General features: G+C 44.6%; 2 protein-coding genes and 1 pseudogene across 5 annotated transcripts; 2 read left to right on the top strand and 1 right to left on the bottom strand.

Moving 5' to 3' along the window:
• The first annotated feature begins 21,955 nt into the window (after positions 1-21,955).
• Positions 21,956-37,899, top strand: ctxn1 (cortexin 1). 2 transcript variants are annotated; one of them, XM_086283161.1, is made up of 3 exons: positions 21,956-22,234; positions 31,078-31,178; positions 34,445-37,899. In XM_086283161.1, the coding sequence occupies exon 3, from the start codon at positions 35,463-35,465 to the stop codon at positions 35,841-35,843; it is 381 nt and encodes a 126-aa protein (XP_086139287.1). In that variant the 5' UTR covers positions 21,956-22,234; positions 31,078-31,178; positions 34,445-35,462; the 3' UTR covers positions 35,844-37,899. The 2 variants fall into 2 exon arrangements, with proteins under 2 accessions (XP_086139287.1, XP_086139286.1); XM_086283160.1 differs by lacking the exon at positions 31,078-31,178.
• A 759-nt stretch (positions 37,900-38,658) lies between these two features.
• fbn3 (fibrillin 3) lies at positions 38,659-104,284 on the bottom strand. 3 transcript variants are annotated; one of them, XM_086282389.1, is made up of 65 exons: positions 104,148-104,284; positions 100,597-100,912; positions 93,513-93,595; positions 93,286-93,381; positions 85,473-85,568; positions 85,015-85,110; positions 76,787-76,984; positions 73,755-73,880; positions 69,564-69,689; positions 66,550-66,702; positions 64,927-65,145; positions 64,682-64,825; positions 64,387-64,506; positions 64,160-64,285; positions 63,959-64,081; positions 61,382-61,657; positions 61,215-61,268; positions 61,009-61,134; positions 60,487-60,612; positions 60,270-60,389; positions 58,907-59,044; positions 58,729-58,779; positions 58,498-58,623; positions 58,188-58,415; positions 57,988-58,113; positions 57,765-57,893; positions 57,544-57,669; positions 57,302-57,427; positions 56,523-56,645; positions 56,321-56,446; positions 55,942-56,067; positions 55,564-55,686; positions 54,690-54,812; positions 54,483-54,608; positions 54,280-54,402; positions 54,067-54,189; positions 53,758-53,919; positions 53,604-53,672; positions 53,396-53,521; positions 51,686-51,811; positions 51,439-51,588; positions 51,286-51,357; positions 51,070-51,195; positions 50,600-50,725; positions 49,955-50,080; positions 49,507-49,623; positions 48,999-49,127; positions 48,007-48,126; positions 47,791-47,913; positions 47,545-47,697; positions 47,389-47,454; positions 47,174-47,299; positions 46,891-47,010; positions 46,679-46,801; positions 46,358-46,489; positions 46,147-46,272; positions 45,857-46,063; positions 45,527-45,652; positions 45,331-45,453; positions 44,851-44,967; positions 44,614-44,742; positions 44,369-44,488; positions 41,726-41,957; positions 41,467-41,620; positions 38,659-41,376 (listed from the first exon to the last, which is right to left on the bottom strand). In XM_086282389.1, exons 2-65 carry the CDS (start codon positions 100,773-100,775, stop codon positions 40,999-41,001), a joined length of 8,634 nt encoding a protein of 2,877 aa, XP_086138515.1. In that variant the 5' UTR covers positions 100,776-100,912; positions 104,148-104,284; the 3' UTR covers positions 38,659-40,998. The 3 variants fall into 3 exon arrangements, with proteins under 3 accessions (XP_086138515.1, XP_086138516.1, XP_086138518.1); XM_086282390.1 differs by lacking the exon at positions 104,148-104,284 and adding an exon at positions 101,538-101,643; XM_086282392.1 differs by lacking the exon at positions 104,148-104,284 and adding an exon at positions 101,481-101,624.
• Positions 104,285-106,364: 2,080 nt separating this feature from the next.
• On the top strand, positions 106,365-117,364 carry LOC147300831 (uncharacterized; annotated as a pseudogene).
• The last annotated feature ends 21,527 nt before the right edge of the window (positions 117,365-138,891 follow it).

Here is a 138,891-nt window from a genome sequence, read left to right on the forward strand (position 1 = left end):
GATGGAGGCCAGGTTAGATTAACTTTTCCACACTGGTACCGTGTCTTATCAGTCATGGAGCCCAGCGGCTGCTGAAACGAATGTCAGTGCGTAAGGGAAATTACAGACTACTTATCATTAAATGCGACCTCTGTGGATGTCCTCAGAGAGATCAAAGGTCAATCCAGGACACACCCTAATCCACAGTGTGTAGGGAATAATAGGCGAACCCATTAGAAACCCATGAACTAGTTTATATGATTCATCTCACAGGCTGGACGCCAAATTTTGGGGGTTTCTGGTGTAGAGCGCTGCAACAAATTTAAAAAGTTCACATTATTCTGTATGCTGCTAAATGTGTCTGATTCATAGCAATCTAATACAAACTGGCTGCACGTGTACACCAGACTGCCTTCAGGATGAAAAGCTTTTCTTTTACCCATAAAATCTGTTTGTTTTTCTAAAAATGAAATCGTTTTTCTCTTCTTACCTTCTGCTTCTCGGTGTGAGCATGCACGAGTGTCTGTGTACTACGCTTGACTTGCTGTTCTCTCTCCATCAGCATGACAGGTAGATGAGGCTGTGAATAGCGTTCCATCCCCTCATCAATAGTTACCAAGGTCAGGGTCGGAGAGACGCAAAAGGTTATTTATTACTGGAGGCAGAAAGACAGGAAGTGCTGAAAGCTGAGCGCACTCAAGAAGAAAACGGAGGAACATCAGAGATCAAATAGTGCAAACTGACCCAAGGACGAAAAGTCACCTGTGCATCGCACGGCGTAGTGATACGCAGTGATGCACGCTCAGGACTTCTTTCAGTATTTCACCAGCTGCTGCGAAATGTAGGACACAGAGTGGGTTGTTCTTCCAAGCAATGCCACACAAGTCATTTACAGAGAGGTCACATATTTGAATGTCCCCTTTACACAAATTATCAACAGTCATTAAGGATTAGTGATGTCAGCTTACGTGAGGATTTAGGAATCGGATGACCTGCGATACGGCGAGGTTTCACACGGCTAATTAGTCCAAGTCTGTTCTTTTTCACGTGGCCTTCTCTACAGAAATGAACTTTAATCAATCAGCTCATTGATTAAAGAGTCATAATTATGGTCTGAGACCTGCCAGTATAAATCATAATAACAGTGTACCATCATTTGTATGTCCCCCAGTTTGCAATCTGTCCTCGCGGCCTCAGTGTCAGGCTGACATATTTAATCCACCGCACTGTTCTCATGAGACTCCTCCACAGGCTAATCGTGCTTCAAAGAATAATTGGAGTCATTTAAAAGTGATGCGTGAATGGTGTTTGATAATATGATTTCATCGTCCCCTCAGTCTTCTGTTTCCCAGTGATCCCACACCCCCCACTGTGACTGTGGCAAGAAAGCTGTGGTTTCTGATCTCATGCAAACATAAAGAGCATGACTTTGTCCCCGTGTTATATCCCTGCTGGGTTTCCAAACAAACGCAATGTCATGTGGAAAATAAAATGTACAGCACTGTGCATAAGTCTTGAGCCAGCCCTTTTAAAATATTTTGCTGGGAAAATGTGAAATAGGTGCAGCGATTTATTGAAACACGGAAAAACTGAATGAGTTTGGACAATTCTTTTTTTTTTTTTTTGATCAAGGTCTTTTTATTGAACAAAGAATTGCTTCCAACAACAATTATGGCAAAATTAACAAACAGTTGTGCCCCCACCCCCCCAGAACAGTGTAACTAAAACCCAGCCAGAGAGGAAAGGAGAGACAAAATAACATAAAATAAAATAAAGTTACAGATACAAAGTAAATAATAAAATAAATGAACAACAGCAAGAGAAAAAAAAAACCCACTCACACGCACATTAAGCAATAGTATCCGGACTTAATCTTTCAAAGTAAGTAAGAAAAGGTTGCCATGTGTCATAGAACCGCCGAACCGAACCTTTTACAGTGTAGCGGATCTTTTCCAGCTGAGTATAGTACATGACATCCTTAACCCATTGCCCATATACAGGTGGAAGTGGCTCTTTCCATTTCAATAATATCATTCTACGGGCCAAAAGAGTGCAGAAGGCCAGAAGATCAGAGTGTGATTTGGAAAGACTGGCATCACAAGGCGTCACTCCAAAAATAGCTATAAACGGGCAGGGTGCAATTGGAACACCAAATATGTTGGATATGGTTTCAAATATGCTTTTCCAAAAGCTACCCAGTTTTGGACACGCCCAGAACATGTGAAATAGGGAAGCAGGCTCTCGTTTGCACCGGTCACATGTGGGGTCAAACCCATCCTTGATTTTGCTCAGTCTAGTTTTAGACCAATGGAGACGGTGAACAACTTTGAACTGAATCACCACATGTTTAAGGCAAATAGATGATGAAGAAATGCTATTGATTATCTTGTGCCAAGTCTCATCTGTAATCTGTTGGCCAAGATCACTTCCCCATCGTTCCCTAAGTGATTGCAATGTGGACAGCCTAAAATTACTCAACAGCTCATAAACATCACTTATAACCCGCTTAGCATTTGGCTTAAAATCAAAAATATCATCCAAAAGGGATGGTGGTGGACAGGACGGAAAGCAGTCAGTATTAGAAGCAACAAAATTCCTGAGTTGTAGATACCTGAAAAAGTGTGACTGAGGGATCTTGAACTTGTTCACCAGCTGTTCAAATGAGGAAAAGATATTGTCCGTGAAAAGAGCAGCCATTGAGGTTATTCCCAGCTTTGTCCATATGTTAAATGCCTCGTCCGTCAAGGATGGGGAGAACATGCAATGTCTATGCGGTGGTGCATTAAGAGAGAGTTCAGTCTGTTTAAAGTGCCGTCTGAGCTGATACCATAACTTCAGTGAGTGGACAACAAGAGGATTCGTGGTGAAGCTGGAGATCGGTCTCGCCAGAGGTAATCTGGCACACAGCAAAGACACCAGGGAGGATTGACTCACCGACAGCCGCTCCAGTGTTACCCATGATGATGATAAATTATCATGGTCTTTCATCCAGTACAATAATGCTCTTATATTAGCTGCCCAGTAATAAAACAGAAAATTTGGGAGTGCCAAGCCTCCTGCGCTCCGCGGTCTTTGTAATACACTCTGTTTCAGCCTAGGTGGTTTTTTGTTCCAAATGAAGGAGGAGATTTGACTATTTAGATTATTAAAAAAAGACTTGGTTAAAAAAATTGGAAGACACTGAAAAAGATATAGAAATTTAGGGAATATAGTCATCTTAATGATATTTAATCTACCACCCAGCGAAAGAGGCAAGGACTCCCACTTTCCAAAATCCTCCTTTAGTTTAGACAATAAAGGAAGATAATTAGTTTTATACAAGTCTCTATGATTCTGCGTAATCCAAATGCCCAAGTATTTGAACTTGTTATAGCTGAGCTTGAAAGGTGCTAAAATAGACGAAAGTTCCCCGGTTATTGTACCTAAAGGCATTGCCTCACTTTTCCCGAAATTCACCTTATATCCGGAAATTGTCCCGAATTCCTTAAGTACATCTAAAAGTTTAGGGAGGCTATTTGAAGGGTTGGAAATAAACAAGAGCATGTCGTCGGCATAAAGAGAGACTTTATGCTCGATATCCCCACAACGTATTCCCTCAACCTCAACACAGTGTCTTAGAGCAATAGCTAGCGGTTCAATTGCGATGGCAAAAAGGAGAGGTGACAAAGGGCACCCCTGTCGTGTGCCACGCTGAAGCTGAAAAAAGGGGGACAGACTTTTGTTGGTCCGAATGGCCGCTACAGGGTCACAGTACAATACTTTTATCCAGGATACAAAATTACTCCCGAGGCCAAATTTTTCAAGCGTATGGAAAAGAAAGTCCCATCTCACCCGATCAAACGCTTTCTCAGCATCAAGTGAAATAACAGTTTCCAATACAGTACCTTTGACGTGGCTATAGATTATATTTAATAAACGTCTAATATTAAAAAACGAGTACCTGTTTTTGATAAAGCCTGTCTGATCAGGTGAGATAATGGAGGGCAGATGTTTCTCTAAACGGCGGGCCAACACTTTAGCAAGGATTTTGGTGTCGGTGTTCAGCAGAGATATTGGACGGTATGAGCCACAATCTAAATGATCCTTATCCTTTTTTAGAATTAGGGAGATGAGTTTGGACAATTCTAATAAGCTTGAAAGCCAATATTTGGTATAATCACTTTTATCCTTCAGGCAAGCTTTCTGGTCATTTCTTCAAGTGGATCAATAATTTCATAATTTGTTAATTTAATTTGCAAAAATGTAACATTTGGAATCATCACTCCGTGAGACCCGTCGTCATTGATTTTCAGTCCAGTTCTTGTGTAATTTGGCATAACTCAGCATTAAGAACGGTTCTTGACAGCCAATCGTCCACTGAGACATTTCTGATGAGGCTTCGGTGAACAGCGGCTCGATCGATTGAAGAACCAGATGCATCTTTAGGTCCTGCGTCAGGTCTTTGCTCCAGTTTCCCTGTTTCTTAATGACATGATTACTTTTCATCTGCTGTAGATGGTGTTTTTAGGTCCAGGTTTTGAGGACACACCGGCCAAACCTTTGGTTAGTTTTTGGCTCTTTGGGAAACCCAGAGATTGTATTACATGAAACTGTGTTAGATTTGACTAACGAGATCAAAGGAATCATGGCCTTTGGCAGCAGGCTGCTGGTTACAGAGAATTTAAAACTCGTTCTTCACTGAGGTGTCTGTTATGTGTAGATACGACCCCGGGTCGTCCCTTGAGTCAGTGCTTGAATGTTTCACGGGTCAGTGTTAAATGGCTTTACACTAATTAAAAAAACAAGAAGAAAACAATGTCTGAAAAAGGCCAGGAGCACAAACTGGACTCAAAGTGAGTGAAAACCTTCAGAAAGCCGGGAGAACGACAGCGCAGCGAGGTATGGGCTCACAGCAGGAAGCTCCTGGGTGTGTATGCGTGCACTCGGGTCCTCGGGCTTCCTCCCACAGTCCAAAGATATGAATGTTAGGTTAACTGCAGATTCTTGACTGATGTGAATGTGAGTGTGACTGGTTATCTGTCTCTATATTTCAGCCCTGCCACAGATGGGCAACCTGTTCACAGGTGTACCTGCCTTCCACCTTATCACAGCTGGGCTAGCCCTTTGCTTTAAGTGCTGGTGTTTACAAACTGACAATAAAGACAAGCTGAGGAGTTGCAGGTGTTTGGTACTGAGCTAATTAAAGTTTGGCCCTGTTAATGGGAAGAACATTATTATGATTTGTCCTGAAAGGAGGCGATTCACTCAGCATCACACACGTCAACATTATGGTCACGTTAAAGCAAAAGTCCGGACCAAAGACACGAGACACACGCAAAGTTAGTCATGTAATGTGGCGCAATTTAACACTGTGACCTGCTTTTGGCATCACAGAGAACAGGTATCATGCTGAGCTGCCAAATTCATATTAATCCAAATCGCTCATAAACATAACACTAAAATCTCGACTTCATAGTTGAATTCATATCTTTAACAAATAGATATTTCTTTGTCATGAGACCAGCACATCGTCTCTGAGAGTCACGATGTTAGAAAGGGAAACAGGATCTGACTGCAGAACATTTAAACCCAGGCCATTTCTATTTGTGGCATCCGTTTTTGCTCCCATCTTCTCTTCCTTGTTTTCATTCTCTAGCTTGCTCGCTTAAACATTTTCCCACTTTCCCATTCTTCCACCTCCCAAGCATAACTTTTCCTCCTCTCTGTGGATCTAACGACCCATCCATCTTTCCTTCCCAAAGGCCGATCAGGTGACTGGAGAGATGTTTACTAAGGAGCAGCTTGTGGCTCCATAAAAGGCGTGCCACAGAGTCAGCGTAGTCACGGCTGGAGTGACGGATTGTGCCAGGCCTGCCTGGCGGAATAAATAGAGGCATTAGCAGCTCTGCAGCTGGCCCAGGCCACTCCTTGGGCTTACTGGTCTATGAAATGTGCAGCATGGCAATGTCCTGGGCCTCGCCACAATGTGATGAATGGCTTATATTCCTCTGTAAAGCATATTAAAGTCAGATCACATGATGGATAGCAGAGAGAAGACAGCAGGGGAGGAAGAGATGGGGGGGGGGGATAAAATATGCAAAGAGAGGAAATTAAATCCCAGACAAAAATATCAAAACTGGTGCCCCCTTGCTCCCCAACTTCCATTTCTAGTGACTGATGAAAAGAGTGGAGGTGATTTTGAATATTTCATGAGTCCCCTTTAGGCCCTGCCATACTGTCTGGTCCGTGCATGCCCGTTAGCCTCAGCAGGAAGGTTCTTGTGCACTCGCTTTACTTCGCACAGTTCAAGTGAGCTCCCAAAGGAAGCATTTCTGCCCGTGACCCATACATCTCTGAATAATTGCCTTGTTCACAGTTTTCCCAAGGTAACCATACAATACCTGCCCACTGGCAGAATATACCTGAACCTCACATGCCACCAAAATGTTTCCGTTCTCTTCAAACTACAAGTGAAAGCAGAAAGACAGAGATCATTCTGTCAGATAGAAGAACTGTTTATCACATTATTGTTTCTTGCTTTCTTAACCTGTACCTCAGCTCACCTTCACACAGGAACTTGTGTTTATAGCTTGTACACTCTGTTTTAAATCAGTAATGCATTCTTAAAATATGTTTGCTATTTGAGAAATGGACTTTTTGAATCTTCCTTACCGTGAGATCAAAAGAGACCTTTTCTATGTGGCAGCTCGCGACCTTAGCCTAAATAAAGACTGTGCGCATGTTGCATCCATAGGATGAAATTAGCACCAGCTGTTCTTTTTTCTAACCTTGTGTAGGTTTATGAACGTGGTAAAGGGACTGATTGGAGTTTGGGTTGAATTACAGAACTTTGAAGTTATGGTTCAATTCATAATTACACAAAATACTTGTGTTTGAATCAGAAAACACACTCCAGTCTCTCATGTTCAAGTTAAATCAACCCAGCAATCCCCCCTGAAGTTGGCTGGACCAGTAAAACTCTGCTTTCTATCAGTGTAAAAGAGTTTAACTACACATTTATTTCTGTAATGTCATCGTTTATCTATCACTTATTTACTCCAGTGTAGTATGCAGAGCTGTGGGGGAGGTCTTTATTAGTAGCCAAAGCATTAAAACATGTGAAAATACAGTTAAAAGTGTCATGCCCTTTTATTTATGCCCAACTTCACATTTTTCAAAACGATCCTGTCCGTCAGACTGAAACCTTTGGCCCGGCTCGGGCCCCCGGGCTGTATGTTGGACACCCCTGTTGTAGATCTAGAGTCCACATGTAAGTATGTCTGCAACCCAGTCTCACCGCTGTTCATGATATCTCTTGTGCTCCTTGATGGTCATTCAGCATGAATTTTCAAACATTACTTTGTGAAGGCCACCTTTCACCGTCTGCTCTCATGTGTGCATTTACCTTTTTATGGCTACTTTTTAATTTTTTGACCCCATTTGACCTCATGTGAAAGATGATTGCCATGTTCAGCGTGGTTGTCAGCAAAGGCAAGAAAACAATTTATTTCAGGGAAAGTAAACTAAACGTATCTTTATGAAAGATCGTTGTGTCAAATCGTTCAGAAGTGTAGAAGCTAATCTTAGAAGTCAGACTATGTTTCAGTCATAGCGGATGGAGCCCTTCCACTTCCCACCGGTTATCCAAATCTCATCCACGAACCCCCAAAATTCTCATTCGTGGCGGCTCACGGCGTGGAGCCTCGTTGAAGGATCAAGTTGGATTAGTTACTCAGCCAATATAAGAAATAGCTGAGCCACACAGTCGATGTTTGTCAGGTTAACTGCTGATTCTACAGAGTAAATGGTTGTATGTCTCTGTGACAGGTTGACAACAACAGTATTATTATAATAACATTTCATAAATTGGTCCCATGACTGTATGCTTCAAAGTGAAGAAGAGGTAATCCGTCGACCTACACTGTGCAGCTGCACATTCAGAGCTTTGGAGCAACATTGCGATTATTTCATTTTACCTGACACAGAACAGTGTCTCTGTGGTGTTTTCAAATTTCATTGGCCTGAAACACGCTAGCTTCCTCACAATAGCCTCTGAGCTAACATGCAGTAAAGCGTATGCTAAGCTTTCAGCTGAAACTGTTCTGGATACGATTGCTTGGGTGAGACCTGCTGCTGCTTTCTGAAATGAAAGACCAGGTTTCACATTGTTCAGCTGAGCTAGCTCATTTTGATAGCTACACCGCTACAGCTGATATTGGCTAACTGCTGATAGCTAACCTATGCTAGCCTGTTAGCTGAGCTATAATTACCTTTCTTTTGAAAGACATTTATTAACAGGCGACTTCTCTCAGTCTGCTCTCTCTCTAGAATAAATGACCTGTGCTTTACAAAATACAGGGTCTGTCTGTCCAGGGTGGACCAAACCATTTGATTCATTTGTAAGGGGTGAAAGTGGCGTCACAGAAGCTCTAGTATTTGTGGCATCAAGGTTCTTTAACCCAATTGACTTATTCAATCAATTATAACAATAAACAGAATTTTTAAAAATGGAAACAAAGTGTTCATTCATACAAGAGCCCCGTCTGCCTTTGGGGCCCTAATTAGTTCTACTTTTCTCCCTATTTCAGCGGCTGTGCTTTAACGAGCTTAGGTTCAGAGGTAGTTATGGCTGACAGTGTGTAGCTGTTGGAGCGAGCTGTTTTTCTAGCATTCTTGGCATAGAAACAACTCTAAAACTGAGTTTTTATCACTTTGTTCAGTATCGGCTTACATGGGTCTGCAAAGCACTGCAGGAATAGAGCTTCTCAACAAGCAAACAGCTTTAAATGAAAAGATCATACGAAGTGTAGGAACACATACATCTGGTAAAGCATTGAACACGTGTCGCTCTGTGTGCATCTCTGTCTCTTACAAAATAACTTATGTTACTAAATACTTTTACCAACTGCTCTGGTGACCTTTAAAAATATACCTGCAGGGACATTTAAAAAGAGGCTTCAGCTGAAAAGCTGTAAGGAATATTTAAGGTTAACCAAGCATGTAACTTTCCTCTGTGGCTCCACATCTCTGAATTTTCTCATAAAACAAGTGGAGCAAACTCTCCTCCTCGAGCAGGTGCTGTGTGCCTGAAGATAAAGGCTAATTCTCCCGTGAAGTCGCTCAGGAGCACATAGAAGGTCTTTAATCCAAGTATATTTTACTGTCTTTTCTCAGGTTGTAGGCTACATCAGATCCAGCAGTTAACTACAGTTTGTTTAAAGAGGTTCATTCACATATTTAAATATGACACTTTAACGTAAAAGCATCAGAATAATGTTAAACAAATCCAGTGCTGAATTATTACGGCGTAGCGGTGACGTAGCATCCACTCGCGTGCTCCTGTCAGCTCATACAAACCCAGTGAAAGTTGGGTTTACATAACACTTTATACAGTCTACATCTTATTCACAGCGGGATATAGAAAACATCAAATGATCAAAGTGAGTAAACTGACCATTGTATAAAAACTGTGAGCTGGAAGCAAATGGCTCTAAAAATTGTGACCAATGTAAAATTATGAAGACTGTGAAAAGTGTAAGGCTCTGTCAGATATGAACATGATGCAGGAACATCGCAGCTTTTTTAAAACGGACTGAGGCAAAGTGGAAATCGGTATCCTTCAAACTAAAGACGACCTTTGGGCCTAATGTGAGCACTCAGCTCAGAAGCCTGCATCTCTGATGGGAGCGCAGCATTGCCTGTGGAACTGGTGGCTCGCACATCTGGAAACCATCAGTTTCAGGTCTGGATGCTCCTTTGCAGATGACGTCTGTTTCATAGAAGGCCTTGCATATTTCAGCAAGACAATGTTAAACCACATAGTGCATGTGCTACAACAGCATGGCCTCGCAGGAGAAGAGTCTCGGCCTGCAGTTCAGTTTAAAGAAATACGACGATAAAGACCCAGGACAGCAGCAGCTGGTCTCCACAGTTCACAGACATTTATGGGCTGTTGTTAAGAAACGCGGTGCTAAACACACAGTGCTACACACACAGTGCTACACACACAGTGCTAAACACACAGTGCTACACACACAGTGCTACACACACAGTGCTAAACATACAGTGTTACACACACAGTGCTACACACACAGTGCTAAACATACAGTGTTACACACACAGTGCTACACACACAGTGCTAAACATACAGTGTTACACACACAGTGCTACACACACAGTGCTACACACACAGTGCTAAACATACAGTGTTACACACACAGTGCTACACACACAGTGCTACACACACAGTGCTAAACATACAGTGTTACACACACAGTGCTACACACACAGTGCTAAACATACAGTGTTACACACACAGTGCTACACACACAGTGCTAAACATACAGTGTTACACACACAGTGCTACACACACAGTGCTAAACATACAGTGTTACACACACAGTGCTACACACACAGTGCTACACACACAGTGCTAAACACACAGTGCTACACACACAGTGCTAAACATACAGTGTTACACACACAGTGCTAAACACACAGTGCTACACACACAGTGCTAAACATACAGTGTTAATTGGATAATTGGAGGTGAGCTTCCCTCCCTCCAAGACATCTACAGGAAGCGGTGCCTGAGGAAAGCGGGGAGGATCATCAAGGACTCCAGTCACCCCAGCCATAAACTGTTCAGACTGCTTCCATCAGGAAGGAGGTTCTGCAGCATCCGGTCCCGTACCAGCAGACTGAGAGACAGCTTTTTCCATCAGGCCATCAGACTGCTGAACACGTCATAGACACCTCAGCTTCACTACTGGAACTTCAACATTATGCACTCCACACTGTATATAAATGCCACTTGTTTTGCACATATTCAACTCTGTATATTTTATATATTTTATTATTATTATTATTATTATTATTATTTTATTTTATTTTTTTACTATTTAATTTGTAAAAATGTGTATACACACACACACACACACACACACACACACACACACACACACACACACACACGTAGGAAAATATTTAGTATACACATCCAGAAATGCATACACTATTATATATTGTACATATATTTATTAGTTTCAGGTTGGCCATTCTTGTATTTTGCTCGTTTGTGTTGTTGTGTTTGCACATCTCTGTTGCTTGTGGGGCTCACACACAAGAATTTCACTCGCATGTGCTGTGCCAGTGTGCCTGCACATGTGATGTGACAATAAAAAGTGATTTGATTTGATTTGATTTGACAGTGTTACACACACAGTGCTACACACACAGTGCTACACACACAGTGCTAAACACACAGTGCTAAACACACAGTGCTAAACATACAGTGTTACACACACAGTGCTACACACACAGTGCTACACACACAGTGCTAAACACACAGTGCTACACACACAGTGCTAAACATACAGTGTTACACACACAGTGCTACACACACAGTGCTACACACACAGTGCTAAACACACAGTGCTAAACACACAGTGCTAAACATACAGTGTTACACACACAGTGCTACACACACAGTGCTAAACACACAGTGCTAAACACACAGTATTACACACACAGTGCTACACACACAGTGCTAAACACACAGTGCTAAACATACAGTGTTACACACACAGTGCTAAACATACAGTGTTACACACACAGTGCTACACACACAGTGCTAAACACACAGTGCTACACACACAGTGCTAAACATACAGTGCTACACACACAGTGCTAAACATACAGTGTTACACACACAGTGTTACACACACAGTGCTACACACACAGTGCTAAACATACAGTGTTACACACACAGTGCTAAACACACAGTGCTAAACATACAGTGTTACACACACAGTGCTACACACACAGTGCTACACACACAGTGCTAAACACACAGTGCTAAACACACAGTGCTAAACATACAGTGCTACACACACAGTGCTAAACATACAGTGTTACACACACAGTGTTACACACACAGTGCTACACACACAGTGCTAAACATACAGTGTTACACACACAGTGCTAAACACACAGTGCTAAACATACAGTGTTACACACACAGTGCTAAACATACAGTGTTACACACACAGTGCTACACACACAGTGCTACACACACAGTGCTAAACATACAGTGTTACACACACAGTGCTACACACACAGTGCTACACACACAGTGCTAAACATACAGTGTTACACACACAGTGCTAAACATACAGTGTTACACACACAGTGTTACACACACAGTGCTACACACACAGTGCTAAACATACAGTGTTACACACACAGTGCTACACACACAGTGTTACACACACAGTGTTACACACACAGTGCTACACACACAGTGCTAAACATACAGTGTTACACACACAGTGCTAAACATACAGTGTTACACACACAGTGCTACACACACAGTGTTACACACACAGTGTTACACACACAGTGCTACACACACAGTGCTAAACATACAGTGCTAAACACACAGTGCTAAACATACAGTGCTACACACACAGTGCTAAACATACAGTGTTACACACACAGTGCTAAACGTGGCTGTGTCACAACTTTTTTGAGATGCCATCCAATTATTTTAAAAAGTGCCTCTTTTACCTAAAGTTCCCAAAGCTTAAACATTTGATATGTTTTTGTGTTCTGTTGTGATTAAAATGTGGACCTATGAGATTTCCAGATAAATTTATTCTGCTTTTATTTCCATTCTATCCCAGCTTTTTTGTAATCATTGTAATCTGATTTCACGTGTTCAAATAATTGATAATCTATACATTTATGATCTCACCATCAGATTAAAAAGAAGAGAGATTTGACGAGGTTTCGGCTGCCGCTGCTGAAGGCGTGAGGAGGACGGGGAGGAGAGAGGAGGAGAGATAAGGAGTGCGACAGACAGATGACACAAGAGGGGTGAAGAAGAGGAGATTATTATATAGATAAGACGCAGAGCTAAGCGACTTTGTCACAGTTCACATTTGTCACAGTTCAAAGAGCAGGAGCTAAACCAAGGTTGATTGATTTTCAAACCTGGCAGAGCGACATCCGTCCTGCCTGGGATACGACTGCTTCATCAGTGTCAAAAAACATTTTCTTTTTTTACTTATGCTGCTGAAAACTGTTTCTATAACAACAGTATATGTGTACACTGCCAAAAAGCCACCCTATGCACCTCACTGAGGCAGTAACGGTTCCTCCTCTGGGCTTTTCCCTGTTTTAAGATCCTGACGACATTCCTGTAGCAGAGGTGTGTGAGATTGATGCCAGCATTCTTTCCTCTCTGGCTCTCTATAAATCACCTGAAGGTGTCACATTGAAAGAGAACTCTGTCAGGCTGTAAGGCTCTGTCAGATATGAACATGATGCAGGAACATCGCAGCTTTTTTAAAACGGACTGAGGCAAAGTGGAAATCGGTATCCTTCAAACTAAAGACGACCTTTGGGCCTAATGTGAGCACTCAGCTCAGAAGCCTGCATCTCTGATGGGAGCGCAGCATTGCCTGTGGAACTGGTGGCTCGCACATCTGGAAACCATCAGTTTCAGGTCTGGATGCTCCTTTCAGATAACGTCTGTTTCATGGAAGGCCTTGCATATTTCAGCAAGACAATGTTAAACCACATAGTGCATGTGCTACAACAGCATGGCCTCGCAGGAGAAGAGTCTCGGCCTGCAGTTCAGTTTAAAGAATCAGAATCAGAATCAGAATCAGAATGGGTTTATTGCCAGATGTTGAGGTTTACAACATTAGGAAATTGCTGCGGTGCTTCAGTGCAGACAATAAGAATTAAAGTGCTATGTAGAAAGAAAGATATGTGCATGAGATATACATGAGATATATACATGAGAATAAGAATTATGAGTGCTACGTAGAAAGATGTATACATGAGTGCAGGTGGTGATCAGTGCCAAACATGAAATGATGCAGTGACACAGCGTAGGGTCATGTGTTAGTGGCGGGGACAGTCATGTGGTTATTGTTCATGTGTCCAACAGCAGAGGGGAAGAAACTGTTCTTGTGGCGAGAGGTTCTGGTGCGAATGGACCGGAGCCTCCTGCCTGAGGGGAGCAGGTCAAACAGACTGTGTCCAGGGTGAGAAGGGTCAGCTGAGATCCGGGCTGCACGCCGCAATGTCCTGGAGGTGTACAGGTCCTGCAGAGATGGGAGTCTGCAGCCAATCACCTTCTCAGCAGAGCGCACAACACGCTGCAGTCTCTGTTTGTCCCTGATAGTGGCTCCAGCGTACCACACGGTGATGGAGGAGGTGAGGATGGACTCGATGATTGCAGTGTAGAATTGCATCATCGTCCGTGTTGGCAGGTTGAATTTCTTCAGCTGCCTCAGGAAGTACATCCTCTGCTGGGCTTTCTTGATGACGGAGGTGATGGTGGGCTCCCACTTCAGGTCCTGGGTGATGGTGGTACCCAGGAAGCGGAATGAGTCCACAGAGGTGATGGGGGTGTCAGTCAGGATGATGGGGGGGAGTGGGGCTGTGTGCTTCCTGAAGTCCACAATAATCTCCACTGTCTTCTGGGCATTCAGCACCAGGTTGTTGTGGCTGCACCAAGACACCAGACGTTCAACCTCCCTCCTGTAGGCAGACTCGTCCCCGTCAGAGATGAGCCCAATGACGGTGGTGTCATCTGCAAACTTGATTAGCTTGACAGACTGGTGGGTGGAGGTGCAGCAGTTGGTGTACAGGGAGAAGAGCAGAGGAGAAAGAACACAGCCCTGAGGGGAGCCGGTGCTGATGGTCCGGGAGTCCGAGACATTCTTCCCCAGCCTCACGTGCTGCTTCCTGTCCGTCAGGAAGTCAGTGATCCACCGGCAGATGGGATCAGGCACATTCATCTGGGAAAGCTTGCCTCGGAGATGGTCTGGAAGGATGGTGTTGAAGGCAGAGCTGAAGTCCACAAACAGGATCCTGGCGTAGGTTCCTGGGGAGTCCAGATGCTGCAGGATGAAGTGTAGGGCCATGTTGATGGCGTCGTCTACAGACCTGTTGGCTCTATATGCAAACTGCAGGGGGTCCAGGAGGGGGGCCGTGAGGGTCTTGAGATGGGAGAGAACCAGGCGCTCAAATGACTTCATGACCACAGATGTCAGAGCCACGGGTCTGTAGTCATTTAGTCCAGTGATCCTAGGTTTCTTGGGGACAGGGATTATGGTGGAGGACTTGAAGCAGGCAGGCACATGACATGCCTGCAGTGAGGAGTTGAAGATGCCAGAAAACACTGGGGCCAGCTCGTTTGCACAGTGTCTGAGGGTGGCAGGAGACACGCCGTCTGGGCCGGGAGCTTTCCGAGCATTCAGACTCCTAAACTGCTTCCTCACATCTGCTTCATGAATATAAAGAAATACGACGATAAAGACCCAGGACAGCAGCAGCTGGTCTCCACAGTTCACAGACATTTATGGGCTGTTGTTAAGAAACGCGGTGCTAAACACACAGTGCTACACACACAGTGCTACACACACAGTGCTACACACACAGTGCTAAACATACAGTGCTAAACATACAGTGCTACACACACAGTGCTAAACACACAGTGCTACACACACAGTGCTAAACACACAGTGCTACACACACAGTGCTAAACACACAGTGCTACACACACAGTGCTACACACACAGTGCTAAACATACAGTGCTAAACATACAGTGCTACACACACAGTGCTAAACACACAGTGCTAAACACACAGTGCTAAACACACAGTGCTAAACATACAGTGTTACACACACAGTGCTACACACACAGTGCTAAACACACAGTGCTACACACACAGTGCTAAACACACAGTGCTAAACACACAGTGCTACACACACAGTGCTAAACATACAGTGCTAAACACACAGTGCTAAACACACAGTGCTAAACACACAGTGCTAAACATACAGTGTTACACACACAGTGCTACACACACAGTGCTAAACGTGGCTGTGTCACAACTTTTTTGAGATGCCATCCAATTATTTTAAAAAGTGCCTCTTTTACCTAAAGTTCCCAAAGCTTAAACATTTGATATGTTTTTGTGTTCTGTTGTGATTAAAATGTGGACCTATGAGATTTCCAGATAAATTTATTCTGCTTTTATTTCCATTCTATCCCAGCTTTTTTGTAATCATTGTAATCTGATTTCACGTGTTCAAATAATTGATAATCTATACATTTATGATCTCACCATCAGATTAAAAAGAAGAGAGATTTGACGAGGTTTCGGCTGCCGCTGCTGAAGGTGTGAGGAGGACGGGGAGGAGAGAGGAGGAGAGATAAGGAGTGCGACAGACCGATGACACAAGAGGGGTGAAGAAGAGGAGATTATTAGATAGATAAGACGCAGAGCTAAGCGACTTTGTCACAGTTCACATTTGTCACAGTTCAAAGAGCAGGAGCTAAACCAAGGTTGATCGATTTTCAAACCTGGCAGAGCGACATCCGTCCTGCCTGGGATACGACTGCTTCATCAGTGTCAAAAAACATTTTCTTTTTTTACTTATGCTGCTGAAAACTGTTTCTATAACAACAGTATATGTGTACACTGCCAAAAAGCCACCCTATGCACCTCACTGAGGCAGTAACGGTTCCTCCTCTGGGCTTTTCCCTGTTTTAAGATCCTGACGACATTCCTGTAGCAGAGGTGTGTGAGATTGATGCCAGCATTCTTTCCTCTCTGGCTCTCTATAAATCACCTGAAGGTGTCACATTGAAAGAGAACTTTCTAAACGGCGCGTGGGCTTTTCTCTTCCTGTGTGAACAGCAGAGCGCCCTCCTGAGTCACTGGTGTCACGGATGAGTCACAGAGGTGGGCAGCTGAGAAGTGCTTGGAAATGTTTTTGACAAAGAGTCGCAAAAATGGACTGAACTTGATTTGTAAGTAAGTTTAAAAAAGTATGAATGGTTTGTATGACTCACAAAGAAATTTGACAATTCCTTTTCCACGAAATGAACAAAATGTATTAATAAATGATCATTAACGTCCTCGGCTATGGCATCAACTTTAAGAATGGTAATTACATGAACATTTCCCCTTTCATTAGCTAGCTGACTTCAAGTAATAGCTTTTTTTTTGCTGAGATGATGTCATTGCAGTGAGTGAAGTTGAGGTTTCTTGCAGTTGGTAGAGCTCTGCATAGAGACTGCAGCAAAAACCTGAGCACGTCTTTTAAAGGCTACAAGCTCTCTTTCTTCTGCTGAGGGAATCCTGCTCAGCACTGATCAAAACCTGATCTCTTTACTGATATCAGAGAAATTCTGCACCATCGTTAATATTTCATCTTACCTCATGGATGAGAGGAGGCTGATTCCTGGCCTTTGCTGTCTGATGGTTTGGACTCATTGGCTTTTAAGTTGAGTAGTGAAGGGTTAAGCAGGACGCATCAACTCCATGAGTCTCCACAGGAAAATAAACTAGGTGCTGACAAGATTCATGGGTGTGTGTGTGTGTGTGTGTGTGTGTGTGTGTGTGTGTGTGTGTGTGTGTGTGTGTGTGTGTGTGTGTTTGCAATATCCTTACATGGCATGTAAAAAAAATGCAAATAGCGAATTTGAAATTGATGCATTGCAGCAACATGGCTGGTTGCCTTTCTGGCAAGGCTTATCCCTCACTCGTTACTAATATATTTATTATTTGTTTCATTAATTTATAGCAATGATCAATCACTTTAAATGTGGCCAGAATGAATCCTCCGGTGATGTTAATCGTGTGGAGAGAATTTGAAACGGTGCATCATCAGTCAACTGGCTCCATCACACTATGTTATCTGAACCAAGTGTCCTCTCATTTTAATTTCATTCAGTCCCCCTCCCACCACTCCTGCTCCCCCTCTCTTGTTCTCAGAGAAGTAAAATTATGCCGTGAGTAGCGGTACAAAATGATTTTGGCAGCCTGCTCTGACAAACTCCTCCAGTCACTGTGCGCTGCTGCTGCGTGATCAGACCTTTACAGCTTTACACTTAATTTCCAGAGCTGATATCAAATGGTCATCAATCATTTAAGTCTGGCAGAAATGAATGTCCTCGGGCTCCGAATCGCATCAAGCAGTTAAAAAGTCTTTTACTGGGGACTTGCTTTCTCACTCTGCACGGGGATTGTTTACTGTTATTGAACATCCATGCATAATTAAAGCTCTTATGAATAGCTAAGGCCGTGCATTTAACCACGCAGCTCTCTCAAAATAAGCCCTTACAATGCTCTTACCGAGGTCAGGGGCTGCGCTAACGTCTCATTAAGATCCCATTTTGCCATCAAGGTAACAGGAGAGTGATGGGCTTCCTTAGGTATTGATCCAGATCTGATATGTTGGCATGAAAGCTGTATGTACTGTATGTGATGCACTGGATATTCACAGGTCTGTGGAACAGCCACGACTGACAGCAGGTGAAGAAAATAATAATAATAATAATAATGGATTGGATTTATATAGCGCTTTTCAAGGCACCCAAAGCGCTTTACAATGCCACTATTCATTCACTCTCACATTCACACACTGGTGGAGGCAGCTACAGGTGTAGCCACAGCTGCCCTGGGGCAGACTGACAGAAGCCAGGCTGCCATATCGCACCATCGGCCCCTCTGGCCAACACCAGTAGGCGGTAGGTGAAGTGTCTTGCCCAAGGACACAACGACCAGGACAGAGAGCCCGGGGATCGAACCGGCGACCTTCCGGTTACGGATACGCTTCCCAACCCCCTGAGCCACGGAAAAAAACCCAAAAACAAATTTAAAGCATTTTGTGGCTCAAAATTCAGATTATTGATTGAATCAAAAACAGAAGAAGTGAATAAAATGATACAAATAACTGTACAGTGAAGCTGCCATGTTTACATGTGAGCTGCTTCGTTATCGAGTCACAACACAGACACTGAAATCCTGGCACAGCCGTAAACACTTTGAGTAATTAAAGGAAAATAGAGAATCAAATGGACCGTGAAGTGTAGTTCAGCTGGTTGGGGATTGATGTGTGTGTGTGTGTGTGTGTGTGTACACAGTGCATGGCACTGGGACAATCCAGGGTGAAGTTGTGAGGCTGTATGATGAATGTTGCCCCCTAACCAGGACTGAAAGGGGACGATTAAACCCCGTCCACCAATCACCTCCCCTGGAGCTTGAAGGAAACCACCGGGGAAAGAGGACACACAAAGACAAACGCCTACTGTATGCACACACACATTTAAAAACTCCTGAGCCTTGTTGACTCAGAGTTGAATATTTGCACATATCAGCAAACCCAGTAAACTTGATATGATTTAGTTCAGAGTGTCTGGATTCTGTTTGAAGGTCCACACTGATGCCTAAATGTAAATCGATGCATAACCTCAGCTTTTTTCTAATATGTGTCCAGAGATGGTGAAGAAAGGGGAAAATGTGCTGATACAGAAATGTTCTTCATCCACTGAAGAGTCTTCACCGAATTTCAATTAATGTTTGTGCGTTTAGTTGAATCCCACATTCAACACCTCGTAACGCTGCTTCTAAATATCTTTTTTGGAGGAACTGGCACACGGCTGCAAATGCACCGCTGTATCTGTGATGTCATCAAGGTTCCTCTGTGGTGATCAATCAGCCAAACACACACAGTAAAGTGCACACACACACACACACACACACACACAACAGCACCCCACAGGGGAAGTGACACGGCTCTGAAGGTCAGTGGCTACAAAACAGTCTGATTCCCAGAGGTTTTTGTGACTTTCAGACAGCCTGCTCTCTCTCCCACTTTCACTTTCAAAGCAGCCGCTTTTCATGCATGTTACACTCATGAGCCCTGAGTGACACCTGTCTGCAGGGATGAGGAGAAATCTTTCACGGTTTGGGTGAAATTTCCCAAACACACACACACACGAGAACACTGTGTCATCACAGCTGCTCAGTTTGTTTGCAGCCACACGTGTCTCTACAAAGTGTGATGCAATCCTAAATATCACGTTAATTTTCATTTCTGCCAGTCGTGATCACACCTCAGTCTCCTACAGCCCAACACGTCACTGTAACCCGTCACGCTGCGTCTACAAAAAAGGCTTTTCGACTCTAAACTGATGAATATGCTGCGCATCACATGCAGCCGAACGCTCCAGCTCAACACTAACTTTCCATACAGCACAAAGCTGATAAAACCTGCGAGCTGCAGCCCAAAAAAGCAGACACGTCATCTTTTTCAGACCATTTAAGAAACAGCAACATATCCTCCAACGCAAGAAAAAGCTTTATTTGCCAAACCATAAATGCGAACAGCATCCGGGGAGTTGTAAACGGCGTCTGGTCGGTGTGTGCGGCTCCAAAGGTTAATGAGCTGTGTGCTCTGTCGGAGGAAAAGGAGACAACGATGCTCTTTACGGTACAGGAGGCGTTACTCGCCCAAGGGGCCGCCGCAACGACACCACTCAGATCTCATTATCAGGCGTATTGATTAGTCATGGCCGCCTGCCCCTCCACCCACACACACACAGACCCTAAATGACATTCACAGACAGAGAAGTAGAAATGATTGCACTTCCCTCGCACACAGAGGCACTGCAAGGGTCCCTTAAATCCTGCAAGGATATGTTTTATTTAACCGAGAGCATCAAGAATTTCCTGCTATATATATATATATATATATATATATATATATATATATATATATATATATATAACTTATATATAACTTCTTAGCCTGCAGATTTTTTTTTTTTGCATGTGTTAAAAGTGAACAAGTTTTGGGCACGAAATTTAAAAAGATAGGACAGAAACATTTATTCAGCTTCCCTGTCAGAGTCTAGTTAGGATGACACATATGGGCTCTCTAGCGCCAATCAAAGGTCCCCACTCCCACACACACATTTCAGCAAACACACCTAGGAAAATGACACACTCCACATTCATAATGTGCTCGCTCTCACCCACACAGCCACTCCACGGGGGACAAACACGCGCTCGAACATACACGGACGTTTTACAGCCCCTAATGTGAAGCTGTCATTTTGTTCCAAGAGAAAATTGCTTTAATTAAAATTAGCACAGCGGTAATAGGTGAGCTGTTGAAAGGCTTGAACACTGCTCTGTGTCAGCCCACATGTTCCCAGCATCACGGATGAACCGTGTTTCCGTAACGCGGCCTTCCTGTGTTCTGGTGGCATCTGCACAGAAATCGCTGATATTAATCAGAGGATTTTTTAAAAAGTCATTAAGCCTCAGCTTTGGTTGGTTTATCACTCCTTTACAAACTGGCACATTTTCACATTTAGCCCTTTTGTTGGTTACATGTTTGCCAAGATGCAAAGAAATAAACTCTCAGGACCAGAAAAGAAATCCATCTCTAGATGGTAAAGTAACATATGCTGCCTCTTCGCCCCAACTTCCCACCTGCCATGACCTGCTCTCCTGTGGACGTGGGCATGGTGCCTGGCATCGGCAGCTCCTGGCAGCAGGTGGCTCCCCCACCTGGAAACCTGAAACTGGAAGAGCACGAGGATCAGACTGGCTTTGGTTAGGATAAGAACCTGAGGAAGGATTAGTGTGACAGAATGAAATGAAACCATCGTGGCTCAATCGTGCTGTTAAAATGCTTCAGAAAACAAAAGTGAGGCGTGATTTGTCTTCCTGTGGGAGGAATCCCGAGTCTTTAGTGAACTGCACTGACTGTGCTGTGTGTTCATCCTCCCCGGACGCTGCCGATGACTTTAAGGTACCAGAAAGAGCCTGAATCACTTTTGTACTGGAGCATGAAATTAAAAAATAAAGGACTCATGTGGCTATAAATTGATTTTTGCTTTCGATCTCAGTCAAGTAGTTTAAACAAAGTTTGGCACTTGATAACTTCCATACTCAGCTGAGCATTTCTATTGGTCCTTTAGCGGAAGCAGCAGAGAGGTTTGTGATTTGACAGGCGCACACAAACACCGACTTATTACTGATATTTATCAGTGTCCATACAAAGAATGACCTTCACACCTGCACGTCCGCCCGCGTCGGTCTAAGCTGTGTTTGAGTGATCAGGTCTTTGCTCTCATGTTCTCCTCGTGACACATTCAAGTGTTTCTTTACGACAAAGTTGTCTCGCGTAAGAATCGTCTTTGTATTATTGTGCCGAGACCACATTTGTGATTGGCTGCTCGCCCTGCGGGAGGCCGGAGTGGGTGGGGAGCTTTGAGAGTCGCTGCCTGCCTTCAGTCGTGTCTCGGAGCAAAGCGACTCTCAGCAGCAGCAGCAGCAGCAGCAGAAGAAGGAGGAACAAGCGGAGGCGCAGGAGGAGGAGAGCCGAGCACATCCTAAAGTTTGTAGCTGCAGCTGTCTGGACGCAGCGGACGCACGTACTGCGCACCTGAATCAGGTTGGTGTCGTATGACGGGCAGAGATCTGCGGGCACGCAGCTCTGTAATGACTGAAAAACAGCAGGCAGGCAGCGATCATTTAAGTAATCACAGCTCAAGTGTTCAGCGGGGCGCCTTCGTGTGTCGTCGTGTCGCTCCAAGTTCAAAAGTCCGCAGACGATCCGTTTGCCATTTTTGGCAAAACTTTCTCTGCTTTGTCCTCCTGGAGCTCAGCCCCAGCCTGCCAAAGCACTATTAGCTGATCAGTGTTTCTGCCAGAGAGCAGCAGCAAATGCTCCTGTAGGTTTGGGAATAAATGGGGGTGAAGATCGAAGGGTCGGACGACCCACACTGAAAACACAGACGCTGCTGCATCGTTCCCATCATCGTCTGATTGTTTCATCTGTTGGAAATGTTGTAAAAATGTTTAGTTTTTGCAGTTTTAAGAAGGTAACCTTAGATCAGTAACCACGTGACCTGCTCACCTGGATATGCTTGAAAAAAAAAACATGCTATGGCCCGCTGTACCATGAAATTACTCTGACTGTCCTCTTGAAAGACAGAATTCATTCTCTGCTCATAGCCCTGTGCAGGCCACCTTCAGGAACTACGGATTGAATTATCCTGCTGAAATGGGCTGTTGTTGTTGCTGCTCTCTGAGTGCCCTGCAGGGCATCAGGTAGGACAATAGGATGGCACAGGTGCATACGTCCTACACAAATGGCAGAACTGGGGTCATTTCAACGTTGGTCAGAATAAAAATAGACGTTGGTTTCATCGTGAATTGAATTTGCTCGTATATTTGAAATCCATCTGCACACTGTGATCGGCTCTGTGCAGCTATCGTGCAGTTTGGGTTTTGGCCTGTCCTGCACCGTATCGTTAACTTATCAAAGTATAAATCTGTGTCAGCCATTGGATGCTCCACAGCCTCCTTGGCTTCTTCCATCCATATTGTCTCCTGTTACAGTGACAACTGCTGAATAATTTACCGTGCCTCGCTAACTGTAATCAGGAATCCAAGTTTGGGTATCTGATGGTGATTGCTGAGCAGAGAGGTTCGGTGCTTTGGAGACCAGTTGGAGCTTTCAGATTAAAATGTAAGTGATACCCCAAAAAGAGAGCTATTTAATTGTCTTGGCTTAAAATAGAACCAATAAAAAGACTCGCTCCAGTGTCTACACTGTGCTGGCGGCTGCATATCAGTGAGGCAAAGTACAGCTTCATCTGTCTAAAGTACAGACAGACATCGTGCTGTAATGCATAGTTACATATTTCATAAAAACGTTTTGTTTTTCTTAAATACTCCATTGGTATCTCGCTGCACTGCAGCTTTTAGACTTCTTCTGTGGTTTTGCTTGCACATTGACGAGCCAAGGCACCTTCATGCAAGGCAAACATGACAATCGAGAGCCATGGATTGCTTTCTCCTCCTGTATACAGACTAAATATGCAGGCAAACCGTAAGATTTTTACCTGGAAGAGTTGAGTTTGTACACAGCGTTCAGTTTGGATGAAGAGGAATTTACAGAAAAAGGAAGAAGTTAATGTGAAGTAATGGTCTGTGGCTACTCTCAGCTTACCAGTTCAGATAAAAACACAGCGTAGTAACGCTGAGTGCCACAGTCATCGAGTAATGACATCGAGAGATGGAAAGAAAAGAGGGAACCCAGGTGGGTTTAAGCCCGTCTTCCTCGCCTGTCAGGATCGACAGCATGGAGCACGTTATGTCTCACTGTGTCACTGTTATTAGCTTTGACATCACTTACTCTCTGTTGCTCACCAGGGTGGCTGCTTTATTACGTTGTTTGGCCCTCGTTTAAAATCGGCCGAATAAGGAGACAAAGTCGCTCGCGTGTCTTTGCTGCATCGTTTTAATTTCACTCCTGAAACGACTTCTTCGCGTGAACCTGAATCACCTGTATGTTACACTAAGCATGATTCATTTGGACTGTACATCATGTAGCACCACAGCCCAGTGAGCATAAACATCCCTTCTGCAGCAGGAAGGTAGAAATGACTTGTGTGTCAGAGGAGATGCAGCAAAGTCACTGTAGGTCTTCAACGTTAACCAGTAAGAGTGACGTGGCCGGCTTGGATTCCTCGTTGAAGATCAGCCATCAAATATTCATCAAGCCCATAACTTATCAGCCTTCTGTATCTGACTCTGGGATTTATTTGCTCTGCTTCAGCTCGAAGCACTGACAGAAACTCCCCCACACGATTCTGTTAACTCCTCTGGAAAGAGAAAGGGAGACCAGTTCACTTACTGGAGTGACTCTGCCGATGGCTCATGATGCACGCTGTGCACAGAAGCTGTCCTTTCTTCTGCCCCAGGTATTTGGGAGGCTTAAAGGCAGACCAGATTTGCTGAACATTTCACCCTGATATTCTACTCTCACGGCGTTGGGTGGGGGCCGCTAGTTTTTATTCCCTCGTTGACTGAAAAGCATTGTTTTACGTCCGGACTCTGACTTTCAGGGTCATTTCCTTTTACTGTCCGGGAGAAAGCTTTTGCCTTTTTCCTTCTTTATGCTGACTCTCAGCCCTTTTCCACCTTGGATCTGAGCAAGTGTCGTGTGGGCAGGGCATGTAAAATATATGGCCGTCACCCTGGGCCGGCTGACTGGCTGGCACAGGTTCTGTTCTGTCCCAGTGGGCTTGACAGAATGGCTGTGATGGGAGGAAAGTGCTGCCTTCTGGCTTTAAGAGTGCTGACATCTCCATACTGCTCCTCACATGCACTCGCACGCCTTCCATCTCATCTGTTTGCTTCTCTTTCACCTCCTTCAGATTTCTTACCTGCAGATGCCCCCCCCCCCCCCCCCCCCCCCCCCCGTTAGCTACACACCTCTGCTCTGTGTGAACTTACAGACTTGAGTCACAGATATTAGCGCCGCCACCTTCCTGCTTTTCTCTTTCCTCATCATTTGTCTGACCACTCCTCACTTCACCACCAGCTCTCTCTCTGAGGTCTTTCAAGGTGAGCTGCTGTATGTTCTTCGACTTATCTCTCATCCTCTTATCCGTTCTCTAAATTAATAAAAAAATGTTTCAAGAAGCCCACTCACGAGCCTTTGTCCACCCACTGCTGATCTGCTCAAACTTGTGAACTGGTCTCCTTTCATCCTCATCATTGTGTGAATGTTTCATATCTGTGATTTGTGAATTAAACATAGGATCTAGGCAGATATGATTGGGCTGACATTTATTCACACTGACTGGTGGGACGGATGGGTTCGACCTGATTAGAGCTGCGGTGGTGAACAGGAGCGTCCTGTCAGCACACCTGCATCGGTGAGGTAGACGTGTTCTCAGCAGTCTCTTTGCTTTGAGTCGACCCCCAAAGGTCTCATAAATAGGAAAAAATGACATTTATAGTTTAGAGAGTCACGACTTGGTCCAATAAAATTCACTCTGTGAGTGTGTGCATTTAATCTTTCTGGGGTTTTTAGTAATACTTTTATAGCTGCTAATATTTTCTATGACATTTATTTTACAGTAACCTTATTTAGCAGTGGAGGAGGGCAATAAAACACTGAACACACCATGCAATGCTCTTAATATCCAAACAAAGGTCTTTTATGCTCTGAAATCATGGCCAAATATTTCAACTCTGTCTGTGTAACGCTTTCTATTAGCACACAAGAACACACCGGAAAGTTGGGAATATATTTTTAAGCTAATAAATCTCATGATTTTCCTATTGTTTTATTCCTTCCCTGTAGCACTGATATTTTACATTTCTTGAGCTGCGTTTTAATATTTAAATTGAATTAACTCCAGTGAAACAGTCCATAAAATACAAGGAGAGCTGCTTATCCCCACTAATCTGGAAAGTGGTGTATATATGTCCAGCTTTCAGAAACTGTAGTTGAAAACGGTGGCATTTACTAAGTGTTCACTTTTAAGGTGTTTTCCTCATGCATTAAAGGTATTTATACATATATTGTACATAAACCATCTGTACAGTATGTCCCGTGTTACAAAATAACTTATAAGGCCTTGCACGGCCTAGAATTTCTTTATTTTGTAGTTAATCCCATATAGAGAAAAAATAAAAAACATTTACAGTGTAGCTCATTAGACTTCAGTCGCCTCCGTCACTCACTACAGACCTCTCTGCATTGAATCATATCTGTTATTAACCTCTGTCTCTCTTCCACAGCATGTCTTTATCCTGTCTTCCTTCTCTCACCCCAACCAATCACAGCAGATTGCCCCGCCCCTCCCTGAGCCTGGTTCTGCTGGAGGTTTCTTCCTGTTAAAAGGGAGTTTTTCCTTCCCACTGTCGCCAAAGTGCTTGCTCATAGGGGGTCATATGATTGTTGGGTTTTTCTCTCTATGTATTATTGTAGGGTCAACCTTACAGTATAAAGCACCTTGAGGCGACTGTTGTTGTGGCGCTGGATAAATCAAATTGAATAGACGGTCTCGGTCTTTATCGATGATTTTCCCTTCCTCACTTTTCTATGGAGCATGTTTTGTTAAACTTGTGTTTTGCCTGATGACAACAGCAACAGGCTGCAGCCCCAACATGTCCCCGAGTAGGATAAGCAGTTAAGACAATAGATGGTTGGATGGATTGTAAGTTAGCAGGAATTGGACCTTTGAGTAATAAGTGTGTGTGAAGGTGGCTGTAGGTGCTAGCTGCTGCCCACCATGACGTCAGCTAATTCACATCACTGAACTTCAGCTCTCGATTGTGTTTTTTGGCGTTTGTCTCTGTTGCAGCATTTATAATTGGATTGTATCACAAATAATACAGCTTCTTGATTAGTTAACTGTAATGGCAACCCGTCCAAGAACTCTGCCGGGTACTAACCTCTTCTATGAGCATGGTCTCCTCTAGCTCCGAAACAACATCACCTAGCATTGACCACAGTACTAAATAGAGCAGGGCGATATGACCAAAAATATTTATCACGATATATATTTGAAAATTTGCGATAACGATATAATTGACACGAGACAAAATACTTTACAACTCCTCAACTTTGATGGGTTTTTGCACTAATAATGTATTTTCACTTAAACAAGCAGCTGTTTTTTATCTGCACTAAAGTTATATAAAAATGTAACAGTGCAAACTCCTCGCTGACAGTTTAACCAAAAGGCATTTCCAGTGGAAACTGGCCGACATATCCTCAGCATAACCATGTAAAATATCCACAAAACCTAAAAAGAGCTTATACACACACAACACGGTAATATTATGTTGAAGCACAGTACGTATCACTCCGCGAGGCTCCGCCTACAATAGCCGTAATGCTCCGACAATCCATCAAGCCGTGCTTCGTAGCTTAGCAAAGTCGTACTGAAACATCTGACAGATTTTCCAGCGCCGTGCACATAAAATCGTTTCGAGGTCAGTAAACACAACCAGAGTTCATACATGAGGCACACGGGATTATAAGGGGCTCTGTCGACTTTCAGAAAAATCAAAGGATTGATTTTAAGTGCGCCGTATTTTCCAAACAACACGGTAATAACGACGGCCCGCTAGCATGCGCTACCAAAAATAGTGCTTTGTTGTGTATCTGACGGACCAAAGCTAAACCAGTTCCACACCAGTGAAGCTGCAGCATTTTTACAAACCAGTTCTGGTTCATTGGTTTCATTCAACGATCCGCTTTCGCTCTTCTCATTCTGCGTTGCCGCCATGTGCTTATGTAAACAAAGGCACTGCGCATGCGCATTTTACCCATATTCTATCGCCATATTTCATTTTCTTATGGTTGCCCAACATTACACCGGTATCACCGTGAACGGTATGATATGGCCCAGCCCCAGTACTAAATCACTGCTTTAAAACAGGAAGTAATCAGTGGTTGATGTCACAGTAACTACAGTTATGTAGAGCCCATAACATACCATTGTTACAGCTCAGAGTTGGATCTGCATTATGACCATGAAACATGTATATTGCGGGTTGTTGTGCACGATTTTGTCAATATTAATCCAAAGAAACATGTCAAAGGTGGACGGCACACGTAGACTATAATGGGCATATCAGTAAATATGCACAGTTTATGTCTGTAGAGCTTGATTTGGTATGAATGTGTATCGGTTAACGCCTCACATCTGCACGCCTTGCACAATGAATGTTTAAATGTTAAGGATCCAGGTCACAGCAGGACTTCCAGTCCCGTTCCTTCACTGAGCCACAGGATCCTTCAAAATATTCCCTGTTGACAGTCAGACGCAGCTTCAGGCTGTCAGAAAGAGTGACACGAACATCCCGGCGAGAGGACGCAGCACGCTGGACACTAAGTACACAGCAGGCCCCTCCCCCTAATGTCAGTAGACTTGATCCCACTTTTCTTTGGAGTAACACGCAGGTCAGTGTACAGCACACGAGTCTCTCGGGGATTTAAGCCTCGCTGTGCTCATGTAGAGCAGAAGGCCTGTCTTTAAAATTAAAAAACGAATCAACAGTGATGAAGAATCTTGTTTTATTTCACTGTTGATGCAGGGGTGACCTTGAGGCCTAAATATGCTGATAGAGAAACGAGACTTGTGCTCATCTGGGCTGTGATAAAATGATAGATCGCAGCTTTGAAGATGGATTTGTTCAGCTGCTGTTGAGAATCACAGAAGCCCTGTTTTTGCCCCTTTGCTCCCTCGTCTGTGCACAGCTCCATTTGTCTTTGCCTGTTTCTTCATCCCTTGTTTCTCCTGGTTCACTACATCAAAGGTTTCACGTGAACCGTCACCAAGAAAGTTTCCTGTAGAAGCGCCTGATCTCCAAACGTCTGTGTGGGAGCACATCTCTGGATGTGTTTCTGTGGACTGACGGGTCCCTCAGTATGAAGTGTGTTGCGCTCTCTGTTATTTGCATCTACCTTTTTGTTTTCAGAGGTCAGCAGTCTTGAGTGCACTGCTGTCTCATTTGCATGTCTACTCAGTAAAAGAACAGGATGCTCGCTCTCACTTTGTGTTGTTATATCTGTCCTCGCACACACATACACACCTTCTCATCCAAATGTGTCCACGGAGCCGAACGAATGGCTGTCGGAACACTGGAATATTTAATTGGCCGACTTTATCACCATTACTGTAGCCACTGACTGTCTGCCAGCCCAATTATGACGGGCTATCTGCTGGCCAAGAGTAAAAAGTGCAACGGCTGCACAGACGCTCGGTGCTGTCTCAGTTTAAATGCTAAAAATACCTGTTAGACAGTCGTGCGCGGGTCATTAAATGTTTTTATGCTTGCATATGTACACAAGACCGGAGCTGCTGTGAACTCCAGGTTCAAGCCAGACGCGTCTGAGATCGTTAAGGTGGATTTTTATTTTATTTTTATTTTTGGAAGTACGTTTGTTGTACACAATGCAAGGTGACCTGGTCCCTGTTGTCCTCATTAGCCAATTGTCAACTCCCTTAGGCGACAAATGAAGCGAGACAGTCGTGCACATATGAAAGTCCCCCAAACCAGTGTCTCATCAGTGCTACCAAAGAGCTTCAGCAGGGGCCTCCAGCTCTTTGAATATATGCGTGCATGTGTGTGCAGTTTATGGGCAGATATGTTTTTCTGATGCCCTGGAAACAGCATTACTCCTCCGATGATGTAGTGGGGATGCCCACCTGAGCTGGTGGATCTCATGCAGCTGCCCTTTGCCTTTTCTTCAGGTCCACTTTATCTTCATAAGTAGCAAATTGGAAAGGGTTAATTCAATTCCCAGCAGGCTGTGTCTGGGAACATTTACCATCTCTCGCTTTCGCTCCCTCTCCTCCCTTTCTCTTTGTTTCTAAAGTCTAATTACTTTTAGAGAGTGGCTTTACTCAGGCTATAAATAATGACAAATCAAGGCTGTCTCTGCACTGAACCTTTACAGCCTTGCACGGCTGGCTATCTGTGTACATGAAGCGGTAGGACGGTTGTGGTCTGTGCAACTTGTGTTGGCTGAAAAGACGATGCAGGGTTTGGGTGTGAAATTTGCACGAGTGGGTATCGTGGGCGGAGAGCGGCAGCCAAAAGATGATGGAGACCACAGGGCAAAGAAAATATCATTTCTAATTCATTTTTACAGAAAGGCGCCGCAGGTTTGCCTTTGCTGCCCAAAGATGGACCAAAATATAATCAGTATATGAAAAGTTATGATGAATTCTTACGTGATACTAAGCGTGTACTTGTGTTCAGCATTCAGCTGCTTCGCCGCCTTTTATAAAAATGTAACTATTTTTGTCTTTGTTTAGTATTTAGATGAATAATCTACAGTAAATGGCCTGTATTTATATAGCGCTTTACTAGTCCCTAAGGACCCAAAGCGCTTCACACATCCAGTCACACACACATTCACACACTGGTGATGGCAGCTACATTGTAGCCACAGCCACCCTGGGGCGCACTGACAGAGGCGAGGCTGCCGGACACTGGCGCCACCGGGCCCTCTGACCACCACCAGTAGGCAACGGGTGAAGTGTCTTGCCCAAGGACACAAGGACTGAGACTGTCGGAGCCGGGCTTTGAACCGGCAACCTTCTGGTGAACTGCCACCTCTTGAGCACGATCGCCCCCTGCTTTTATCTTCACCACCACATTATACAGAGAGAGCTGATGATGTGGTGGCTGGAGACACTAACACAGACCCCCATTTGTGTGGCCGCCTAATACTCCAAGTATTATACGAGTCCTAGTTTTGCTGTAAATATTTCCCCCTAGTGTCTCTGTCTGTCTGTGTCCTCATCCTACGCCTGCTGTGTACGTCTGAGTGGTGCTAAAGAGAACAAGAGTCTGCCCACTGTTGCACTGTCTGTTTTTGCTGGTGCACTCTTTGTGTGTCTGTGTGAGAGGTGTGCGTTTAACGGCTTTTTGACGAAGACTGACGAATGTCCGTTTCATTCCTCTTCATCTCAGGGGTCTCGTCACTGCCTGGAGGAAGTGTCCTGGAGGAGAGATGGAGTGGGCGAGAGCTAATGCGAGACGAGGCTGATGGACGTGTGCGCGCGTGTGTGATGGTGGGAGTGAGACTTAACGAGGAGGAAAATAAGCTGAGCAATCTCTCTGTCCTCCCTCTACCTCCCAATGACTTACACACACACACACGCACACGCACACGCGCACACACACACACACACACTCTGTGAAACCTTATCTACAGTATGTGGCCAAAAAAATCGACTTCTCTGTATCCTGTATGTTTTACACTCACGGTTCTTCAGTCCAGCTCATTGCTTGAATAAATCAATATACATTAGCCACGTATGATAAATTTCACTATTTCAAATACAATAAATTGTTTTTATTAAATTCTTTTTCACCAAGTAATTAGAGTGATTAGAATCAGATGAAGAGGTTACATTTGTAAGTTACATGCATGCACGTTGCAGGTTTAAAATAAGACTTTACATGCCTTTGATAAATAGACTTTATTAATCTTTCACTGGGTAAATTCAATAATTACAGCAGCACAAGGCCGAGGAAGAAAAAGTCCATCAGAAATTTATTAGAAACCAATAAAAATTGCAAAATTAAAATAAATAAATAAATAAAGACGGGGTACAACAAAAGTGCAAAAATGAATGAAATACAAAGGTAACTTGTACTATATACAATATGCACGATAATATTTTTATGTACCTAAACTGCAGCAGAATGATACACGTGTGTATTTGTGGTTGTATGTTGCACTTTTTCCATGCAGGAGTCCAGCTGCTGTGACGTCTTCACTTTGGTATTAAGCTTCTAGCTTTGGATGAGAGCCTGGAATGCTAAGCTATCAGCTAACGTTAGCTTGCTGGATAGCTTCAGCGCTGATACCTGCTGGTCTGTGCTAACAGACTGATAAACAGTGCTGCAGTTTAACACTGAGCACAGACCAGACTGTCAGTACAGTTTGCCATACAGGAAGTGTCAGATTATTGTGTAGAAAAATGCTCAAAGAGGTCGCAGTGAGTTATGTCCCTGCACAGTTATTATTACAGCAAACGAAAGCTACAGAGACACTAAACATATTTTGACCTCATCAGAACATGTTGGTCATGTTAGCTGGTTAAAGTCTGTCGGGGTTGACTTGCTTTCAGAGTCTCAAGTGGCCATTAGTGGAACTGCAGCAGTTTTCTGTTTGTCTACATTCTTTAGTCATTGATGTTATTAATGACATTTTAATTTTATCACTTACTAAAAATAAGAATGTAACAAGTACATTACTGGATTAGAGTTCACTTTCATTGGACGTCTGATGTTTGTCTGCTATTTTATTGCAACTTGTTACATTTACCTTTGATCTCACCCGTTTCTACAAAAGCTACAATATGCTTTACCAAGACCTCCTACCAAAAACGTGTTATTTATGTCATTAACAGGTCATGTTATTATATTTATGATGAAAATTACAGTCTCTACTAACAGCTGTCCAATTATTTCAAACAATAAATTACACTCAAAAACATGTTTAAGCCCAAAATGTTGACTTTAAGAAACTGAAAAACATTTACGTGTAAACAAAGTAAAATGGAAATTTATCCAATCCAACTAGATGTAAACTGAATGTTTATCAATCAAGCATAGTTACCTTAAAGATGAATTATTTGACTGAATCAACCTTTGATTTTCTATATTTCAGTGACCTTTTACTCAAAATGATTGCTTCATGTTTACGAGGCAAATGATCATTTTCTTTGAGAGTATTCCAGCTGGTCGTGCTGGTTGAAGTTCATCATGCTGCTGGAAATCTGCTGCTGCTGCATGTTAGATAGAAATGCTGTACGTTATAAATACATTATAGAACTACTGACCCGCGACATCAAGAGCTTTGAAATGAGTCTTTTCAGTTTAGACAGCAGTCTGTGCAACAGCCCCACCTCTGAGTGGTATCAAAATACACCAAGTATGTTAAGTGGTTTGTATAAGTGAGCCACAAATAAACTGAGAGGTTAAACATTGAGTCTGTGAACGCAGCTTTTCTCCTACGAAACGCTGAAGACGTCCAGATGAATCAACGTTCGGGGATTTCCTCGCCTGGTTGATCGAGCATGCGTCAGGATTATAAACCAGTTCCAACATTTACAAAACTGTAGCAACAGTTTCAAAGCTTCTCCCGCGTTTCAGACGTGTGACGCCGTCCGTTCACATCGTCCTCGTCTTTGAAATCGGTTTCAAGGTTTTCGCTGATCACGTCACTCAGAGGCCAAACATCTGGAGCTGCCGGCACGTGCGCAGCAGCTCTGTTTCGTACACGCATGGATGTGCACGTTAGGGTTAGCCCCGGCGCTCATGTTTTTACACTAAAAACATGAGGGCAGGTGCTGAAATAGGAACAGCCTGCTGCCGGTCTGGGGCAGCAGGCTGATGAAGCAGCAGATAGAAAACCTTTAAACTGAACCCGGGACACAGAGAGGGACGGCAAAGGCATTCTGCCATCGTCACGCAGAGGAGAGTCAGTCCAGTCTGTGCCAGCAAACCTCTCCTCTGTACTGCTGCCTGTTCGCCACAGGAACTCCTGCTCTGTTCATCCATCTTTCGCTCCTCCTACACTCCTGTTTGACTCCCTGTACATCGAGTCGCTCGCTTGTTTTTCTTCTTTAACGCAGCCATAATGTTCTGTGCAGGGCGGCTGTGAATCATGAAAATTCTTAATCCCTGCACTAATTTCCCTTAAATGACAATTTCAATTGTCCTTCTTTTTCACCCATCTCTCCCACCCACTGCTCTCTTATGACCACATGTGACCCCTCCTCTTGGTATCATGTTTATTTAAGCAAATAGCGTAGCCGCCACCCATCAGACAGGTGAGCAGGTAAAAATGCTTTCGTATCATCTTTCCTCAACTATTTGAAACCTGGTCGGCCGCAGGAGATTTTAGATTATTAATGAGGCTCCTCAGCACATTGTCTTCCCCTGAGTGAGCGAGTGAATGAAAGTCCTGGTGTAACAGTGCACCGACAAATACGGGCGAGGCAGCGTGGTATCGGTGTTTATAATCGTGCATTCATTACTGCTAATGTGGCTGTAATGGCAGCGTAATCAGAGTCCTAATTGAGAGTCATTATCGGGATGCTGGTGCTGTGTTCTCCTCACAGATGGTTTATATCACTGTCACTGCTGCTTATTAAGCACAGGGTTGTAATAATCACATTGTGGGGAAAATGACTTCATCTTCTTGTTACGCTTCACATTAAAAACGGTGCATCCTATTGGTGCAAATTTGAATGTCATGATTTTAGGCATATAGAGACGAGGGGCAATGTTCTAACCAGGTGGCTTTCTTTGGTGTTTCTTTCAGGTGTGGGAGTGGTTGCTCAGCTTAATCCGGACAATCTCACGACGCTTGGCCCGCTTCGTATCGGCCGAGGAGTGGAACGAGCCCATAAAAAGATTCTGCCAATCTGCATCTGGATGAAGACACTCTTCATCTGTGACCGACAGCCTAACGCATCAGATAAACATTTTCTACCTCTCGCTGCTTCTCTGCTTGTCAAGAAGGGCGTTTTTCTGAAGCGATCACCCCAGAAGGAGGCGCCGGAAAGGAGTGGCTTCAGCATTTGACAGCTCTGACCCACTTATCACGCTCCAGCCGGTCGAAGGGAAAACTTGGCATTTAGCAGACAGCTTCAGGAAAGGTTATGCATTGTTTTATATTCAGGGCCACTGAGCAGCTGACCTCCCAATCTGATTAGCTCCATACCAACAGCCACACATGTGCCCACACAGGCGCGCGCACACCGGGCTGCCGGCCTCTGCAGGCGCTTTAATAGTGCGCCGCTCGTGTCTGCGTTTCACTTTAGCGTCACAACACGGAGACGCGCGCTGAAACAGCTGAACCCAACTTGGTGTTAGAAGTCCATCAGTGCTCTTAACTCCCTTAGAGCACGCTGACCTTGACCGCCATCAGTGACGTTTGCGTTAGCGGGAGGCGGTGTCACGTCCTGTCTGCTCTGTGAGACGGAGTGAGAATGAGAGCTGGCGTGGCTCCGATAAATACACTAAAAACATGAGCGCCGGAGGGCAGGCGCTGAAATAGGAACGGCTGAGCGTCATTAGACTTTTTAGGCAAATGTGTTACACAAAAAATAGTCCTTATTAATTGAAAAGTGTGTGTGTTTGACACACTGTCAGAACACATGAGAGTCAAAGCTGTCTGGGTCATGTCACTTTGACTGGCCTACATTTGATCCAATAAAGTGGCGACCATGGGACTGCGCTCATCGTAGACAAACGCTCTGCGGTCCTCGCTCGGTAACTATTCTTCTAAAAATAAATAAACAGGGTCTGCAATATTAAAAACTTTCAACATTTCCTAAATGAACGCCTTCCCTTCCTTCTCCGCACCTCCACCCAACACACCAACCATCCAGTCAGTGTGTAAGCCCTGTCTTCGGGCCCCGTGGAGGATGAACGATGTGCCCACGCTTGACTACGAGTTGCTGCTGTCCCCAGCCAGCTCCTCCCTCACCGGCAATCATGGCGGCGGCAGCAGCAGCCCTCCTCTGGCCTTGGTCGGGGTGGACACGGAGCAGCGTACCGCTTTGGCCTTTGTAGGCCTCCTCATGCTCTTCTTAGTCTTCCTGCTGGTCAGATGCTTCAGGATCCTTCTGGACCCCTACAGCCGCATGCCTGCATCATCCTGGACTGACCACAAGGAGGGGCTAGAGAGGGGTCAGTTTGATTATGCACTGGTGTAGGGGGGCACGGCGCAGGGGAGCGTGCCATTGCACACAGACACTGTTTTAAAGCACGGACTGGTTTAGAGGGACATAACATTGTGACTGCACTGCTTAAGAAGGACGTCAACTATTGCAGGAAGTTTGTACTGAGTCACTGTCATTGTGTACTGGTGTAAATACGCGGCTGCAGGACCACAGGTAACCATAACGACTGTGGTTCGACATGAGGCTCGACGCACAGCTGCCTTAACCAGACCTACTGTAACAGGGGAACCATGCTACCCAGGCCACAGCATCACTTTAGGGCTAGCTGGACAGGATTTGGGAAATATTCACTCACAACTAACCTCAAAGCTAGATTTCTTTTTTTCTTTTTTTTCTAAAACCCACTCCACTTGCATAAACACTAGGGGTGCAATGATACACAAAATTCACGGTTCGGTTCGATATTTTTTCAATACAAAAAATGTTCATGCTTTTTTAATTTGTCATTTATTAAAATTATAAATATATATTTTAACTCAAAAGTACAGTTTTTAAATTTAATGTTGCTGAAACAACAAAGTAATAAAAAATAAATCTGATGGAGGAATCACTCATCTTTGGAAAAGAGAGTTTATTACAGAGAAATGGCTCTTTCAAAATAAAAGCTCTACTATAGCTTCTTCTGGGCTATATTCTCAGCAGCATATTAAACATATCAGGTCCCCATAAGGAGAATCCTGTGCTAACGGCTGTCTAAATGACTCGGGTAAAGTTTGTAGCATGCTGCTTGTTGTTTTTGTCTGCTTCCACTTGTCTTTGCACTAGGATGCTGTCGGAGTAAATGTGCAGTCATATTCGTTGTGTTCCCACTAGTGCTGTCAGCGTTAATCTGAAATGACGTTAACGCCACAACACGGCAAATCTCCGTTAACGAGCTACCGCGGATCGCCCCGTGCGTGGGGCTGGACGGCCAACATGTTAACGAGCTAACTGCGCTAACACACTAGCTCCCACCCATGTAATTGAGCATTGCATGGCACATCCAACATACTGTTTTACTTTAGTCCATGACGCGCTTACCTTCAGGGTCATACGTCACATGAAAACCAAAATAGTTCCAAAGACCAGATCTGAATGAGGGTGGGGGAGGTTCAATTTGCCATGTTGCAAGGAGAGCTTAGCTTCTGTCTTGCTAGCTTGCCCTGCGCTCAGTGGATCTGCGCTCGACAGTGCAGCCTAGGCAGAGTAGTCGAACGCAGATTCACTGAGCGCTCAACACAGACAGCATCGTCAGAAGGAAAGTTTATAAAATAAATTAAACATTTTGTATTGTTCGATACATATGAGTACCGAACCGGAAGCACTGTATCGAACGGTTCAATATCGATACGAGTATCGTTGCACCCCTAATAAACACAGCCAGAGCTTAGCTGAAGGAGTTTACATTTAAGCAGATGCCCCTTTAATGAACCGAAGCCCGTCACGAAGCGTGTGACCTTTCAGTGCTTGGCGAGGAGCACAAACACTCACCTTTATCGTGCTTATTCTGACTGCTTACACCGAACAGTTCCAGATGCTTTTAAGGCCCAAGCAGGTCGTTTGTGGCACTATAAAAATATTGTCCGTGTATATTTTGTCTGTGTCTGTAACTGAGAAGCCATACTGAAACTATATAATCCCGTATTACTGCGAGTAGAGTTTGTGTTAGCCGGTCGTGTCCTTTGCTGTAGTCAGCCTGCTGAGCGTGTTGATGAGGCAAACAGCAACCTTTAGGCGAAACAAAGCTTTATTTTTCTATTCTCGACTCGGGTTTTGGAGTCTCCTTTTTGCTATCCTTTTCTCTCTTCCTCTTACTGTGTAAACCTTTAGACTCTAGAACTTTGAGCTAGTCCTGCAGCCCAGTCTTAGGAGGAAAACACTTTGCTTTTTTGAGTTTTGTAATTCAATATTTTTCTGACTATACGCTTTGTTTTTGATACGCTGGAGTGAAACAGTGAAAAACTATGATTTTCTTCTTCAAGTACTCTTATATAACTTCCACTGATGCTGGTGTGTGTGTAGTCCATGTTGTTCATGTTTGAAATGAAATAAAAGGACTGCTAGTTAAAGTCTCCCCGTGTCACTTTTGCTGTGGGCATTTACAGACTCGGCTCCTTTTAAATCTTCTGTTTACGAGGAGCAGCCAATCAGAGGAAAGTTGTCTTAAATGAAACGAGGCCTTAAAAGGAGACGAGATAAGCAGCTGTTTCGTGCACCGAGGCCCGCTGGACCTTTTTTAAAAATGTATTATTTTGAAGTGCAGATAATAAATCTAGTGTTTTTCTTGCCCCAGCTAATGATCTCTGCATGTTCTCACTACATCATGACCCTCTTCTGTGGCCTTCCTCTTTGTCCAGTATTTGTGCTGTCCCTCTGGACATGTCCGAACCCTCTCAGCTTCTCTAACCTTGTCTCCAAACCCCACACGCTCATCTCCAGCCGGTCCACCCTGCCTCCACTCTCGCCTTCACCTCTCTCGTGCAGTGTCTGATAGCTGACCTCCAGGTATTTGAACTCCTGCTTCCATCTTCATTGTTACACACATGCTTTCATTCCTCTTCTCCCCAGAGCACACCCCCACCTCTCCAGGCTCTCCTCCGCCTGATCTCGCTACAGATCAGTCCACGGAGACTCCTCCCTGACTTCATCTGTCAGCCTGTCCGTCGCCATCATAAACACCACGGGGGTCAGAGCAGGTCACTGATGTTAGTTCAGCCACCTGTCACACCTCATGCCTCAGTTCCTCTTTTAGCACTCTATCGTATGCGTTCTGCACAAAGACGCAGTACCAAGAATACACAACTTAAAAATATAACCCACAATACTTTATTGCCATTTATGTCAGTGGACAAAGGTTTACAATATAATAGGAAGGACTCTAAGTTTTACAGACTGCCCTTTGGTGTCATAAATCTTTGGTTTTCAGAGATGATGGCACAGGAAGTCCCGCGATGGCTGCTTTATTGCGTGATCCTCATCTTGTAGATGCTGTGTGACTGGATGATTGTCATATCAGCTTTCAGTTAAACTCTGGGATCAACAGGTGTGACAAATGCTGCTTTCGTTAAGCACAGGATACCTCGACGATGATGACGATATTCAAGTCTGACGCTGAAGCTGAGATACAGTAAGCACAGGCAACACGGTGCCCTTTCAAAAACATAGTGGCAAGTTTAAAAAAACATCAAAATACAAAATGAGAATAAAGATACAAAGTATACAAAGGTTCCCAGGTTAGAACGTGGTTACGTGTTAGAAACGTCGTCTTCGATGAAATGCCTCAAGTGTTCAAAGAGAAGGGTTAGCATTTAGCACCACAGGTCCGAGCACGGTGGCATGTCGGCCTCGATCGTTGTACACACAGTGTAAGCTTCCCTACTTGTTGTGATAAAAGAGCTCCTGATCGTCTCAAAGACTGATCTGACTGCAGCAGCCTTAACGCGTCAGTCAGTGGTGACCAAGCGCATGCTCGCTTTTGGTCAATCTGAGTATTTGGTCTGGCAGCTGTGACATTTAAAAAAAAATCTACATTTCACTTAAAAATATACAATTAAATCTTCAAGAAGCAAGTTTAATAATAATAATAATATTGGTTTATCAGCACTGAGACAAAAGACGGAGACAACCGCAATAAAACCTGGTAAAAACAACAGACTGCGCTTCTTCTACAGCGTTTGGTATCATGTAGCACCTTTTTCCCCTCAGGAGGAAAAAAATCATGACAAAGGATGTATGACCTGAAGCATATTCTTGTTTTTGTGAGGTTTTGCGTTCTAATGTGCAAGCCCTTACTCTGTAAAGCACTGCTGTTAGTTACAGCTTAGCATGTCGTGTACCTTTGAGGCTGCTACTGCATTCACGTGTACGTCCCTTCAGCTGTTTTCACACATGAATTCTGGGAAGCGTCGGGAGGACGGGGTTGGTACGACGTCCCACACGGCAGGAGATGGTTCTGGCTTCTGGAGATGCTCCGTTTGCTTTGGACGGTGCCGTCTGTGTAGAGCGTGCAAGAAGGCGAGAGCGACGCCCGTTTGGTGAATTCAACAGATGCTCTCGAGTTCAAGTGAAATGGACGTCTGTGTCCTCAGGGCTGCAGTGCACGTAAATACGGCTCAGTCCTCAGACTCACGGTGAAGCCAAACAAGGCAGATAAAGTCAGCTTAATGTCATTAAATGTGTGACTGCAGTAAAGAAGCTGCAAGGCTCTGACAGCCAACACTGTAGGAAGACTGTTGGTTACATGAAGGCTCACAGGTCCTGAATCGGTGAAGTCAAAATCACTGAAAGCTTAGATCAGGTCAGATCAGGTATTTATCTTCTTTAAAGTCTCCGAGCTACTCGCTGCTGCATTCCCTGCTCACGGTGGATGCTGAGGGACATTAGCACCCTCTGTTGTTTGAAAGTCAGCATCACAGCATGGTGTTGAGAAGTACTGAGGTAACCGAACGTGACAACACACACGCGCAAACACGCAGGACCAACGTCAGGCACACGAGAGGAGAGCTTGCTGTTTTCTAAAAAGACTCGTTGGATATCAAACGGAGAGCGAACGTTGCAGTCCTTTGTGTTTCTGAACAGCACAAATACAATAAATGACTTCCTAGGATACGTGAAGGGCCCAAGATCACAGAGAAGGGAGCTTGTTCTTAGACCAGAGTGGCACGCTTATCTTCAACCTTATTTTTCTCGACGCTACTAAACACAATGACGTCTGTAGATGCTGCCTGTGATTTAAATACTCGTCTAAACGCAGTTCTCAGCACTTCACTTCTAATTAAAGCTTTGTTTGTGTCTCATCTACAAAAGTGCTTCATGGACTCGTGAGCCTCCTGCCTGCTTTTGTTTGGGTGGAGGTGGCCGTGGTCCAAGCACAAAGACACCTCTCTGCGTCTCCTCCGCTGGGTCTCCGGGTGGAGAACGAGCGCTGGGGCGGGTAGGAGTGGAGGGGAAAACAAAAGCACAAAAACACAAAACAAGAACACAGAATAAATTGAACATTAACAAGGTGGTGGTAGAGCTGACTCAGTCTTTCGTAGCCCTCGATTTCCCCGTCAGTGAGGGGGTCCTGTAGGGGACTCTGTGTAGGAGTTACTGGATAAAAGGTTAAAAGGCTTTAGAGATCAGTCCAGAGCAGGATGGCACTCTGGGCTCAGTGCAGGTGGACGTGGAGCTTGATGCGCAGGGCGTCACCTATCTCCCCTTGTAGGTAGTCAATGTCATGCTGCTTTTCTAGTTGGTGCAGTTTTCGGGGCCCAAACAGCCGAAGGCTGGCAATCTCCAGCCGGTAAGATCCAGGTGGAGGCGGCTTCTTGCCGAGTCGGAGCACGCTCTTTCCGTCGCGGCGTTCCAGCAGGTGGAAATGTTCGTCGGCGTTGCCGTGGGTTATGACGTAACGGACGTGGTGCTCCAGGGGCTGCAGGGCGGGCAGAAGCTCGAGCAGAGGCTCCTTGTTGAGCAAGGAGGCCAGAGAGATGTTAACAGGGATGGAGGCCTGCGTGTCCACACTGGCCATGCTGACTGCTGCTTCCTGCAGGGGGAGCGAGGATGCAGAGGATGGCTGTCAGTTCTCATAATCTAAGAAAGTTCAACCTGAAACCAGAAGGAGCAACAAATATACCTGACTGAGCTCATTCTCATCAGCATCGCGCTTGTGTCGGCCATTCTTTCCTCCTCCGTTGATCTTACATTCGTAGCAGGCCTCGGGAGACAGGCTGTCTTCATCCTCACCCTCGACGTACTGGCCTGGGAAGCCTGAGCCGGTTATGCAGTGACTGGGTGGAGACGAGCACATCAGCAAAGTTCAGCGTGTGCACAGAGAAAATTCGTTTCACGATCAGCATCGGGAAAAATGTTTTGGTGAAATGTGAGCCCCTCACCCCTGTCCTGCTCTGTAGAAACCTCCAGGACAGCCACACAGGTAGCCTCCATCAGTGTTGGAGCAGCCATAGATGCAGGGGTTTGTGGACGTGGTGCACTCGTTCACATCTTGGCAGCCACCGGCACCCTGATCAAAGTCAAAGCCAGAGGGACACACGCACTTGTAGCTGCCCAGCGTGTTGTAGCAGGAGGCCGAGCCGCAAACCGACGCTCCCTGACACTCGTTCTCATCTGCAGTGAAAGAAGAGAGGAAGTTCTTAACTTCTTATGCACTCGCTGACCACCTGTGTTAACCAGCTGAACTGCTAGTTAACACAGATATCACCAGCTAGTTACATGGTAGTGACCTGAAGCATTTAGGCTTGTAAACATGTAGGTAAGGGTGTATGTCTGTTGGAGGCAGCGAGGCTGGTGTTTCAGAAACTGCTGGGACTTCTAGGGTTTACAGAGAGCTGTCATGAAGACTCCAAGCAGGTCCAGTGGCCGGTAGGTGTGTATTAAAACATTTCTGTTGTTTATCAATGAATGAACAGCAGAGGATGCAGAAAACACTGAAATGTTACACTAAACTTGCACAGACGCTCTAATAGGAAAAAAGGAAATGTATTTATTTGTGGCAGCAGATGATAAAATAAATAACATTTTTATTTATCCTTTCAGGACAGAATCACAAAGTGCTGCACATAAGATTACAAGTCACAAAAAGATTTAAAAAGACAAAATAAAACCGGCAAAAAATGAACCAAAAGCAGTTTTAAAAAGGTGAGTTTTGAGTTGTTTTTTAAAAACAGCTGCTGCGTCCACAGTTAATGTTGGGGGGGAGAGTCCACAGTCTGGGGGCCACAGTGACAAAAGCTCTGTCACCCTCAGTCCTCCTCTTAGTATTTTTTATAGCAAGTAAGCCCTGATCAGATGACCTCAGGGACCTGCTGGGACATCGGGCTGTAGCAGATCAGAGATGTAGGCTGGTGCCAGTCTGTGCACAGCTCTGTAGGTCAAGACCAGGATCTTGACTCTAAATTCAACAGGAAGCCAGTGTAGCTGAGATAACAACGGTGTCACATGTGAGTACTTGCAGGATTTAGGCCTAGCTGCAGCGTTTTGCACAACCTGCAGCCGATCCAGAGAACCTTTGCTTAGACGCATAAACAGCGAGTTACAATAATCCAAGCGTGACGAAATAAATGCACGTATAGCAATCTCCAGTTCAGAGCGAGATAAAACCGGGCTTAGCTTAGCCGCATTTCTTAAATGATAAAAACAAGACCGAACCAGAGATTTCACATGCCCATCCAATGTGAGACTCGAGTCAGATTCCTGATAGAGGATTTAACACAGAGTGAGAGAGGACCGAGGGCTTTCACTATCTGCAATAGAAACCTATCAGGGGCGCATACGAGGACTTCGGTTTTCCCCTCGTTGAGTTGGAGGAAATTTGCAGCGTTTCCAACGTTTGATCAAATCTAAGCAATCATTCAGATGCTGAAGCTTAGATAAATCCTCGGGCATAAAAGAAACGTACAACTGAATGTCATCAACATAACGGTGATAAGAAATGTCCTCAAAAGAGCCCATTATATGCTGGAGGGGGAGAAGATATATTAAAAACAATAAAGGCCCCAAAACTGACCCTTGAGGGACACCATAGGTAAGGGAGGTAGAGGATGACCTAAAATCGGAGACCGCCACAGAAAAGGATCGGTGATGGAGATCAGAGAACCACTCTAATGCAGTTCCAGATACACCAACACAATATTTCAGCCTTTCAATGAGGACGTGATGGTCAGCTGTGTCGGAAGCTGATGTGAGGTCCAACATGAGTAGAACAGAGCATTTACCTGCATCATTATCCATCAAGATATCGCTTGAGACCCTAAGAAGAGCTGTCTCCGTGGAGTGAAATCGACGAAAACCGGACTGAAACTTATCGTAAATGCCATGTTTATCAGGAGCTGCCATAAGCTGCTGAGCTACAACCTTTTCTAGAAGCTTAGCGATTAACGGTAACTTAGAGATAGGTCTGTAGCTGCTCCAAACACAGGGGTCAAGCTGAGGTTGTTTTAAACGTGGGAGAATAGCAGCGCTTTTAAAGTAAACCGGAACTATACCAGACGCCAGTGAAGAGTTGATTAAAGTGAGCACACATGGGCCAATAGACTGGAAGACATTTTGAATAATGATGCAGGTACAGTGTCAGATGGCCCCGCCCCTCCCTGAGCCCGGTTCAGTCGGAGGTTTCTTCCTGTTAAAAGGGAGTTTTTCCTTCCCGCTGTCGCCAAAGTGCTGGTTCAAAGGGGGTCATGTGATTGTTGGGGTGTCTGTGTTATTGTAGGGTCGACCTTACAGTATGAAGCACCTTGAGGCGACTGTTGTGATTTGGCGCTGTATAAATAAAGCTGAATTGAATATTTTGATTATGACAACGCTTATTACAAAATAAATAAAGATACTTCAAAGCACACAGAGCTCTCAAACATCCGGATATTTCTGTATTATCTAAATCATTTTTTGCTCCAGCTTGTCTTATTATTATAAATATGAATCTATAGTTTCATTAAAAACTAAAATCACTAGCTCCTCTATCTGGTCTCTGCTTACTGCCCTGAACAAGACGCTGACAGACTCTGGGTCAGGCTACTCACCCACACACTGGTTCCACTGGTAGTGCTGGACGTAGCCCTGAGGACAGCCACAGCGGTAGCCTCCCAGCATGTTCTGGCAGCCGTGCTGACAGCGGTGGTTGCTGCTACATTCATCCACATCTGAAAAACATGAAAACTTCTCACTTAGTGACACGAATCAGTGCAAGAACAATTCTGGATCCCGCTGCAGCCTGATCATCTCGGCAGAAACACTCGTTGATCTCTGGCTGTAAAGGACACCTTACCTTCACACTCAAAGCCCGTCGTGTCCAAGGAGAACCCTTTGGAGCATTCACAGTTGAAGCTACCAGGCGTGTTGATACACGAGGCCCGGGAACCACACACGCTGCTCTGAGCGGTGCACTCGTTGTTGTCTGGAAACATTGAAAAAGTGTTTCTGCACCCGTGAAGTGTAAAAACACGCGTGTCTCATATTTAACCGGTTTCAGGTTGATCTGGTTTCCTTTTTCTTTTGCACTCACCAATGCAGGCAGTCTGGTGCTGAGAGAAGCCAGCGGGGCACTTACAGGTGAAGCCCCCAACGGTGTTAACACAGAGGAACTGGCAGTTGTGCTGCTTGGTCGCGCACTCGTCCAGATCTTCAGAGAGGAAAAAATCACAGTGGTTGGAAAAGCTTTTTCCATAGTTTAAGAATCTGTTTGTTTGAAAGCAGGAAACATTTGGAGGCCCAGTGAAACATTACAACTGTGCTAAACCAGATTAAAATGTAATCATATAATCATCTGTGTTTATTGTAAATGATGCAGTGCTGTCATTGCTCACCAGGGGGGTACAGACGCCTCAAAGCCATGAAACTAATACTTATAATATGTTTGTTACGTTGAATTCTAACCTTCGACTTTAGTTCAATAAACAGAACTTAGCGACGACAGCAGCTACAAACAGGACCAACAGAAACAGCTTGTGATTCGGACACAGCTACAGAGAGATGCAGTGGGTACCTTTGCAGGTCTTCCCATCAGGCTGCAGGCTGTATCCTCTGGGGCAGGAGCACAGGTAGCTGCCTTCTGTGTTCTTACACAGGAAGTTGCAGGGCTTCGGGGACAGGGCGCACTCGTCCATATCTGACAAAGTAAGACCACAGTGAGAACACAGACATTCTTTATCATGTTCAGGGAAAGCAGAGCGCAGACGTACCGACGCAGGAGGTTGCTGTGAAGTCGGCTTTGTATCCCACGTTGCAGTGACAGCGGAAGGATCCGATGGTGTTGATGCACTGACCGTTACGGCACAGATCCGGCATCACCTGGCACTCGTTGATGTCTGGAAGAGATGAGCGGTTACAGAAGACGGACAGCCACGCCGAGAAACACAACATCAGCCTCGTGCTCTGCTGTGTCAGCGCGCTTTGTGTCCCAACATTAATTCTTCCAGTCTTACAGGTTAGAATTGTAGATAATAATAAATAAATATTATTAAAAGCAGAAAAACAGAAGTAAAATCTTTTCTCATCACTGAGCGTCTCACCTCTGCCATCAGTGGTGTAGCCAGGACCGAGTGGGCACATCTTCTTGTACTGTATGGTGCCAGGCAGCGGGCAAAGCTCGCACTGCGACCCCCAGCCCCGACCTGCGTTGCAGCAGCACTCAGACTTGGTCACGCTGTTCCTGTTGGTTGATGACTGCTGGCACATGGTCTGCAGCACCTCTGTGAAACAGAAGCCCTTTCTGTTGTCTGCAGGGAAAGAAGCAGCACTTTAGTTACCGTTCACCCCAGCGCTGCGTGCTCAGCGGGCTCTTATGCTGCAGCGGTCTCACCGATACACTCGGTCCCAGTGGAGCTCGGCTCAAAGCCGTCGTTGCACTCGCAGCGGTAGCTTCCCACTATGTTGACACAGCGGCCGTTCTTGCAGATGCCGGGCTTGGTGCGGCACTCGTTCAGGTCTGCAGGGGTACAGAGACGAGTGAAGAGCACAATGCTGCATGTGCGAGAACTCCATCTCCCCCCGTGTTGGTCACTGTCACTCACCCATACATCCCTCTCCGTCCGGTCGGCGCTGCATGCCAGGCGGGCAGATGCACATGAAGGTGCCGATGAGGTTCTTGCAGGTCATGCCTTTGGAGTCACAGTCGTCCAGTCCCTCCGAGCACTCGTCCTGGTCTGCTCAGAGGAATGAGAGAGGGGTCATCCAAGGTTAAAGCTGAAGCACTAAAAAACCTGTTACACTGTTTAGAAAACACACGAAACACGATTGTGTTCGTCACACATGAACACGGAGACGCAGGAAGGTGAGCTGTCTGCAAAGTAAAAGCAGCACTTTTAATAAGGAATCTGCGGTGGCGGGCTCACCTCTGCACATGCGCTGGTCGTCTCGCAGCACGTAGCCAGCGGGACACATGCACTCGTAGGAGCCAAACGTGTTCACGCAGCGGAAGGCGCAGAGCAGGGGGTTCTGGGAGCACTCGTTGATGTCTGCAGTGAAGGAGAGAGTTGGTTGGAGCCGTTATTTTATTAACTGTCCTCTGATGAGTCAGTTTGACTCGTGCTGCTGAATGACTGACCTTCACAGGTCATCATGGGTCCTGGTTCAAAGCCCTCCTCGCACGAACACTCGAATCCTCCCACCACATTGGTGCAGGTTCCATTTCCACAGGGGTTTCCTATCGAGCACTCGTCGGTGTCTGCAGAGGCCAGAGAGCAGACAGATGAATTCAAACTGAGCAAAAATTGATGCTGCACCGTGGCAGGTTAAACCCCAGAATAAATCAAGGCCGGAAAACGACCCGGACACGGCGTTGATTTTGTGAATTAATGTGAAATAAATGCAAACTCTGCACGTCTCACCGATGCAGTTAACGCCAGTGTAATCCAGGTTGTATCCAAAGGGGCATTCGCAGCGGAAAGAGCCGTCTGTGTTGATGCAGATGCCGTTCTGGCAGATGCCCGGGTTATCCAGACACTCGTTCAAATCTACAGAGAAGGACAGAGCGTTAACCCATCGAAGCCTCTCGCCACTCTTCTTCAAATGAAAGCGCTTCGCTCGGTGTTGCAGCGCTCACCTTCGCGAGCGTCGCCCAGTCCAGGCAGGGCTCCGTGGCCGTAGGGACACAGAGTGTTAAAGGCAGCTGGAGACACATCATAAAAGACGGTTTTAATATTTGAAGCATGCTACTGCGTGTGTTCGAGCAGCTTAATAATGACTCTGTTGCACAAACCGTCGGTTTCTCGTGGGCACAGCTCGCAGGGCAGTCCCCAGCCCTCTCCGGGCATCTTGCTGCAACAGCACTTGGCCTTGGTGGTGTTGAAGGCTTTGGGGACCGAGCACTTGCCTGCCTCGAATTTGGTGAAACAGAAGCTCTCTCTGGTATCTGGCAAAGCAGAAATAAAGAGTCAGCTTTGTTTTCAAAGATCTCCTCCAAGTTTATCAACGTGCCTCGACTGTACTCGACAGCTTCTCTCACCGTAGCAGCGTCGTTTGTTGTCAGAGAGCACGAAGCCCGGCTGGCACGAGCACTGGAAGCTGCCCGGGGTGTTGGTGCAGGTCCCGAACTGGCAGAGGCTGAGATCCACACACTCATCGATATCTTGGAGGTGAGCATAAAAGAGCGTGTGCATGAGCAGACGGCCTGACTGTCTTTGACTCCCTGATGTTTACGCGCACTCTTTGCGTGTCTTACCTATGCACTGGTCATTTTGCACCTCGTAGCCAGGAGGACAGATGCATCTGAAGGATCCGTCCAGGTTCTGACAGGTTCCCGGAGAGCAGGTGCCAGGCAGACTCACACACTCATTGATATCTGTGAAAACCGGACACAGGTGTGTGTCAAACACGCTGCCAGGGACTTTCACCACAGCTTTTCCAAACATACAGTAGCAGTATTAGTATTTCAGATGTTATTTTACAACAATGACCAGAGTCAAAATGATTAGCCTGATGCTAACAGGCCTTTTAGCTGGATAACAGCTCACTCGTCTCCTGAGCGATCAGAGCCCGCTCTTCTTCGGAGAATCTCTCGGGCTCTTCCTCATTTGATGGTCCTCAGACGTGGACCTTGGTCTTCAGTTCATCCCACAGACTTCCAGTTACGTCACACCTTTGTTCAGACCACTCGTTATTCTTCACTTTGGTCATCTGGAAGTAGTTCTTCACCAGGATGCTTTGGACCCTCGTCTGGTTGTAAGACAAAACCTGACCACTGAGGCTTCCCTGCAGCACAGCACTCCCATCCCAACTCAAACATCGTCTCTGTGGTTGAGGAACGTTTGTCTCAACGGACCAAAGGACCTAATCTTTCCTCAGGTTGTCCTCAGCACACTTCAGCCCATCGTGTCGCTTCAGCAAAGTCGACTTTTCTTGGTGGTAGTTATTGTCTCGTAGTTGCTGTGGGGTCTTTAGACACGTCTCTCACTAGTTTCCTTTCCAGAGTCTTTAAAATCTTTTGCTTCCTTATCTTCCAGCCTCGTTCTGACTCTCTTTGGATGTCTTGACGATACTTTTCTTGACACTTGGAAACCCTGTGAGAACTTTTTAGATCCTGCTTTGTGAGCATCAACAAGTCTAAACTGATTTCTTACAGCATGATGCTTTCTCCAGTGACAGCTCGGCACTTTTGTCCTGATCGTACCTCGACCTGGTTTCCTACTCTTGAGGATTTGGCCGATGACTCACCAACACAGTTCTTCCCATCAGGCGTGTTCTCATAACCTTCGTGGCACAGACACTGGAAGGAGCCCAGTCCGTTGATGCACTGTCCATTCCTGCACACTTGGCCCTGGAGAGCGCTGCACTCGTCTATATCTGTGAGGTAAACGGTGCAAAGATTAGGATTCGTCTGAATTTCTTCCGATTTTGGAAAGAATAAACCTATTTTCTCCTCCTAACATGCAGACTCTGTGACAAAGCTGCCTTCAGGAAAAAGTTCAAAGATGTTTAATACAGTTTGACAAATTTCCCCATGAAACCAAAGAACAGTAAGAACACAGGGCGAACATCTAAATCTTACTTCACGTCAGTCCAAATGTCACGGCGCAGCAAAGGGCAGCTTGTTTTTATTGAATTGTCAGGGCGCAGCTTTTAATAATATGACAACTACAGCTTTGTCAAGAAGCCGTTGACCTTTCACACAAAGCCCAAACTGCCGTTGACCTTTGTGGAGGAGAACAGCAGTGATTCGTACCCATGCAGTCGTTGTTGTGAGTGAGCTCAAAGCCGGGGAAGCAGAGACAGTTGTAGGATCCCACGGTGTTTTTACAGGTACCGTTACCGCACGGCTGCCGTTCACACTCGTCGATGTCTGAAACAGACAGAACAACATCAACGTAAAGTGCATTTATATTACGGTGAACCACTCTGTTGATGAACTTAGACCCAGTAGCTTGTTGACGCGGCACGTTAAGCCCAAATGTACACAATTGTATGTTTATTGTAACTCCTGTCCTGATTTAATCTTCCCTCTGACACTGGGCCTCTGTACAACACTGATGAAAAACACTAAAAGTAGCAACTGAAAGTCTAAATGAAATGTTTTTGCACAATAGTTGTTGTTTCCTCCTCTTTAGTTCTTCTCTATTTCCACACTCTGTGTGGTTGGAGCAGATAAAGTGTGCGCTCTGTGGTTTGCTCACCCATGCACATGGTTTGGTCAGCAGTGGCCTTAAAGCCGTTGTGGCAGATGCAGCGGTAACTGCCCTGCGTGTCGATACACTCGCCGTGGCTGCACACGTTGGGGATCTCCTGGCACTCGTTACGGTCTGTGGAGACGGGACAACAGAAAATCAGCTAAACGTAGCACACCGATAAAAAGCTTAGTTATGATCATCATGGACAGATTCCCAAAGTCTAAACTGACATCTTTAACCTCCTAAGACCTGAACTCTTCCACAGCAGCATTTTAAATGTCTCTTTGATATTTGGGCCGATTGGCGCCCGATGAATGTAAAAACAAAGAATTACCAGATTTTTTTTTTTTTTACCTTATTTTTGTTTTTAAGAAAAATCTGAGCCACACATGAGGATATTCATTTACAATTTTGATAGAACAGTAGCAGCATAATGTCCTCGTAAGTGGATTTCAGGCCATTGTAGAGCAAAATTGAGTATTTTGGTCTAAATAACCCAAAATGTGATGTCCACATATGTGGACGCAGGTCCTAGGAGGTTAAATACATTTCTTTACATATAGAGAAGCTGAATGAACCTAAACCCATTTCGTGTCTCCCTGGACTCCTTACACGATGGCTCTGTGAGCCTGTCACACAGTGTGGACTCACCCAAACAGGCCCCGCTGGGAGACAGCTTGAAGCCTTGCGAGCACTCGCAGCGGTAGCTGCCGGGAATGTTGATGCAGTTGGCGTTGCGCTGGCACAGGTTGTCCCCGCTGTTACACTCATCGATATCTACGCCAGAGGAAGGAGGAGAGAAACAGTGGGCATCAATCACAGGCTCTGTAACTGTCTGGTCAGAGCACGGCGTCAGCTCGCGGACAGCAGGAAACACAACAGCGCCATTTTGGCTCTGATACAGTACAGACAGCTGCTGACTGGCTGACTGATGGCTCTGGCAGGTACTTCCGCTTAGAGCCACTGTGCTTTTTTACAAGGAGACACCTCTTGTTGGTAGAAGTGACTGTAAAAGCAACTATCAGAGTATTAATTCGAGTGTGCACAGAGTCTTCCCCTGTCGCACTGAGGATGGTGTGAGGACATTTCAGACCAAATGTCACTGAAAGCCTGAGTGCTACCTTCACAGATCAGTAGTATGTTGTTGTAGCTGAAGCCCATCGGACATTCACATCGGAAGCTCCCAATCTGGTTGATGCACACTCCATGGGCGCAGATGCCAGGAATCTCCCTGCACTCGTCAATATCTGCAGAAAATCACCACCGTGGTCTATTTACGAGGCACAGCAGTGAACATGCACGATAGCAGGTGGGGCTCTTGATGTCGTAATACTTACCAATTGGTTTGCCAGTATGGATGTCAATAATGAAGCCAGGAGCCTGGTTACCACACAGCAGCTGGTATTCAGCTGGAGAAAAAGAAATCCAGTGAGAATCAGCGATGGGAAACAGGCTGTAGCTCGTGTTTCGAGGACTTTGTTGGAACTCACTGGTGGCAGGAGTTGGACAGGCTTCACACGGCTTGTTCCAAGCTTTCCCCACGTTGTAGGCACAGCAGCACATCTTCTTGGTCATGTTGAAGGACAGCTCGTTCTCACACGTGTCGTTGAAGTTGCGGTAGCACACGCTCTTTCTCATGTCTGCCATACGAGAAGGAAAGTAGTCATCAGGAAAGGTTTGACACTGTTGGACATGTCATTAAATAAGCAACAGCGAGGACGAATCTGCTCCACCCACCCATGCAGTTGTTTCCTCCATTGACCTGCATGTACTCAGGCGGACACACACAAGTGTAGTTGCCCAGAGTGTTGTAGCAGGTGCCGGGCCCGCAGATCCCAGTGTGAGTCGTGCACTCATCGATATCTGCAAATAAAGCATGAGCAGCGTGTCAAAGACCTGCTGCTGGGCGATCGTTATCAGCTCTGGACATCTGAGTCACGCTTACTTCAGACTGGATGTGACATTTGATTATCGTTACAATTTTACTTTGTTACTTTTTCTCCATAATTTAATCCACAATTAATATCAGCTACTGGCAACAGCATTAGCTAATAAAATGTTCTATTTCATGGACTTATCTACAAAATGTGTCTGATTTTCTCACCACTACTTGTAACATTAATAACAAATTATGTATTAATTACATATTTCATGTAATGGGGGTAAAAGTGAAAACAATGTAACCAGAGGTGGGCAGAGTAGCCAAACAGTGACAGCAGCACTACCTCAACATAGTTTTACTCAAGTAAAAGTACAAAGTAGCCTCCAAGACATTACTCTAGTAAGAGTAAAAAAGTATTTAGTAAAAAAGGCTACTTGAGTACTGAGTAACTGATCATCTGATTTAATGTTTAGTGCAAATGTTGGTATTTTAAAGACTGAAAAGAATAAATCTAAGCAGCAGAAAGACGTTTCCAAATCATTATTAAACTAATATTTAGAGAAGGTAATATAGATGTAATTATATAAATACATGTTCGAACAGAGTGATGGTGTAACTTCATCTCCAACAGGCGGAGCAGACGGAGTAACACTAACAAACTGCAGGTTTGTGTTTCCTGCATTTTTGGTTCAAACGTGTTTATTATTCACTCGAGTAAGAGTCGCGATACTTCATCATAATATTACTCGAGTAAAATTAAAAAGTGTAATGTAGTAAAACTACTCCTAAAGTAATTTTTCCTAAAAGTTACTCAGTAAATGTAACTGAGTAAATGTAATTAGTTACTACCGGCCTCTGTAATTAACATATATTGTACAGGCACAGTGGTGAGACTCATTTTAAGGACGTGAAAAGAAACAGAAACAACACTGACGAGTGGCTGTGTACAGGATTACTGAGTAATTACTGTGTAACTCAACTTACTGTAAGTGTTTGTGCTTGAATGTTCACGTGTGTGTGTGTGTGTGTGTGTGTGTGTGTGTGTGTGCGTGCGTGTGTGCGTGCGTGCGTGCATTTAGGCAGCAAATGAATACAAAATAAACACATTAAAAACATCTTGACTTTACTGTTTATCTGATGAACAAGAAAGGAAGTGACTCAATAAATAAAAACGATGCAGTCGTACAACTGAAAGAACTCTAATAAGAGGAGGACGGTTGTCAGACATCCTCAGCAGGCGACGAAGAAGAAGGACAGGAGGGACGGGACACGCTCCATCATCACATGACCCGGGCTCAGGGGACGACTGCATGTTTACCTCATATGTTTATATCAAGTGTGATTAATACTAATATTTAAAAATAACTGCTAAGGTTTCTCCTCACACCTGTTCACTTATTTCAATTCTTCAACTGCAGTTTCTCATTGGTTTGTTTTCAGAGTAGCTGAGTTTATCTGTGCATGTTTCCTTGGTTACAGCAGACGTACACCCTGGTGTAGCTCTGACAGGAAGTGTCTATAACGAGGGGCAGGATTTTCAGTGTAACTGTGATTTCAGCTCTCACCTTCACAGATGCGAGTCTCTTCATTGAGGTAGTACCCTGGTGGACACTCACACTGGAAACTGCCAAATGTGTTGACACAGTTTCCACCCTGGCAGAGGCCTGGAAGCTCCTGGCACTCGTCAATATCTGGAAAAGAATTCGCTTTGTTACATCCATCAGTGACACCAACGTGTTGTCTTTAAACACAGGACAGAAAACAACGTTTTACCCTCCAGGATGACCGTGATGGGGTTGGGTCTGAACCCTTCTCCTCCCGGACACAGAGTCTTATAGTCGGCTGCAGACGGGACAGAGACACACATGCAGGTTTGCATTTGGAAATAAACACTGTAAATAAATGAAGCGAGTGGGTCTGTGCATACTGGAGTTGAGCAGGGGGCACAGTTCACAGGGGTTTCCCCAGGCGACCCCCTCTGAGCAACAGCAGGAAGCTCGGGTCACACCCACTCCGATCTCTGCGCTGCAGGAGATTCCTCCATCGCCGCGGGCGAGGACATCCAGGAAGCAGTTCCCAACACGGGTGTCTGAAAAAGACACCGAACGGCAGCGAGTCCAAGAATGAAACGAGCAACATTTTGGGCGGCGCACAGATATGTTAAACACATTAAACTTCATTATGCTGTGTGACCCATCCCGGCACAGAACAAACTGCATTTCTCAGTGTGACTCACCCACGCAGCCCACTCCTGTGGGGTTTAGCTCAAAGTCAGGTGGACAGTTGCACAGGTAGCTTCCTGGTGTGTTCACGCAGAGTCCATTGATGCAGTTAACAGGGTCCGCACACTCGTTGATGTCTGCGTTGACATGCAATCAGAAAACTTGTTCATATAAATGGAAAAAGCAGGTGAAAGAAACCATTAATGAGCTGAGACAGAAGCACAAACCAGTGCAGTTTCCTCCACTGCGGTCCAGTTCGTAGCCATCGTCACACACGCAGCGGAACATCCCTGGAAGGTTCTGGCACGTTCCAAACACGCAGATGTTCTGGAAGTTACACTCATCGATGTCTGTGGGGAGGACACAAGTTTGGGTTTTTGTCTTTTGGACACCACCTGTTTGGAAGGAAAACGAGTAAAGTGAGCAGCACCTTGGCAGGCCTTGCTATCTTCTGTAGGAGTGAAGCCCATCTCACACTCGCAGCGATAGCCTCCCGGGGCGTTCAGACACTGGCCGTTCTCACACAGGTTCACATTGTCTGCACACTCGTCCATGTCTGCGAGAGATATGTTAAAAACTTACTGTGCGCTGGACACGCAGTCGCTGGCTTTAATCGGGACAGCTCCGACAGTCTTACCGGAGCATGAAAAGCCATCTCCGTTGAAGCCCTCTTTGCAGGTGCACCTGTAGGATCCCGGCGTGTTGACGCAGTCTGCGTTGGGATTGCAGTTGTGGTCCTCTGCAGCACATTCGTCTTCATCTGCAGGAGACAGAAGTGGAAAGCTTCACGTCAGCATATTCTGGATTTAACGAGGTAATTGTATTCCTTCTAGGGGTGGGGAAAAAATCGATACTGTGTAGCATCGTGATATTTTGTTTGCTGATAATGTATCGATACAGGGACAGCAGAAATCGATATTTTGTTACAAAAAAGTTTTTGTGCTCTGACTTCAGAGCATGTTGATCCTTTTTCTGAGCAACAATCCTGACACTGTCAAATGTGTTTAACTTTTTTTTGGCAGAAATAAACATGACAGTTTACTTATTTTAATTTAAGACATGTTTTATTTTAATTACGTTTAAAACGTTTTTATTTAATGTAAAATTATATTTTGTTTTAATTTACTTTCAAATTCTTCAGTTGCTGAAGGGGCTGCATAGTTTTCATATTGCATAGTTCAGAATAGCTGTAATTGTACCAGATGGTTTCAGTTAAGTTGGACTAGACTGTAATACAAACCGTTCAGTTTGTCAACAATAAAACTGAGATGAGAGAAAGACTGAGTGTGAGACTTTGATATTAGATAAAATGAATATTGATGAAGTTTACCTTTATGGACAGAATCTGAATATCGCAAAATATTTTAAAAAATTGCAATAATATCGTATCGTGCGTTAAGTATTGTGATAATATCGTATCGTGGGATGTTTGGTGATTCCCACCTCTAATTCCTTCTATGCTCTTTCGAACCTGATGCCTCCACATAAACTACACAGTAATACCCACTCACCCACGCATTTGATGCCATCTCCCACCCAGCCGTCTCGGCAGCGGCATTTGAAGCTTCCGGGAAGGTTGACGCAGGCGGCGTGCATGTCACAGTTATGGGATCCGATTTCACACTCGTCAACATCTGGAAATATTCAGAGTTCAGTTAAGCAAAGAACAGGCAGTTTGTTTTCTAGCCCGGTACGAAGAAGAAGCAGGCAGCACTAATAATGTTGGTTTACTCGGGTGAAATTCTCCTTTATTTAAGGAAAGGACAACTCTGACCAGGTCTTCACTTTGAATGAATAATTTCTGAACTCTGGACTCTTGTATGCATGAACGAGCTGACTCAGAGAGTCCCGACAGAAGCTCAGGCCGCTCAGCTCGGCCTCTGATGTACCTGTGCAGCCCGTTGATCCCTTTTTGACAAAGTATCCCATCTGACAGTGGCAGATGAAGGAGCCTTTGGTGTTCTCACAGTCACCATGGAGACAGATGTTTGGGTTCAGATCGCACTCGTTCACATCTGAGATGGAGAGATGAAGATTATACATGAATGTTCTCACCGTGGAGATTAGAGTGACACAAAATGAGAGTGACAGTGGAAGTCCCACAGATGCTGGGCAGCCACAGAAAGCTCATCTATATTTATAAACACGTCAGAGACTGAATGAATAAATGAAGGCGGCAGACGAAAAAGACACAAAATCACAAAAGAGGGAAACGGATTTACAGATCAAGACGCCAGCGTTGGCTTCACACTCAAATTATAGGCCTACCGATACAGGTCCTCATATCCATGGAGGCCATGAACCCATCGAAACACAAGCAGCGATAGTCTCCAGGGATGTTGCTGCACTGGCCTCCGTCGCAGATGTCTGGAGTCTCCTCACACTCATCGATATCTGACAGCACAGGCAGACCGTTCAGTCTCCACACGCAGCGACGCAGTAACATTTCTCCTTCATGCTGTCTCTTTACCTGCACAGGTCCTGAGGTCAGGCATAAGTGCATATCCCTCGCTGCAGCTGCACTCGTAGCTGCCCTCTGAGTTGGTGCAGTGGGTCTCGCAGCCTCCGTTCATGATGGTGCACTCATCGATATCTGCAATGAGAGGTCGCAGCTATGAATGAAAACACGCATCGTCTGTGTTATTCGGGCGTTTGGGTTTCTAAGTGATTAAAGTTCATGTTCTGTCATAGTTTTATTTTATGTTTCCAGTTCTGTTATCTTCTGATGTGGGGCTTTGGTTCCTCCAGTTCTAGTTCTCTTCGTTCCCTTTAGCATTCCCATTCTCTTCCTGCAGTCTCATCTTTGTTCAGTCGTGTCTCTCTTCCTGTTTTATTTTGGTAAGTGTGTCGTGAGCTGAGTGTCGCTTCCTGTCTTGTTTGGTTTGTTGTCTGCAGCTGTGTTCCCACCTGTTGCCTCGTTACTCTTTGTATAAACGGTGTCAGTCTCCCTTTGCGCCCCCACTCATGTTTCTGTCCTGCGTGATAATCATTAAAGCTTGTCTCGGTTATTTCTCTGCACAGCCTTAAACAGTCTGGTTCTTTTGTGAACTTTTCTACTCTAGCTGAAGACTCGCAGCACTTCATACAACTTCTTCTTCTCTGGTGTACAGACTGGAGGATCAGCCGGGGAACGACCTCCAACCTCCTGATCAGTAGATGACCTGCTCCGCCTTCTGAGCTCCCATCATCTTTGCTGTTGCTGCTGCCTCGCTTTCACACGCCCTCTAGTATGACTTTAGCTCTACTCACCGACGCAGCCCTGTCGGTCCGGTGTGGCCTGGTAACCGGTGTCACAGGAGCACTGGTAAGTTCCCATCATGTTGACGCACTGGCCATTCTTGCACAAGTTGTCGCTCAGCTGGCACTCATTCACATCTGAACCAACAACAAGGTGCAGAGACTTTAAAATGATACGAAACTGTTTTTGGTTAATTATTAAAGACGTCTTAGGAGGATGAATGAATGCACTGGCAGCGTGACGCATGCCGCACCTTCGCAGGCCGATCCATCTGTGCTGAGTGCGTGTCCAGGGGGACATTCACACTCGTAGCTCCCTTCTGTGTTCAGGCAGGTTCCTCCTTGACAAAGCAGTGGGTTTCTCTCACACTCATCGACGTCTGTGAGGCAAAAGACAGCAGGACACAGAGGAAGTCAAAGGGAAAAGCTACACTTTGTAGCGTCTCAAAACTCTCTGAGCGTGGTTCATCCGTACCCATGCAGTTCTTCATCATCATGAAGCCACTCTCATAGCCCTCAAAGCATTCGCACTCAAAGCTGCCGGGCGTGTTGACGCATGTACCGTGACCGCACAGGTCGGGAGAGATTCGGCACTCGTCGATATCTGAAACACAAACACAGAACGAGTGCTCGCTGCGTGCTCGTTACAGGAGACGGTGACGTTGCGCTTAGCTGCGGCCTGCGCCCGTCGTTCACACCTGTGCAGTTCCTCTCGTCGGAGGTGAGAGCGAATCCGTTGTTGCACCGACACCGGAAGCTGCCGATGGTATTTCTGCAGGTGCCGTAGGTGCACAGACCACGGAAAACCTTACACTCGTTCACATCTGAAAACAAACACAGAGAACGTGAAGCAAAAGAACGTATGGAAGCTGTGCATATTCAGGAAGCGGAGAGTGACCTTTGTAGAAGGGTCTGCCCGTCAGGATGTCTCCTCTGTTGGCAAAGCCATGTCCTCGGGGACAGATGGCTCTGTACTCAGGTGAGCCCTGTGTGGGACACTCCTCACAGTCGACACCCCAGGCAGCACCCACTGAGCAGCAGCACATGTCCAGACGGTATCTCCCAGGCACCGGCTCGCCACACTCATCCTCGTGCCACTTCAGGTAGCACTGCTCACTGCGCATGTCTAGAAAAATTGAAAATGAAAGTCATCTGTCCCAGAACTCTGGAAGAAAGGATGGTGTCTGATTTCACGGCAGTCCTCTTACCCACGCAGGTGCGCCCAGAGCTGTCCAAGGTGAGACCTTCGGCGCACTCGCAGCGGAACGAGCCCTGGGTGTTCACACAGCGGCCATTTTTGCATACTCCGGGGAACACCTCGCACTCGTTAATGTCTGCATTTGGAGAATCAAAACAATATTTTGAAGCAATCCTCAGGCACACGTTACAGGAAGTAATGATTCCAGGTCAGTTCTCAGTTAGACATCAGATGTTCTCACCTTCACAGACGAGGCCCTTCATGCGAGCAAATCCCCGGGAACAAGCGGTGTCTGAGAACCACGAGAAATCAAGATGTGATGTAAAGTATTTCTATGAAGCAATAGTTTGGTTTATATTTGATTTAATAAACTGCCACACGTATGTAGCTGTAATTAACACATCTACGAGTCTACGGACCGATCTCGCAGGGTTCACACGGGCTGCCCCACGCAGCTCCCAGCGTGGAGCAGCACTCAGACTTTAGCGTGGCTCCGTTGATGTTGACTTCACAGCGGTTGTCCTGAATCGTAAGCCAGCAGGTACTCTTCATGCTATCTGTAGAGCCAAAGAACAACAGCGTGAGGAAAGTATCGCTGTCGCAGTGACAGCTTTGCTCTAAAAGCACACGGAGTCGCGGTCTTTGAGATTTAGGAGACAGATTCATATTCTAGTTTCAGTTGGGCTTTTAGTATTTTGTAGCACATCTGACTTGGTTACTCCCAGTTCCTGTTCCCTTTGGTGTCCAGCCTGCTCCCAGTCTGTCGTGTCCTGACTGTCCCATGTTGGTAATAGTTTTAATAATGTGAGCACCATGAGTGGGAGACGCCCTACGATGAGTTGAAAGATGAACTTGTTCTTTATTCCTGTATCACTTTGTGTGTCACCACGCAACCCCCTCCCTGCACTCTCTGCTTTTGTGTCCCAGTATTTTTATTGGCCCCGTATGAAAAAAGTCTGCTCGTGTCTCGGTTGTTTCCTGTTTTATTTTGATAGTCTCCTGCTTCGTGTGCTTTATGTTTTGTTTCGCTTTCCTTGTCTCAAAATGAGGGAACAGGTCACAGCTGCGTTCCCTCATTTTCCTCCGTGTGTTCATGTCTGCGTCTCCCTCTCTGTGAGTCTGTCGTCGTGTTTGCCTCTAAAGTTCTTTCGTTTGGATTTCCAGTTACGTTCATGTGTTGTGTTGTTTTGTTGTGAGGCGTCTGCAGCAAAGCTGCTCGGAGTTTTACTCTGAGTCTGTCGAGCCGTTTGGGCCTTTTCCTTCCTGCCTCACAGCTGAATAATAAAACCTTTTCCTCCTCCATCCTCCACAGGACGGGCTCTCAGCATAGCCAGTTGGACTCAGCCAGAGGAACCAGAGACGAGCACAGCCGGCTCATGTGCTGTGCATGAGCATTCATTCAATGACTCATTCACCCTTCCAGCTGTAGTGATGGCATGTAGCTTCTTCAGAGAGATTCCCAAAATAAAACCTCTTAAAAATCGTCGTTTTAAATCTGTGGCAGATTTCTCTGAGGTAAAGAATCAAGGCCAGGCATGCAAGTGTTTATCTGAAAAGTCTTTTTGTGTGTTGCTGTGTCTGTGAGACCATCTGAGGATGATAATCCTCCTGGGTCGCTCCTGAAAACCTCAGCGTTTGTTTACAAAAGTGGAGAGCAGACGTGGACTAAAATCACTCGAAGGAAAAGAAATTATTGGTGTAATTGTCTCACACAAGCTGTGTCTTGGACCCCGCAGCGCTTCCTTAATTTGCACTGACCATTGAGGAGGAGCAGGATCTTACCCACGCAGATGGTGTTGGTGGAGTCCAGCTTGCTGCCGTGGGTGCACTCGCAGTGGAAAGACCCAGCCACGTTACGACATGCGCCATTGATGCACGGGCTGGACTCACACTCATTGATGTCTGGAACACAGGCGAGCACACAGCTGAGGTCAGAGCTGGTTCATCATCATTGTTTGACACACACACATTGTTATCGTGTGTGTGTGTGTGCGCTCACCTTCACAGGTCTCTGACTCCGGCTTGAAAACAAACCCTTTAGGACAGAAGCATGTGTAGGAGCCAGGAGTGTTTCTGCACTGGCCGTTGTCACAGAGCAGACGGTTCACCAGACACTCGTTGATGTCTGCCAGAAAGAGGAAACAGAGTGCTGTTTGGTCACTGCGTCCAAACAGGAGTAATGCAAAGAAACAAACATGCAAACCATCAGAACCTGTAATGTTTACCCTCTGACATGTACCAGCTGAGCTAACGTTAGCTGCTCTAGCTCTGTAGGCCTGTCAGTATCGTACAGAACTGAACAACAGCTTATATGAGTCCAACACATTCATGTTTGTGCAGTGATTTAAGCTGTTCACTTATTTCTTTTTTGACATTTTCATGTATCTAACAGCTGAAACTGCAAAAGTAGAAACGTTGTGGTCAAAAATGAGTTTCTATACGCTGCTACTCCACGTGGCTCGCACCGAAAGCACAGCTAACTTTGAAAAGCACAGTTACGAACCACTTCAGACCGACTCACCGACACAGTTCTTGCCACTGGTGTCAGACTCGTAGCCAGCGTTGCAGATGCAACGGTAGCTTCCCCTGAGGTTCTCGCAAATGCCGTTCTGGCAGATGTCCGGGTCCAAGGCGCACTCGTTGATATCTGGGAAACATCATATTTTATTCAGATGATGCTGAAGATTTTTTAACGACACTGTGGTTACTTTCAAACTTCCTGCTCACCCCTGCCATCAGCTGTGATGCCAATGCCACTGCTGCACACGGCCTGGAACTCAGCTGGGCAGAAAGGATGTGATGAAAATTAGATTTGTGCGAGCTGAATGTTCGGCTTCGTTATCATTTTCAGACCATAACTGCTAATCAAGTGTAAGATGAACCAAAGAGGGTACCTGAGTTTCTGGCAGGGCAAGGTTGGCAAGGCTCCCCAAAGCCATGTTCCGGATTGGCACAGCAGCACTCCGACTTGGTCACTGCACCTGGGAACGGGCGCGAGCACGTGCCCATCTTGATAGCGCCGTAGCAGGTGGTCCGCATGTGTGTGTCCACACACACTCGACCATCCACATCGACAGCCAGGCCCGGTGGGCACTCGCAGCGGAAGGAGCCCTCGGAGTTGATGCAGCGGCCGTTCATGCAAATGCCAGGTGTCTGACACTCATCGATATCTGACAGAGAGACGGTGCCAATGCATCACATCGGGTCACGCTCGGTTTGTCATACAAGACTATAACAACCAGAATTACAACCGGTTTCCTCCAGAATGATTTATTGTTTGCATTACTCTCTCACAGCTGCTTCAAATGTTCTTTTCGTGCATGCAGAGTTATTTTGTTCTATTTCGTTTTATTCAAAGTAGCCTGCTGTATGCAGCGATGAAAAAAGGATAGTGTTGGTTTAGTTTGATGTTTGCAGAGTCTGCAGCAGAGGTGGGACCAAGTCATTGTTTTGCAAGTCTCAAGTAAGTCTCAAGTCTTTATCCTCAAGTCTCAAGTCAAGTCTCAAGTAATGTCAGGCAAGTCAGAGTCGAGTCTCAAGTCACTGGTGTAAAAGTCCGAGTCAAGTCACAAGTCTGAAACTTTGAATTTCAAGTCCTTTCGAGTCTTTAAAAAAAACAAAACGAAAAAGCATGTTGCAGTTATGCTAAATGTAAATATTAGACCATGTAATTTTAAAATCTGTGTTTTTCTCAACACATGACAAAATAGTGAACTTAGAAAATATACACAAATTGTGAAATTGCACCTCTTTAAAATGCAGCTCAATTAAACCTAGCTCCAAGAATAATTTTCACCGACAGTTCTGAGATAAGCTGCATGTTATTCTTGGATGCGGTTGTAGGACCAGCTTTAAAATCGCATGACAAAAATATCATACACATTAAAAAAAACTGCATCACCAACGTAGCCTGGAAAACATTTGCTAGTTAGATGAAGTCAGCTATCTCATCGTAGCATATTTATATGCATATTTATAATCATACGGTTCTTGGAGTGAGTGCATACACTCATGAAGTTTAGTAACTTCAGGTCACTGCAACAAGCCCAGGTACAGTTTACCGCTGGATGGGTGCAGGACCTTGAAATGCACCGTGTAGAAAGTAAAGACCATCGTACGTATCATAAGTTTACCAGTCTCACAAATCGTCGTCATAAATACACATTCGTTAACCGTTTATTAATAGGACCTTTGAGCTCAACGGTAATTAATTAGTAGTGGAAATAATTTCTGGTAGCATCACAGAAATGTAGCAGTGACAATAATACTGTATGCTGTAATCGTACTGGGCAATTAGTGATACAAAACAACTGTTTTATCCTGTGAATAAAAGTATATGTTTTTGTCAATGTACCAAAATAACAGAAGCGAAACGCAATATTGTGTCAGGACAATTCACTATTTATGCACAATAAACAAAGGAGCATAGCGCGACAATTTCTGTTCAGCGCCAGACTTGCTTGTAACCTATATCACCAATTATGTTATGAAAATGACGCATTAACTACAACAGCAGACTGACCTTCGTGTAAATGCTTGGAGCAGACTAACCTGTGAGCTGGAGTGTTCTGGGACGTTATATTTGATCTTTGAATGGCTGCAATCCAGTCGCCTCTTTGTTACTTCGGAAACATGGCTCGAACAATTTCTCTTCAACGACGTAATCCGATAACAACCGATCTCTTTACCCGTCGGCTTCCCGTGGCTGTCATGCGACCGGCTATTGCAGTTAATAATACAACAGCTTCTTGACATTTTTGTGTTTCTTTTTATCGCTGTGTGACTGATTTCAATTGAAAGCCTGCGTGCGCTAGTACCGCTTGCCACGAGTTCCCAGAATCCTTTGCGGTTCTACCCGTGAATGACGTCACATTTTCAATCTCTATATAATATGCATGTTAAATTTTATATTTGGGGTAAAATATCAAGTCTTTTCAAGTAAACCGGTTCAAGTTCAATTCAAGTCCCAAGTCATTGGTGTAAAAGTCCAAGTCAAGTCACAAGTCTTACAACATTTTTTCAAGTCAAGTCTAAAGTCATAAAATTAATGACTCGAGTCTGACTCGAGTCCAAGTCACGTGACTCGAGTCCACACCTCTGGTCTGCAGGTACATGAAGACAGAACAAGGTCACTCAGAGTTTAGATGATCTGGTTTAGCCGTGTGTGTTTTGGCCGTGCGAGCGCTCTGTACTATGGTACGATCGTCATGGGAATGGCGGCTCCTCTTGAATGTTGAAGGCAAAATCTCTCGACAGAGATTCGGAAATTCATCAATCTTTCTTTTTCTGGGCTCTGCATAAAAGCATTTTGGGGGAAGCCTCAAATACTCTGACTACTGAAGCAAAACTTCAAAAGGTCAACGGAGAATCTGCAGAATTTCAAACAACACCAAATCTGTCATCGCCGTTTTGAAGCAGAACGTCTTCGGCTGACTGTTAAGTCTGCGTTTGTACTTAATAAATCGACATACCGGTGCAGTAGCGCCCGCTGGGTGCAAGTGCAAAGCCAGGCTTGCAGATGCACTTAAAGCTGCCGTCCTCGTTGATGCACATGCCGTTCAGACACATGTTGGTGGTGGCACATTCGTCGTGATCTAGAGCGGACCGAGAGGAAACGTTCATAGAGCTGCCGGCTTATGTGAGCTTCAGCCGTCTCTGGATTTGCTCCTTACCAATGCAGTTCTTTCCATCAGGGGTGAGCTCAAAGCCAGCATTACAGATGCACTGAAAGCTTCCTTCAGTGTTGACGCAGCGGCCATTGCGACACATCACTCCATTCACAATACACTCATCGATATCTTAAAAAGAAGAAAGACGGCTCCTTAAATGCTCTCTGAAAGTAAAAAACTTGAAAGGAAAACACAGATTTTATGATGTGACTTTGTTTTCACAGACATACCAATGCAGGCCTGTTTTGTGGGGGTTCCCTGATACCCCTCGTGGCACTTGCAGTGGTATGATCCATCTGTGTTGACACAGTCTCCATTGACACATGGATTACTCACACATTCATCCACGTCTGGAGCGGGAAAATAAGAGCACATAAAAGGTCAGAATAAACACGAACACCACGCTTCACATTTCAGACCCACGTTTGAATCAAGTTCCTTAGACTGGCAGAAGATGGCAGTGCAGTGCATGCAGTTAACTGCGGCGCTGCATGTACCCTCCACAACATGCAGCGTGTTTCTTACCAATGCACTCCCCACGAACATCCTGTTTGTAGCCCATGTTGCACTCGCAGCGGTAGCTTGTCGGCGTTGGGATGCACCGTCCGTTCAGACACAGGTTGGTAAAGTGTTTGCACACGTCCACCGTTTCATTCACAGTAACGGTGCCTGAGGAGACAAAACGGGCCCGTGAAGCAGACAACACAGACACAAAGTCTGTCATCTAAATCTCCTTTAAAAGAATCATTCAGATGCACAGAGGGACAGACTTATGTGCTGGACGGTTCCCCCGTTGTTCCCAAACGTTCCTCCTCCGTTGTTCCCAAACGTTCCTCCTCCGTTGTTCCCAAACGTTCCTCCTCCGTTGCCGATCCCTCCGTTACCGTTGCCATTGGGGAACTTGAATCCATAGGGGTAGTGTCCATTGTGGTGTTGAGAGAAACCGTGTACTTGAGGAACGCCCACAATACACAGACGCCTGAACTCATCTGCCAGAGAAAGCAGAGCACAGATCAGTAGATCCCAGAAATTGTTTGATTCAGAGAGCCAAGAAAAACCATTTACGTGGATTATTACAGCGATGTGGACTGAGAGGCCTCGACCGCTTAAAGCTGCAGCGTGGATCCACCTGAAATATCCGCTTCCTTCAGCTGCAGTGAGGCCATCGAGTAGAACCTGACTGAGTAATATGATGAAAACGACATGCACATAATAGACATGCAGCTATGTATGCACACGTGCTTTTTAGCAGGTAACATGGACGAATGTTAACCTCTTAGTTTGGGAAGTCCCGATAAATCAAAGCACACGAGCCGAAGTTTAACGGGGGAAGAGAGCGAGCACTCTGCAACAGAGTCTGGGTCACATGGTCTCACGCAGCTTGAGCAGGGGGATGATGGGTAATTATGTCCACATAAGTCCTTTCCATGCTTCTTTGTTTGCTCTTTGTTCATGACATCATGCTCATCAGTGGATGATGCCCTTACCTTTATGTCAGAGCTGCAACACAAACTCAGCCTCACGCTTACAGCGTCGTTTAGTTTGACTGTGCTGAAGGTGCTGGAGGGTTTTTCCTTATTTTAATCTCATATGTATCTCACAGAATGAGCCAACATGTATTTTTTATTATCAGCTTCTCCTAAAAACTCTCTAAGAAGCGTTGCCAACATGGTGTAGCTGAAGTACAGACGGGAGGCAGAGCCTCCAGCTTCCAGACCACAGCTCCCAGTTTGGGTTTGGGAGAAGGACGCCCTCTCTACCTTTATGATGAGGCTTTTTTAAAGCTTACAGTCAGAGCTGGAGCAGTCATGCTGCAACAGGCAGCTGCTGGGGGATTCCCATGATGCACTGGGTGTTTCTTTATCAGTCACCTTTGTGTTTACGCAGCTCTCTGCATTTAATCAGTAGTTATTATTATTGTCTGGATCGCTTCCACAGCGTGTCTGTTGTCCTGTCCCCTCACACCCAACCAGTCACAGCGATTCTGTTTCAATTCAACTTTATTTACACAGCACCAAATCACATCAACAGTCGCCTCAAGGCACTTTCTATTGTAAAGTAGAGCCTACAATAATACATACAGAGAAAAACCCAACAATCATATGAGCAAGCGCTTTGGCGACAGTGGGGAGGAAGAAACCTCTGGCAGGACCAGGCTCAGGAAGGGGCGGGGCCATCTGAGAGAAGGAAGACCTCCCTGGGCCAGGGTCTCTTCCTGTTTAAAGGGAGGTTTTCCTTCCCACCCTTGACAAGTGCTTGTTTGTAGCGGGTCATTTGATTGTGGAGTTTTCGCTCCATTATTGTAAAACCTTTTCCTCACAACACGAAGCACCTCGAGGTGACCTTGTTGTGTCGGTGCTATATGAATACAAATGAGCTAAACATATACTCACCAGAGCCTCTGACGGGGCACATCTCAGGGATCTGCCCTAAAGCCCAGCATCGTCCCGTCTCACAGCAGCACTGCATCTTGGTGTACTGACCAGTCAGATCTGCAGCACAGCGACCGTTTGCCAGAGCAGAGAAACAGGTTCCCGCACGCTGATCTGAAGAAAGAGAAGAATATCAGGTTGCTGAAAATACAGCAACAACTTAAAGACTTCATGCAAACAGGACAGCAAAACAAAGCTTTGTCGCAGGCCGCTGAGTTACGATTTAAAACATTCAAATCAACACAAGTTTAGGTCAGAAGGCTGTGCTGCCCTCTGTGTGGTGCCTGGGAGGAAGTTTCTTTATAGGTTAGCAGTGGGAAAGGTTGCCTGGGCTTTCAACTAACAGCAGGCATCTGAAGGGCCTCCAAAAGAGAGGTCTTATTTGTTACAGTCGGCCAGGTCGGGGTCAATGGGGCAGGATGTGGGGCGGGGCTTCAATGAGCGTATGTAAGGAGGTGACTGAGGGGGAAGCAAAAACCAAAAGACAGAAAAAATCAAGGCAAAGTGGCATTTTTATCTTTTTATAAACTGCAAGACAAACGTGAAGGAGATGTTTAAGAAAAGCAAAAACTAGGGAGCAGGGTGGGGGTCAGGGGCTGAGGGAGGAGTGCAAGTCGATTAACTCACTAATGAGCCAGCAGTCTGGAATTAATCAGTTCCATGTGGCGCAGTTCTTGCCAATTAGAAAGAACATGCGGTGCTGTGCTGCGAGACACATATACAGTGCAGCACGCAGGCTCATGTTTGCAGGCAGCACTGAGGTATACCTTCCATACATATTCACAAACATGTGCTTTTCCATACATGCAAGTACACAGTGCACGCAACCAACTCCACAAACTATAAGATCCAGACGGTACGACGCAGCTTTAGGCACGGTGGAGGAGAAAGGGAGCGGGGAGGGAGGTGCTGATGAGGATGGTGATGACTTCGATTGGATCCAGATGTTGGTTTGCTCACTAGTGTTGCTCCAGTGCACGAGCATATGCTTTCATTTGGTGAGGTGTTTTTACAGACTGACTGACTGGACAGGTCTTCTTTTCTTTTTCTCTTCCAAACTTTCACTGTGTGACGGAGCATTAGGCTCTGATTACTGTCAGCGGCCCCAACAGGTCCCAGCGGTCCACTTCATCACAGCACAGCGCATCCAACAGAGACGAGAACAAACATGCTGCTTCTAAAACACGAGAGCAAACAAACAGTATGCTCTGTAAAAATGATTCACTCCTGTGAATTTACTCTAACCACAAAAACCAAAGAGATCATGTATGGAGCTGAGAGCCCAGCAGTCACATGTTGAGGAAACAAGCTCAGATTGTGTTTTGTTTTTAAGCCCAGTTTTGTGGGCTTTTTGATTGGTTGGGATAAGTTTACTGATCTCCTCTTGGTTTCCTCTCAATCGAGCCTTTCCAAGGATGTACAGGAGCAAGACCAACATCAAACCGCAACCACAGAAGTAAGGCTCAGGATGTGGATGTCAGAGGGATGTAATGGGGAAAATGGAGGAGGATGGGAGTGTGAGAGTACTCCAGTTTGGGTTTTTTTTAAAAAGGAGACAGAATAAGAGAACTGTTCCACTTACAGATAAAATGAGCTCCAGAGTAAATCACTGAGCTGCTAGCTGAGGGAACGAGCTGTGGTGCGAGCCATGCTTCAGGCAGAAGAAGGACGGTGTGAGAGAGACGGGAATAAAGTGAGAGAATAAGGTCTTTAGGGGAAAGGAGAATAACGGGGCTGAAAGTGATAAAGGGAGAAAAATGGCCTCGTGTAAAGACAAACAGATGGAGAAGGACTGAATTCGGTGACCGGAGCACTGAGTCAGTGTAATACAAACATACCACAGACACGTGCACGACCCCTTTTTCATGTACGACGCTGACCAATCGATCTAAAGAAACCACATTTCTCTTTGAGAGATGGAGGTCGTCAGCACACGTATCGATTAGCAAGGTTTGAAGTCGTGCAGGGACGTACATTTCACTTCTCAGGCCTGACTTTAGAGGTCACAGCTTTTGTCTGAATCTCTTCGCTCTTTGTTTCTTTCACCGCGTGCTCGATGCTCAACAATCCCCTACATGACTGCGAGCTCTCTACCTGTGACATCTCCCGCGCTCTGTGTACGCGCCGTACGGATGCACACATCTGCACATCTGCGCGAGGCTCTTCTTGACATTTTCACCCAAAGCTCCACTTTTTCCAAAACAAAGTCAGCGAGCCAAATACCTTCCACGGATGATGGATGACATATGTGAAACTAGGAAATAACTTAAATATAGGAATGTTAAGAAAGCACGATGGAAGCAAAGAGGCTGCTTTTCCCTCTGATGTCGTCCGTTTTGGAGCAAAATGACATATTAATGCTGAAGCTCCATATGGGGGGAGGATTGTAGGGGAGTCCATATGGGAACGCAGCAGAAAACGTGTATATATTAACTTTGTACTCGCTCATACTTTTTATTTAATCATGAAAGTGCCCCTGTTTGCAGTTTTGTCACATCATCACACACTGATTCCTAAAATGACGTTGCATACAGAGGCCACTTTCACAAGTAAATCATATTACGAGGCTCATAAGTCTTATAAGAATAAAATATCAACTGTCCCTTTGCATGTTTGCTAATCCTCGTCCATATGGTCTCCGTTAATACTCCAGAGTCTGACTCGACATGTCAGTTTGTTACGGACTGTGTGTGAGTCACTGTGTGTGAATGAGTCACAATGTTAGAGCATTAATCTGCTCTAACATTAGAGCAGATTAATGCTGTCAAGGACAAATAATGTGTGTAAGTTTGTTTTCCCGCACATGGCGACCACAGGTCTGCCGCTCGATTCACCAGAACTCCACTCACAGGAAGCGGCGAAGGAGGGAGGGAGGGAGGTTACCAGCCAGATGTGGAGCTCTTAGCGAGCCAGGGGGCGAGGAAGTGCACAACTGTAAGAGAAAGAAACGTCGAAACTGTTTATGTGTGACTCACCCACACATCTGGAGCCATCTGTGCTGGAGATGTAGCCTCGTGGGCAGGTGCAGACGTAGCTACCGGCGGTGTTGGTGCATTCTCCTCCGTCGCACACACCGGGAACGGTGCTGCATTCGTCGATGTCTGAAAGAGGCCGTTACATCATAAATACCTCCGTTCATCTGATCGTGGAGCACATCTGCTGATGTTCAAATGTTCAGTTCTTTGTTAGGATGCAGTAGCACGCTGCAGTAAAAGTTTATTACACTGGAGCAAGAGTTTCTCCCTTGGGGGAAACCAAATGGATCTGCAGCCTGACAAAGTGGAATTACTTCACTTCTGGTTTGTTCTGTTCTGGCTAAAACTCGAGCTCATCAGCCAAACGTGTAAATAGCAGGAACAATCACGCAGTAAACCACACGGCTCGGAGAAGGAAAGCACATCCGGCTGACCAATGCATCAAGGTAACATCAAAACAACCAATCAGATTACAAAATATCAAACAAACAGAAGAAACTAAGAACAACAATCACAGGCTGGGAACGGGACATGTGCAGACTAACACAGAACCTTTTCATGCACGTCTCCCTCGCTCTTACATTTGGTGTCTTGGCCGTGGTTAAGCAGAAAAAGCTGAAAATGAAGCCCTGTTGGTGGACAGCCTGCACTGCCAGCCGAGCCTCCAGCGTGGCTGCCAGTAAGTGTATGAAATAAGCAAAGAGAATAAATTCATGCACAGTTAATGTTTCCGTTAAAATGAGTCCTGTTGTGCAATGAAAAAAAGAAATAAACAGTACGGGGTAAATGTAGTAACCACAGTTGCTTTCAGTCTAGAAATTACGACTCGACTTGAGGCTAAATTCAGAACAGGATAAAAGCCAAACGCAGCACGGCGGGACTCAGACTTATGCTGGTCTGAGAGCATCGAGGTACGACAGCGTCGAGCTCAAGTTGTATTATCCTGTGAGAGAGGTCCTTGTTGCTCCATGATGAGGGAACCCAAAGTTTTATGGTGTGTTACGCTTATTTATCCATATATGTAATTACTGTATAATTACAGCATCGGTGCAGCTCGTGCAGTAACACACAAGCGAGTGTGCTGAATGCGATCAGCTAGAAAAGTGAAAAGCGTGGTGTAAGTGTTTGTCTTTGCAGGAGTGAAGAGTGTGTAACTTAAATCCACGCGTCCTTTGTCTCTATGTGCCTGCATCTCAGTGTGCAGCTACAGGCTGTCCTCCCCCTGCTGAAGGCCGAGGTGAGGCTGTAAAAGCCCAGGCAAATAAACCTTACGTCAGCAACAGCAAGCCAGACGTTACTCCAGCGCTTGAGGGACTGCCTGTGTGTGTGAAAGGAAACGTGTGTCACCTGAATAAATGTCTGCGAACAGCCATCGAGTCTGCTGCGTGTGCACGACTGTGTGCACGGGAAAAACTCCCACATACATGTAGATAAGCTAGAGTGCAATATTCATTTTTTAATCTAATTGCGACTTTTATATGTGAAAACCGGAGTAAATGCATGTGAATCTGAGGGCAACAGTGAGGTCTGTGTGCAGTGATTAGGTCTCCCAGATGCTGTTAAGTGTTTCTTTGTTCAGCACTAACAGCTGGTTTTGAGCCAAAGCCTTTCCACTGTATTTATGGAAGAAAAATGAAAGGCGAGGCAGAAACAGGGTAAGGAGGGTAAAAAGCAGAGGCTGTTAAGCAGACCGAGCTCAGAAAACAACAGGTGTCCCGGTGGGTTCAGGTACTGTGTGATCAGACACCCACGACATCTCAACCGCTCCAAAACACGACTCCTCTAACAATGAAAGCTCTCATTGTGGCCGCTTGTTCAATAAAACGCTCCCACAGGATCTGGTCAGATTGTGCGGGAGATTTCACTAAACACGGGTTTCCTGCGAATCTGTGACGCACACGCCACAATTGTCCTTTTGTTTTTTACAAGCTTTGCAAACACTAAACTCTTACTCCTTCACTCTGCACGAGTCAAACAAACAAATGGCAATATAAATAATGAAATCAACAAAACAGCACGAGGGCTCGTTTTTCAACCAAATTTCAAAATAATTGAATAATAAGACCAAAAGAAGTCGTTTGCCAAACATGTTTCACACGACACACCTTATTTCAGCTGTTTTCTGAGGATAAAACCAATTTCATTGCTGTCACCTGCTATTATTATGATCATACCTACTCATATTCTGTTACTGCTTCAGTCCCAAAGGATCCCAAAGTCTCAGGCAGGCTGTTGCCAGACAGGCAGCAGGCTGCTTTCACAATAAATATGTGCTCAAATGTCTCCCAGGCCACATCAACGAGTGGTTTGAGTAATCAGATTACATTGTGTCTTGGTGGTCATCTATGCTTTCTATGATCTGATTGCCCAAGAGCAATTTTACAATGGGAAATATTTGGTGGGAACTCTTGTGGTGCTTTGACCAGCACTAAAGAAATAAAGTCATCCCACAGTTCACACGCGGCTCCTCTTCTCTCTTCTCATCGCTGCGTTCATGCTGCAGATGTCAATAAAGTTGTGGTTGTGAAACTTTAGCATCTGGTTCAAGGCTCCAGCCAGAAGTACAGAGGATGAGCGCGTATTTCAAACCAGCAGGTAGTTTCACAGTTTTCAAACAGCTCAACAAATATCACAAAACATACACAGTGTTTCTGTGCAGCTGGGCCCACAACACGTCCACAAGCTAGAGGTACAGAAGCTTGTGGACAGACAGGGAGCAACAAAAGGAAATAAGAATAAGATAAATAAAGATGAAATACGTGGGGTTAGGGTTACCCAACCCTACAACCGTCGAATAAACCCTAAAAGGAGGTGAAAGGTTGCAGTGATGCATCCTGTTGGGACGGGTGCAGAGCAAGCTGTGGTGTTCATGGTCAGTATTAGGCTAAATCACGGGTACTAGATGTTAATTCAAATTTAAGATGATCATCTGCTTATAGGTCACAAGTCACAACTACTGGAGTTCATTAGACACATTTTCAGTTTTGTGATTATTTTACCCAGGCTGCACTGCTGCACCACATATTCCCCATGGGCCAAACCCCAGTCTAACAGGCCATGCGGAGATGTGATAATTGCCAACACTTGGTGACAAAAAGCTTACAAAGAGCTGCTAAATCTAAGATTATGGGGGGTTTGTGTCCACCTTCATAAACCTTAGAACAGGGGTGTCCAACTCCAGGCCTCGAGGGCCGGCGTCCTGCAGGTTTTTGATGTGTCCTTGATCCAACACAGCTGATTGAAATGACCTCCTCAACATGTCCTGAAGTTCTCCAGAGGCCTGGGAATGAACTAATCATTTGAATCAGGTGTGTAGACCCAGGGTGAGATCTAATACCTGCAGGACACCGGCTCTCGAGGCTTCGCTAAAATCACGTCTGTGACTCTGGTAGATTCAGTGAACTCATCCGCCTCATTTCCTGCTCCATTCACGGAGACATGAATTACTTTTTGTGCGTGACGGTAACTGCCTCTCATGAATCTGAAGGTGGGAACCAAAGTTCCCAGCAAATATAAACAGTTGTGTTCGTCTGGTATCTGCTGCTGCTGTTACTCCTGCTCATGAAGCAGGACAATGATTCACACGCTGTGCACCCGCGGTCTTGTTCAGCAGAGTAAATGTCATCTGGCTCAAACAGTTTCTGTAATCCTCTCAGACGACTACGAACACATCGGCTTCGGTCCAACAGACACAACCCCTGCCTCGCTAACTGTCCGACTGTTTAACCTGGGCATCGTTTAAATTCCACCCAATCGACACGCTGTAACGTGATCCCGCTTGTGTGCGTGCACGTGCTTCAGTGTGTTTGTGTGTATTTATGCGCACATGTCAGGACTACTTTAACTTTGGATACGTCTCCGCTTTTAAAGCGCCTGTGGAGATTTGTCGAGCCAATCCCAGCAAACCCGGAGTTATCGTAAAGTACACAGTCTCGACTGCCTTCCTGTTAAATCAACAAAATCTCATTTACTTTTAGAGGTTTTTTGTTTTTGACACGATTGTGTCCATTTAATGCGTTTGGTTAATTATCTGTAGCCACTAGATGCAGATTAGCACCATGAACTCAGGAGGAAAACAATGCCTTGCTCAAGAACGCTTAAGAAAGATAGATGGGAACTTATTATTTATTTATGCAGATTTTTTCATATAGTCGTTCTAAAATATTCCTAGCTCTTACTTAGAAGGCTTACCTTCACATTTGTGGGTGGTTTCGCTCTGACGGTGGCCAGCAGGGCATTTACATTCATAGGAGCCGACGGTATTGATGCAGTTGCCCCCAGAGCACAGCCCTGGCACTGCCTGGCACTCGTCCACATCTACAAAAAGGAAGCAAAGACACTGAAATGAATGACAAGCAAACGCACATGAGAACAAAGGTTGTAGGAATTACTGGATCCCCAAAGTTTGGGAGGCACAGCGTCTTATAAAGATGAAACCTGCACAGACTAACTTCAACAAGATGCAGCGTTCATGGTGTCAGTTAATGACAGGATCTTTTTGTGTCTGGCAAATACTCTCTCGCTGTAACTCTCCTCTGGTTTTTCTTTTTGCTAAGAGAATGAGTTAAAACAGGCAGTGACTTGGCACCGGCTGCAGAGTCTGAGACCACATCCAGAAAGACCCGCTTCAGCTCTTGCCTGAACAGGAAATGGCTTTTTAAATGTACATTTTTCCCAGCATTCAATGTGAGTCACTTTTACCAGTATTGGGAATATGTCAGTGGGCGTACTCCTTTCAACATAAAAAAATACAAATGGGAATACCTCTGATGTTGTCTGGGGCCGACCACTAAGTAGAGTCAGAGCACCGTGAGTGGCTAATCCCTCAAAAACACCGAGCAACATGAATAAATCTGCATACAATGCTGCTTTAATGGGAAACAGTTTGTTCAATCATGAGCTCTCCGTGGCACGGACTGGGAAAGAAAGCAACTACTGGCCAACGTCCTGACGCGGAGCCTGGAGCTCAGTCCTTACATTTGGATTCAGAGTCATGTGTGCTTTGTGCTGCTGCCAGAGAGACGCTGCTCCTGGCTCTCTGGGCATTAGGTATCTTTAGTGTGTGAGTGAGTTAAAGACAAGAAAAAGACAGAAACAGATATTCTGAGAGAGATGGAAGCACAGACACAGACTCCTGGAGAGGAGTTAGTGACACATGAGCAACCTGGCAACAAAAGAAAGGAAGCTGAGGAGCTCAATGGAAATCATACTGGTTCCACATCCTTTACATTTGCCAGTTACCCCATAAATAAGACAATTATACATATAGATGAGTGAACTGTGGAATCACCATCTCATCAGACACACTCGGCCTATACTGTAAATAATTACTGCTACACGCAGCATTCATCCCAGCTGTGTTTGAGGTGATAAGCTGAATACTTACCGTAAGCATCTACCAGCACTCTGACACTTGTGTGTCTGGACTTTCTGGGCCTTGCTCTGCTCTACAAGCGATGCACTATGTCACCTGACAGAGGCGAAACTAGCAAAAACTGCATGCATCTGCACACAGCCGGCTTGAAGCTGTAAAGAAATAAAGCTGTAGCTAAACAACAAGCATCTGCATGCATCCTGTCAGTTATTAGGTTTAAGGCTCTGGCTTTAGCTGAGTTTAGCACTAAATTATATTATTTAAATTAAAGTCTACACTGTCCCACCAGGATGAAGCAACAAAGGGCCTGACTGTGATCATTCTGCAGTGGACATGACCTTCACATGAGGCAAACATGGAGAAGGCCTCAGGTTATAAGATATGCACGCAGAGGGAGTCCGGTTTTATCTGGGGGGGTGTCGATCAAAGAGGGGGACTCTCAGTTCATGTTACTGTCGCTCTGCTCGCCTGATTTTATCACTGTGTTATGTCCACACTGCATGTGTTAAAGAGCAGTAATGGCAAAGGGATCCGTGTGGATGCTTTGTGAGGGTGCAGTTCTCGGTGGAAGCAGTTTGCTGTTACTGAAAGCTGAAGACATTCCCGTTCCCTTAAGCCTCCATCCTCTGTGCAGAGATTACTTGAGGTTGCCTGAGTTCAGAAAAATGTATCTCAGTGCCCGCCCACTTCGAGTCGGCTGAATGTGATTCTTTGCTCTTTGCCTCGCTGTGACCGTGAGCGGATCCTAACCTGGGATTGGTGGATTGGACTTTTAGTTCGGAATGCCTCCGATTTTGTTTCTGTCTGTGTTTTGATTCTGTTTGTTATTCCAGCTTTCCCAGTGTTTTCCTGTCTTTCTATGATGTTTAGCATGAATCTCGTCTCTGTGTTTGGTATTCACTTCTGGTCTACTTCCTGTTTGAAGCTGAGTTTGCTGTTGTTCCTCGGTGTTTGTAACTGCCGGCACCTTGTGTTGATGGCTTTCACGTGTATTCTGCTCCCTCGTGTGTGTCGCTGTGTAACCCGTCCCCTCTTTGTCAGGTTGTTTGGTTGTGTTCCCTTTTGTGCATCCCTCCTTGTATACAGCTCGTGCATTAGCCAAAATAAAAGCCTCCTTTCATTTCATTCATTTTGTTCTCACTACATGCATTTAGTACCTCACTAGAAAACAAGCCTTCATGTGTTGTTGAGCCATCCCACAATGTTTAAAAGATCCTCCTTTTACATTATGGAGCTGCCTCTAAGTGGTTAAAGATCCTTCAAATATTCTAATGAAATGAAACTTTCTGTTTTCGTAGCTTATTAGGTTGTGGATGCACCAAATCTGGTTCACTATCAGGACAAATCGCTGGAAAAAAACAAAACAGTGTTTGAACTTTCCTCAAAGTTTTTCCCATTAGGACTGTGAAACTAATAAACTAACAGGCTGAGGCTTTATTTCCTCAGCATGTCACACATTTGCAGCAAATAGTTCAAAACAACCAAACTACGTGTCGGTCGACTCCTGTCCTTTACCGTTCGTGGCCCCGTCACGCGTGCGGCGTCAGCGCTCCGGCACCGCACCGACAGCTTCAGCTAAATTAAGACCTTAACGGGAAAATACAAGCTCGTATCCGGACTCCTGTGTACATGTAAACACGCTCTGTGCTGTTATCACTAGTCTGAGGATGTTGTACAGCTGAGACGATGATGGATAAAGTGATGGTTTGGATGTTTATCGTGCTGTGTGTGCGTCTGTGTGCGTGCGTGCGTGTGTTATTATGTGCGTCCTTTTTCATCTCTGTTAACATGAAGCGGTGAAGACGTTCTGCCAGGTGTGTAGACAAGAAGAGAGAGAGCGAGGTCTGACCTTGGCAGGCTCCAGTGCGGATGTTGGGTATGAAGCCTCGTCTGCAGGGGTGGGGCTGGGCAGGACACTGCTCGCAGGGGTGGCCCCACGCTCGGCCAATGGTAGCGCAGCACAGAGTTTTGGTGCAGACGATTCCACTGAGCTGGCCCTGACACATCTGGTTGTTCACCTGGGTGAAACATGGCCCCGTCCTGTAGTCTGCAGTTTAACAGTGAGATCAATCCTTTGTTAATTGGTGGCTGACCTAATACTTCATTGATTAATGATAAAGCAGTGATTCATTTCCTGCAGCACATCTGGTGCAGGATTAAATGAAACCACACAGTACATTAATGAGACATTTCTAAATGCAGGAGGTATATTTCCTGCAAGTCTTCCTGCCTCTCTTTGTTTACTACATGTTGGTGCAACATTTTGGAGAGATGACTCGCCTTTCAAACACATGCCTGCAGTTTCGTTTCTTTAAACGTATCGAGCACTGGTTTAAAAACAAGAGGAGACAAGTTTAGGAGTCCAAGACTTTCGATAAACAACAGGAGGCTTGGTTCCACTAAAACAGGTTAGTTCAGATTTCAAGGTTTCAAACATTAGCTTATTAAATTTGCTCACATTAGGCTGTAAAAGTGGTTTCACTCAGCAGGAATTTGGCAATCTGATAAGAACAACTTCTGCGTATTTAGAGCCTCTATTAGAACCACATTCAACGGACAAACTGAAGCACATTTCAGCTCTTTAACGAGGAGCTGACAGCAGGCTAAACAGTGGAGCTTATAATTTCCGCCACAGCTATGACTCAACCAGCTAAATAACTGCCACAGAAGAAATGAAAGGGCCTTTGAACACTTCTGTAATCTATCGTGGGGACAATGCCTTTTATTTTGGCTGTGCAAAAACACATTGCTGCTAATGACCGACACTAATGTTGTGTTTGAAATGAACACGAGCATCGCAGACGTCAGACTGATTCGTGCAGCTGTGACAAACTGAGCTCACAGGTTGCAGAGCTCCGGTTTGATCAGTTTATCATCAAACTTTACTGAGGACACCAGTGTAAGTAGTTCGCCGCACACACCCCTGGGCTTTGTTTTTGGACATGCTTGTATTTTTCTAGACATTCAGAACTACACACACATGGTAACAACGGCAAAAATAATTGCACGAGAAAAGCACTGACCACTCGTGCTGCACTGCTGCCTGCCAGTGTAAATGGCATAATCTTGTTAACTGCACTTCACAAATCAGACTCGGTGAGCTCAAGCTGAAACCATTTCAGCAACACGACGTTCGTCCCCTCAGTCACATACAGCCTAATGATTGCTTCTCTTGTGGGAGAAAGCCTATTAAGTTCTCTGCAGTGGCGCCAAACTTAATATAGCCTTCGTTAAAAGAAAAGTACGAGAGAAAAAGAAGCAGATTGTTAGATTGACTAACAATAAAATGAAAGGCTAACTGCATGGTTGGCTCGCCAAGGCTGTGACAGAGAAAGAGAGCTGCCCGCTCAGCTCTGAAGGACAAAACGAGATGAAAGATTGGAGGATTCGAGAAGTGGTGGCTGTCATTCTCCAGTCTTGTTGCCCTTATTCGTTCCTTGTGCCATATGAAAGGGGATGACAGAGAATGGACCAAAAAGTAGGAGAGGCAAAAAAAAGAGCAGAAAGTAGGTCAAACTGAGCACGCAGCAGTTTGCAACTCTCACCCATCTGTCTTCGTTCTCTTTGTCTACTTTAGCTCTGTTTGTCTTTCACTCTCGTCTGCTTCCTGCTTGCCTCCCTCATCTGCTCTTTGAGCTTTCATCTTCATGTGACCTGGTGTCACATGGCCGACTGTATGTGATGCATTTTTCTCATGGTTAGCTCTAAAGCAACACAATGCATGCAAACGCCTCTGTGCACAACAGAAAACGCACATTTAATTCCAGATTAAAAGTGAATAAAACAGAAAAAGAATAAAACTGCTGGTAATTTATAATTTACATTTTTTGTCAATAAATCCAGTGCAATCAATGATAAAGGTCTAACTGATAACACTGATCTTTATCAAAAAATACTGGTTTCTGAACAACTGTGACATAGAAGAATAGCTTCATACACACACACACACACACACACACACACACACACACAGACACACACACACACACACACACACACAGAAACAGACACACACACACAGACACACACACACACACACACACACACACACACACAGCGAGTTGAAAGACAGATAAGAGAAGCAAACAAATTCCGATTGCTTTATCCGTTAAAACCAAACTGTTTAAATTGACATTAAAAAAGAAACAAAAGGAAGAAAATCCAAATAAAAAAATAAAAGTCTGGATCTTCCAGCCTCCTGTGTTTCATTTTGTCCCTGCATCAAAAATAAATGGACTCTCTCACGCTCAAGTCATCGAACAACACTGCATAACCAAACGCAGCGGCCAAGTTCATCAGCGTATTCGTCTCTGCTAAATTAAATATATATGCATGCACATTCTTTCTCAAGCAATGCCCCACTGTTGACGGTCTCTGACACACATTAACACACAAGGATGCGTCTGCTTGTCTGTGTACATGACGGAAAACACAACATCTGCACGAGCTGCAGCGTTTAGCCAAGCAAAGACTGGAGCAGCAATCACAGCTTAGCTGGAAAGAGTACCGGAGAATAAAGCTCTCCTGTGTGTGTGTGTGTGTGTGTGTGTGTGTGTGTGTGTGTGTGTGTGTGTGTGTGTGTGTGTGTGTGTGTCTGCTTAATGTGACTGTTGCACTTCCACCTCTGTTGGCTTATACAGTCAACCATCAAACACTGTTAACAGAATGCAAGCTTTCACATATGATCTTGTTTTATTAGTAAATCCTGTCTGGGGCTTAAAGCACTCTAGGCAAACACTTTCCCATCAACTGTCTCCAACTGTAGGATCACAAAGATGAAGAGGGCACGGGCCTGAGCACTGGGAGGAAAAGAGAGGGGAAGACAAATGGCACAAGGGAAGAAAAAAAAATCTAATTTCAGACTCATTAATAATCGCTGAAGTATTTATAAAACTCCCAGGAGGGAAAGTCTGGGAAAATAAGAAACCCAGTAGGGTTTTTTTCATGGAAATCAGGCTATTATCATTTATACATACTTGCCTATGACAGGAGTTCAACAAGTCAAATGAATAAAGCGTGTATACAAAAGCCTTTGAATGTGTATGTGCGCGTGTTTACATATCTTTGTAGGGACCAAACATTGGATGTTTACTATCCGGTCGTTAAGTGATGACGCGACGAATCCTACTTCCGGGTCTAAAGTAGTCTGCGTTTAATATGGCTTTTGTGTTGTTAACATGTTTAATGTTTTGTATTTTCTTCTATTTGATCTCCAAAAGCTCCTAAAACAGTCAGTGATCCCTGTTGACCTCCCTCGGCTTTTATTACCGCTAATCATTTATTTAAGCTCAGTTTTTAAAACCTTAGGATGTAACTACAGCCTAGCCCATGCAGCAGTATATGAATGACTAACCTCGTATTGTGGATGGATTATCTCAGTTGTTCTCCTGGCTGAAGTTTGGTCCTTTTACAGCATCCTGCCATGCGATTACATTTGTTCCTGACCACCGAGAACACTCACGTTAACTTTTATCGAGTGGAAAAAAAGTTAGCTTGTTTATATTATGCTAACATAGCTGTGTCGCTAGCGGTCACGTAGCACATCATTATATAGCAGCTAGCCCAACTTCAGTAACCCTACAAACGTCACTGCTGTTTAGTTTTCTGTCTTCATTTATGCTGGAAGTGATAACAGAGCTGTACGTTTGAATTTGTTTCCAAAACCCTGCAGTCAGGACATGCTATATTGTATTTAGATAGAAGCTAGCGAGCTAACTCCCTGCTAACTTCTAACTCTGTTAAATGTCATAAATTCCGTTTTCATGGATGCCTGGATGTTAAACTCAATTGTTACACCTGGTAGAGCAGAACGCTGATCATTTTATTAAAGATGAAAGACTTTAGACAGTTTTTCAACTCTCAGTAATGCCATAGTGATCGTTTGATATATGGACCTGCAGCGGAGTTTAGGTCCAGACACGGCCAGTGTCAGACTTAACAACCGGATACTCGTAGGGACCAAAGTGCCTGTCCCCACGAGTCTGAAGACATTTTTGGGACTCAAAATGAGGTTGTAGTGTCAGGCTTGCAATTAGGTTATGGTTATGGTTAGGCGTTCATTTTTGATGGTTAGGGTAAGCGGCTAGGGAAAGCACTATGCCAATTAGATGTCCCCACAGAGATATAAAAACCAGCTCTGTGTGTGTGTGTGTGTGCGTGTGTGTGCGTGTGCGTGTGCGTGTGTGTGTGTGTGTGTGTGTGTGTGTCGAGCACACGTCTGGCGGGTCTTGTGGAATTTCTGATAGCAGCGTTTTGTTTGTGTTTGTGTGTCCTTCTGCTGATGTGGATGTAAATAAATGATTCAAATGTGTGGGCTTGTTTGTTTACATGCGTGTGATTGTGAGCATGTCTGTCTGTGTCTCCCGGCCAACCATAGCAGTCTCTGTTAGTCTTATCAGTGCCATTATCAACAGGCCTGAAATCGCTCTTTTCCTTTAGCCGTAATGATTCTTTAAGGAGCCTGTTCCTTTCATTTCTTCCACACTGAAAAAGCAGCCGCTCAAACGTGACTAAATGTTTAACGCACACAAGAAAGTCCAACAACTGTGGGAGAATGGCAGAGGGAGAGATAAACCCTCAGCGTTCAAGATCTGATAGCCTTTTGCCTCAAGCAAACTGTGTAAAGGCACAGCTCACACAGCCATGCCAGTATCCAGGAGAGGCTGTGGATGCTGCACTTCCTGTTATTGTTTCTATATCGCGCCCATTGTACTGTACAATGTATTTGGAGTTCTGCAGCTACAGTATTTTAGTCTGCTTTAGGAAACTTGTCTAACAGTGGAACAATAATCCTCACTCTCATGAATGCAAACAGAGTCAGAGTCAGTCAAGTGGGCTCTAATCTGCATCAACAGCTGCCATTCATGAGCCGTTCTCCTTCCTCAGCAGTGGGAGAGTCTTTGTAGCGTTTTTTTAAAACTGGAGCAAAACTAAATCGGTCCATTTTTCAACCAGCCAATCAGAGGCGGCCCCCGCCCACCACCACGGAGCAGCGATACTTAAATGCTGATATGAATGAGATGGATCGTTACACTTAGCGTCCCAATGAAAGCAGACACTAAAACAGCTAGTGAAACGTGACAGTCCTAATTATGTTTAATAAATACAGGATGATTTCACTCAGAACATGTAATCATAAAAAGTATCTGGATGAAGGACAGGATTGGTTACGCCAGAGTTCACAGAGTTTGCACATTTTTAGCAGTTTTCTGGCCTCCCGGCTGATATTTGCTCCTTAGTGGTTCGATTTATTTTAGCTTTTACTGCAGAAGTTTCTGCGTATGCACCATTAAAAGGCTTTCTGCAGGTCAAATTTAGCCAGGCTCCAAAGTGGCTGACTCTCGCTAAATTGTCACCGGGGGATATTTTCCACCCGTGCCTGCTCCAGCGCCCCCACACGCCCAGCGGTGCAGCCATCCTGTCCAGCCATGTTCTGTCCGCTCTTATCCAGAATCAATAGAACAGAAATAGCACAACTTCCTACAAGTCCAGCACCTCAAATGCCCCTGACGTCAACACTCGCTGATGTACAAAATTGCTCCTCTGTGATTCTTGTTATATTTGGGCTGGACTGGAGACAAACTGGCGTTTGAGACTTTATAGGTCTGCAGAGACCGACCGATTGGACCAGACCTGGAACAGAGGAGGCACAAAGTTTCAGACTCAGCTCGTTCTTACTGTGCATCATACATGAACACAAAGGATGACCACACGATTAACGTTGTGTGTTAATGTCAAGCTCATCGATGTTATGGCCAAACATTAACTCACATGACGCTGCAGGTTTCCCTGCTTGGACAGATATATGGGTACACACATTTGTATCCATCAAATAACCATGGCGACTGTACAGATGATATATGATCCCCAGACCTCGAGCGTAGGCTGTTCGCGCATAGCTGCACGAGCTCACGCTCCCCACGCCCGCCGGGGCTTCCCATGAGCCTGTCACACACGGCGTTCACCATACTGGTTGACTTTCACTCCCTCCATAATCACAGCTCATCAGCAGTCTCCTCACTGCATCACACAGTAAATCTACTGACTCATGGCCTCAGTTACACAAACTCTAAAACCGCATGCAGCCTTATGGCGAGCGCACCCGAGCACACACCAGGGACACTGTGGCCTTTTCAGGCCAAACCCAAAGTTAAAAAATTACTGCTCAGACTTGCAGGATCATTTTTGGACTTTAAATTATTGTTATGGTCAGCGTGACAACACTGCCCCATCCATCCATCCATCCATCCATCCATCATCAACCTAGCGTCATGGAGGACAACCGCTGCTCCTCAGTATCAAAAGGAGGTAGTTTTAGTAGTAAGGATGCATCTTAGGCACATCCCTTTGGAAGTTTACCGGACACGCCCAACTGGGAGGAGACCCTGGGGTAGATCCAGAACCCTGTGGAGCGATTATTTATTCGTCTGGCGTGGGAATGCCTCAGGCTCCCCCCAGGAGGTGCTGGAACGTGTTGCTGGGGTCAACAACATTTGAGATGTTTATCCTGCTGCCATCGCCACTCGACAGCTCATGGATGCATGGACTCAGAAACAAATATATATATAAAGTCATTTTGCTTTAAGGGTTTACAAAGGAAGTCAGTTAAAAATTAATTTAAACTTTAATACCTGATCTTCAACCTTCATGCCAGCAAGAGACACTCTTCATGTCTCGTAGTCATAAGATTCCCTGTTACTCTATTACTATTACTTTCAATCTGAAGCAGCTACAAGGCACCAAAAACACTTGCAAGCATTTCTCTTGTGATTTCCTTAAAGTGTGTCGGTCCCCCGACTCCTTTAACAAGGAAAACATATACCCCCCACCCCCAACAGCCTGTGTGTACACAGCTGGGGAGTCCATTTTCTCACCCCGGCCCACCCATCCTCTTCTCCTCCACCGCCCCTCTTTCTCTTGCTCTGATTTCCTACCTTGTCCCACTTCTCATCAGGAAACATGACGAGTCCATAAGGAAACTTTCCTTTCTTAGTCCTGTGGGGTTGTTTTGGTGTGGGGGGGGGGGGGGTCTTTATGACCAGATGTTGTGCTGACAAACTCAGCACTGACGGTGTTGTAGTCTCTAAGAAAACAGGAACCAAGACTTTTAACATGGTGGGAAAAGTGTTCAAAGAATCTGATTAAGCTGACAGGTCGTCCAAAAGAAGCTACACATGTACACACACACACACACACACACACACACACACACACACACACACACACACACACACACACACACACACACACACACACACCTGCAGAAGCATGAAGTGATTACAGGCTGAGAAGTTATCCTGGCCAACAGCAGGTGGGAGGAAGAAAGACAAAAAGGGGAGAGGATGATGAAGGTCAACAAAAGGTAACGTGACAGAAAGTATCTGACGATTCTGTTTTTCTAACAAACTGAACAGAAACGACTGGAAATTAAGAAATCGACCACGGCGATCGTTCTGTGGACCTTGGGACTTACTTCCCTGCCATCACTCCCCACAGCACACATACCACAGGATACGGTTCAAAGCGCAGGACAAACACCCACTGTCTGTCTGAGCTATGAAGTCATCCACCTTAGAAGAGCCTGAGGTCTCACCAGCTCTGCTGATAGGAACAACACTCAGTCACAACATCAAAGCTTTCCTGGTTTGATAGCTTTCCTAACATTAGTGCATGTGCGTGGGTATGAGGGGCATTGACGAAAGACAGATCACTCCTCCAATCCAAGAGGTCCGCTCGAATTATAATACGCCAAATACACACAAACCTCTTATTTTCAGTTTTTAGCCATTTTACTCTGTTACAGTGTTAAAGTAGCTGCTGAGAATCAGTGCAGGTGTACAAACAATACCTTAATTTACCCAGATCATCTCAACAGCGTCTTTGGGCGCGAAACAAAAAGCAGGCACACAGATTATCATATCATTCAACCCCAGCAAGCATAACGAGAGCAGGGTGTACTGTCTTTGTTCCTCGTGGTTTTCCCACCAAAGTCCGAGCGGGGATTCATATTTGAAGGCCTCCTCTAAGGAAGAGAATCAGTCACACAGTATAAACACAGCAATAAGGATGAGCGCTCACCTCTCTCGCACTGCGGGCCAGTGAAACCGTAGACACAGGCACATCTGTTGGGCCCGATGCAGCGCCCACCGTTCTGGCAGCCATTCTCACACACAGCTGCCCGAGACAGAGGAAAAATGGATCCAGTGAGAAATACAGACTCTCTTTAATTCTTTGTTTCTTATAGAAATGTCGCGACCGCATTCTGTCTTGTGTTTGTAATGAATGCTTCTGCTTGTACGCTCAGCAGGTAAAGACAGCAGCAACAGGCCTGTTGGCGTGAGCTTCAAATGTCCTCGCTTCTGTTCTTATGAGGTTTAAGCGTAAAACTGTGACCAAAGTTCTGCAGACTTGAAGAATATCAAACATTCTTCTAAACACACGTGGTCTGCGCAGCACACAAGACACTAATGCAAGTTACACATATGTGCATGCACAGCGCACCGCCCCGCACCCAGGCTCAGCAGTTTTGCACTCACGTTGTCCGCAGTGGTTGCCGGTGTATCCTTTTGTGCACAAGCAGGAGTCCTCGGCGCAGCTGCCTCCGTTCATACACCTGACATTACAGGACTGAACTGTAAGAGAGAGGAAAGGTTTGGCTCAGAAGGCCCATCAGCAGCTCCGTCTGAACACCTGCATTTTAATTAAATATGGATTTTACACATGTTGGTAGTTTACACATGTTTGGAGGGTTCCGATTAACATACACTGTTCAAAAACACCCCAAGCTACAAATCCGGAGCTAATCATACGGACTGGGGTTAGGCAATATGTCAGGCCAGCTGAAGGCTACAGCCAGTCAGGAATTTGCTGAAAAGAAAACTGGGGGAAGGGAGCAAAGAGAAGAGCGCACAAGAAGCAAAGAAGAAGAACAAAAGCCAACAGGGTGTGAAGAAGAGTACGAAAAAAGAGCCATAAGCGGAGTCTCTGTAAAAACCTTCCAGGCTGTCAGACTGCTTTGGTCGAGAGGGTCAATGTGACGATCTCGAACACGTAGGAGCAGCTTCCTTTAGAGCAGCTAATTGGCGCTCCTGGCCGACAGGCAGCTTCTGCTGAGCCAGCTTTTGACTGAACGTAGCAAAGCAGAGACGCCGACGTTGATTTTATTGTCCTTTAGTCCTCCTTCCCCTATAAACTCTGTGCCTTTCATGCTCTTCTGTTTTTATCTGAATCTTAAGTTCAACATTAATTTCCTCTCTCTTCCCTCCATCTGTCTGTGCGCGTCTGTCTCTCTTTAACATTTCTGGCATGCAGCGCTCTGCAGCAGAGGGGAAATGACTGAGCTTCCCCAGAGCTGACTTTGTCTAATGAGACTTTCTGAGTTTGCACACTTGCCAACAGGAGGTATTTCAGCCACTATAATCCACCCACTTACTCTGACTGTACCCAAACACACTAACTATGCCTTGTGTGAATCATAATGAAGGAATACGCTCTGAGGTAGCTTTTCATTTTGAGATTCCTGCCTTACTGGAAACTCGCGCAGCACCAAGTTTTAGTGTACATGAGTCAAAGCACAATGGCACGAATCCTTGGATCTGGATCCTGTGCAGTTTTGGAAAATGTAAGGCGAGGTATTTTTCACAGGAATGGTTTACAAAGCTCTCATTTGTTCCATAGATTGAATGCATCTAGAAGTCCCAGTTAGCTTTCTGACGTGCAACTCTTGGCAGGCTCCATGCACAGATCTGGCAGAAGCTCATTCTGTCTGGACTGCTCCTCATAGCAACACATGGTGATAAATGAAAGCAAATAGTTTGGGACTCTGGAGGAGCCTGCATTTACAGGTCAGTGTACTAGTGGGCTGCCTCTGTCTTTCAACGTTCTTCTTGTTCATCCTTTAGGGAGTCGGGTACGGCCTTGCTCCCAGCTTTCAACCTTCAAGATGGAAGATTACAGCAACTGTCTGTAAGGCCAGCAATAGAAGCAGTCATGTGAATCATAAATAATGACTGCAGTGAGTGATTACAATTTTCCCCACCATGAAACAAACCGTGGAGAAAACCCCCTAAACTCAGGGCTCCTCACAAACTCATGTTTTTAAATAGGTCCAGGAAGAGCAGGAAGACTTTGGCTAACAGCAAGAGACGCTGTAGTGTGAGGCTCTCTGTCTGCTTATCATTAAAGAAACTGATGGACATTATGAACAATGCCAGGCATCCTCTGCACACGGCCATAAACAATCAGAAGAGTCTGTTCAGTGACAGGTTGCTTCTCCCCAAGACAAGAACTAACAGACTTAAAAACTCCTTTGTCCCACACGCCATCAGACTGTTTAACTCCTCTCTGGAGGGGAGAGGGAGGGGAGACAGGAGGACAAAGGAGGGGGGGACAACTAAGCTGTAGTGCCTCTTCACCTCACTGTACAATACCTTGTGCAATACTTTTTGTAAATAGTCAACAGTGCAATAGACTCAATACTTGAAATGTGCAATTCACTTGTATTTTTATTTTTATTCCTATTTATTCTATTTATCCCCTTTGTATATTTTATTTATATTTGTCTCTGTATTTATATATATGTGTGTGTGTGTGTGTGTGTGTGTGTGTGTGTGTGTGTGTGTGTGTGTGTATATATATATATATATATATATATATATATATATATATATAACAATTCTGTAACTGTAACTTCAGTCGTTGCTGTGCTTTTTGGAAGTCGAATTTCCCAGAGGAACCCACCCGAGGGATTAATAAAGTTCTATCTTATCTTATCTTATCTTATCTCATCCTCTGCTCCTCAGGAGGATAAGAGGCTGCTGACTGAAGAGAGAGACACTGGAGGTAAGCTTTCATGTCACGAGCTTTCTCTGTTACAGGAGCTCATCTGAAGGAGCAGGAGCAGGAGGAGGAGAGGAATGACCACATTTGGACACAGAAAATATGATCTCATTGGATAGCTTCTCCTCATGACGCTCCATCTCCTGCAGGTGGAAAGAGATGGTCTGCCCCAATGACCCGTGCATGGGAAGCTGGACGTGCAGAGCAGCATGATTGGGAGGCTGTGTGTGTGTCATCCAAAGAAGCAGGGGTGCAGGGTTGTGGCAGCACAATGCGCTTCTGTGTTCTGGTTGTATCGTCGGTAAGCTGCTCACATCTGGGTGTTTTTTACGAGAATCTGAGAAACACAGGAAGTCGAGGCTCGCGTGTGAGTGTGTGTTGGAGCTGAGCGGGAGTGTGATGGAAAACTGAGGTGCTTTATAGCTATGTTGTGTCCTGATTTACACACCCCAGAGACCTGTGACAAGTCCCCGTGATGCAGTGAAAACAAAGGTTGCACAAGATGCTCTCAAAGCAGCTCCGACCACAAAGGAGTCTTTGAGTTCCAGGAAATAACCCTCCCCAACTTTTGTTTAGTTCTGCACCTCGCTCAAGTCATCAATCAGCTTTTGGGTTAATGAGAACAACTCTTTTGTTTTATTTGCATTTTTAAACTTTACACCAAACAGCACAGAGACTCACTTCTGTGCAAGATAAAACTGCAGTGGAGCGGCTGGTTTCAAAGCCACACTCCTTTCCTTTCATGGAATATGATGTTGGTTTCAAGCCTGAATGATCGTGCTGGTTCTTTAGCACAGACGTGACTGACCCGAGACTCTGACTGCATTAGCAGATAAGCCGTATCGTAACTGTCTTTGGATGCTTTTTCTGTTTGGACTGCTGAGTCAAACTGTCAACCTCAGTTTCCCATGAAACACACTCAGACGTATCCTCCATGTGTGATAGAATAACTACAGGATCATTTACTCAATAAGTCTCTAAATCTGCCTGTGTGGGTTCCAGCTTTACTTCTTATTAAAGACAGCACACACTGGTTGCAACACCAGTGCCACAATCTGGAGCTGTTACAGTTCTTCTCAGTTGCTTTGGCACAAAACTCCTGAGATGCAGTCGAGCTGTTTGAAATCCTTCGAATCAGCACGCAACGTGTCTCCTAGTAGAGCAGTAAGGATGTGTGGCAGCGCAGCAAACGGGAAGACGTCAGAAATAAGAAGATGCAGAAAAAAGTGCAGGTGATACACACACACACACACACACACACACACACACACACACACACACACACACACACACACACACACACACACACACACACACACCTGTGGTGAAGTGAAAGACAGGCTGGCCCTGTGTTGTTACTCAGATGTACAAATTCACACAGAAATGCTTTTTTCTCTCTCTTGTTGTTACTTTGTATCAGTATTTTAAGTCCTTTTACTGTGTAATTTGTATCTGTGTGCAGCACTTTGGCCAATCCTACTGTTGTAATGACATGTGCTATATAAATAAAATAAACATAAGCAAACATAAACAAAAGCGTGTAAACTTTTCATTGTTCCTGTTAATAGTTTAGGGGCAGCGTGGACGCGAGGTGGTTAGCGCTTGTTGCAACCACCTTTGGGAGGATCTTTCTGTGGGACGTTTCCATCTTATGCTGCTAGGACATCCTGTAAAAGCTTCGATCATTCAGAGAAAATATCTAAATATTTGGGTTACCTACGTTTACACAGTGTCAAAGGAATTTGTCATTTTAGTGGCACTGACTTATTCATTGAAGCAAAAACCTCATTTTAACAAATGAATTCATGGTTTGGGGCGAGCTTCAGGTTTTTCTAAGTATGCATGTTTTGCAGCTGAGAAAAACTGTAATGCTGGTTAAAGCCCGGCAGTCACCTGAGAGCAGTTTAGAGGTCGGACAAAGACCAGTGACTATAGTGGCTCTTTAAGCGAGCCATGTAAACATAATCATGTCTGACTGAGACTTGATCAAATCTGCGTCTCTCCAGCCCCAGAGCTCAGAGACAGCTGTTTCTCAGCATCAGCGCATCTCTGGTAACGATTCTGTAATTACGGTTATTGCGAGACGAGGTTTTAAAGACACCCCAGCACAGCTGCTCTGCCAGAACTCGGCTGCTAACAAGGGCGACTTGTCTGGAAGCGACGCGTACTTTCTGGTTATCGATAAATGTGACTCATTTATTCGATCAGCCTGCTTTCACACACATTCAACATTCCTTCTTCTGGACATGTGTACGTTTCCCAAATCCTGCCTGGCCTTGTTTCCTGGCAAACACGAGATTCCAGGAAGAGCTAGTTAAAAAATATCACGGCCATCTGTGTGGACGCAGCAGTCATCACAGACACGTGGGTCACGTGAAGGAAGTCACAACTGTGCTGCTAATTTATGTAAACCTCTGCGTTCCACAGGCAAGACGTGAAACATGAAAACACTATCTATAACTCTGGAGAGCAGGGTGCTAGAAGTGGGCCGTATAATTAAGGCGGAGGAATTGGCATTTAAAAATGGAATTCCATAGAGCTGCAATTTGTTTCCAACTGCACTGAATTATCCTGTTAAATGATGGACTCTGGCCAAAGCTGAATTAGGGAGTTTGCATATTTGGGACGACAGCAGCCACACAGAGAGTGTAGATGAGCCCTGTGAGACTGCTGGGGTTAAAAAGCCTTTTAAACTGCAGAACTGGCTCAACAAGTCAAGCCTAACAACCGACTATGGACAGAGCTACAACAGCAGAGCGGACCTCTCTTTGGTTGGGTCACCAGCTGGAAGCTTTTCCTTGGAGGAACAACGACCCAACAGCTCATATGAATACGGTTTCTTTTAAATCGCATGCCAACAAAGTTACAGCCTTTTTACAACTCAGGTGACATTTTCTAAACAAAGCCAGTTTCTTCCAGCTGAGAGCTTTTTTGAAGATTAAGAACGTTTTCTTATCTGCTGACTTGTGGAAAATAATTCCTGCTTTCATTTCACGCAGGCCTGATTGTGCAGCAGCCTTTATTGTGGAATCACACAGGCTCTGCTTTCTCGTCTGCTCGCTCAGAAAGCAGCAGTTCAACCACTGACTGTGAAAGGAGGATCCACTGTGGACAGAGAGAGACACACTTACACCTACAGCCGGTTCACAAATGATTCCTGACTGTGGGCTGTGGGGCAGAGCTGGACTCCAAAGAGGAGCAACAAGAACATGCAAACTCCTACCGGTTGATTCAGACCTCTGTGCACGCTCTTCTTTATCACTCGTTCATTTCTTTTTGGAGGAGAAACTGGCAGGAAAGGTTTGGCAGGATTATAACTTCATGTTTGAAATTACAGAGCAGAAGTTACAACATGATCCTCGATCGCTTTGGTAAACTGACTCATCTCTGGCCATAAAGTTGTTTGACCTTTGACCCTGATTACTGCAGCCACAGAGGCCAGCGGACGTTCTTGCACGGTCACACGCTCCACCCTTTTAGCACCTTTTCCATCAACCAATCACTGAGCTGTAACGTTGTGAGTGAACTGGTCACGTGGCCGTTGCCGTGGGTACACCCGGCTCGGGGAGTGCGACAGGAAGTTTGGTCCAAGCTCTCCCACTAATCTCTCACTTCACTTCCACGCCCCTGAGGAGCATGACTTCATAGCCAGAGCACAGATTTCACTGCACATCTGTGCGTGTTCTGCCAGACAGGTCAAAGGCACGTTTCCCTCACCCCGCCCTCCAGCCTTCTCCTAATCGTTACTTATGGCGGGAAGAGATCCTGTTTTACAGCTCTGAGCCAAATGATGATGACTGTGTGTGTGAGACGCATTTTTCTGTCTGTTTGGATTTCGCTTCGAGTGTCTCTGCCTCGCTGTGTGCGCCGTGTGTGTTAGTGGGCTTGGAGGAATGTGAGTCTGTGCAAAGGGTCTGGCAGGGCCAGGCGTGACTGATGAGCTGACTTTGGCCCACTAAAGCAACGAAGCTGAACGCACTGCATGCGACTTAACACACACCAACACAACTTTCTTGCTCCCACAGTGGTGCTTAACAACAATGTTTGCAGTGTGTCTTGCACATATTAACTTTATACTGAAAAGCCGCACACTGTGCAGTAATCTCATAAAGACAAACATGATTTCACACACTCTGTATGTGAAGTACAACACTTTGCTCCAAACACACATCCTGAGTGGTCTGTAAGTAATCCAGCAGACTGAGCCGGGCAGCCAGACTCTCCACGTTAATCCTGACAAACCCTTTGACCTGAGCAGGCTCCACACACTGCTATTACACGGGCCTGAGTGTTACTATAAGAGTAAGGTGGGACAGAGACGTGTGGCAGAGGAAAAGAAACACTTCACAGCTTCGAACAGCAGAGTGAAGTAAGGCCTGAAACCATGCAGAGGACTAAAGGAAATACACCATCTCTGCACTTTCCACTATAACAGTGACAGCTGATTATTTTGCTTGTGCTAGTAAGGAAACATACAAGTGGACGCCATGCTCTCAAGCAAAAGGCTTGAATTTGAAGAAAAAGAAACCACCTCATGTTTAGGACTTGATACAAGATACATGTGACTCTTACATGATGTCATTTTACATGAATTTGGTACCCGACTATTTGCAGAAACAGCTACAGGTTTTCTGCTTCTGAATAACTCGACGGGTCTTCTCATATTTATGCTAAGATGCTGCTGGCTACGTCCTGCTTAGATCTTCTGTGTATCGAGTTTTCAGAGGTTTTAATCTTCGGCAAAGAGAGAAAGCGGCTTTGTTTGATTTACTTAATCTACTGCTACAAATGCCAAATCAGCCAATCACATGGCAGCAGTTTATTTAAGTATGCAGACCTGGTGATGATCTGCTGAAGTTCAGACTGAGCATCAGAGTGGGGAGGAAAGGTGATTAAAGTGACTTTGAATGTGTCATGTTTGTTGGTGCCACACTGAGTATTTTCCACACAGTCACGGTTTACCAAGAATGGGCTGAAAAACAAGGAGCATCACGTGAGTCGCAGAACTCTGGGAAATGCTGTGTTGATGCCAGAGGACAGAGAAGAATGACCAGCCTGTTTGGAGCTGATAGGAAGGTAACGCTGGACAGGACGTCACTCCTGTCAGCTAACAACAGGACACTGAGGCTCACGCTCACCAAAGCTGGACAACAGAAGATTAAGCAAAGGTTTCCTGGTCTCAGTCTCTGCTTTGGCATTAAGGTGGCAGCGTCAGAGTTTGGTTTAAGCAGCATGAAAGGATCCTGCTTTGGTTGTGGTGTAACAGTGACGGCGATACTGTTTGATACATATCAAAAAGCATTAAAAACCACAGCCTACCGTCCCTTTGTGACCACAGTGTAACCGTCAGGATAAGGCGGCTCGTCACAAAGGTCACACTCGGTTTAGAAAGTGGAAAACTTTGGAGATTTCTTGGCATCCCAGCGAAGTCATTATCAAACTGATTTTTATAGTTACAGTTATGATAATCATCATAACTGTGTGTGTGTGTGTGTGTGTGTAGGTACTGACCTCCTGCTCCACAGCTCGGGGAAAGCTGGCCGTTCGAGCAGGTACACATGTTGGGTCTGGAACAGAAGCCATCACCACAAGAATTCCTGCAAATCGCTGGAGAGCGAAAAGACCAAGACAGAGCGGAAAGGAGAGTCGATCTAATGACCATACATAATCGCACGAACCAATCGTGCTATGCCTATTTGCTATCTTCTCCGCTGAGTTTTGCGATGTGGGGAACTTACGAACAATGCACTGGTTTCCTCCCGGCAGAGTCTTCCAGCCTGGACAGCAATATGAATGGAAGCGAGAGCCGCACACATTGGGTCTGATAGAGAAAAGAACAAAGAAACACACTACTTACTACTGCCAGCACACTTCAGTACATCATTGAACAAACACACACACATCAGCTCATTTCTGAGGAGCCCAGAACCTGCTCGGTCTCTGCTTTCAGAAAAAACAAACTTTGATATGAAAGCATTGTAAAGTGATGGATTGAGGTATTCTCAGGCTTGGTAGGAGGGAAATGCAAGAGGCCTTCAGCTCAGTGTTTTGTTTTCCTTCAATGCTCATTTCTAAGCTTGGAAAGACAGGATGTGCAGAGTCCTCCTCTCTCTCAAAGATATGCCCGGCCGCCCTGATTTCTGGCACAGACCCTGCTGGTAGTCGGCTCTGATCCTTAGTGGCAGACAGCAAACTTTGACCCTGTCTGACAGATGTAACATTCATCACAGCTCATGGGCTGCTTGTCTGGCCTTAAAGGTTAGCCACAGAGTTTTCCTCAGAGGAAATGGCTAAACCACATCTAGAACCGACTGGGTCTGCTCACACACTCAAGCACACACATAAACATGCCGTCAGGACTGAGGTCTGTTTTACAAGCTAATGAGAGGAGCTCCGTGAATAAAAGCACCTCTTTGTATATTTAAAGGAGGAGCTGTCCAAACGGGCATCGGTCATCAAAGACTCGTGCAAGCACGAGACACTCAGGTCAGTGTCGGTCAGGGTTCCAGCTGTGTGGCTAAACTACTGTTATCCTCAGTCACCGTCCAGAGCGTATAATGACGAGTGTTTGCGGTCATCCAAGTTGGTCATTTGCCGATGGCATGACTAAGTAGCGACGGACCGCAGCGTGGTGAGTTTGGATGAAGCCTGATCCAGATGCTCATAGTAAAATAATTTGCCACAGGGACAATTTTCTACCCCCAGGATTTAATTTATCGTGTTGTGAAAACAGAAACTTTTTTTGGTAAAAGTAGATTACTCATAACTTATAACACCAAACATGAAGCAGTACAAACCAGACTCATAAAATAAGTTGGCAGAGCTGAGATGTTCTGGTCCCTAAGTGACTGCTGGATACTACATTTCCCATGATGCAGCTCAACACAGTCCTGCATTAGAACTTTTCCAGAGCTAACAGAAATATCTTTGCCCCGTTTCTTTCTAAGAACATCAGCTCAAAGGCAGAAATGTCGAATTAAGAAATGCTGAATGGACTCCGGTCACCCAGCACTCTACTCTGCTCTCACTTTACATAACACACACGTTCATATTTATAACACACACACACACACACACAGTGTTGGCTGTGATGCATTACAAAGTAACGAGATACTGTAATCACATTACCTGTTTCAATAACTTAATAATGAGACGCATCACTGTACTAAACTCACTGCTTACTTTACAGTTACAGTTACTGTATGTCGTTACTTGTGCTGGGGAGGCGCTGCAGTTACCTGCGTACCAGGTGGATAGAAAGAAAAAAAATCAAACAAAAGTGCGTTTTCGTTTACGTGTGTTTGTTACAGTCGGCTTATTTCGGTTTCTGTGAGAGAAGGTCCATCGATACAGGTCTCGAGGGTGAAAATATGGATGTTATTTCTATTTTTATTGCAAAAACTGACAACGGCGCAATGGTAGAGTGGAAACTGCAACAGGGACAGAAACATCCGCATTATGTTGCAAACACAGCTTAAGCTCTTTGTAAGTATCTGCACAGACAGCATGCTAACACCAAGCTAGCCAAAAACACAGAGTGACGTTTGACTGGGTGCGTGTCCGGGTTTCAGACCAGCTCGGCTTCATGAGACGATGCTAACACCCTCGTATGCAGTGGGAACAGAGGCCTGTTAGCGTAGCTTAGCATTAAGACTCAAAATGAATAAAGCAGCTAGTTTTTCTTGATCGTCGGCTCATTAGCGTCTTTAAAGTTCAATAATTAAATACATTTCATTTTCTTTTTGCTAACTGTGCAGAAATTGTTGCCCAAATGTTTAAAAATTACAATTTTCCACTTTGCGGGAGTCGATGTGCCCGACTGTTTTTGTTTTTTAATCGGAACAGCTGAAAAGATTTTAGATTTTAAAACATTTTATGGGGAAACTAGTTGATTTTAGTGAATAAAAAAAAAAAAGACAAACCAGTAACAGTCAGGTTGATGTATTTGTAGTTCCAACCCACTAACACCACAGTGCAGCTTTTCCTTGATTAATCCCAAATAAAACTGGAATTTAAGGCGTTGACGCTGATGAACTTAAGTTGCTCCTGTGTGCTTACCCTGCCTCACTGGGCAGCATCTGCAATAATCCTAGTTTTTTACCAGGAAGATGACAGCTGGAGTTTGAGTCTCTGATATATGGAAACACACCTCCAACCACATTCCCAGATGGCACTGCGGGACAACAGGACAGAAAAACAGGTGGGCAGGCAGACGAGAGATATTAATGAAGGTAGAATGAACGGTCAGACAAAGAAAGAAGACAAACACGTAAAAGAACAAAGAAAATTTCTTTAAGGGTGTTTGCAGAAACCAAATTGTGACCTTTGGAGAGAAAGGGTGAAAAGAGCGAAAGGAATGGTGATTAGGAAGAGGAAAGACTGGTTGGTGGGAAAGGAACAGGAGATCAGTGGGAGAGAAAGAAAACAAGTTTATGTTGAGAAGAGGAGGAAGCAGGAGAAGCGGAAAACAGAGATATGAAAACGAAGCAAAGAGCAGCGTGAGCTGCACGGACCCTGAGTGGGGGCTGCATTTCTGCAAACACACAAACCGAAGTTCAGAAATGGACACAGCAAGAATCTAAATGCCGACGCCTAACGAGCGCTCGCGAGCAAAATTGTTTCCTGATCCATTCCTTCACGCGGCACTGACGATTTTCCGCTGACCTGATGTCAATATACAACGAATTACGAGGGCGCGACCCCGAGGTCAGAAGCTCTGGTTTGTTTTCTTTCCTCTTTCTTTCACCTCTTTCCTCTGGGTCAGCGCCTTGTCTCCCGTTGCACAGAGGAGGCTTTACAGGACGAACCAAGAGCGAAATGAAAAACTGCCATAAAAAGGAGTTTAAGCCCCGGGGGGTTCCCCCAATATTGAAACGTCCTACTGTTCTCACAGCTAAAACTACAACAGGTGAACTCTTCTGTGGCCATGTTGCTGCCTTTGAAGCTAACCCCCGTCCTGTGGATCGCTCATTAACTGCCATTAATAATAACAAAAGGGAAATAGCTGCCACCTCATCCAAAGGAAAGTGAAGAATGAAGGCAAAGTTACAGGGAAGTGGCCCAGAAACCTGGTATGCTGAGAAAATTAGTCACCCTGATCTGCGTTGGCCAGTGCAGAGCAGGCGGACTCACGACGCCGGGCTGACTCATTCAGTTCACGGTGTCTTTGCCCACGTACGCTTGTGATTGTACTGGTCACAGGTTCAGACGCCTGAAGCCTCAAACAGCCCGTTTTTCTACAAACGAGTCAATGAGTCTGACGATAAAGAAATGTGAGAAAATGAGCTGCAGACAGATACGAAGCTGACGATGATCGGTAACTTTTTATGAGTCGGCTTTAACAAGCTGGAAAACATAATGTGCAACAGACAAAGGAGGAAAACTCTGGCCCAGCTCGAATGACACGTTTAAGCCCTTAAATATGTGCAAAATGATTCAATGTCTGATGCTTTCAAAGCAGCTGAAGAAAACCATCAAGTTTAAAACCTGAAAGAAACTCAGGCAAGCGAGAAAATTAAAAACTGAAGAACAGACTGGAATAAAAAAAGGAGGAACTCTGAAGATGCTAAACGCTGAGCGATCAAAGCGGAGCAGGAACTACAATAAATCTGTTTTATCCTGCGTCAGTCAGAAGGACTGAGGGAGATAAAGTTTTACAGTAACTGTCTGTGTTTGTGGTTTTGTAGGCCCAGCGCGAGTGTTTGTTCTTATTGCTTTGATATAAAAAGAAGTGATTATGTTTCTGTGGGCAGAGATTATTCATGCCATGAAAAGTGCTTCTTGTGAAGAAACATGGACTAATTGAACAAAGGTAATTGTAAAACAAATACAGCTACACAAATGTGTTTTCTTGTGCGTACATATCAGAAGAAGGAAGGAAACTTGTGGCTAAGTCTTTTCACGCAGTCTGACATTAAGCAGGAGCCACACGCCAATCAGCTGTCCCAGATAATCCTGTCAGCTCACTCGCAGCGAGCATAAAATCCCAAAACGGACCCGAATGTGCAGAAAAGAGAAAGGGAAACTCTGTGGCTATATTTTTAAGAGGGACTTTCTTTCCTGTGCTCTGAAAGCACTCACACTCCTGCAGGTCTGAGGTGAAACCGTTTCGATATCCAAAATCGTTCTTTATTCTGTTTCAAATCAGGCACATGCCAAGGCAGTCTGTAAATAGAGGACCCCATCCAGGCCATCAGGGTGGTATTGACATCATCCTGGAAAGTAACTAAATGTAATCCTCTGGTTTGAGGCCGACTGGCTGCCGGTTTGCCAGCATCTCAGCCGGGCGAGGAGCTGCCGAGCAGGGGTAAGTTAAAACGGTGAAAGAAATCATGAAGCAAGACTTTTCAGCCCGAACGTACGAGCAGTCTTACTAAATGATAAAGAAATGATACACTCGTTTGAGTTAGTCAATCACAGATTTAAGTAAAGCAGGTGGGACACGGAGCCGGCCAGCTCGGATTCGATCCCGCCTTCACATGAGGCGGTGCCAGGGTGCGGTGTGCTGCGGGAGCACAAAAATCAGTCAGTCAACATCAAACCCAGCACTGCCGGAGACAGACCAGGGGATCTGGAGCTGTAGCCAGCAAATAAACACTGCACCTCAGCCCAAGGCCAACGTGATGACCCACACGGAGAATCTGTGAACGCCGAGTTACCGACAGCCTGCTGTGATTAGCACCACTCTCATGAATACAGACCCAGTGTGGATGAACTGCCATGAAACTCAACAAACACTGAGCTCGCGCTACAAAAGCCTAACAGCCCAAACTCGTCCCCAATGAGATTTCTTCATTTTCGAGGCTTCCGTCCAGAGCTGCTCATGTGCAGATGACTAATTTTACCCGATGTCGGATGAACCGCCGTCGCTTCGGGCCAAAGACCCCCAGAGTGTAGCTGAAACTAGATTCGACACTTAGGCTCGTGAGCTTTGGCCGGAGCGCTGCAATACACGGGAGGCAGCTTAAAAGAATCATTTCAGTGACAGTTACCAGGCGCACCGAGGCACACGAAGTAATCCGATCAAAATAATCAGAAACCAAGTCCAGCGTTTTGTTAAACAACTCTGGTTCGTGGTACTCGCCGTGGCCCCAAGCCCAGCGTGCGAGCGGACCTTTTTTAGCCTAAACACGCCCGAGTTTCAAAGCAAAGATGCTGTGAGTTCACTTCAGCGCAACTATCGCTGCATGAGCATTTTATTCCTGACACTGTGGGGTTCGCTCAGCAATGTAATGGAAAAAAGTCTGCAGGCTTTTGTTACTTGTTCTCATGAAACCGCACTCTATTTGATGGTAATAGTGCGCTATTGTGCAAGGCTCTCCTGATTTCGTGCCTCTCTCTCCACTGCCTGTCACACGAACTGTGAATGTGAATTATTGCTGATCACATGTCCGTGCTTATATTTGTGTCAGGCAGGATAAGTCGTAGGATTGGTAAAGGGGTCGTGCACTTTGGCCTATCTCCTTTAAATATGTCAAGGACAAACACGTGAGTCAGTCTGAGCGACGGGCAGGCCGGCCTATTTGTGGTTCAGCGCTGGACATGTTGTGAGAGAAAACACCGGCTCGGTGACGCCGCCCCGCACTTCTAATAAGCCTCAACTCAAAACCTGCAGCTATGCGCTCATAGTTTTCCTCTCTGGTACTCGGCTGTCTTTCATTCCAGCCCCACGTTACTCCTTCAGCTGCTCCGTCACCTGCAACGGTGAAACAAATGCCCTTTTCATACCCCCCGTGGGTGATACGAATACCTCATTTCCTGTGACTTGGCACCGGGGGAACCGTAAGCTGGGATAGATGGGAGACTGACTGGAACAACTGATGCAGACACTGAAGCTGGCTCCAACAAAACACTCTTTGTTTGTCAAGAAGAGGTGAAATACACAACGAAAACTCTGATGCACTAACGTGTGTGTTCCTGATTCATGATGTTTAGGTAACAAAGTGAAAGAGAGTGAAACAGGAGGGTGAGGTGAGCGGCTGCAGCTGCTGACATGATGTTTCTGGATGTTCCCCACACACAGACAAATAAACAGCACTTTAAAAACATTCATAGGTTCAGATGTAAAATGCTTTGGTGTTCAAACTGTGTCATGTTTGGCATTTTTCAAATACTCAGCTAAAGAAATGGGAACAAATATGTGTTTGTCTGGGTGCACGACACAGGCTCGTGGCGTACGTTAGATGCCTTTTTATGCATGAATGATTTAAAGGTCAGCATGAAGTAGTTTAACAGTGAAAAAGACAGTCCTCAGAAAACTCCGAAAAGCAGCCAAAGCCCAAAGAAAAACTTTGAAAGACCTCCAACAAAGAAGAACTACTGCTCGAAAAAGGAAAATATAAAGAAATGAGGAGTGGTTGATGTTATTGCACAGCACTGCACCTCCCAGCTCACTGAATTTCTCTGTTAAATACTTTAAACACTGAGGCCTATAATCTCCTTACATTCCTGAATACCTTTGTATAGCGTAACCAGTACACGTCGGGGTATTTGGGTCATGACTTGTATAGAAAGTTCCACAAAACACGGGAGATTTTATTCTGGCGAGCGGTCTATTAATGTCAAATGTCCTGTTTTTGACAAAGCGCTGTAGTATCAGCAGCATGCTCTGGTATAAGGCCTGAGGTATAAGGCTTCGGCTCGGTCTGAGCCCAGGAAGCACAGCAGCTCAAAGACGGAGAAACATTCATGGTTTGGATCCTTGTTCAGACACAGAGACAAATGTTGCTACATGAACTTTGGGTTCATTTCAGCCTGCAGTGCCATGTGACTCTGTATTATGTTTGTGATTGGCCATTGACAGTAAAACACACAGATTCTCACCCTCTCAATGTCTCTTGGCCGCGGCGTCGAACCCGCTGCGCCTCCCTCTGGTCCACGGTGCCGGTGAAGCGGCTAGCTTGGTACGGGCCATTCCCAGTTTGACTGCAAGCCACCTGAACCGCCCCGAGGCACATCACCACCCATCCCAGCAGAGCCTGGGTCAGCTTCCCAGATCCCATCGGTCGGCTATACCTCCACCTGAGTCCCTCCTGTGCTGATGCTCACTCCGTGACTCTTCACTTTACGGACCCAGACTGAGCAGCAGGACCTGGACCTGGATCCAGACCAAATCACGGTGTGCACTCCACAGTAAGGGCTAGACAGAGGAAGAAAGGATATTAAAGTTAAGAGACAAGTTAAACACAGACGTTGGTCTAACAGGAAGCACCTTTCCATCAGATTTACTCTGCAGGCCTCTCAGACGGGCCCATTTCACCAGAATGACCTGAGTTCATTTGAATAAATTAGATGTTTTTAACGCTGCTAATTACAGAAAAGTTCATCTTAACTATGTTTCACATCAGCTCTGTGACTCCATCACATCATCAGTGTTTTAGTTCAATTCAATGTTATTTTCAAAGCACCAAATCACCATAACAGTCGCCTCAAGGTGCTTGAAATTGTAAGGTAAAGACCCCCACGAACAATCGCCCCTATGAGCTACAACCTGACAGCAGTGGGAAGGAAAGCCTCCCTTTAAACAGGAAGCCCTCTTCTGCAGCCGGTTGGGGGGGTGTTTTGGTTAAGCATTGATTCTTTAAGTGGCAGATGTTACATTTATCAGTCCTTTATAGTATCTTTGGCTATTATATCTGTTTCTTTACAGTGTTAGCTAGTTAAACTACTTCAGTGTTTCAAGAAGCCAGCAGTTTCAATTATTTTACATTTTAGCTGTTTTATCTGTTCCTCGTTTGAACTTTCAGACGACATCTTGATCTTACAGTGCTGCTCGTGCAAGCTTCCCTGTCTGGGTCTTCTGAGAGCACCAAAGTTACATCCCAAGAGGTTCACGCCACAGAAGACAGTAGATTTATGCTTCTAGGATGAAACCTGACAGGTTGGACAGTGGCACTGGCACCTGTGCGTCATGTGTAGTTACACTTCGGGGGGAGGTGCATGTCGGGTTACACGGTAGGTTCTGGTGGGCGTGGCGATGGTGTAGAGCTGCTGTTAATCTTAGTGCGGTGTATTAACAGCCTCACATTTACACTCAGGCCTCGCAAAGCTTTGGATGAGGAGAGTTTAACAACACCACTTCAACTTCTCTGCTTCATATCTGAATTTCATACACTCTTAATTTGTAATGTTGTTACAATAAACGATTTTATGGTATCTTATTGATGATGATAACTTTGCTAGTTAATTAAGTGAGTTTATATATCGTTAAAGCTCCACGTCTACCCTGTGTAATGAGCAGATGAAATAAATGATGCCCATCATAGATTTCTGACCACTGTGAAGAGAACACGATATACTCCGATGCAAAACACTTTGCATTTCATTTTCTTCTTTTCTTGTTTTCCTTTGTGATGCTGGGCGGTTACAGTAAGTAAATTCTGACTTCTAGCAATCTGTTTTCAGTATACTGCACTTCAAAGCCTTCTCGTAACAAGTTTATCACTCAACAGACACAGAAAACTGCAAAAACTGGGAAATGAGGTCATAAACTGATTAGAGAAACATGCTGTGTGTCAAACATACAGCGTTCAGTGTTGTTTACTGGCATTAAAAAGGATAATAAAGATTTTACTCATTAAAATTAAAACAAAGTGAAGGGGGAGGTTATTTTTGCCCTTTGGGACACTGGACCATGAAGAAGCTTTTACACTGCTGTCCCTTAAAGGATAGTGTGTCGTTTACACATATTATCTTAAACTTTAGCTAAACTTTATTGTTGAGAACATAAATCTAACAGCTACTGAAGCACTTCTGCTGTGATTTCATTTGGCTGCCTTCAGACCAGAGGGAGCTAGAGAGCAGGACTAACGGCGTGCTGGGAGAAAAGCGCAGGAGTTGAGGGTTAGATAGTCGTGTACAGTATCACATGATCAGTCGGGTCAAAATGCCACATTTCACAACCAGAAAGAAAACAAAGAACAATTAGACATTTATTCACTCATACAGTGTTCATCAAGTGATTTATGAAGCCTTGGTTTCTAAATGTAACTGTGCAGCTCAGTCCTGAGGGCGTTAGGCTAAATTCAAATGAAAAATATCTCGACGCCAGCGGCATTAGACAGCCGTGAGGCTCCTTCTTTACCTCCTCACAGACTACGGGTTTAACGGGGAACTCTGGGCTCCCTGTGATATACAACCTCAGCAAACCCAGTGTCCAACCGCATCACATAGCTGGGCTGGACACGGAATACAGGAGAAATATGGCCCCACATCCTTAAAGGAAGAGGAGAGATGGATGAGCCGTGAACTCAGTCAAGTATGCAGAGCTCAGACACGGGGAGAGGTGCTGGCAAAACCCGGCAGGAAGAGATGGATGTTGAGGAAAAAAGAAATGTGAATATAATTGTCCACTATTATACTATAATTCACATTTCCCGTTTCTTTAAGGCAAAAAAACCCGGAGCGCGTCCAAACATGAATCTGGCACAACTTTTACGCGACGTCCTTTTTTAATCGTCGCTTTTTGTTCTAAACACCGATTCAAATAAAAATCCCTCGAAAACCAAAATGTTGCGCTCCCTGCAGCTGAGTGTGGAGGCGGGATCAGAGCCGAACAAAAGAAATGCATGATCAATTACGGAGAGCGAGCTCTGCCGAGCACTTCTCCAAGCGTGCTGTCAAAATAAAGCAGGTAAAGCATCCGTCAGGATTATCGTTTAATCGTCGGACCGCTGGTGCAAAACATGCCCTTTAACACAAAATGAGCCTATTTGCTTAGAGATAAACACCACACCAAGCACAGTTTACACTCTTTTCCACCTAAACAGTTAATAATTACTTAAGGTGCAACATTACAAGTACATTTAAGCCTGCTGTTAATCCACTACAGAGAAGCACCGATAATTTGGAGCAGGCTGTGCACAAGTGTGTCTGGTTCAGTCCCCAACTCTTAAAAAGTGCAAACCAGCCATTCAAGACATCTGCTGCAAGCTGACCAAAAAGGCACATAAGAGTTTCCACGATAGTGACGCGCTGAAAACACATCTGCACGCCACCACGACTTTATGAATGGAGAAAAAACACAGCATCAACTCCTACTAGTTGAAACACAACAGATGGAAAAATAGGTGAGTGCGCTCTTCATTCCGCTATACTCTGCTAGAAACTTAAGACCACACTAAAACTCAAACAAGGCGAGCAATGCACTATCTGTAAAACGCGACGAGCCCGTTTTAACACCAAAAAGCCGGTTAGAGAGAAAAGTGCAGCATCCGCGCTTCATCCGTTAGCATTCTTACATTTTTCCATCTACCTTTGTGCATCTTCAGATGGCAGCCATGCATATAAAGAGATCATCTGAAACAACGGGCTGCTGAAAGAATGGTCAGAGCCATTGATAAGCAAATGTTAGTGTTCTCAAGAGGTACTAATACCTTGCAGCAGTTGGAGTGCCTTGGCGTCGAGGAGCCCCGTCGGAATTCGAGACAGGATATGTGCCCCCGAGTGGAATATTGAACTATAGCCTTGTGAGAAAAAGAGAAAAGTTAGGGAATTGCCCTGTTTGGGAGAGGGGAGGGGACACAGAGTGAGGCAGACACTGGGCGAGAGGGGGGTAGTAACGGACTGCAGGACAAACCCACATTCCTCAAGACTCCTAGAGTTGTTATAACAGGGGCCAAGTAGCTAAACCTCCACACTGTGGCTGACATAGCTCCACTATCATCACGGAGCACAAAACTCCCCTTCAGGCTAAACCAAGTGATGAGATAAGAGTTCCTCAAAGGAAATATTCTTGGATGCCGAACGAATCGCAACATCAGGAGTGGAGACAGAGGCAAAACTGCCAAATGGTTTCTAATGATGTTCGTGATCAGAGCCTAAAATACTGGGATTAGGTCGTTGTAGATATAAAGTTTTAAAAAATCCAACAGCCTCACACGTGGCTCTGATCACAGACAATTCATTTTTCATTTACATCTAAGTATAAAGCAAGAGTTTCAAGTGTGCACTTGCTGTTCAAACAGATTTATCTGTTTACTGCCGGTGACTGACACATCCTTTATTGCCACAAGTGTTGGTAGGAAGTTAGCATTCATGTTTGGTTATACTGGTTAGGACAGCTGAGGAGGTCTCAGAGCTGAACTGGTTCAGGGCAGTTCTACAAAGGAGACTTTTAAAACAAAGTCTCATGAAAATGAAGATTCATCTTGGCTTAAACACAGCAGTCAGTTGCATTTTCATAGCTAATTCACTGCTAAGGGGAAAGGTGGGATTGCAGTTGCACTGTCAGTGAGCTCAGGCCAGTGTCCGACCAATTTGCCTGCATGTGCAAAGATAATAAAGGAAGCGAGGTGTGCTTGAGTTTAAAAAAATCTTCTTTAGGTTCCTCAAAAACGTCTTGGATGAAACGTCGTCACAAACCAGCTGCCTTCTTCTTAAGCAGCTGAGACGACGTGACCCAGATGACTGAGAACCAACTTTTTACCAACTTTTAAACTTTTGTCACTTTTGACGTGCAGATAAAAACGATGGCAGTGAAGAGTTACGGCTTTCATGGTGCACTACGGCACCTCCGAGTCATCTGAATATCCTAACCCTGACCCTAGTTTGGAGAGCTATCAGAGTTAAAAGAAGCACCGTGTGGTTTAATGGAACCACTGATGTTTCTGAATACTCAGGGTATAAATGCTCCTTTGCCACGTGACCACTAAGCCCTCCAATGACCTCAAACTCCTTGGAGGAGAACGAGCCGATTGGGTATTTACAGGGGACACTTTGTCTGGTTGTTCGCACATCGGTTTGGTATGCGTCATAAATAGTATTTTTACACAACACCTGGTACCTGGAAATGCTTTTTATTTCCCTAAACATCCTCCACTCGAAGTCTGACAAAGGAGCTTTGTGGTAACATCTTCGGCCCGTTTTCGAGGAGAACATTAACAAAGCTGGATAATTACGACCATGTGCGCGATCCTTTTTTGTCTCTGCAGGACACGGCATGATCTAAATTTGCCAAACTGAATGCTGGCGGCGAGGATTTCCGGAGAAGAGATGATGTAAAACCACTTGTGATTATCACGGGATGTATTTAAGTTTTATTGTTACTTATTTCCACATCGTGTTCACTGATAGACTTTGTGTGCACTTGGCACCAAATGCCTGACACAACAATGAAAGTATTAAGCCATATTCCCTTAAATCGGATCTCAGCGTTGCCGTTTTGTCTCCTTGGAGGCTGAAATAGACACGCAAACTTCCACATAGTTGCTTCACGCTGTTGGACATGGCAGGATGTTCTAGTTGGGAACATGCAGCATGCTGTGGGACCAGCTTTTGACATGCAGCAGAGTTACCCAGGATGATTTGCAGTGTGCTGCACGAGCTCTTGGGGAGTCTCACAGTCTCACACTGACACAATGAAAGACTGAGACGACTAGAAACAAAGACCCTCAAGGAGCATTAAGCTCATTGTGTGTGTGTGTGTCTCCACCCTCTAAACAGGACCACATTTTGCCGAGCATTGATCTGGCTATAGTGAAAACACAGCACTGTCTGGAGTGCATTGTACTTTTGGAGCCCAGGGACATACTTTTACTGCCCCCCCTCTCTGCACTCGCTCTCTGTCACTTTCCACACATACATTTGTACACATGTGTAAACACGCCCTCACGCAGGCCTACCATGTGTCGACCAAAGGTAACAATGCACGGCTGGAGGAGCAGTGAATGGAATGACCAACGAATGGTGTGCACTGATTTTTCCAGTCGAGGACGATGTTCAGCTCAACACTTGCACATTACAAGATAAGAAGGTAAAAGAAGCTTTCAGGTTTATTATTACTCCTTGAAAAATGGTCCCTGTGAGACTCGTGGTCGGCGTTGTGGTGACAATAGAAAGCCATTTGTTTCACACGGACCAGACTACATCATCCGTCTGGCTCCGAACCAGCAGGAATGTGGGAGCTCGGCCGCTGGTGTAGAGTGGAGCTCGGGGTTCCTCTTGTAGCTGACACGATATGAGAGATGACAAGCCAGTACAGGAACCAGATGATGTTTGAAAGTCCTCACATGAACATCCCTCTGCTCACGACACGCACACATAAAGCCCGCGTACGCTTCAGTTCCCACACCTCACAGAGTCCATGTCTATGTCGGCTTTGATCATCACTCACAGACTCAGCAGTGTCTCTATGACTGTGTAAACTCAAAGGAATTACTTTCACCTGCACTTGTGTACTGGCTGAATTCTCTCCCAGTGCTAAAAGAAAGAACCATTAGAGACCACCAGTGCGTGATGGAGGCTTTTAGATCATCTTTAATCCCAGCCAGGAGAGCCGTTACCGAGCCAAATCACTTTCCTCTCATTCAGAATTAGTCTGTACTGCACTGCTGCCCATAGAGGTAAACTGGTGCACACGCAGGACGAGTGATCTTACCAAAGCTATGTATTATTACTCTGTACGACTGGGTAACTAACAGTTAACATTCACAAAGTTTAAATTCCCATTATCATCTAAAACATATTAGTTCAGAGGTTCCTGCAGGCACAGTGCACACACAGTGAACAAGCATGTTTGCCTTGTATTTGCATGTTTGTGACACTTCTAGGTTTCAAACCATCAAACTAATATTAATATTTGACATAAATAACCCGAATAAATACAAAAATGCATTTTTAAAATGATGACTTTATTTATTAAAGAGAAACAAAACTATCCAAACCTACCTGGCTCTGTGTGGAAAAGTAATTGACCCCCCCAAACCTAATAGCTGGTTGTGCCACTCTTGGCAGCAAGAACTACAATCAAGCGTTTGCTGGCAACGAGTCTTTTACATCACTGTGGAGGAATTTTGGCTCCACTCTGTTTCGCAGAGCTGTTTTAATTCAGCCACTCTGGAGGCTTTTCCAGCATGAATGTCCTGTTAGAGGTCCTACTGAAGTCTGCACTGTGACTAGTCCACTCCATAACCTTCATTTTCTTCTTTTAAGCCGTTCACAGATGAACTTGTCTGTGTATTTCACATCGCTGTCCTCCTGTATAACCCAAGTGCTCTTCAGAATACAAACGCATGGCTCATAATAACATCTGATGATTTGAAACATGTCAGAATAGGAAGAAAAAAAGAAAAACAGACTTTTATGAGCTGTTTGCTCCTCTTCTAACCTCTCAGTTGGCACATCCTTGATACCTTTCCTCGACTCATCCTAGTCCTCTTATCTAGGATATGAGTGCGGGACTTCAAGGCAACAGGTATTTAAGTAAAGGAGATGCTCTTGCTACAGAGCTGTAATTTTAAAGCATCAGTTTAAAAGGTTGTTCGTGGCAGAGCTGCTGCAGTTTTTTATGATTCCTACCAATTAAACTTTAAGGTGTTCATTTATATTCAAATTAATTGAGGCATATACGCCACAGGTGAGGAGACCTCTCCAAAGGGAGTACCTGTCCACCAACAGGCCTGTTCTCATCTCTGTCTATGCCTATTATGGTGCCTACTGTGTGCCGAGAGCGATTTCTGGGTCACAGAAGGAATGAGAGAGGAGGGACGTTAGAAGACCTCCTGGAGACCCAGTTGAATTATGCTTCAGGCCGATGTTCAGCTCAGTGTTGAGAGTTAGAACTAAGCTGCCAGCAGACCACTTTCAGAGCACGGGGTAACACTAGGACGATGAATACTAACCTTAATAAAGTGTTTGCACATGTGCCATACATGATGAGACGGAATAAGTGTTTATGCATCCTGTGTCTTCAATAAAGACACAGGATGCAGGATCATGACCGCTCTGATTGCTCTTTCCGAGTTTAATCACGATTACCGGAAAGTCAAAGTCCTCACACAGTGAAAGAATTTCAGAACTTGTTCGAGTGCATCGCTGACTGTCACACTTTGCATTATGTTCATATGGAGACATCACAGTGGTCATAGCAGAGCGGTGACCCTGGGGGGACGGGAGCATGGAGATGTGTGTATCTGTGTGCACACGTGATATATGTTTGTGTGTTAGGGTGGGGCTGAGGGTTTTCAAGGATGATGTCTGGGTTAAAAGGTTGGTGTCATCATGATCTTGGGGTTTGTGGTTTCCCAGCAGGGGAACTTGCGGTCCCACTTGTGGTTTTTTCTCTGGCTGGGTAAAAATATGATTATTGCACAGAAAGACACACAAACTCGTTCAGAATTTGACAGACACACAGTCTTACTGCATCTCAAATGTTTTTCCTCTTACCTCTTCTTCCGCCGTTCTTTCTTCCATCGTTTGCTCACGAGGCAAGCCTCACTCGCCTCGTCTCACCTGGAGCGTTGCTTTTCTCGGCTCTGCCTCGCGCAGCTGTGTTGCCCCAGTGATGCAGTGGGAGAGGAATGTCAAACTTCAAAGTATTACACGGGCAGAGACAAAAGATGTCAGTGTTCGGGTGGGGGGATGCGAATACGTGATCTAATAAAAGAGCACAGAAACACATTGGTCCGTTTAGACAAGGTTAAGCTACAGAGGAGAAGGAGGAGGAGGAGGGAAGACCTGCTTCACATGTCCCCACCCTGCTTTGTGTGCGAACCAGGAGCAGAAAGAGGCGGGTATACACGTGATGCTGCTCCCAAGTGACAGAGCACACTGCAAGCCTCCAAAGCCTGCTTGGCCATGGTAAAATGACTCTTCAAGAATACAGCGGGGCTAGAAATGAAGAAAGGCTGTTGTGTATGAGACAGATGGAGCGTGGAAGAATTTGGTTTCAAGGGGTCCACGGAGTAAAACATTTTGGATAAGAGCAGTGAAATTCCACAATCCCTGTAACTGCAAAAGGCAGAGGTTGCAAACGTGAAAGAAAGAAATGTAAAGAGAAGAGAAGCAAAGAGAGAACTGGAGCGAGAGTCCACGAGAGCGGAAAGAATCCTCAGACTGCTTGCTAACAGTTTGAGGGGCTAATGGCTTTCAGATGTGTGCAACTCCTTTTGTATTTTCAAAGGAGCATAAAACATTCCCTCTCAGAGGAATCCAAACAACGGCTGGAATCCACAAAACTCACAACAGCCGTTACAACAAAATGTTTATCTCATGTTCGCTCACGTTTCAAGCATTATATGCCTCACGGCCTCAGACAGGCCTGTATTTTTCAAAAACCATCTTTCATTTTTGAGTTTCGCCTGTAATGTTGGGTTTCTCTCTCTCTGAGAGCGCTGTAATGGGTGCGAGGAGCTGGGCGGGGGTAGTGTTCTCCCTATTTCCTGTTCAAACCTTGGGGGAACGAGACTTGGATGAGGTGAGGTCATTTCTTGTTCCAACTGTAAAGTTGGCTGCAAAAGGGGGAGGCAGCCGAGTGCTGGAGTTTTCCTGACCAGCCTCGTGCACATTATGGCTTCATGGAGATGCATATGCATTTTAGCCTTAAAAATGAAAGAGACCAAGCTTTCTAAGAACGCGCAGCATAAGCAGCTTAACTCAGGTTAAAATCAAATTGGGAAACTTTGTGAAAATACGCACATTTACTTTCAAGTTAAGTTACAAGCTACGTCTCCAAAAGTTGATTCTGTTCATCTGGACGTAGCGTTTTGTGGGAGAAGAAGTCACTTGGATGAGTGATGAAACGTTTCTCATTTACTTACCTGGATGATTGAGAATGCATCAAGACGTTACAAGCTAGACACTGCTGGCTGTTAAATATGAGGCTACAGTTAGCAACATGTTAGCTTAGCTTAGAAGACAAACTAAAAAAAAAGGAAATATGGGAAAAACTTGTCACTGACTTCATGTTTTGAAGCTTTGGACGTTTGCACCACTGCAGTTTTGTTTTTTTGGATCTTTCATTGACCACATGTGGAAATAAGACAGTGGAATGCTATGCTATCAGCTAACACTGGCTAGCTTGGTTAGCAAGCTGCATCCATAGACTGAATGGGAGTGTCATACATCTGCTAATTAGTTTTGAAATTTAAGAGAAACAAAAGCCAAATTTTACTCTACAAAAGAAGTCGACCATAGACTTGTTAGATGACCCGTTTGGAGACAAATAAAATTATTGCATTGAACATGCGATCTTGTTGCACTTGCTTCAAAGACCGATGATCACTGTAGTCTTCAAAGTGACTGTGGTTTGTGCAAAATGCAATCTGTTTGTAATAATGCAGCAGTTAACTGTGATAAAAGTCACAGAAATGTTGCTGTCTAAATACAAAAGAAATTCACTGAATTTCACATAAATTTCTTATAGTCACAGTCCAGTCATAAATTCCTCCACAAATTGCCAAATAGTTGCTGCAGGATTTAATTGCAAAATGACACAGACAACCTCGTTTTTATATAAGGGTATAATCAGATCGGGAGATTTCTTGTAGTATATTTTACTGTATACAGCGCTATTTGTACATAATACAAAGTACTTTCCTAATTCTCCATTTTTGGCAGTTTTTCTTCTTTTTTCTATTTTTAATTTTAATTTATCTCTAATTCTAATTCTATCTGACTCTTGTGCTGCTGTAATGTTAATAAAGTCCACATTTGTTAAATTTGCAAAGAGACCAGTTGCAGCTGTTGTCAAAGATGGACCCCAGTTGTTTGGAGGCAGTTTGCCTCTCATCAGTCAACCCGTCCAGTCACCTTGCAGTCAAATGTGATACCCCAGAAACTGAGGTTGTTGCATTTGCTGATCTCATACATGAGAATTTGATTGATCCTCTCATCTAACTTCAACCTCCATCAAACAGACGCAACCTTACTGCAGGACAGACATTCATAGATCCCAGTCACTGGATGGAGATTCTCATATTTAGATGTGAAAATACTCATTTCAGTGTTCTCATACAAACCACATGTTGTCCACACTACTGTGATTCATGATTATCATGATTTTCTTTTTGGTGTTTAAGCATTTGCTGTTTAAAGTTTCCTACATCTACTGCCTCAGATTCAGGACTTGATGTAACCAGTTTTACTGTAAAACTATTCAAAGTGAATAGTTTTTTAATAAAAGCTTCCAAGACTTTTCCTCCAGCCTCTGCGGTCAGTATAGAGCATTTCATATTGAGGTGTGGTCCTCCCAAATGATTTATGCCACCGAGTTAAAAAGGAAAATGGTGAAAAATGAACATTAGCCCTTCTCCCCCTCTCGCCGGCTGTTGGATTGGGGGAAGGGCTGCAGCGGCGTGCTAGGAAATGGAGTCTGGGTTCTGAAAGCATGTGTCGAGTAGAACCTCAGTATAATAGATCTGATATGTAATCCTCCCCGCTTCTTAAAATGTTTGCACTTTAGCATGTCATAAACTTGTCATCTGGATTCGGTGGAGCAGTAATTTGCACATGCAGATAAAAATGTGCTGAAGTCTAGAAAAAGCTGTGCTCATTGTAATTCACATGACTTTATGACAACATTGTTTTACACGTGCTGGTTCTTCAACCCTGATGTTGTAATTCTGCTTTTTTCGTTTTTTGCTGTGAACTTTGCTCTACATCCTTCTGTACTTCTTCACCCCCAAAAACGATTTTACACAACATGATTGCATTAAATGCTCCTGACAAGAATCTATAGCAGTAAAAATAAAAATTAAACAAATTATGCAAAGAGTGTCAATTACAAAACAGTGAGTCGTGCCCCGCTGTAACATGTTGTTACTCTAAAGCGTTGGTGGATTGTTGTGACGTCCAAACTGTTCGCATCAACAAAACAGACAGATGTATTGGCTTTTGGAGGAAGATTTGGAGAAAGCAGGATTGATGGCAGCAGAAGGTCTAAAGCAAAGAAGAAGCAGCCCACATGTGACAGTAGACAGTTACAACATGCAGATACCTACAGACTACCAATGCATTACTGTGCTGAACACTTCAGGATCATAGAGGAAGGCTGTGTTGTTTTAGTGGCAGCCTAACATGCTAGCTTCACTCCTGCAGAAGAACCGAGCCTTCTGATTAGCAGACAAACGGAGCTGCAGCCCCCCCAAACACACAGCACATGTAATTTAGTATCAGTCTGCTTTCTCTCACGTTTTTCTGCACACAATAACACATGTGTACATTTGTCCATGTGTTTGTCTCGTAGTATATGTGCACAAACACACACACACACACATATACATGCATACCTTAGAAGGCTAAGTGTGTGTTCTGGTCAATTTATGGGTTGGAAAAGCCACAAAAATCCTTTTATGAGTGTGAAACCCCCGTGAACTCTTTACTCCAGAGAGCAGGTGTACCGGACAAATGGGAGAACAGGATGTCCAGGAAGAACCAGCCTCCTACATGGCAGGGAGCGCTTGGAAACTCCTCTTAAAAGCTACCCGTCTGTCAGCATTCCTTCCATCCAGCCGGACCTTCTGTTATCTCGCCGTTGTGTCTTGTTTTTGGAAAATGTTTTAACGTGAGTCACAGAGCTGAAGACAAAGGAGCAGTGGGACAGATCTTTATTGTACGCCTGAAAGAAACTAACTAAAACAATAAAGAATGGGGTGTGGGTACGGGCACCGAGGACTGTGCTAACAATAAGAGAAAGAAAAGCATATACAGTATACGTTCTGATACAACAATCCGAGAAAATGCCTCTCTTATCCTCTTTATGGGAAACTGAAGGCCTGACCCTAAATTGACACAAGCAAATCCTGTTGTACCCCGTGACCGTCTGCGAAACATTTGTTTAGGGTCAAACTTTCATTACTGTAAGACATGTGAGGCCCTCTAAAGCTGCGTATCAATGGACCACCCAAGCACAAACCAAATAAAGGGGTTGGGTTGGGGGGGTGAGATCTAAAGAGGTGATGAGTTGATTTTCACACTCAAAAACTTCTAATTTAGACAAATGGTTGTGACACATAATGTGTTTGCATGAACTTTGTGTGAACACAAGACTACATGGGCAAATTGTTAGTAATGGCTCCGCCGTGTAGGGTTTACACGTTCACCTAACAGGGAAAAGATCCAGGGGTTATCCCAGGAGGAGGCACAAATCCCTTCAGTGTTGCCTCAGGAAGAGCATCCGCTGAAAAATCTGCCAAATCCAACATGCAGAGCTACCCACTGTCATGACCCCGTCGTGAATATGCGAGCGACCCAAAGTCGCTTAGCTTGGGCTTAAAGCATCAGGTGACCAGCTGTGTTTACTACATCTGAGAGTACTTCCCATCTCTCTCATCTGCCGATGCTTTGCTAATGTACACAGTGTTTTAGAAGCTAGTTAGCTCACTTTCTAATTTCTGCACCTTCATTCGGGGATTAGTGGTGTTGCTTCACAGCAGAGGGAGATGGGGGATTGATTTTCTTCCTCTTTGTTCTTTGGTCAGTCCAGATCACATACTGTCGTCTTACGTCACATACCTGCTGCTCAGTGTATGGCTTTTTGTCTGCTGATGCGGTACCAGCTACTACCGCCTACTGGGAAACCCTAAAAACAGAGTCAAGCTGAGCTGAGCCGAATAGATACCAGTGGAAACTGAAACGGTCGAGCTCACGAGAAGGTTGTTAAAATTGCAAAGAAGGAGAAATTTTGGATGAGAGAGATCAAGGTGCTTTCTTACTGTTAGTGTTTTACTAAAAAGGTTATTCCAGAAAGTCACTGCACTTTTTTTAAAAAGAAAAACGGGACATCTTCTTCAGATTAACAAAGGAAAGTGCAGATAACGAGCTGCCAGTGCTTTTCTGTACTTTCTTTTTTTTCATTTCTTAGTCAAGGCCCAAAGAGCCAAGCTGAAGGTTTCAGACACCACAGCATTTCTTTATAATGTGGAAACACTGAGACATATTGTTGAAATTACACTTAATCTTCTAAGGACATCTCAGGGATTAAATGTGGAGTTAAACGAGGTGAGAAACACTTTAGAGGCTTCTAACAGTAGTTTCACTTGTCTGGCCCACGTAGGATCAAACTGGGCTGTATGCGGTCCACAATGTTCTCAGTTTGACATTTTGTGCGTTACGCTAAAATGTACATTCACAAGTATGCATTACATTTGAAATCCCACTTTTGAATACATAACGGGGAAAAACGTTACATTAAAGCGCTGTAGGCCTGGACCAAAATCCACAATAATACACCCACATCGTTAAGAGTGTTCATGACTCGATGTTGTGACAGAGTTTTTATAAACCAAAGAAAGAGCTCTGTTTATCCACCAGTTGTTTTTTGTGGTCTTTCACCGAGGCTGAGCTGGTCAGTTTGTTTCTTCTTTTGAAGATTGTCATGTTGTTGTTGTCTCTCTATTTTGGTCTTTTACCTCCACATCAGCATCAACATCTCTTTGGACCTCATGTTGAGAGTGAACAGCTACTAGGTGCAAGTTCGATACTTGGGATCAACTCTGAAAATCAGGAACTATGTACAAAAAAATTGGAAATATAAATATTTGCATGTGTGTGCAAAGTCCAGTTTAGTGTCTTAAACCAGGTAAGGGTGAAGCCTAGCAGCTACAACAAAAATGAGCTATGCAGAACAGCTTTTAATAATAATATAATAATATATAATATAATATATAATAATATTTATTATGATGGTCATTTCCTTTTGCCACACTAACGCACAAACATAATGACATACAGTACGTCTGCTGTAAAGGTTGAGTTGCTCTTGGAGACACCCTCAAGTGGCCATTCAATGAACTGCAACTCTGTGGTGGCATTTCTTTAATTTAATAATGAAGTAATTTATCTATTTATTTATTTTAGCATGTGCTCCTCAGACTCTGGGATCGATCCAGATCGACGGGCAGGAGTTAAAGAAGACCACCCAAATACCTCGGGTCCCTGGTCCCGGTGGATGGCGAGACGCTTCCAGATGTGCGCTCACGAATCAACACAGCATGGCTAAATAGCACGAATCCACCAGCATCCTGTGTGATAAGAGGATGCCTGAACACCTCAAAGCTAAGATCCAGAAGACAGTCATATGGCCGGTGGCCCTGTATGGAGCAGAACGCTGGCCAGCCACCACGAAACACGAGCAGATCCTCAATGCTGTGGAAAAGAAGACAGTCAGGTGGATGGTGGGCTTCACCCTCCTGGATCGTGTGACGAATGAAGCTGTTTGAAAATGACTAGGAGTTGCCCCAATCACAAAGAAGATGAGGGAAGTGCGCCTATGGTGGTATGGGCACGTCATGGACACGTATGCGCAGTGAGGAGAATTCAGTGTCAAGAACAGCCCTCTGACTCGACCCTGGAGGCCGCCGACCGTGAGGAAGACCAAACGAAGGATGGATGCAATCACCGAGTGGATCTTGCCCCAGAGTACACCCAAGATCGATCCAAATGGAGAAGAAAGAGCCACGCAGCGGACCCCATGCTGGGAAGACGCTAGGAAAGACAGACCTATATACTTACCGCATTTTTCGGACCATAAGGCGCACCAGATTATAAGGCACATTAAAACAGTCAGATAAGTCAGACTTTACTCAACTCATTCTTCTTGCTTCCTCCACTTCTGTACCGTTGATTTATGAATGTTGAATTCTCTGCAGCTGCTCTATTCCCATGTTGTTGCAGTATATTAATGACTAACCTCGTATTGTGGATGGATGATCTCAGCTGTTCTCCTGACTGAAGTTTGGTCCGTTTACAGCATCCTGCCATGCGATTGCATTTGTCCCTAACCATCGGGAACCCTCACGTTAACTTTTATCGAGGGGAAAAAGGTAGCGTTCATCCTCCAGCTTCGCTGTGTTTATGCTATGCTAATATAGCTGTGTAGCTAGCGATCACATAGCAAATCATTACATAGCAGCTAGCCCAACTTCAGTAACCCTACAAACGTCACTGCTGTTTAGTTTTCTGTCTTCATTTATGTTGGAAGTGACAGCAGAGCTGTACGTTTGAATTTGTTTCAGAAATCTCTCAGTCAGAACATGCTACATCATGTTTAGGTGGAAGCTAGCGAGCCAACTTCCTACTAACTTCTAACTGTTAAATTTAATAAATTCTGTTTTCATGGATGTCTGGATGTTAAACTTAATTGTTACAACGCTGATTATTTTATTAAAGATGAAAGAATTTGGACAGTTTGTAACTCTCAGTGATGCTGCAGTGTTCGCTTGACTTTGTGACCTGAAATGACGGAGTTTAGGACCCAGATTACTCCGCGCGGCTCCTGACTACGGTAGCTGTAATGCTCCAACAATCCATCCAGCGGTGCGGCTTCGTAGCTTAGCAAAGTCGTACTAAAACATTTTTGACAGATGTTTGAGCACCGTGTAGCACATAAAATCGGTTCGAGGTCAGTAAGCACAACTAGAATTCATACATAAGGTGCACTGTAGATTTCTGAGAAATTTTAAGGATTTTAAGTGCATCTTATAGTGCGGAAAATATGATATTTATTAAATTATTTATTGGCTCCATGAGCTTGCTGCTTGTATTTTCTTTCTTTTTACAAAGATCTGAGAATCTTCCTTTGCACATCTGCCAAACATGGTTTCTCTTTTAAGGCAAAGGCTGTAAGCATAAATGCACGTTCTGCTTTTATCTTTATGTTTGAGTGTAAGGACATGCAATCGTATTCAGTGACTCCCTTGGTCCAAACCACAAGTAGCCACTCTAGCCATAGCCACTCTCCAACATGTGTTTCCTTTGCTCTGACAAGTGTGATCCTGCTCAGCTGGGCTATAGCTGTTTGTCACCCAACTGGAGCTCCAACACAGGGCGCTTTGAAGTGATGTGGGCCCCCCACATGGAGAAAGCAGTGCTGTAGGTGTACAAGCAGACAGAGGCCCGGGGGTGGGACACAAGGGGTTGTTAGGATGAAAGACAGTGCTGTGGCAGTCCAGCTGTTTGCTCTGCCAGCCCAGCGCTAAAGAAAGACGGGCTAAGAAAGAGTCAATATTTGGTGCTTTGTGTGTCTGCTCATGTCAGTAATAGACTTGTTGAACTCTTGAGAGATGTTGCTCAGCTGCCAGTTCACCATTTTTGTGGTTCTTTGAATTCATGCTTTTTCAAAGCTGTGAAAAACACTTTTAATATATATCCTGAATAAACAGCAAACCTTGGCATCACATTTTCCCAAAGCTTCCTGTAATGTTAATCAGAAGGAAAAGAAGCAGAGACATGACACCGAAGCTGTGTGTGGTCTTAGTGAGGAAACCAATGGAAGCCTTTCTATACTGTAACGTGGTCGCCATTATCTGGCTTGAAAGCTGGTGGTTTGATTGTTCTGCACATTTTTGAAAGCCTCCACCACAGCAGCGCAGTGTTTGACTTGATTAGCAAACTTTACTCTGCGTCACCAAATAAAACTCCACATGCAGGCAGACATCGAGAGCTAATTAACAGAAAGCAAGCATAAGTGCACACACTTGTCAAAAGCAGGGTCGTGTTTTCCCTTCACAGATGAAGAAATAGTGTGGAAAGAGTGTCGGCCTCTTTCCTCTCAATCAGGGTCCACGCAGGATCGTGCTAATAAGATGGCATAACTGAAGTATGTTTGTGTCTTTTTCTACATATCGAAGAGGAAAAGTTTGTATACACTGAATAAATGAGGATTAAGCTCAGTAATGTTAGAGTTCAGTAAAGCATACCACAGTGATGTGGGGATGTGTGAGTGAGAAGCAGCCTGAGGAATGTGACTCGTACTGTCAGCGCTCTCTGCAGCCCGTCCATCTTCATTATACCTACAAAATGCTCATGTGATTCACTTCTCCAGTGGGCCCCAGCTCTTGTGATATAGGGCAAATTCCTGAGTGGGATCAGTCAAGTTTCATAGCCAGCGGGGGTCAGGAGCCCAGGAGAGTGGAGGCATGAAGATAGGACCGTGGGGAGGTGATAAGAAGCTAGAATTAGTGCATACAAAGAAAAGGAAAGGAGAGATTAAGCAACTTTAGCTCATATTTTTTTATCATAACAACATATCAAATGGCAGAGTTCATGCAAACAGCAGTGCCAGAGTGGAGCATTACGCAGCTAAAGAGTCTGAAATATTATTCAGGAGCAGAGATGTGAAAACAAACAAACCCCACAGAGCTCGGAGAGATCAAACACTGAAGTGGCATTCACTATGTGACCATCTGAATGCTAATTTCCTGCTTGCTGACAGGTTTGCCATATGTGCTTAAAGGGACAGTTCACCCCAAAATCAAATCAACATGTTAGCTTGTAGTGCTGTTTATCCATCCAGAGGGTGGCCTTAAAGGGACAGGAGCTGGAAGCAGAACAGCTCGCAGCAAGGTGCAGTTTAGACAAGTAAAACCCACTTTAGTCCAAGAATGCATGCAGTGTGATGCCAAACCTCAAAAACATAAAAGCACCATATAGTAAGACTGTAGTTTTAAGAGCTAGCAGACAACAAAATGCACAACAACACAGAAGCAACACCAAAGCAACTGGTGTTGATTTATAAGTAACACAACAGGCCAGAAGAAAACCGTGTGTGTGTTTATTTCTTTGTGAACTGTCCCTTTAAAAGGAACAAAATGCTGAGATCTTAGCTTGTTTCTGCTGCCCACAAGTGGCCAATGGATCATCTATTGTAGGTTTAATGCAGCGATGTACATGTGACTGATAACAATCAAAGACATGAGTGGGGAAGACAGACAGACAAAAAGAGGAAAATCCAAACGAGTCACTTCAGGCTTTTCTCTGGGAGCTGTGAGGTTTTACTGTGTTTTAAAAAATCCAAGTTTTGTTGATACAAGACCTCAGCAGAGATTGCAGGCAAGTTCAAGGAAGCAGCCAGCTGCGCAAGACACAGCTGTGGGCTCACGTAGTGCTGTGGTGGTATTCAGCCTGAAATGTAACATATGCTGTTCGTGCACGCTGTCGGGCTTTTATACGACATGACGTACGGTTCAATTTCACAATGGAAAGAGGCGCCGGTGCCAAAATCCACTCGCGCTACAGATTTACGAAGCTTTAGAGATAACATTTGTAGCTCCTACCAAACCGCATGTAAACCATGCGACGTAATGTGTTGTCTCTTAATGGTGATTTACTTAAAGCTGCTGTGTTTCTATCTGTTTACATCTCAGATATGTTAGTATCAGCTCCGTGGGAATAACATTTTATGAAATGATCCAGCTGTCTATTAAAATGATATATACTACTCTTTAATTAGTTTAGATATATTTTGACAATGTCTCAGGATTACTCGGATGATAAAAACATGATGTGTAACAGACTGAAGCCAGCCTGTAAGAGAAATGAGCTAACGAGAGCTGCGTGAGTCGTGTGGTTGAAAACTGGGAAGCACATGTCACTTGCATTGATTTCTTTAATAGCCAGAAGCTGTGTATCCAATGGGAGGAAGGCTTTAAGACAGGTGATTTCAGTGACTCTGAAACATGATTGCTGGCAGCAGACTGGCTGGTCTGGGAATTTCATAAATCAAAATTCAAATTCAAATTCAAATTTTATTTGTCACGTACACAGTCATACACAGTACGATATGTAGTGAAATGCTTGGACAACTGCTCGTGACCTAAAGAAAACAAAAAAGGAAAAGGCTATGAATAAGATAGGAAATAAATATGAAAAATTAAAAAGGGTAAATTTAACTAGGAAGGAATAAAATATAAATTAAGGTTAAAAATGAAATAACTGTACAACACAAATTAGAATGAAGGGTAAATTTAACTGGGAAGAATAAGATAAAATATATAAATTAAAGTTGAAAATAAAATAACTGTACAACAAAATACACAATACACAATATAGAACTATATAAGAATGTATGAAGAAATATAAATAAATATATACACAATAACAGCAGCTGTACAAGTATTAACTGGAAATGAAGAATATAGTGACCAGTGTTGTGCAAAAACAAAGTCCAGAAAGTCCAGTGTGTGTGTAAGAACCATATGTGTGGGTCAGTACTGTGTGGTGGTGTGATTGAGAGACCGTATCGCCTGCGGGAAGAAGCTCCTCCTCAGTCTCTCTGTGTTGGTCTTCAGGGAGCGGAATCGCTTTCCTGACCTCAGCAGAGAGAACAGTCTGTTGTTGGGATGGCTGAGGTCCTTCACCATCTTCCTGGCCTTGGTCCAGCACCGCCTGCTGTAGATTGAGTGCAGGTCAGGGAGCTCGGAGCGGATTGTGCGCTCAGCTGACCGCACAACCCTCTGTAGAGCTCGTCTGTCCTGCATGGTGCTGTTCCCGAACCAGGTTAAGATGTTTCCCGTCAGGATGCTCTCTATGGTGCACGAGTAAAAGTTCCTGAGCACCTTGGAGGGCAGTTGGAAGTCTCTCAAGCGTCTGAGGTGGTAGAGACGCTGACGGGCCTTTTTCACCACGGTGTTGATGTGACAGGACCATGACAGGTCCTGCGTGATGTGAACTCCGAGGTATTTGAAGCTGTCCACTCTCTCCACTGGGCACTCGTTGATGACGGGGGTCTGGTAGTTCCTCTCCTGCTTAGTGCTGAAGTCCACTATCAGCTCCTTTGTCTTACTGACGTTTAGAAGGAGGTTGTTCCTCTGGCACCAGTTCTCCAGATTCCTAATCTCCTTCAGGTAGGCCGTCTCGTTGTTATCAGAGATCAGGCCCACCACGACGGTGTCGTCAGCAAACTTGATGATGGTGGTGGAGCTGGTAGTGGCCACACAGTCATATGTGTACAAAGAGTACAGCAGGGGGCTCAGAACACACCCCTGGGGGGCTCCAGTGCTGAGAGTGGTGGAGGCTGAGACATGTCCGCCCATCCTTACTGCCTGTGGTCTGCCAGTTAGGAAGTTGGAGATCCACAGACACATAGATGAGCTGAGTCCCAGATGCTCCAGCTTGGTGGTGAGTGTGGAGGGAATTATGGTGTTAAATGCAGAGCTGTAGTCTATGAAGAGCATTTTAACATAATTCCCCCTTCTAGTGTCCAAGTGAGTGAGTGATGTGTGGAGGAGATGAGAGATGGCATCGTCTGTGGAACGATTTGGACGGTAAGCGAACTGTAGTGGGTCCAGTGTGTCTGGTAGTGAAGAAATGATGAAGTCTCTGACCAGGCGTTCAAAGCACTTCATCACTACTGAGGTGAGGGCTACAGGGCGATAGTCATTGAGAGAAGCAGGGTGGGGTTTCTTCGGGACAGGAACAATGATGGACTCTTTGAAGCATGTGGGGATCACCGACTGAGATAAAGAGATGTTGAATATCTCAGTGAACACAGGAGCTAGCTGGTATGCGCAGTCTCTGAGGATACGACCTGGGATGCCGTCTGGTCCTGCTGCTTTCCTGGTGTTCACTCTCTTGAAGGCTCTCCTTACTTCATGCTCGGAGATGACGAGCACGTTTCCGGTGCTGGCAGTATCTTCCTGTCTGCAGCCGTTAGCGCCGCCAACACTAGCATTGTTGGAGTCCTTAGCTGCAGCCTCGAAGCGAACATAGAAAGTGTTCAGCTCGTCTGCCAGAGTCACGGCCACGTTCGTCATACCGGTTGTTGGTGCTTTATAGTCCGTTATTGTCCTTAGTCCCCGCCACAGGCTCCTAGAGTCACTCTGTTGGAGTTGTGACTCTAGTTTCCTCCCGTAGCGCTGCTTCGCCTCTTTCACCGCCCTCCGCACGTTATATGACGCGGCTTTGTACGGGTCCATGTCCCCCGTCATGAGTCCCGTGTTGTAGGCAGCGGTGCGGGATCTCAGAGCGTCGCGGATGGTTTTATCCACCCACGGCTTCTGGTTGGGAAACGTTGTGATAGTCTTTGTCTCCACGGTATCATCCGCTAGTTTCCCGATGAATCCCACAACCGCTTCCGTAAACACGTTGACGTCATCGTCGGAGCTGTTTCTGAACATGCCCCAGTCTGCGTCATCGAGTGCGTCCTGTAACGCGGCCACCGATTGATCCGTCCAGCGCGCGACCTTCCTCTGAACCGGAACTTCCTGTTTCAGCCTTTGTTTGTATTTTGGCATGAGGAAGATGGCGGCGTGATCAGATTTGCCAAACGGGGGGCGGGATTGTGCCTTGTAGCCGTCCTTGACCGTAGTGTAGCAGTGGTCCAGTGTCCTTTCACCCCTGGTGGGGCAGGTGATGTGTTGATAAAAGTTCGGCGCTGCGCGTTTGAGGTTGGCGCTATTAAAGTCCCCCGTCACAATAAGCGCAGCGTCCCGGTGTTGTGTCTGGTGCTGTGTGAGTGCCTCATGCAGCTCGCATAAGGCGGTGACCGTGTCCGCTTGTGGTGGAATATAAACGGCACTTACAATGACCGATGTAAATTCCCGAGGTAGATAAAAAGGACGACACATGATGGACAGTAGTTCCAGATTTGGTGTGCAGGAGCGTGTGAGAGGAACAACGTTCGCACTGTTGCACCAGTTGTTGTTCACCATTAAACACACGCCGCCTCCCCTTGACTTCCCCGAGTCCCGTGTCCTGTCCATGCGGTGAACCGAGAAGAAGTCGGCCGGCTGGATGGCGTGGTCTGGCACCGCTGGGTTCAGCCATGTCTCGGTGAAGCAGAGGAGATTGCAGTCCCGAATGTCTCTCTGGAACTTTACCCTGGCCCTGAGGTCGTCAAGCTTGTTCTCCAGTGACTGGACGTTGGCGAGCAGGATGCTAAGCAGAGGTGTGCGGTGTGCACGAGCTCTCAGCCTGTTCCTGACGCCGGCTCGCTTCCCTCTAGGCCGCCGCCGCTTCCCTTTGTTCTCCCTCGAGATCTCACTCGGCCAGCTCGGATCCGGAGTTAAAAACTTCGAATTGTGAGTACATTGTATACCAATAGAAACAAGAGTGTCACTGTCATACCTAATGTACCCAATGGTGATGATTTTGCCGATTTAGAAACGCTGAAAACTAACTTAAAAAACAAAGACAAAGAAAAAGTGGTCGGAGCAGTCGTGACGGCAGCCGACCTCACCGGCGCTCTGCTGGGACCTTCCCACATAATCATCTTAAAGGTTTACAGAGAATACGCTGAGAAGGGGGAAATATGCATTGCATGGCAGTTTTCTGACTGAAAATGCATTGTTAATGCTAGAGGTCAGAGGTCAGAGAAGAATGGTCAAACTGCTTCACTCGATCACTTTAAACACAGTTTGCAAAAGAGCCACAGCAGAAGATCACAGCAGGTGCAGCTAAGGGCAGGAACTGAGGCTACGATTTGCACCGCCTCACCAAAGCTGACTATAGAAGACTGGAAAAGGCGAATCTGCTGCAACATTTGGATGGAGGTGTCCGGATTTGGCATAAACACCATGAAAGCAGGGATCCATCCTGCCTGGTGGCGTAATGGGATGGGGGATGAGCACACTTTGTTCCCTTCTACTGAGCATCATTGAATCACTCATCATTACCACGGCCTACCTGAGTGTAGGTGAGTAATGCACCGTTTCACAAACTGGTTTCTCCGACATGACACTGACTTCTTACAGATCTCAGTCCAATGACAGCAGAAGGAGGTCAGCTGTGGCTGGCAATAGCACGCTGTACCTAATAAAGTGTCTGGTGAGTGTATGTTCAGCATGTGCAGGAAACAATGAACATTTAGCTCACAGAGACCCACCCACTCGCCAACATACAGCAGCGCTATGAAAACAAGGAGGTTTGTAACCGTGCCGACACATTCCAGGCTGTTGTTCCCGATGATAAGCGTCGTTGCTCCGGGGCGACCATTCCTGCCTCGCCGAGGGGCCGGTCTGCTCAGACAGCACACTCATTACCTGCTTGTACAAAGAGCTTGTGACGTGAGGTCATGTGGCAGACGTGGTGTGTAATGTCTTCAAACAACTTCAGAGCTCAAAAGGGCAAAAGTGAGGTGGTGGGGAAAGAATCAAAGTAGCAGCTGGCAATAAAAGCACGCATAAAAAGACTGGGACTGGTGTTTGTCTGCTGGGAGCCAACAATCAGATGATAATAAATCTGATTAGTATTTACATGATAATAAGGCCAAGTAACATATGACCACAGCAGCATATGTTGCTCCGACTTGAACATTGTTTTCCACCCCCAACCCCGGCACCTCTCCTTCCTCCTCCACCCTACATCCCTCTGTGCCTCCCAAACCTTCATTTTTTCCTCTCCTCCTGTGATCCCTTTTCTTAAAGATGGGAAAGAAGTCAGCCAAATATGATGCAGTTACAGAGAACTTAATGGCAGTATGATAATGATAATCATTACTGAAATGATGATGAAAGACGTGCGCCGTGAGTAATTCTGTGATGTCAGTGGAAGACAATGAAAGCTGAGGTGCAGAGAGGCAGCTGTGCACGTCCTGACCTGTGAAGCCAAAGGACGAGGCTGAGGGCAGCTGGGATGAAGTAAGGCTCGCGAGATTCATTGTGAAGGACTAAGTGGAGGTTGTCAAAGGGAGCGTGAATTCTGGAAGGATTTGCAAAATTTATGATCAATGAGGCTGCGTTTGTATTTTAAACTTTTGGCAAAATACAAACAAAATTAAGGTCATGTGGGAATCAGGCCTAAAAAGAACAATGTGTGTATACTTAATATGATGAGCGGGGATGAAATCGGAGCATCTTCTGGAGCCAAGATTTTCCAGATCGGAGCTTTTCTGGTTTCCAAATATTAAAACGATTGCTGTAAATATGAAAAACACAGAAAAACCCAACAATTGTGTGAGGAAATCTTCTACATTTAAAAACCAATAACCTGTAGAGGCTTTCTACGATTGTCCTGCTAAAAGCACGTGGATTCATCCAACAGCAGTGAGACCAGCCGGTGTGTTCATGACAGCGTGATGCTCTCAGTAGGAACAGCAGGCTGTCGTCCTCCTATCAACAGAATCAGTTTGCTTTTGTCAGCAAATCGAGTCTTGGAGAATAAGACTGATTCTTTGCACTTACATGCATTTCTGTCCGTAGCTGTTATTCTAATTCCCTTCTTCTCCGTGGATCTTTCCTACTGACCGGTTCCTCTGCTAAATCAAAGAACTGCTTTCCTGGACAACTCTGTGATCTGCTTCAAACTTTGCAAAGTGGTGCTGAGAGGTCAATGTCCTTTCATGTGTTTTAGTGAAACATGGCGTAGTGACGTCATTCTCCCCCTCGTGTTGTTTGGACCATCAGATGGCCACGTTTGAACGAGCACGAGTGGATGTGTTTGTGCAGAACCAAAGAAATTCAGAAGATTGTTTATTTTCTCTGAATCAGTCTCTCTCTCCAAATCCCCCAAGTATTATTATTATTATTATCATTATTATTATTATTATTATTATTATTATTATTATTATTATTATTATTATTATTATCATTATTATTATTATTATTATTATCATCATTATTATTATTATTATTATCATCATCATTATTATTATTATTATTATTATTATTTTTATTATTATTATTATTATTATTATTATTATTATTATATACATAACTGTCGAGACTGGGCAGTGATAGGACGAACCAGAGGAGCTGAAGAAATAAAACACAGCTCAGAGGAATGCCACAAAACACATGTATACATGAGAATGTCTGTGACCTTTAGCCCGCACAAAAGTAGCTAAACAGCAGGTTTGCATAATAGCAGGTCATCAGGTGTAGTCCTAGCTGAGGGCGAAAGGCTGATAGCAATGATTTGGCAGCTCGGCTTCACCTGGTTTTCTCTTTCCAGACGTTTTAGAGCTGCTGCAGGACTGGTTGTACCGTAGTAAGAATTGTTTCCTACGTTAGCTTCAGAACCAGGTTTCCAGTTTCTCGGATAACATGAAGCTAAGTCAAAGATCCAACTCAGCATCAAAGCGTTACCATTTCCAAAAACTATTTACATATTACACTTCAGATGTTGGCTGATGTTAACTTCATTTTTGGTCATGGAAATTTCAGATCCACTCACACCAGTTTGTTACTGATGATTCATTTCAGCCGCAAGTATTATTGAGTGGTTTCCATAGCAACGTAGCAGTACTGTAACATGGAGCAGGAAGAGGAAGTACCCAACACATCACCGTGTGCGGCTACATTAGAAACACAGTGCGTCTTGTTAAATGGGACATTTTCATGTCCCACCAATCTCAGCTGGTGCAGGCAATGGTTTCAGAGCCATCCACACTCTGCTGCTGTGTAGTCGCCCTGATGCTCCTGCTGTCCTCGACCTTATTGAGGAATTTTCTCCACATTGAGGTGGAACGTGTATGGTAGGCGTCTGCATCAACACGTGACCCTTCTCCGGGCCGTGGATGAGGCATGCAGGGACATCACAGCAGACCAGAGTCCGGCTGGATTCGTCACGCCTGAAGGTTCTTTCCAAGATGTTTGGCAAGTGAGAACATTTGTTCTGACATGGATGAGAGAGTGTGGCCAAGTCCACGTGACAGAGCTGATTTCAGAATTGTTGCTTTTCTTTCAAAGGAGGTCGTGTTGTGATTTACTGTGTATGTCATCAGTCAGATGTGTTCAGTTATTCCACTGATCTCTGTTGTTTTTATGAGTGCATGTAGCACCACGATGAGACATGCGACACGTCCTCTGAAGCTGCATGAACAACAGTGAAACCGTGTTTGAACATTAGCCTGTTTGATTTTTGTGTTTAGTTTTGAAAAATAAAGAAAATGTTGCTTTGCTACAATGTAAGTTGCAAATGTTACTGACGAGTTCACAGCGCTGTCAGTGTAAATGTCACCGCCTTTCTATAAAGTGGTACATGAGGAACACTACAAAGATGTTGATGAATGATTACAGGATGAGTTAAATACTGAGAAAACTAAACTAAGCTTCAGAGTAAGTGGCTGACGAGAACGCACTTAACTCCCATCATGTCTCTGCCAGTGTTTCAGATGTTATTAGTCCTTTATTTATCCAGGTAAAAATCTCATTGAGATTAAAAATCTCATTTCCAAGAGAGACCTGGCATCATGGCAACAAAAGTCAGATGTGTGCACTAAATGCCTGAATGAAAAGGGTGCTTTGTTTCATTGGCTGTGGGAATATCCAGACATCCAGAACTTTTGGAAAGATTTCAAATGTTTGTCAGAAACACTAAATATGAAAAATCCCTTTTGGTCTTAAACTCTTGGAATATCTTCAAAAGACTTTTAGGTAAGATCAAGACGGAGCAGACGTTTGGACAGCAGACTGCTTCAGCCCGAGACGGTTATTTGATGGTTATTTTGGAAAAGTGCAGCTGCATAATCACTGAAACATGGCTGAGAGAGCTTTTGCGCTGCAGTGATGTGGAGAGACGAACGAATCGTTAAAGTAGGAGAACTTCTTTTTTTAATGCAAATCTTTTTTCCCCATTAAGTCCTATTTTGACTGTTGTAGTAAATTTATGTTAATATGCATTTTTATTTAATGAATGTCCAGTGTCTGTGTGCATTTGTGTGTTTGTACGAAATGTTCTGTTTTAAAAAGGTAACAAAGAAATACTCCAAACACTTTGCATTGAAATCAGAATTTGACACAGCAAACGATGATAGACATGGATCACCTCGAAGACTAAAGGCTTTGTTAAATCTTCTTTGGGCCACAGAAACATTTTAAGCATTTTGATTTACTCATAAATTTATTAATTTATCAGATTTCTCTGATTAACAGTTTTTTAACCACTAAAATTAAGAAATTACAGGAAAAGGACCCAGAGTCAGACTGAAACAACATTTAAATTAGCAATGCAGGCAGAAAAACAACGAAAGGAAACTATGACAAGGACTCAGAGGAAGACACAACTATATCTACACAACAGGGCAGTTAGAGGACACTAAGACTTGACTTGAAAAAATGTTGTAAGACTTGTGACTTGACTTGGACTTTTACACCAATGACTTGGGACTTGAATTGGACTTGAACCGGTTTACTTGAAAAGACTTGATATTTTACCCCAAATATAAAATTTAACATGCATATTATATGGAGATTGAAAATGTGACGTCATTCACGGGTAGAACCGCAAAGGATTCTGGGAACTCGTGGCAAGCGGTACTAGCGCACGCAGGCTTTCAATTAAAATCAGTCACACAGCGATAAAAAGAAACACAAAAATGGCAAGAAGCCGTTGTATTATTAACTGCAATAGCCGGTCGCATGACAGCCACGGGAAGCCGACGGGTAAAGAGATCGGTTGTTATCGGATTACGTCGTTGAAGAGAAATTGTTCGAGCCATGTTTCCGGAGTAACAAAGACGCGACGGGATTGCAGCCATTCTAAGATCAAATATAACGTCCCAGAACCCTCCAGCTCACAGGTTAGTCTGCTCCAAGCATTTACACGAAGGTCAGTCTGCTGTTGTAGTTAATGCGTCATTTTTCTTAACATAATTGGTGATATAGGTTACAAGCAAGTCTGGCGCTGAACAGAAATTGTCGCGCTATGCTCCTTTGTTTATTGTGCATAAATAGTGAATTGTCCTGACACAATATTGCGTTTCGCTTCTGTTATTATGGTACACTGATAAAAACATATACTTTTATTCACAGGGTAAAACAGGTTTTTTGTATCACTAATTGCCCAGTACGATTACAGCATACAGTATTATTGTCACTGCTACATTTCTGTGATGCTACCAGAAATTATTTCCACTACTAATTAATTACCGTTGAGCTCAAAGGTCCTATTAATAAACGGTTAAGGAATGTGTATTTATGACGACGATTTGTGAGACTGGTAAACTTATGATACGTACGATGGTCTTTACTTTCTACACGGTGCATTTCAAGGTCCTGCACCCATCCGTCGGTAAACTGTACCTGGGCTTGTTGCAGTGACCGGAAGTTACTAAACTTCACGAGTGTGTGCACTCACTCCAAGAACCGTATGATTATAAATATGCATATAAATATGCTACGATGAGATAGCTGACTTCATCTAACTAGCAAATGTTGTCCAGGCTACGTTGGTGATGCAGTTTTTTTAATGTGTATGATATTTTTGTCATGCGATTTTAAAGCTGGTCCTACAACCGCATCCAAGACTAACATGCAGCTTATCTCAGAACTGTCGGTGAAAATTATTCTTGGAGCTAGGTTTAATTGAGCTGCATTTTAAAGAGGTGCAATTTCACAATTTGTGTATATTTTCTAAGTTCACTATTTTGTCATGTGTTGAGAAAAACACAGATTTTAAAATTACATGGTCTAATATTTACATTTAGCATAACTGCAACATTATTTTTTCGTTTTTTTTTTTTTAAAGACTCGAAAGGACTTGAAATTCAAAGTTTCAGACTTGTGACTTGACTCGGACTTTTACACCAGTGACTTGAGACTCGACTCTGACTTGCCTGACATTACTTGAGACTTGACTTGAGACTTGAGGATAAAGACTTGAGACTTACTTGAGACTTGCAAAACAATGACTTGGTCCCACCTCTGGCCTAACACACTCAAACACCACATAGAAGATCAAAGAAACCAGAATTCAAATAGAAGTAAAGTGAAGCCGAGAAATAAACAAAGTGAAATATAACAAACAACAAGAACCAAAGTGAAACCACAAACTCAAAACACTGAGTCACAGACGCGGGACCGTCACATTCATCAAACTAAAGCTTCAAAATAGACTTTTTATGACGGCAGCCAAAGAAAGGCCATGCTTCCTCGCACAGAGTAATTCCTCCTCCTGCAAAGACATGTTGATTACATTTCCCTCGTTAACCTGATAATGTAACTATAGTTTAATTTCAGAGTGCCCTTTCTCTTCATGTCCTCTTTAATCCTTTATGAAAAATGGTTCATATAAATAAGAATCACCTTTGATTAATGCCATTGTTTCTATCAGCCTTCACGGTGACAGCGAGTGAGACTGTTTCCACTTACTGTGGATAAAAAGATAAAAATGGACCTTTTGACCTTTTGCTAACTAAACGAAACATAATCAAACGTGTACGCGTTGTCTCGTGGTCTGCTTGCCTCCTCAGCTTTTCTGATTAGAAGACCAATAAGTTCTGTTACTGTTAATGCTGCCAATACTCAGCGTAGGTTGCTTCTCTGGGAGGTTATATTTTATGACTTTAAGGTCTCTTAAATTCTTCCAGAGTGAAGCTATGAGAGCATGACCCCCAGCCTGGTTCCACTGATGACATAGCCTCCATCTAGCTTGAAGTTTGCCTGTTAATTAAGTCTGTAAACAGGTGGGTGAGAGCTGCTTTGTGGCTTTATGCTGGACCATCAAACGTCTCAAAGACTAATGATGTTTACCTCTCCAGGTCCCCTTGAAGGATGGAAATGTACCTTTTTCCAAGCACGCGAGCACATGTCTGTGCACAGGCACACGTAATCTTACACTTTTCTTTCTCTATTGTTGCCTCCACAGGGGAAATCCATTAAGAGCAACGATGCTGTCATTATTCTCCTGAAAATAACCGTGACCTTTACAGTTATTGGTCATGGCTTGGAGACTTATTTTCAGAAACTACTTGGAGGATAATTTGTCTTTTGTTTAAAATAAAATATACAAGGACATTTTTTACCCTTGTGTTGTCCTGGGGTCATTTTTTTGGTGTATGGAAATCCCGAGGACATTACAAGGGTTAAATGCAGCTTGTTTTTGATGCCTGTGCCTCTATTCCACTTCTCATTTAAAGAAAAGCAGAGTAAAGTCTTTTATATACAACTATTACAGCAGTAACTGGTGATTTCTGGAGAAAATGTGCTTCGATGCACTTTTAGTTCTGCAGAACTTGTTAACACAAAGTATGTTTATCCAGTTTACACTCTGTGTGTCTCAATAATTAAAGGTTAGACGCTTCTGTGGGTTAAACAACTGCACATAATATTTTCTCTGACTCCAACCCTCTGCTGGAGTGGCACTGCTATAAACTGAAGCACAAATACTCTTTAAAATGATTAATACTTCAGATCTGTTCTTTCATTTTAAAATTGTATTATTATGCCTTTTTAAGTAAGCACAGTTATCATAAAGCAGCAATGCTTAAAACACAGTGTGCGCGACGTCCTGTCCAATGCTGCTCTACTTAACCTGCGATGTTTGGTGCCCCCTGCAGGAGCACAGCAGCCTCTGTGTCAGTGCTGAATGAGGTCAAACAGTCAGGAGACTTCCAATCACTCCAGCAGCACCGTTTTTACTGAAAGCCTGCAGCGGTTGCTTTAACTGCGCCTCTGACAGACTGAGTGAGCGAAGACTCGCTCTTAGAGCTGCAAAGTTCACTGGTCTCACTCTGAGATTAACTAATGCAAAACAATAAAAACAACAGCAGAGAGCACAAAGAATGTTTGAAGAGAGAAATTAATAGAAAGCAAAATTGAGAAAAACATAAATGAATAATAAAACAAACAAAGAGTGGAAACAAAGAAAGGGAAGAAATCTTCCAGAACAGAAGTCTTGGTGTGCTGACAAAACAAGGGACCGACAGAGACCAGGGGACAAAGCTAAATGTACGAGCATGAGTGTGTTTAACCAAGAAAAACAAGAGAAGAGAAGAAAAATGTTAAACATGCAGCACAAGCATCCATGCATGCTCGTGTGTCTGGACAAACACTGAATGGGTTTAGATGAGATGTGAATATGGGTTTATTTGACATCTGTGGGACGCTGTCTGTGTTTCTTGGAGGACGCCGCTCACTTCCAGCTCAGCCAGCCTCAGAGCTGCTGCTGTGTAGCTTCCTGCAGCTTCCTGTCCACATTCCCCACCTCCCTGCCTGTGTTTTTGTTGGCCAAGACAAAAGGAGGCACAACTTAGAACTTCTCCTTCATGTTCAATACTCGAAGTGTTATAAGATTGCTGTTCAAAGGTTCCCACCATGACTCTTGTCACACTTTTTTACCCGAGACGAGCGTGGGACTCACTCTTCTGCATTTTGAGTAAATGTCTCACTTAAATGGTTTTATATGAACTCTAATACACGTTTTCAAGGTAACCGTCCATCTTAAGGTTAACTGTGACTGGATTCTTTCTTTAAGTCTTCAGGTAACACCATCATCAGCTGATGCAGGTGTGTGTGCACAGCAACATAAGCGTGTGTCACTCGTTCGCTGTAATAATACAGGTGCAGAAATACCTGGTGTTCAGACTGAGTCCTGCATGCAGAGCCTGTTGTTTTCTCTCTTTTTAACCTGAGATTTATCTGTGCAGCACACTGACACACACGTGTTGTACTCTGTGTTTCTGCTGTGTTGTTCGTTTTTGAATGTTTTTGTGAGGAACATTCAGATTTGAGCTTTCCAAACTTTTTTCATCAGGTAATTATACAACATCAAATCACCATGTTTAAGAAAATTACATGTGTGATTGATGAATGACCTTCATGAAGTAAAGGATTGACTACTCATTTGTCCAAAACACAGTATATATAACCTAATGGCACTTTGAAAAAATTAAAAGGAAACTGCCATCTGCCAATCAGCTCACAGGCTTGTGAAGGCAGGTGAGTGAACACCTGTGACACTGTAGTGAATTCTCTCTTATTTGGTGTTCACAGATCAGGGGTTGCGTTCCTAAAAGACTACTTCCATCAGGAAGGAGGTTCTGCAGCATCCGGTCCCGAACCAGCAGACTGAGAGACAGCTTCTTCCATCAGGCCATCAGACTGCTGAACACGTCATAGACACCTCAGCTTCACTACTGGAACTTTAACATTATGCACTCCACACTGTACAGTAATGCCACTGTTTTGCACATATTCAACTCTGTATATTTTATATATTTTATTTTATTGTTTACTCTATTTAATTTGTAAAATATGTGTACACACACACACACACACACACACACACACACACACACACACACACACACACACACACACACACACACACACGTAGAAAAACATTTAGTATACACATCCAGAAATGCATACACTATTATATATTGTACATATATTTATTAGTTTCAGATGTAGCCATTCTTGTATTTTGCACAACTCTGTTGCTTGTGAAGCTCGCACACAAGAATTTCACTCACATGTGCTGTACCAATGTACCTGCACATGTGATGTGACAATAAAAGTGATTTGATTTGTTGCCTGGGTGATTTTACCTTTGACATACCTGACACCTGTAGTGCTAATGCTAATGCTAAACTAAAATGGTAACCAAAGCAAACATTATATGTTCCAGTCATCTCGAGGGCTTTTGCATGCTGATATTCAAGGGTGGAGTAAAGGGTTGGTGATGAACACCATCATCTATTCAACATCCTGCCCTCTGGATAAGGTTCAGATCCATCAGGTGCAAACCAGCAGACTAAAGATCAGCTTCTTCCTGTGAGCTGTCAGACCTCTGTGTGAGCACACTTCTCCCATACAACCACTCTGACGCTGTTATTGATCAACTGCTATGTGCTATATCTCAGTCTTTCCTTGTTCGGTGCAATATTTTGTTCTCAGTGAATTACCATCCACCATAGCTCCTTCACCATTATTCATTTATTTAATATATTATATAACTGCCCTTGTATACAGCCCAACAATGTTTCTGTTTCAGTGTTTCATACACCATGTCTACAGTTTACTCACATATATGGATACATATATTTTGCTTTTTCCTCGTTGTAGATTGTTTTCTTTACTTTTGCACCTTTGTGGTCCTGCTACCCAATTTCAGTGTGCAAGAAACCGAACAATAAAAGCTCTAAAGTCTAAAGTCACTGGACACCAGTCAGTGATGAAGGCTAAAGGGGCACGTCCCTTGAACCTGAGTTACATCTAGTAACCACTGTTTCTCTCACACAACCTTTTTGCTTCCTCGCAGACACAACTTGTCAGCTGTGTTAGATAGTAAACTGGAACTATCTCCTAAGCTTTAGGCAACATCAAAAAAGGGACCTTTCATATTTGAATCTTTTTTATTGAGGTTTATCACCCACAACCGTTCACAACAGATGGTTTCCCCTCTCTGAGCGTGGCTCTGCTGGAGGTTTCTGCCTATTAAAAAGGAGTTTTTCCTTCCCACTGTCACCAGGTGATTGCTAAAAGGGCTGGTCTTATTCAACTTGTTCAGCCTGCTTCCTCAGGGAGGCGCTACAGGGCATCAGCACAAACACCCACAGACAAAGACCCTGAACGCATACACGCACTGATAACACAGTCCCACCCACCCATTTTCCCATTTCCCTCTATAAACCACCACTGTGCTCATGTATCTCTACACTGTTGTTACGTGCCAAGGGGTGTGGCTTTGCTTTTGTGCTCTGTTTTGTGTTCTATTTATCTTTCAGGCGTCAGGCCTCCACTGATTGGCCAGTTCAAAGTTGATTGGCAGGTGTCTATTGGCTGGTCTGGGCTCAGTTGGCCAATCACACTCCAAAGAACACTACAAATGAGCCGCTCCCTGGCCAGCTGGGGCTGCTGGCTTCTGCTTTGACAAACATTTGCGAACAGGCGTCTTTATAGTAGTGATGGGCAGATGAAGCCCCATGAAGCACTGAAGCTTTTCATCCAATTGGTTCACCCCAACGCGAAGCTTCATGAAGCTTCATTTGCTCTAGCAGGACACCTACTGGACGTAAAAATAATAGCTGGCATGAATTTGAAGAGTGTGGCATTTTGCACACAGCCTGTAAATGTCAACAACAAAAGGAGTGTGTAAAACATGTATATTGTAGTGATGGCAGTATACTGTGTATATTTATAGTGGCAGTATGGGAAATGATTATTTGGAAATGCTTGAAATGGAAATGATCATTTCCTGTGAGGTGAGGTGTGGTTGGGGTGTGGACAGTAGTTGTGCTTTTGTAACGTTGAGGTATGGACAGCTACACACTGAGGCTTTGAGCCTCAGTCCTGCCTGTTCACATTTTATTCTGTAAAAACTACATTTTCACTGCTTTTATGGCCTTTTTAGTGGGGAGAACATAGCTGGGATTTAATGATTTAACAAATCTTTTGAATCCTTTGTCCTCCACAATGCTAAATGGCTGGGAGTCCTCAATCACCATGCTGACCAGGTCTTCATCTATTGGAGATTGTTCTCCTGAGGAAAGACAATAAAGATAAAGCACAAATATAAATATCACACACGTAACTTATAACAGTTGTATAATATTGTTATATCATTTAGTAACATTACTGCATCCTATATTATCATTGCATTTGATGGCTCACCTGGTCTTGCTCCACGATTGGTGTTCCCCTTATTCTCATGCAAAGCTCTGTAGTGCCTAAGCATGGATGAGGTGTTGTTGTTATATCCCAGCTCCCTGGCACATAGCAAACACTTCACCTTGTACAAAAGTCAAGACAGCTTAACATAAATTGTATTGCACCATCAGTATCATGACAATACATCTTCTGTAGAAATTTACATACCTTGTTGGGAGGAATAAGATCAAAATGTTCCCACACAGGGGAGGACATCCTCCTCTTCTTAGCTGGCTCCATTCTCTCCTGACTTTCTCTCCTCACGCTCATAAACCTCCAAACTGTCTCCAAACTCTCACTAACCGCAACTCTCCATCAAACACCCACATTTTGAATGAAGTCTGAGGGTTTATATCTGTCATATCTCGCGGCAAAGTTCGAACCACTTCATGAACCAGTCACGTGGTACAGCCGGGCAGCGAGGCTTCGGACGTCATCATTTTCAGCTCCTCCCATAAATGAAGCAAGCCTCGATACGCGCTTCGCGGAAACGCCCCCTCCATTACTCGACACACGCTCCGAAGCCTCGATACAGAACGTCCCATCACTACTTTATATTGTGTGTGGTGGGAGGCTGGACAGGTAAGCTGGGGTACCCTGTACACTGGTTGTAGATTTTACTCTGTTAGTCACACTAGGTTATGCGATCGATGCCACTCTTGTATGTTTTCACTGACCTTTTGTCCAGTAGCTAGGTAGGCCTTTTGTTTTGCATTTTTCTTTCAATTAGGTTAGGCCCTGGAAGCTATCGACCTCTTTTTGTTTTATTAATTTCTTTGATTTGGATCAACTGCCCAGTCCTCCTCCCCCACCTCTTTTCTGTTGTTAAGTTTGACTATCCAGGCAAGCAACCAATAAATCCTGCCTGATACTTAACTCTTCTGTGGTCTTCCTCCTTCATTGATTGTGGTTGTCCAGTGTTGCTGTCTCCTTCCTACCTTTGCCTCCGCCATGGTGGGGGGGACGTAACACTGTAGTTACAGATTCTTTAGCGCTGATAAGATTAAATGGCCAAAAAAGGGGGGAAAAGGCTATTTGGTGTAAATAACCTGAGATTAAAGTAAAAATAACTAGTAGCTAACATGACTCTGTAAATCCAGGCATGGTGACATATTCTTACTAAGCAGTACTCAGCAGGAGGTCCTCGACAGGTTCTCACTTCTGAAATATTGTGTTTAGTTTAGGATGGAGCACACAGGAACAGGATACATGCCAACCAATGATCCATCGTCATTTCACTGGACAATTACCAGGACATCGTCAAACAACATATAGACTTTGTGCACCCTGGGTAAAGTCTGCTTGATGTCTAACACTTATGTTCTCACATACAGACACACCTGGCAATGACGAGAACGGTTCAGGGTCACAGTGCATAAAGAAAACTGCTCACCTTTATACTAGCAGTCTTTTTCTAAATTAAAGTTGTGATGTAATCCCGTCGTGATTGCTCAGGGATCAAAAAGGGAAAGAATCCAAAAACCAACCATGCAGAAGGTAAAGAGCATAGAGAGCTTTCCTCCCTGAGGACAGGAGAGGATGGTTAACAGGACAGAATTTAATAATGTAACACAATAAGGCTACAAGGTCAGTACAGAACTGCTGAGAGCACCTGAAACTACGGCAGACATTCAGAGTTTCTCAACATGTGCTTGGATACATTATTAAAGACGTTTTAATGGGGAAAAACTCAGTTATTCTAATATTTGTCTCAGTGTGACGTGTTTGTGCATCTCATGTTGTGATTGGCTTTAAAATAGGAAACAAACTCACTGTGATGCTTATTTGAACGCCAGTGTTCCACACACACATAAGTAACAATAATGGATTGCATTTATATAGCCCTCAAAGCGCTTTACAATGCCACTATTCATTCACTCTCACATTCACACACTGGTGGAGGCAGCTACAGTTGCAGCCACAGCTGCCCTGGGGCAGACTGACAGAGGCGAGACTGCCATATCGCACCATCTGTCTTACCGGCGATTCCCAACCCCCTGAGCCACAGTCGCCCCACATAAACACACACAAACACACACACACTAACAGTACACTGACTAAACTGGGTCCTCGTGAGAAAACTGCTCAATAAATCCATAAAGTTGTGTTCAAAAAGCTCAGTTTGTCCTGTTTATAAGATTGAAACCTGCAGTCAGCTGAGACTGAAGACGTCACCTGGATGAGTGACCAAACGTTTCTCCCACTGAAGACGTCCAGATGAACAGAATCAACTTTTGGAGATGTGTTTATTTTACTGTAAATGGTTTTCCAACACCACATGAACTGTGTTTTATGTTAACAGACCGCACACTTTTACTATAGCATGTAATGAATCTCTTGCATTACCTGATACACTGAATTAGTTCACAGCTCCAAATAAAGAGAACAAAATCATCTTCGACATGTGATCGGGCACCTGTGCAGGTTCTCATTGTTGGTATCCAGCCAGTTATATAATCACTTTTTATCTGGGTGAGAAGCAGAAAAGCAAGTTTTGTGACATATTTAGATGTCAAAATAAATTAACTGGCTTTCACTGAATTCAATGACCTTGACCCAGTGACTAAGTAGAAAATAAAGCTTTGTATGTTATAAAGCACTGCTGGGTGGGGCTCTTCCCATCATGCATTTCTCTTTCATTCATAGTGCTGTTGAAATATGACTGGAATGAAAGGCAACATCATGTGATCATGCTCATAAAGCTTATCAGCTCTCTGGTTGATAAGATTTTACAGTGACAGGATGTGTCGCATTTCTTTCTCTGCTTTGCTTCTGGTTTCCTGTCTGCTGATAACGAGCACATAATCTTTAACATCACTCGTAAAACTGTGTGACAGTGCATCCTGAGGTCACGAGTAATCTCTTTTAAAAGCTGCGCTCATAATATTTAACTGTAAAGATTTCATTTGCAGATGTGTTAGCCACATACAATCATACATGAAAAAACATGAAGATATTAGCTCTCATTGGGCCTCTTATTGTCTAGACGTCTCCAGAACAATCAGAAAATCCCTTTAATTTAATATTTTCTATTTGCCTCATGAAACATTTAGACCAGGAACGTTAAATTAATTTTACACATACCACTGAAACTCTTTCTGCTAGTGTAAAAACGTTTAACTGGACATCCAAAAGTTACCCTAATATCATTTTTTTAAATCTGTTTTCTGCATGATAACTGTGTAAAATTAGCGTCCAGACTGTCCCATATTTAAAAAATAGAAACTTTTGTTTGATTGATGAAAATGTTAGCCAAACTGTCGCAGACAGTAAAAAATGGTTTCTGTCATTTAATTATTAAACTGTCGCTCTAGTG

This window comes from Aulonocara sp. 'chitande type north' Nkhata Bay, linkage group LG23, assembly GCF_057382095.1.
Source record: "Aulonocara sp. 'chitande type north' Nkhata Bay isolate Kocher_YH1m ecotype deep benthic linkage group LG23, A_spYH_male_GT1.1, whole genome shotgun sequence".
NCBI lineage: Eukaryota > Metazoa > Chordata > Actinopteri > Cichliformes > Cichlidae > Aulonocara > Aulonocara sp. 'chitande type north' Nkhata Bay.

Excerpts from the sequence above, each read along its gene's own strand:
- ctxn1 (XM_086283161.1), top strand. The coding sequence starts at position 35,463 with ATGAACGCCTTCCCTTCCTTCTCCGCACCTCCACCCAACACACCAACC.
- fbn3 (XM_086282389.1), bottom strand. The coding sequence starts at position 100,775 with ATGGGATCTGGGAAGCTGACCCAGGCTCTGCTGGGATGGGTGGTGATG. Across the intron at positions 53,920-54,066 it reads CACAGGAGTGGGCTGCGTGG|ACACCCGTGTTGGGAACTGC; the intron begins GTGAGTCACACT and ends TGTCTTTTTCAG. Across the intron at positions 44,489-44,613 it reads GACGGGCTTTGAGTGTGAAG|ATGTGGATGAATGTAGCAGC; the intron begins GTAAGGTGTCCT and ends CATGTTTTTCAG.